This window comes from Malaclemys terrapin, chromosome 11, assembly GCF_027887155.1.
Source record: "Malaclemys terrapin pileata isolate rMalTer1 chromosome 11, rMalTer1.hap1, whole genome shotgun sequence".
NCBI classification, from domain to species: Eukaryota; Metazoa; Chordata; order Testudines; family Emydidae; genus Malaclemys; species Malaclemys terrapin.
In genome coordinates, this window is record NC_071515.1 from 21,712,392 (window position 1) to 21,856,570 (window position 144,179).

The following is a 144,179-nucleotide window of genomic DNA, read 5'->3' on the forward strand; positions in this document are numbered from 1 at the left end:
GTAATGCTGAAGGTTTAATGAGTTTATATTAGATCATAGGTTCTAATATCTCCTAAAAACTGTATTCTGTGTGCATGCTACACACACACACACACACATTCAGTTCTTTCTGTAATTCTAAGTACCATCCTATATCATTTGTATTAAAGTGACTATTAATTTACCATTATGGCTCATTATTATGCACTTGAAGCAAGTAAAACTTGTTAGTTATTTCCTTGGTGATAGGGTCCCTGCACCATGGTGTAGCAGGCTGCAGTCAAACTGTCTAACATATAATGGATTTCTGTGGTGCCTCGAGCAAAACTCTGATCCAGCTCCTCATAGCGTGCACATGTGCTGCAGGTTTTATTTTTGTCTTTTGGTGTTTGGTGTAATTTGGTGTTTTTGTAATTATTCTGCAGTACATTGGTTTTGCCGTGGCACTGGCATGCGTCCTAGGAATACCCCTGCATTTGCTCTACAGGCCACTGGTCGATTTTTGCATTCTGGTGATTACTGGAAAGATAAGACTGAACTTTCCTCAGAGGGCAAGGAAATCCAGGATATCCTGACAGGACCACGAGGAAGGTGAGAACTCAGGGTCTGTGAATTTGCCACAAGCTGGAGTCATAAGCCGGTTTGCTTAGGTGTGTGCCAGCATTCAAATACCGGGGGACATCTGGTCAAGATGGCCCCAAAGCAGTGCAGGTAACAGGTAACCAGACAGGTCAGTCCAGATGTGAAGCAATGAAGTGTGAGATTGCAATGGAAGGACTACCTAAAGTGGTATAATTAATTTGAAATAGGGCTGCATCCACATGAACCCTATAGTGGTATAACTCATTCCAAAATATGTTGCTTCCAAAATGGAGTAATTATATATATATATAGCAGGATAAGATGCAAAATAAGGTAAAAAAAGATCATTTGTGTGCAGATGCAGGTACTTATGCCAAAAAAAACTAAAGATATATTGAAAAATCTTTCATATGTAGAGAAGGCCCTACAGCAGACTCTTGTAGATTTTATGTAATGTTTAAATAAAAATAATGTAGTTGTTAATTACAGGCTGGCAGTGCCTTAATAAGAACAACACACTGTAAATAGTAGCTTTCAATTTCCCCCTCTAACTTACTTGTTATACTTTCCTACCTCCTTGTTTTCAGTCATAGCCCCTAACCAATTAACTCTATAAACATAATAATTATGTTGTCATTGGACATGCCAGTGGACTCTCCCATAAGAGGTTGTGATAAGTTGCGAGAGGGTTGATTTAGAGGAAAAGGAGTCAACTCTTCTGGTCTCTGATCTCAGGTGTGCCACTGACTTGTTATGTGAGCTTGGATAAGTTTCTTAACCTCTTTGTACATCAGTTTCTCCAGTAATAACACTTGCTACTATGCAGGGGTATTATGAAGCTTAATGTTTATACGGTGCTTAGAGAGCTCCAGGTGAAAGATGCCATAGAAGTACAAAGTATCCCTGTATTAAGGATGTTCTGTGAGTTGAGGAAGGATTGGGTCTTTTATCATATTTTGAAGGCTTCAAAGTAAAACACAATATTGTTTCAACATGTTCAAAAAAACATGTCAGGCCCCAAAATCATGAGATTAGTTTAAAAATCATGAGATGAGTTAAAAATTTATAAATATTGGATTATTTTAATTTGCCTTCTAGTTTTGAGCCTTTATGAACTTTTATCACATTTTGAAACTTTTCTCTGCACTCCTGAGGGCTAGAAACTTACTTTTTAAAAAAAAAAATGAAAGCTCAGAAACACTGTAGTCACACGACTCCAGGAGCTGGGACTTTAAGAATAAAACCAAATTTCATGAGAGTCACAATAAAATTGTAAGAGTTGGTAATACTGAAAATATAACTTCTTGTTTCTCCTTTGACACACTGCAAATCTTAGAAATAAGGTGGGTGAGAGATATAAGTTTCAATAATCATAATAATATGAAAAAAATGGTCATGACTTTGCTTCTTAGCATTTATTATATGATGTAACATACCCAATATTAAGTTTTACTTTTCCTATACCTTCTCATGGTTTATATGGTAATGAATTGGAAGTGTGTATGTGCAACACTGCCCTCTACTGGATGGGATCAGAAATGATCCACTGTGTGTCTGCTATTCCTTACCAGCAATTCTGGCTTTAGTTAGGGTTACCATATTTCAGCGAGCAAAAAAGAGGACGGGAGGAGCCCCGCCCTAGCCCCGCCCCTGCCCCTCCCACTTCCCGCCCCCCCTGACCTCCCAACCCTCCCCCCGTTCCTTGTCCCCTGACTACCCCCTCCTGGGACCCCTGCCCCTAACTGCCCCCCAGGACTATCTAAGCCTCCCTGCCTCTTGTCCCCTGACTGCCCCAACCTTTATCCACACCCCCACCCCCAGACAGACCCCTGGGACTCCCACGCCCCATCCAACCACTCCCCACCCCCTGACAGCCCCCCCCAGAACTCCCAACCCATCTAAACCCCTCTGCTCCCTGTCCCCTGACTGCTCCGATCCCTCTCCGCACTCCTGCCCCCTGACAGCCCCCCCCAGAACTCCCAACCCATCTAAACCCCTCTGCTCCCTGTCCCCTGACTGCTCCGATCCCTCTCCCCACCCCTGCCCCCTGACAGCTCCCCCCCAGAACTCCCAGCCCCCTACCCCCCCCGCTCCTTGTCCCCTGACTGCCCCCTCCTGGGACCCCTGCTCCTAACTGCCCTCCAGAACCCCACCCCCTACCTAAGACTCCCTGTTCCTTGTCCCCTAACTGCCCCCTCCTAAGACCCCCCCCCCAACTGCCCACCAGGACCCTACCCCCTACCTGTACCCTGACTGCCCAAAACTTTCTCCACTCCCCCCAAAAAGCCCCCCCCGTTTCTTGACTGCCCCCTCCAGAACCTCCCTGCCCCTTCTCCTGCCCCCCCTTACCCTGCTGCTCAGAACAGGGTGTTGGGCTCTGTGCGAGCCGGACACGTGGCTGAGCTCCCCAGCACAACAAAACCCGGTCCCTGGCCCTGCACAACAAAACCCGGTCCCTGGTCCGGACCGGGTTGCAGGGGAGAGCTGCCCTTGTATCAGCACAAAGTGCTCTCGCTCCCGTTTTGCTACCCTGCATGGCAGAAACCGCTCCCAGTTGCAAAAGGGGAGGGCTGCACTTTGTGCTGAGACACTTGCTCAGAATGCAGGGCGGAGCTCCTCTCCAGCTGCTCCGGAGTCCAGCCCGGGACTTTCCTGCAGCCCTCCCAGCCGCTCGCTCTGCTGTGCCGGGGGAGGGGGAAATCCCGGACATTGTGAGTGCTTTACAAATTCCCCCCGGACGCTATTTTTAGCACAAAAAGGAGGACATGTCCGGGTAAATCCGGACGAATGGTAACCCTAAGCAGAGCCTCCAGCCGCGGCAGCTCTGTGTAACTGACACTGTGTGTCAGTTACACAGAGAGGAGCAGAACCCCTGGGGCTGGAGGCTCTGCTCCTCTTTGGCTCTGTGTAACTGACACTGTGTCAGTTACACAGAGCTGAAGAGGAGCAGAGCCTCCAGCCGCAGCGGCTCTGCTCCTCCCTGACTCTTCGGCTCTGTTTAAGAGACTGGCTGCCCGAGCGCTACCGGATTCGGGCAGCCCCCGTGCCTCCAGACCCTGCGCCCCCAGCCGGGCACTTCCCCTCCCGGGCTCCGGCGGTGCAGGGTCTGGAGGCACAGGGCTGCCCAAAGCCGGTAGCGTTCGGGCAGCCCGGCTCTTAAACAGAGCCGAAGAGTGGGGGAGGAGCAGAGCCGCCATTTTCCCGGACATGTTCGGCTTTTTGGCAATTCCCCACGGACGGGGGTTTGACTGCCGAAAAGCTGGACATGTCCGGGAAAAAGAGGACGTATGGTAACCCTATGCAGTATTACCAACTCCCACAATTTTATTGCGTCACAATATCTGATTGTTTTTCCGAAGCACCAGTTCCTGGAGTCATGTGAATATGCAAGATTCTGTTTTTATTTTTTCTAACATTTCTAACCATTGTGGTGACAGAGAAAAGCTTGAAACGTGACCCAAGTGTACGTCAGAGACTCAAACATCAGAAGGCAAATAAAAAGAACCCTGATCTCTAAGCCCATCTCATGGTTTTGAGGGGTTTGACATGATTTTTGAACGCTTGATTGGTTGAGGCAGGCAATGTGGGGGACACTACCTATGCAGGCCAAGGGCTGGGAGGCAGGAGGATGAGATGGAGTGCTATGGGGCAGTGTGGCTGAGGCCCACCCTGTGCTGGTGGGCGCTGACGGTGTTTGGGGTGCAGGGAAAGATGCATGTACCCCGGGCCCTATGGGACCAGTCTAAGGCTAGTGATGTGCCCGTTCCCCTCGAGAGGGATGCTCCTAGCACCACCGGCTCTCCACCCCCTCATTGCACACTGAGGGAGGGGAGGCAAACCATTCCCACGCGGTCCGCCTTGTGCTAACTCTCCCTCCCCTGGGCTCACACCCCGGACGGTTCTCTAACGCCCCTCACACTAGTTTGTCCCAGACGAGCGCCCGTCTGTGTGCTCAGTCCAGTCCCCGCCCCTCGGTTCGACCTCTTTACCAACCCGCCCTGACTCGGAGGGAACTGGTGTTAGGCCCCGCCCCTTTGCCCCCATGTGAATCAGCTGATCTCTGAGCCCCAGAAGCCCGCGGCGATCCGGCTGTTAAGGCGAGAGCGGCGCCAGGCGAAGTGGTTCCCGGCCGCCTGAGGTAGCGCGAGCGCCGGCTTCAGTGAGGGGGTGCGAAGGGCTGGAGCCCGGCGGGGAGTGAAACTTGAGTCACGTGACGGGGTGGGGGTGGGGCAGAGGCGCTCTAATTACCCAACCGCCTCATCCCTTCCCCAGGGCGCGCGAGGCCCCCATCCTTCGCCGTCCGCCTCCCTCCGAGCTCCCTCTGTGGCCTTGGCACGTCCCCCCGCCGCTGCTCGCCCGTCGCCGACCGGGTCTCTGGGAGTGCCAGGTGCTGGTCCCCGGCCACCCCGCCTCAGGCCCCGGCATCCTTTCCGAGGAGAGCAGCGGTCGGGGTGTGGGTGTGGGTATCCTGCCAAAGGGGCTCTCGGTGCGGGGCTAGGTAGGGCCGTGAGATACTCGGAAGAACGGGGGTGGGGCCAGGGGCCCGCCGGGCAGTGGGATGCACCAGGCGGCGGAGCGGTCTCTGAGGCGGGAGTTGTGGCAGCCCCCTCACGCAGTTAGAGCTGGACGGGCCAGAGCGCTGGGCTATCCGCGGCTAGCTCATGGGGGAGCAATAGGTCCATGGACCAGTCCAACCTCTGTGGGTTGGCGTGTTGAATTCAGCCCCCTCAGTAGTTAGTGAAAGTTTACTGAACAGCCGCCAGATGATAATGTCACTCCAGCCCCCAGAGGATTAGTGTCCACATGAAGGGGGGGAGGGGAAATCCAACTTGACTGGTGCTCATTTGACAAACGTGTTGATAATTTCAGAAGAGACCATGGATTGCTTAGTAGGAGTATTTATTAAAAGTGGCTCTTCCAGGGCCAGGCTGAAGTGTGCTTATGGAGGAGCATGCACTATTGTTAATAGTATTGTGTGGATGTGTTTCTTGTGACCAATTATATGGCATAAATGGTCAGATGAAATACGTGCACAGATCAAATATCTTAATTTAAAAAAAATCAAACAGCTGTAAGGGTGCACAGATCTAACTTCTTTTTTTGTTCATCAGTGACTCTCACTCACATGCCCTCAAACCGAGGGGACTAGCAATTGTAGCCTGAATATTTTATTGGAGGTTTGTTTACTTGTCCAGTAAACTCTTTTCCCTTGTGTTGGGGCTGTATTATTGCTTTTTCAGCTACCAGATTCCTCCTAATATTAAGCTATTCACATCTTCTGTTTTTTCTCTTCCCTCTTCTGTGTCTGGATGTTGTGTGTGGTTTGTTTGTTTGTTTGTTTAATTCTTTATTTTAGCTGGTCTCTCTCTTTTTCCCCACTATACTTAACTTTCTACACTAGGTCTCCTAGGATCACATTTCCAAAGGCCATATGTCAGCGCTGTCTGCAATTGCTATTACAGGTTCACCTGCACTGGTGTTAGCAACATTGGGAGCCCTAACATAGATGTACCACCTGCTGCAGCCCTGCTTCATTTTTAATATTATGTCATTTAACCTGGCTAGGGCAGACGTAATTGGCACAGTGTTAAAAACTGTTGGCAACTAGTGGCCCACATACATGGGGGCTATCTGCATTGCTAATACCGGTGGACCTGAACCACTGTTAGCAACAATGTGACAGTTACAGAAAATTTTCCGAACATCAACAGGGCCAACTTTTGTCTGACTGAGGAGGGTTGGATGTAACTTCCTCCAGAGCCCCTGCTGCCGCTTCATCGGTTTGACAGAAATATTGCAAATTTATGTTTTTGTTAATATAAATTTGAAGCATATGCTGCAACACCTTTAATTAAAACTTTCTTTGTGACTATTTGGTTAGTTGTGTTTTGTATAGTCACTGAAATGTGTGGTCTAGTTATTAAATAGAAATGGTAAGTAAATCAAAGGGGGGATGGTCATGTTATAAAGCTTATAGGAGTTACAGTGCCTACGAAAATGAGGTCCTTTGTTTTGGTTAAGTTTTGAGTGTAATGGGAAATGTATTGTGGCATCAAATATGTATGATTTTATTACTGAATGGTCAATAAGAAACACAGTTCTGTAATCGGCATACTTTATATTGTACTGTAGTTTTTTTTCCCCTTGCGTTTGAAATAATTCTTACTAGGTTATAGGATAGTGCACTGATGTTTCACTTCTTGGAGCATTTGGGTTAAAATCCAATGGAATGCATGAGTTCCATCTCTTGATAGTCACCATTTGTCCACAAAACAAAACCATCCCATAATTAGGCTCTAATTAGCATTATTTGTAGTTTCTGTTCAAGAGAGGCCTAGGTTTGGAATAGCATTAAAGCCATGGAGATAAGTAACATTTTTTAAACATTCATGTATTCTATTACAAAATTTTACAAATATACCGTAAAGCTGAATTTAAGAATGTATGGAGATCAGTAAAGGAAGTAAATGGTGTTTGTTTTTGTTTTGTTTTGTTTTTTTTTAAGGTAGCATGTCCAGTGGTCAGAGAGTATAATTAGAAATTGGGAATTCCTGAGCTCTAATCCGAGCTACTCACTATGTGGCTTGGGCAGGTTATTTAAATTTTGTCCTTCAATTACCTATCTGTACGATGTAAATAATAATTAACTACCTCATAGGAGTGATAGAAGCTTTAATTAATCCTTACATAGAATTTAAAGGTTTTAAGTGCCTTAGAAATGACAAATAGTTTGCCATGTGGTTGTAGCTGTGTTGTTCCCAGGAGACAAGGTCGGTGCGGTAATATCTGTTATTGGACCAATTTCTGTTGGTGAAAGACAAGTTTTTTAGCTTACACAGAGCTCTTCTTCAGGAGCTTGGCTCTTTCACCAAAAGAAGTTGGTATGATAAAAAGTTATTACCTCATCCACCTTGTCTCTCTAATAAATGGCAAGGTAGCGTATAAAGATAACTTACGTTAAATGGTTAATGTGTAATTTAAATACTACTATACTTTCTAATCAGTATACCTAGTAACTTTAATTTTAGTATAAGGAGTGTGTTTATAAAAATTAAAACACCACTTCTTTTCTATTTTGCCTAGTCTTAATCATGTTGTAATTTTTTCATACTTAATAACTATATCAGCTGTATTGTGCCATTCTTCAGATGAGTGCTAGAAGAGATCTTGCCAGATATCTAAAACTTAGTCCGCTGCTCAGTTGTTTTTGTTAAGGTACTAAAAACAAAACTAAAACTTTGTAGCCTCTGAGGTTACAAAACATGTATGTGCATGATCTTGAATAAGCTTAGTTTCTGCTCATGACTATAATCTAATCATTGGGTGTTTAACATTATCTGTGTAAGTCTTCCTTCATTGGAATCACATTTCAATCAGATATCTATCTCTGAAGCCTGGGTTGCCCACAGTGGTGGGGGCACTGGTTAATTTAAGTGTGTATGAATCTTAGGGTTAGAAAGTGTCATCAGACTCAAAGAATTTGTGTTTTTCTTGAGTTTCTTCACTATGATGTATTATTATTCTGGATAAGAATATTTCACATGGTTAGAGGTTCCAAAAACATTTTGTGACTCATTTAAAAAAATTAAGCTATGGTTTATTGCTTATTCTCAGGTATTGCATATCATGACTGAGATTTTAATCAAAGATTATTTTAAAATGACTTTTTGCCACAGGTGGTAACTGTAAATGTAACTGAGGCAGTTAGTAACTGTGTTGTAGGAAATATGGCTTAAGTGTCCTATTTCTTACAGAGTGGGCCACAATATTTAATCAAGGGTATTTAATTTATTTTATCTCTGATTTTAAGATTGCGCCATATTCAAATAAGTTGAGCTTTTTTATTTGGTGGCTTTTATTTATCTCTGAAAAATGTCATCACTTGGACTTGGTTTTTATTAGAATGACTGCATGTGGCAAAAAATATGTGTCAGTGTAACATCTCTGAAAGAGACAAGGTAGGTGAGGTAATATCTTTTATTGGACCAAGTTCTGTTGGTGGAAGGGACAAGCATTTGAGCTTCACAGAGCTCTTCTTCAGGTTGACATGCTGGTTATCTTCAACAGTCTTGATCCAATATAAGATATTTCTTCACCTACTTTTTGTCTCCTCTCATGTTCTTGGACCAACATGGCTACAACAACAGTGCAATGTACTGTATTTAGACAACTGAATTTTTTTATGCCACAGCCATTATCACCTCTCAACTTTATGTACCTGAAATGTAACCCTCCCTGCCCCCCTTCTCCCAAATATGTAACTATTTGGGGTAATTTGATTTTGTGTTCTGGTTCCCCAAAACCATTTTTTCCCCAACTCAATCTATAATATTTCTCAGTTATCTAATATTTTGTTAAATTTGTAGAATTCTAGATGCATCTGTCCTAGTACAAGAGGTTATCTACACATAACTAAACTTCATGAATGTGACTGGCAGAGTTTTAGTCCTAATCTTTCTACAGTAAAAGGCTTACAACTTCTCCTGGTTCTGAATCTTTTCTCTGTTCCCTTTGATGCATAAAAGACCCTGTCATAAAAAACACTGTTGTCTTGTCATAATATTGCAAAACCTTCTGAAGATCTCCTGTACATAAAACCAAATTGATTTGAATCGATAAGATATCACCCACATGCACTGCTGTCATTTTATCAAGGATTATTTTTAGTTCACTGTTTAGCAAGGCATTTGGCCAATAAGAATCAAAGTTTTTTGAATTTCTGGATGTTGATAACTGTGTGAAAAGTCATTAGTAACTTTGTTTCTTATAAACAAAATTAAAATTATTTGAAAGAGGTGCTGTGGCTTCTTTTCATTCATGAGGCTGTATATAAGAATCCTCACGGGGCCTGGTTTCTTCAATAAATATAATATGTAATTGCATCTTTGACTTAGCCTCTGCTTTAGGAAGATTTTACAGTAGAGTAAATGATGGTCTAGGTATTCTGTCTTTGACAAATGCTATAAAATTTAATGCAGAACAGAAAGGTATAAAATTCTTTAAATTTGTTTTTCATTTCCAGTGGATTTGAAATCAAATTGTATGGCCTCCTTCTACCTGAATTGCAACCTGCAGCATTGGAAGCGTGTTTAAGGGCTCCCATCTAAGATTTTTTTTTTTATAGTAGAAATGGGAAATTGTTCTGGGGTGGGAGGAGGGGGAGGAGAGGTGGTAAGATGCTGGGTGGGAGGGAAGGAAGACCAGGGTTTGAAAAAGGACAAAAAGGTTGGAGAAAACTGACCGTGTCAATTTTAAACTCTTCCGTTTCTCTGTGAATTTGACTACACTGTATGCACACTCCTTTATAAGCTGGCCCAGTAAATCTGTAATTTAATTCCTGCATTATTAAATTCTTACTATAGCTCAAGGCCTGATAACTGTGCACGTTAGTGGTAGTATGTATTTTATGATTCAGGAATAAGTTTATGGATTCAACCCTCCTAATTGTATGAGCTGATTGCAGTAATGCTTTATTGCTGTATTGTTAAGTTTGAGTATAGAAGTCTATTGTTAAACTACCAGACATCAGTGGAAAAAGTTGCTGTCTTGCTGTTACATTTTTGAATGACATCTTTTGAGTATTATAGCGATGTTGGTATAAATTACCTTTTTGTCCAAGAACGAGAAGTGTCATTGCAAAAGCAACACAACGCTTTCCAGAGATTTCTGAATCCTAAATACTACCTTTTAGCAGTTTGTAATAAGAATGTTGCTGGTTGGGAAAGCTCAAACAGCCTGCATATAGGTTGATTCTTTTCTGTCTTAGAAATTGAACAAAGCCTATCTGTTTATGGCCCCATTGTAGCATGAGTGGGCAGAATATGTCTGACTTTTGTTTGCCATCTCAGTATGAAATAGTCTAAATACTTTTAAGCATTCTCATACTGTGTGGATGTTCATTTATTGGACATCTAAGATAGGAGATAAAGCTTTGAATACACAATGTCTTTTTACAGTGTTTACGTGTGATGTGCAGTTCTATAGCCTATTCATCTTACAGTTTCACTGCAAAGGGGAATGATTTGGTGATGGAGTGCTTCCACTGACTGATGGACCAACAAGAGAGAAGGTAAAAATCTGCTGAGATCATGCAGATGCCATAAAACCATTTAAGCTAATAACTGCCTTTAAATTTAATTTCTAAGGTCTAAATTAAAGTTGGGCAAAAATGTTTGGGCAGTTTTTTTGGGGGGCCAAAAAATGCATGTAAGAGTCAACTAAAACATTTTAAGGATGTGTGTTTAATTCAGCAGATTATTTTGGTTAAAAAGAAAAAAATCTGGAAAAAATGGTTTGTATCACTTTTTTTAAAAAGTAGATTTTAAATGACTTTCCTTTGATTTTTAGTTTTATTAAAAATAGTTTTATTTTGCATTAAATGAAACATTTCATTCAACCTGAAACCAAGTTTTTTTTTTTGTTTGTTTGTTTTTGTTTGCTGAAAATTTTTCATTTTGTGCCGTCGTGAAACAATTTGTTCTGTTTATTTTCCAGTTTGGCCAGCAAATCAAGGAATCAATTTGCATAGCTCTAGTCCAAATGTTTTGTCAGTACAGTAACTCCTCATTTAACGTTGTAGTTATGTTCCTGAAAAATGCGACTTTAAGTGAAACGATGTTAAGCGAATCCAATTTCCCCATAAGAATGAATGTAAATGGGGGGGGGTTAGGTTCCAGGGAATTTTTTTTGCCATACAGTACAGTACTATAGTTGGGAGGTGCCCCCGCCTTACCCCACACAGGCATAGCCCACTGGCACTGGAGACAATGAGGCAGGCAAGGCGGCTGAAGGTGCTGTAGGTTAGGAGAAGCATGTTGCGCAGCAACAGCGGCAGCTTTCCCTACTCTGCAAGCACCGGGGTGGGGGGCTCAACCCTTGGCCCGCCCATGCCGTCCCTTCCCCCAAGCCCGCATCTTTAATCTGCCTCTTCTTTTCCCCCCCCTCCTCCCACTTCACTCCGCACGCCTTGTCCTCGCTCCTCCCCCCCTGCCTCCTGAACACTGCAAGCCAGCTGATTGTCGCAGGCAGGGGAGGGAGGGGGAAGGTACGCCACATCCTCGCTCCTCCCTGCTGCCCGCAGCAATTAGCTGGCTTGCAACGTTCGGGAGGGCGGGGGGAGGAGCGAGGACTTGGTGCACAGGCTCCCACCTCCTTCCCCTGCCTCATGCCCGCGGCAATCAGCTGGTTTGTGGCGTTCGGGAGGGAGGGGGAGCCTGCGCGCCGAGTCCTCGCTCCTCCCTCCTGAATGCCGCAAGCCAGCTGATTGCCGTGGGCAGGAGGGGGAAGGGGCTGATCTACGGGGTCTGCCAGTGGGCGGGTGGCGCTGTGGTGGGAGGGGCTGTAGGGGAGCTGATGGGAGTGTTGGGGGAGCTGCCAGCTGTGGACAAAGCAGGCAGCCAAATGATGTTATAGCAAAGCATTGCACTACTTTAAATGGAGCATATTCTGTAATTGAGCAGGGACGTAAGATCAAAACAACGTTAAACAACAGGATGTTAAGTGGGGAGTTACTGTACAGTATTCTAAAAAAATAATACAGTATTTTAGACCAAAGGAAAAATATGTAGTAGCTTAATCATACTACAGGATTATGGGATGATTGGTACTCTCCATAACTTATTGCAACTGTCACTTTTTTTTTAAGTTAGCTATTGAAGCTTCAGAATGTCTGTTCAAAGGTTGAAAATATGAATTCACCAGGCATCATTAACACTTCTTGTGTACAGTAGAATTTACTAATTTTAAAAAAATTGTGCATGATTTTCCGTTCTTATGAACTGCACTGGATTGACAAGCCCAGAGACTAAAATCCTCTAATTATTCAGAGAAACATGTACAGCAATGGCTGTGTAAACTTTCAGTGTACTGCCCTCCCAATGTGCTTTAGCCTGCCCTAGTGGTGTGAAATCTTAAGTGAAAGGGAGAGTTCGGTCTTCATATCCTTTTACCTCTTAGCCTCTTTACTGTGACTACCAACAAAGGGGTTGGTTAGGGGTTGGTTAGTGTCAGTTATAGTGATGGTTTTTGTAATGTGGGCATTTACACACTGGGCAATAAACCCACCACATTTGTTTCACAGAGGGCTATTATATGTTCAGTATCCATTCGCTAGCACTTCTGGCTGAATATAACATGGTACGTTGATGAAAGGCTCTATATCCCATCATTCTGCCCCCTAGGAAAATGTATATTACAATTTTAGTAAAATATCCAAAATATGTCACATTAATTACTACTTTTCCTAATTGGATAAAAATCCAATTAGTTAATTTTCAGCAAATTCTAGTTTAAATAACAGTTTTTACTTTAGATAAATAATATCTTTAAATTTAAATATTGATTCTACTAGTTGGACCAAATGATATACTTATAACTTTACAAGAGCTCTTGTCGGTCACTGTCGTCCTCATAAGCTTTCTGATACGGAAACCCAGCGGATAGAAAAAGAACTAAGACAACATTCCATTTGAACAACTTAGTCTCACCTGATCTTGGATATTCCAGAGTTTCTCAAAAATAGACTTTCTTCGTAGCTAGAGATAGTTTGAGACTGCTCTAAAATGTATGAATATTTTCTGCAGCCACCTTCCGACAGTAATGGATGTACCATGCTCAAAAGTGTGCACATCACCCCTTAGCAGTAGGTTAATTGTTTTTAGGGTCTTTTGACTGTTAGAGGTCAGGTGTCACTTCATACTCTACCGTAGGCCCCCATTACCATAGTAATTGAGCATCGGACAATCTTTAATGCATTTAACTTCACAACATCTAGGATAGGTAGGTAAGTGCTATTTTTACGGCCAGGAAACAAGGCACAAAGTGATTTGCTCAAGGTCACACAGGAAGTCTGTTGCAGAGTAGGGAATTGAACCTTGGTTCCAAGTCCAAAGCTAGTACCTTAATCACTAAACCATCCTTCCTCTCTTTCCTATACGTAAATGAAAAGTAAACTGGTGTACAGAAAACTACAAGCTGATTCTTTGATTCTTCCTTTTCTTTACAGCTCAGTAGAGGCAGAAGGAGCCAAAGAGAGAGGCCTGGTCCATATTTGGCAGGCTGGTTCCTGCTCTGTAACACCTGAGAGACTTCCAGGCTGGAGTGGAAAGACAGTACTGCAGGCGGCCCTCGGAATAAACCATGGGTTGCTTCTAACAGAAGGTATTAGACAGTATTGTTTTAGGTCACAGATCATGAACAACTTAAAATTCCGGTTAACACTAGATTGAAACTAGTGTAAACTTCTTAAATATTTCTTTAAAGTTTGTTTTAGATTTGTATTACTGCCAAAATGTCTTTATTGTAAAGGTTGAATAAGAGACAATTTTTCTACGTTATCTTAATCAGTCTTTTTAAATTGCACTGGGCTAATTTTTCTCTTTAATAAAAAATGGCTCTACGTTGAGAAGCACTACTTATAAAATAGCTCCCAATTATCTTGCCATTTCACCCTCTGTGTTACCTCTAAATGCATGTTACAACAATGTATTGGATTTAAAAAATACAACATTACAAAAAGTCCTCTTGATATGGGATAACTTGTGGGGTGGGGTGGGGTTTGTGGGTGTGTTTTTTTTTTTTTTTTGTTTGTTTGTTTGTTTTAATTCTGAAAAATTGCAAGCAAGTAGATGCAGCAGTGAAATTTGGTTTGATCAGTTGACTCTTTGAATCAAAAAATATTTTCCAAAAGACAATTCCTTTGGGTGTTGATATATTTTGTCACTTGATTGTACTGATCAATGGGCATACCGTTGCAAAGATTAGACTGGAAGTAATGTCTTTGATATTTCTCTGATGTTTTCAAAGGAAAAAAAGAATTTCACACCTTTGACTGTCACTGAGCTGCAGGTAAAGAATGTTCTAGTTTAGGGGAGTGCCAGTTAGAGCCAGTTGTAATCTGACCTGCCATGTCACTCCTTTGCCTAATAGAACATTTCTGAACTAGAAAAATTTTGCTTCTATGCACACTTGAAGTGCACTGTTTACAGATATGACTGTAGTGATCACTGGTATATAACTATCAAAAAAGTGTTAACCAAATCAATCCTCCTCATAGGATTCTATTTTTTTTCTTGCTTGCTGATTCATTTCAAATGAGTTGGCACTGTTACCACAATCTTAGCCTCTCTAGAATTTCATCAACATTATTTATGTTTAAAAGGTCAAACCAACAATAAGTATATTTTTCCATAGTTAAAGAATAAATAGTAGGACAAATGTTTACTGTTTTATGCACTTTTGCTACACATCAAAGTCCAGCACTTTGGCATGCTTCAGGGACACTGAATGTTTGTACAGCGAGAAGGGAACCATGCTTTAACCTGCTCTACCAACATTGTTGTATTTGTAGTACACATGGTAGGCCCACAGTCTCTGTGGAAGCCTCAGTTTAGAGTTTCTTTTGTTATATTTCAAGTTTGATGCTACATTATTAATGATGGTACAAAATTAACTTTTACTGAAGATGAAAAGTGTAAATATTAAGAAATGGAATATGTTTTATGCATTTTAAGAGAATTTTATGCAAATTATCTTGACATTAGTATATCAGAATGATTAGCACTGGCAGGGTGGATTGCACTCATTCATGAAGGTATTGACTGAAAAGCTCTCTTTTGAGCCCACCATAGATTAGCAGGTTGCTCTGAATAGATAAAAATTTAAGTTGGATGTACTACAATTCATTTTAAAGGCAGCATGCAATAATAGGTCAAATCCCCACTATATAATGCATCCATGCTAGTGATTTACTAGAATGGACCAACAGAAAAATTAGTATCAAGAGTAGGACCTCTTGCTAGCAATAGCACAGCGTCCTTAATAGTTATTGATTCACTGAAAGTATCTGAGAGAGCTGCTTTCAACAACTGCAGTTAACACTGAGCCCACATCAAATTAAAAATGAAAATCCAATTAAATGAGTTCCACAGTTGTTTATATGGTTAACTTCATTAGAATGATGCTGTCTTTCAGGTGGCGAGGTCTACAGCTTTGGAAAACTTCCCTGGAGGGTTGGGCTGGAGGAAACTTGCACTAAGAGCCCCATCTTAGAAAATGCTTTGATTGGACAGCATGTTACTACTGTGGCAGCTGGAAGCTACCATAATGGAGCAGTGACCGAGAGTGGTGTGGTATACATGTGGGGAAACAATTCTGCTGGCCAGTGTGCAGTGGCTAACCAGCCCTATCTGCGAGAACCAAATCCTATCAGTATTTCTGACTCTGAAACCAGTCCTCTGCTGTCAGTCAGGATTTTGCAATTGGCATGTGGAGAGGAGCATACCTTAGCACTTTCACTAAGCCGAGAAATATGGGCATGGGGAAGTGGCTGCCAGCTAGGTCTCATAACGACTACTTTCCCAGTGACCAAGCCACAAAAGGTAGAACACCTGGCAGGACGCATTGTGCTCCAAGTTGCCTGTGGAGCCTACCACAGCCTGGCTCTTGTACAATGTCTCCCTGCACAGGACATGAAACCTATCCCAGAGAGATGCAACCATTGCAGCCAGCTCCTGATTACGATGACAGATAAAGAAGACCATGTAATCATATCAGATAGTCACTGCTGCCCATTAGGTGTGGCACTGGCTGACTCCCAGTCAGAAAACCATGTCTCCTGCTCCTCATTGGAGACTCTTGAGGGGAAAAGTGCTACGGGTAGCCAAAGTGAGGATTGTCAGAAAACCTTTGGAGAAGATGAGCCAGCTGCTTCAGAATCAGAGGTGACAAGTGTGCTTTCTAACAATGATGGACAGGAAGATAGTGGTATTTCCAGTCCTGGAAATGTTTTGTTTCCTGATAAAAAAGCAGTAAAAGAATACTTGGAGAATCTGTCAGATCACCCATTAAATGACAGCCAGGAGAAAAGCATCAGTACAGAACTTGAACAGGTACTAACCATCACTGGTCTATACTTTTTCTCTTAATATTTGTACTGTATGCATGACATCCTGTAATGTGCTCATGAAAGCTAAAGGATTCTCAATATTAACATAATTTTGAAGATATAGCTACAATTCTGGAGTTATCACAGTGTTTCTTTCACAGTTTTAGGAATCAAACCCAAATACAGAAGTGATTTTTGGACTGAAAGTAGAATTTTTATCATGTTTGTTCAGGGCCTTTATATGAGCAGCCTCGCCAGATAGTGCTCTAGTCATGTGCTACGGATGATGCAGTGGTGAGAACCCAGTAAAACTCATTTCCCATTTCCCTTCTCTAATTCCTTAGGATATATTGGTATCATGTTCAGCTAGATCAATATTCTGGGATTTGGCCAGCTGGTATACTACTTCCCTTCCTATGAAGAGAGAGACCCCCCCCCCTCACCCTCAGAATTCTGTCTGATTCTTCTTGAGTCAAGCTATGGATTTTAGCTGGTTAGTTATCTTTTTATTGAAGTAGAAGGATCCACATTTTTTCCCTATTTGCCCCACTTTGGGAAACCTTAGCAACATTGTAATGAGTGGTGAATTAATTTTTCACATGTCAAACTTATGTTATGACTGTTGGAAGACAGCAGTAATCAGCAGACTTTCTAGTAGCCATCGGAAGGGAAACTCTTGATTTGACTTATCAAATCTGCTAAAATGTGTTGCTATTTTGGAGGGTTAGGGGAAGAGGAAAGGTGGTATGACGTGTAAAGAAACCACCAATTTCAAACTTTGCCTACATGTCATCTCGCAAACTATGAAATAATCACTTGGTTGATTTAAGACTATTTAAGTGATGTAATATGTAGATTATGCTGTAGAAGACCACACCAGATTTATCTGTCCAGCAGTGTTGTCTCCCCATCCCTACCCAAGTTCTGTTCCACTAGATAACTTTATGCTAGGGAAGCTTGTTTCTGCTAGGAAAATCCTTTGTACTGCTAATGGCATCTTACTGTACAAGCAGCATGATGGCGTCACAGCTGAACTTGGAAAATTACTGCAGTAGTTGCAGATACTATGTGTGAGTCAGTTTCTTGAGCTTATCTTTTGTAAGTATGTGGGATTTCTTCTAGAGAGGCCAGTTCCATACTCCCACCCTGTTGGATTTTGGGAGTTAAGGAAGAGGAGGTGGTAAAGGTAAAACAACTTTTTATTTTCAACAGTTGTGGACTCCTCTGAGGAGTAGAAAACAAGTAGTCTCCTGCTCATTTTCTTCTCTTTCCCCATCTCTCTTCCCCAAATATTTCTGAAAATACTTTCTCATGCACAGTTCCCAGAAATACAGTATAGTATTACCCCAAAGCCTTGAAGACTCACTGAATCTTAATATGGATGCTGTTTGAAGAGGAAAGATAAGTACGGAAGGTGATTGTGTAATGTGTTACTTACAGTGGCAGTTAGAGGTTTTCCCTCTTGATGTAGCTTCCGTATACAAATGGACTGTGTCTTTCTGGGTTGCTTGGCAGTGTTTGTAGCCTGCTAGTATATCCTTACTGGCACAGTTCAGGGCAACTGAACCTGTATTCCCCCTCTATGGTCCACCATAGTCATTCACTCTAGGCTCCCAGCTCCTTAGTTTTCTCCTCCCTTGGGCACAGGTTTGCATTTCTCTCTCCCTCCTTACGGGGGTTTTTGCAGGCTGCACCGTTCCCTGTCTATACTGTGAGTTCCCTAGCAAGTCAGACTGCCTAAGCAGGCCTGCTTTGCTTTCTCCTCAGAAGCTATCAACAGCATAATTACCCACTGTTAGAAGTTGCTACAGAGCTTTTCCTAAGCAAGTATATTTATCCTGAAGGTGGAAGTATTACAGAGAGAACATATTAAAAGAAATAAAAGAACCTATCTGCATGCTAGTAAGCTTACCAGAGATCACTCCACTGCAACCAGGGCTCTAGCAGATAGTAAGTCCTTAAAACCCCATGGAGTTTTTCTGTGGTTACATATTCATAACATCTTTTGCTTAGAACAAGAACAGCCATGAATCTGAGAGTCACTCCTTTAGACAGGTTGGGCCTTTGATCTTGGGACCCTTGGAACAAGTAATCAGCAGACAGTGGGGTCTCAAAGTTTGGGTCTGAAGGTTAGAATTTGCATTCCCTCCCTCCTGGGTATTTCCTAGGAAACCCACTCAACTAAAAGTTCATTCTTCTCTGGTACATTTGTTTAAAAGAGTCCTTTGAAGCTCATAACACTTCTCAGGGTTTACATTAGTCATATCTATCTTTTCCCCCTCCAGACATTGTATACAATCCCACAATAATACATAAACATTTATGTTGTTAGTACAGTACACTCCTAAAATCTTAAACTTAATTCAATAAGGTTTGTCCATAGTATTGCAGGAAATTGTCATATCTGTCACTTATATTTCATAAATAAGAATTATTCCAGTATCCCTTAATCTTCCTTATTCACAAGGAAGATGTCAAAAGGATCCCTTTTTACAGGGAGGCTATAGGAAGCTGTGTATTAAGGGACCTATATGAAGAAGTGAAATGGGGTTTACTGCCTTTTGTATTGGATATCTGTCAGTAGCTTGAAAGCTGTGTTTTTGATAGGGCTTTAGTATGCTGCTTTTTATATAGTGAATATAGTGACTGGTTCTAATTGGCTGACTATAACAGTAAACTGTAGGTTTCAGAGTAGCAGCCGTGTTAGTCTGTATCCGCAAAAAGAACAGGAGTACTTGTGGCACCTTAGAGACTAACAAATTTATTAGAGCATAAGCTTTCGTGGGCTACAGCCCACTTCTTCGGATGCATATATATACACGAAGAAGTGGGCTGTAGTCCACGAAAGCTTATGCTCTAATAAATTTGTTAGTCTCTAAGGTGCCACAAGTACTCCTGTTCTTTTTTGAGTAAACTTTAGGTGACTGTCCTCTGATCTATACCAGAGCCATAATTTCTGAGGTCTGCCTGAAGAAGCCTCTCTGGTACATTCCTGCTTATGATACTGCTGTCTGTATAAAGCTTTATTAACAATTTTTAACTAGATGTCTGTCAGTATGAGCAAAGTTAATCATTTGTTTTCCTTTGATAAGCTTTCCCAACTGTCTGCTCATAAAGGTAGCATGTTTGCTGATATACTGTAATCAACAGCAGAGACTTGAATTTAAAGGCACATAGTCAAAGTTATAAGCCCAAAATTTAACCCCTCTTTTTATATTTGCAAAGACCCAAGTTATTTTTTTTATTTTTTTTTTCAAACCATGCATTCTTCTCTTTAAAAAAACCAAACAAACAAAAAAAAACACTGTTCCAGCACTAATTAACAACCCTTCACTGCCAAACTAATATGCAACAGAGAACCTGTTTTATACAGAAACAAGTATTGGTTTCCAGCTTCCAACTATAAAGAATTAGTATGGATTGTAGACTTAAACAAAGTACTAAAAAGTATCTTGACAGTCTCTGATAAATGCAACAGAGGGTGTAAGAGTACTAGCTTTATTTAAGGTGTCACTATTGCCCTGGGTTGGGAATTTGATAGATTTCATTGATTTCTTTTTCTGTTTTTAGCCTTCTCGAGAAGAAGAACTCACTGCTTGTCTCCCCGGCCCTCCAGGTGTAAGTACATCTGCCTTGAACAGCTTGGTGGTCTCTTGCGCATCAGCAGTTGGTGTGAGAGTTGCAGCTACATATGAAGCTGGGGCATTGTCTCTGAAGAAAGTAATGAACTTCTATGGCACAACTCCAGGTGAACTAGGATCTCAGACTGGTAGTCCTTCCCCAGGTCCTGAGGGGCTGAAGGACACTCGGGAAGAGCAAGTCAAACTGGAATCAATGCAAGGAAAGAAAAGTTCTAGCCTAGTTGATATTCGAGAAGAGGAATCTGAAGGAGTCAGTCGAAGACTTTCCCTTCCTGGCTTGTTGTCCCAAGGTAAGATAGTGACTAGGAGGAACCAAGAGGCCAGGGAGAGTTAATGTAGTGTGGTAATTACTAGATGTGTGCCTTATTTGACAATATTGCCTACAGTACGAACACAGATTCAAACCCCCTGCTGAGGTGTGTGTGTGTGTAAGGAACCGTCCTTCAGACCTTGTTGAATGTGGAGAGAGAGGGGAGAAGACTAGTAGGAAGTGCATGCTAATTGAGCAAGACAAAGGACTGTTCTTTAACCTTAAAATAAGGATTATCCCAAACCCATTGTCGTGCTGCTTTTGGTGATATGGATGGATGTTCATTACATAAGGGACTAGTAACCACCAACTCACTTCATGTAGGCTGCATAACAGACATCAGTTGGTCTGACCCTCTGTCACTACTGCTCTTGATTGGTTTGGAGCCAATGGTTTAGAAAAATTCCCTGTCCCATTACCAAACTTCTCAGCCAGGTGGTCTCCTTCTTTCTTGTTTTTTAATGTTAATTGTTCTGAATATGCAGTACTTTGTGTAACACACAGTAGTTATGCTGAGCTCAGTGATACTCTTTCCAAGCTGAGAGAAATTATCGGAAGATGTATGAGCTCTACAGGGTAGTTTTTCTTTCAGGAAAAATACCGTATCGGCAGTGAACGTCACAGGTCATATTGGCTTCAGTGTAATTACATACTTTGTGTTTACAGCTATTGAAAGGAAATAATGAGTAAATTCTGTTTAAGACCTAGATCTGTATTAGCATATATGCTGTTACAGCTGCCTTCAGCTATGAACCTTTTTGCTCTCCAGCATTACTAAATCTTAAGTAAAATACCTAAGAGGAAGGTATTATCTGTGAAGTCCAGTGACTCAGTATATGGTACCCATATCATATAATACACTAGCTCTGTGTAAAAGCCGTGTTTAATTTAAAATAGGGATAGACAACATTAGTTTATCTCCGTTTCTGTGTGGGGCTTTTTTTTTTTTTTAAGAAAAAGAAAACTGATTCTAGTTTCTCCTGGTCTGCTTCTAGTTTCTCCAAGGCTCCTAAGAAAAGTAGGACGGGCAAAAATGAGGACAGTGGCTCTGACCCCAACCTATAGTGGCGAGGCTGATGCACTCCTCCCATCTTTAAGAACTGAGGTGTGGAGCTGGGGAAAAGGGAAGGAAGGACAGTTAGGACATGGTGATGTCCTGCCAAGGTAAGATTTCAGTGGCAAAAAGCTAATCTTACCCCATGGGACAATGGGAGTTTTTGGGTGCTCAGAACTCTTGAAAGTCTGTCAACTGCCTGAATATAGTCTTAAGACCCCAAAGGTAGGCTCCTGTTTTTGAAAATCTTGGTTTTAACTATTACCGCTAATGTGATTTATGCAGGATAATTAGTGGACTTGAAGGGCAAAATCCTGGTTCCAGTGGTGAAGTCAATTGTGAAATTATACCTAGAGTCAAAGGAGCGGCTCAGTACCTTTTTCCTGATGCCTAAGCTAGTTTATCACCAAAGAGCTTTGTGCTCTGTGGTGCATGTTTGTTCTGTTTCAAAAATATACAAAATGTTTTATATTCTGTGTTCCCGGCCTCTTGTGTTTCATGCTGAGAGTACCCCTGATTCCGTTTTGTTTTTTTGTATGCGGGGTGTTACAGGCTTCAGCCATTATGTGTAAAAAGTCTGGACAGTAAAGAAGTGATACAACTGTCGGCTGGTGGCCACCATTCTTTGGCACTTACTGCCAAATCACAGGTATGAAGATAGCGGTCACTTTTATCATGTATCCACAGCATAGTTGACTTGTTCGCTGTTTTCTGGATTGGTCTTTATTTTATGTGCTTCCAGGCTCTGTTATTATGTGGAATGAGAGTCTTGAGTGGTGTGCATGGTGAATTGTTGATTGTTTTTGCATTAACTTTGTGCATTTTGTATGAGCATGAGTCCTTGCTGCTATACTTACAAGAACGTGATAGTTTGAGTGTGGTTACCCCTCTCCTCCCCCTACACACATACACACAGATGAGGAAATGTAAGTAGGAAGAGAATGGAGATAAGAAAGCACTTCCTTTGGAGAACTTGCATCTCCCCAAATTTCTCTTCAGCTGCCCTTTCAAATATAGATTTTTTTTTTTGTTTAAAATTTTTATCCATAGTGATATTATACATGTGTGCATAAGTGTAGTGTTTATATATGCTGTTTGTCACGCTGGATTTATTACTGTGTACTGTGTGCATGCAAACTTTTTTCCTCATATGTTTTTACACAGGTATATTCGTGGGGTAGTAATACCTTTGGCCAGCTTGGTCACTTAAATTCTCCAACTACTGTCCCTCGTCTTGCAAAGGTACTGTCGTCTTATTTCTGGATTCCATATCTGTTTTATAATACAGGCTTCTCCCAGAGCAGAGAGTCTTAAGGAACTTTGAAAAACTGTCTGACCTCTTTTGTTAAAATATCCCACAAAAAGCTTTTGGCCTTGCTCTAAAGTTGCAAAATCTTTTGGTTTCCATTGTTACTCTTCTCCTCCGATGATCCCATGATAAGTGGCAGCAGCATTATTTAAAGAGGCACTGTTAATATAAAAAAACATCACTTCATATAAAAGAAGTTAAAGTCTCTACTGAATTATTTTAAAAAAGAATTGTGACATGGGCGTTACAAACAGGGGAAGTCATCTTGCATTTCTTTCAAATAAGTTTCCTTTCTGTTAAGTTTCCTCTTTCACATTCTTAATGCACCAATGTTCTGGCTTTAAACTCTTATTTGTTTAGGAACAAAAATTTCCAACATGTTTGGTCTTAGATTTTTGTAAAGTGTCTTTTTAAAAATATATCTACCTCTTGCCCAAATCTAAGTTGATACTATTCCTTGAAAGATAATTTTCAGATCTGATGTTGCTAGCATAACTTGTCTCTCCCCAGTTATTCATCTTTCTCCCTCGAAGTTCCGGTAATTCTCAGACTATAACCTTAGTTAAAGCTGCTCATTCATTTTATCCTAATCACTAATTACCATTTTTTGTCATTTTGTCTATATATTTCTGGAGATGTTAGTCATGCCTTAAACAAGAATCAGTTTGTTGTGATCAGCTTTAGAAGCAAATTCTTTGATCAGCTATGGGTATCCAAATGATGAGTTTAGGTTCAACTAAACCAGTGGTTCTCAACCAGGTGTCTGGGTCCCCCGGGGGGCCGCAAGAGGTTTCAGTGGGGCCGCCAAACAGGGCCAGCATTAGATTTGCTGGGGCCCAGGGTAGAAAGCTGAAGCCCCACGTGCTGAAGCCCAGGGCCCTGAGCCCCGCCACCTGGGGCTGAAGTCAAAACCTGAGCAATGTAGTTTTGTGCGGAGGCCCTGTGGCGTGGCCCCAGGCAATTGCCCAGCTTGCTTCCCCCTAACACCAGTGCTGACTTCTATATTCAGAAAACCAGTTGTTATGGCACAGGTGGGCTGTGGAGTTTTTATAGCATGTTGTGGGGCCTCAGAAAGAAAAAGGTTGAGAACCCCTGAACTAAACCACTTGTCTGTGCCCTTAGTTGTTTCATTCAGCCAGGCAAACATCAGCCACACAACTAGGAAAGTTCTGCAGCTCCCCTACAAACTAGTAGATAGGAACTTAAATAGCTGTCTCTTATGCTGTTGGATTTATATAGAGAGCAGGATCTGAACCATCTCCATATTTGTCTGTTTGCTTTTAAATTACAAAGCAGATGAATTTTACAAAGCAACAGGCATGGGGTACAAGGATTGAGACATGCCCGATTTTCAACAAGACACAGGAATTTTACTGGTTAAGGAGACCAATGTCTGTCTAAAGAATGTCAGTCCTTGCAGGATTCTTATTGGTATTCAGACTTCTTACTTTTGTGTAGAAACAAATCATGTGTGAGGTTGAGGCTCCCTTCTCTGATAAGCGGTGGATACTATTTTTTTTTCTTTTTTTCTTTTCTCCCAAACTACAGGTGTGTGATGATAGTGGAGTTTGGAGCACAGCAGCAGGACCAGATTATTCCCTCTTCTTAGTGGATGGAGAAGATTTCCAGCCTGGATTATATTACAGTGGTCGAGAGGAGACTAAGGAAAATAATTCACCTGGAAACAACTGCACTAAGAGTCCAACTCTGTTGCTAGCCTGTAGTAAGGTGAGTACTACTTGTTCCTTCTGTTTGGCTTAGATAGTACTGGTGCTTTCTTGAGATGGCTCAGTGTTTCTTCGAAGAAACTCTTCGAGATTTAACTAAATGGAAAACACCGTGTAAAAACATTGTCACTATATGTAGCTGAAACTGAGTTAGTATTGGTGGAGCTCCACAGTAAGTCTTAAGAGCTCACGGTGACCTTATAGTGAGGCATCCTGCTTTATAGAATCATTAGTTAATTGATTGAGTAGGAGTAGTATTAGAGTGCTGATTACGGTGTCTACACTAAATTGTATCATCAAGACTGCATTACTACTCCTACTCTCAGCTAACTCGTGTCTTCCACATCGGAAAGGGAGCTGATTGATATAGCTCTGAAAAATGAGAAAAATGGAACAGTGTGCCTCCCAAACATTGAAAAAGAAGAAAAAATCTGTTTTTCTACTAAAGAGAAAGTGTTTGTGTGAGGATGGAATGTGGTGTGTATGCATGAAGAAACTGAGGGAAACCTAAATCAAAGAAACATTTTGCAGTTTTGAAAGTAGCTGAATTCATGGTCAGTATCTCCTACATGAGTGACAGCTGCATGAGTTAAGGGTCATCTCTTGTCTCCTAGGCCCTGTTGACACTTGCAAAATTACCAGTGGTTGACAGTGGATGTTAAATATGGGTTCCTCACTTCCTCCTTTCCATCATTCTCCAATCAGAAAGCATTGAAAATGGGTTGGTTGCTAGCATAGATGGGTGGGGAAGAAGGGGAACAGATAGCTGACACCCACTGTCAACTAATGAGTAACTTTCCTGGTATTAGACATCAAATTATTTAGTACCAGCAAAAATCCTAATCTGCCAGTCTAGGTTTTTATACTGTGCTCATCACCTTAGATTACTTTTCATTTTGTATTAGGATACTATGTTAAAGCAGTTTATATTTTTTTCTTTCAGTTAGGGTACATAAGCAGCGTGACAGCAGGTGGGGACGACTGTTTGGCCTTGGTGGACAGAAACATTATGGGATATATTGCAAGCTTGCACGAGTTGGCTTCCACAGAGAGAAGGTTCTATTGCAAACTGAGTGAGATCAAATCTCAGGTCCTCAGACCCCTTCTAGGTTTAGGTAAGATAATTTTTTGAATCAGTCCTTGTATCTTCACTTCCCATGATGAAATTTTGTGGGCGGGGGCGTTAGGGTAGGGGTAGGCATTGCATGGATTGTGGACCCCAGTTAGTCTGAAGACATTCACTAGCTGATAACATTCTTTGAAATAAAAATTCTAATTGCAGCTTAAGTGGCTGGATTAATTCCCATTATTAATATACCTGTTACTGTTCTTTTGGAAATGTACATTATATTGCTTTCTTATTTCTTACAGATAACTTGGGTACTGCAACTACAGTCCAGCAGTTGCAGGATATGGCAAGCAGGTTCAGCAAGCTGTGTTATCTGATTGGTCAACATGGAGCCTCTCTGAGTAGTTTTCTTCATGGGATAAAGGAGGCAAAGAGCTTGGCCATCCTGAAGCATTCTAGTCTCTTCTTGGACAGTTATACAGAGTAAGTATTAAAATCTGTCTCATACTGAGTGTCTGCAGGTTTATTCTGTAGAGCAGAATATCTCTATAATCAGAGAAGAATAGATCATAAGGAGACTGGCATAAGGAAACATCAGTTGCCAAGCAGCCTGCTAATGTTCTGCAAATTAATATCTTGCAATATAAGGGCTGGTCTACACTGAAAACTTGCATTGGCATTGCTGCTTGTCTCAAGAATGTGAAAAATCCACGCCCTTCAGAAATGTAGCTATGCCAACCTAAACCCTGATGTATTCTGTGCTAAGTCAATGGAAGAATTCTGTTGACCTAACTACCACCTCTTGGGGAGCTAGGTTAGCTACAGCAATGGGAGAACAGCTGTAGCGCTGCAGTTGTGCCACTGTAGCATTTTAAGCATAGATAAACCCTAACTCAAATAATTTGCAATAAGATTTAAAAAAAGAGTCCTCCATGTGTTTAAACTACAGATTTCAAGTCCTTTGTCTATACAGTGGCCTAGACCTTTTCGATTCTTAAAAAGAGAAATGCAGTGGTTCACTTATTCACGTTTGGCTGCTGCACATACATCTGTAGGAAGTAATATTGTGAAAAAGTTTATTACAGAACAATTTATCTCTGGGGTCAATATAATGCATATACTTGTACTATAAAGGGTCTTACCAGTTTAATCTGAATGCTCTTTTTTTGGAGATAATTCAGTCTCAAAGAGGCAATTACACAAATATTTTTAAGTTGCCTGGTAGAAGAGCAATACTTAACTATGTACACACATTTGATAACTAGCTACAAACTTATATCCAAAAGCCGGAGCCATTCTAGTTTCTAGAATAATTATTTTAAAATATCCTAGCCTCTTCTCTTCTCCCCCTCCCCCGCCCCCCGGCACTAATCACCATGGTGTCCGCCATATAACAATTAAAGATAGCACTAAGTATGCAATCTTCTGTATTTTTATTGAATGTTCCATTAGTTGAACTCTCTAAATCAAGAGATGTGAAATAAGAACTGTATTTCATTATTAAAGGTCCCCATCTGGCAAGTGACTATACAAAGGTCTATCCTCAGAGCCCCATTTGAAGTCCATGGGTCTCTGCACTCGTGCAGATGGCTGCCCATGTAGGATTTCTGGGATTTTGTGGCACTGCAGTCTGTTGTTGCACCCTTAACTTGTGCATTTTAAAAGTGACGAAAAGTGAGGACCACTTCAGCCTGAAGTTTTAACTGCCAGTGATTGTAATTTTTATGTAGGGGAATGTGAATCCAGATCAGAAATAGATCATAGGCTTCCAACACCACATAAAAATTTAAAGTGAATGGTTCAATTGAATTTAGTACAGTAACTCCTCACTTAAAGTTGTCCCGGTTAACTTTGTTTTGTTATGTTGCTGATCAGTTAGGGAACATGCTCGTTTAAAGTTGTACAATGCTCCCTTCTAACGTCGTTTGGCAGCCGCCTGCTTTGTCCACTGCTTGCAGGAAGAGCAGCCCGTTGCAGCTAGCTGGAACCAGGGTGGACCGGCAGCCCCCTATCAGCTCCCCGCTCCCCTAAGTTTCCTGTGCAGCAGCTGTCCAGCAGGCTATCCGTTGCCGGCAGTTCAGCTGTCCCTTCCCCTCACTGCCATGTGCTGCTCCTGCTCTCTGCCTTGGAGCTGCTCCCCGAGACTCCTGCTTGCTGTGCGGGGGAGGGGGCGGAGCAGGAAGAGGGGGGCTGTCAGTGTGGCCCCCTGCTCCTTGACTGTACATCTCTAAACATAAACAAAGAAAGAAGTCCAAGAGGTTTTTGTTGTTTGTTTGTTTTTTTTTTTTTAAAGCAGTCTCTCGTTTTTTAGTTAATCTTTTTTTGTCCTCTCTCTGGAAGACCGAGTCTAGCAAGGCACTGGTCTGAGAGAATAAGAGGGCTCATAGTTCAAGATCTTCATCCAGCAGTAATAAAGATCCAGACTAAATGTTTTCTTCCTACAGCAGCTCTCCTGTTGCCTTTTTGAAGAAAGAGCATGTTTCAAATCTGAACCTGAAGGTTTGGAGGACAAGGTTTTATGACAAGTTGTTGTTCCTGAATATTTCATGATCATATGAATAATAAAATAGTAATCAATAGAGCCCTTCACCGGTACAAAATTTGTATCCACATCTAATTTGCAAAAATGGTCTATGGAAATCAGCATCTGTGGATATCCACAGATTTGCAGGGCTCTACTCATCAATATGCTTAACATCCAGCCTGAGAGACAGTAAGAGAGAAGAGGATTAAAGAAGGGGGGAGGAAACCAGTAAAATAACTAGTTATTTCCCTTCAGGATCAAAAATGTGAACTTTTGTATTCCTTTACATTCACCACTTCATGGTATCACTGAGGCTAAGTGGGCATGCCCAAGTAATGCCAAAAGATTAATTGAACAAACAAACACTAAGTTCTTGTCAGGGCAAAAATGGAAATCATACTTTCTCTCTCTTGAAGATCAGTACTGCTCAACAAAAGCCCCTTGTGGCATGGACAAAAGATGAAGTGCAAAACCAGTTTTCCTATAAAGAAAAGTTCAAACTGACACTGCAGAAAATATCCCATACACATGCTGCTTTTGATTTTGTTTAGTTTGCTGCCAGTTCGTTGTATTGAATACTATGGCCAAGAGAATCCTTTTGCTCGGCCTGTCCCTAAGCACTCTGGAGGAATGTTTATTCAAACTTCTGGTCAAGGGAGTGGCTGAAATGGCAGGAAAGATATCCTATCCTTTTTAATATAATGAGCAATTAAACTAGCCTATTGTATAGTAACAGCCATTTTGTGGATACACAGACATTGGGAAATACTTTGCTATAGAAACCTTAGCATTTGGAACAGAACCTGACCTAAAAGCATCTTGCGAGCAGTCTTGTAATAAAGTAGGCACTAAAAATCTCCTATTTGGTAAAAATGCCGAGCGATACGGGAATTCACGGCTCTTCTCCCCAGAGATTTCAGAAGGTTGTTGGTTATTTTTTTCTTGTCTGTTCTAGGTATTGCACATCTGTAACAAACTTTCTGGTGATGGGAGGATTCATGCTTCTTGCAAAGCCAGCAATGTAAGTAAATCCTTTCTAGTCTTTATTTTCTTAATCAGAAGACTTACTTTGTTGTGTTAACATATATGCATGTTAATGGACATGCAGATGGATATTTTTTTTTTTTTTTCTCCCCTGGCTTCCCGCTCCCATGATTTCTCAGGACTTTCAGATACCATAATTTCTTTCCCATTAGGTGAAGAGAAATTTCACTATACCTCACCTCAGCTATGATGTATTACTCCTTTTATAAATAGTAGTGAAGGTATTTAGTTAGGTCTGCTTTCTCTTAAAGGTGGAGAAAGAGAGTAAACAAAATTGACGAACGTTATTTTAAATAGATTTCAGATGGTGGAGTTACTCAGCATACTGAATTCTTTATATCTAGTGTCACTGTCAGTAGTGACAGCTTCTAATACTGACCCCAAAGTCTCATTAGATAGTTAACACTTTTTCAGGTTCTGAAACTTCAGGGAGGAAATATGTTTTAGAAATTTGGTCTGTTCCTTGTAACAAAAGACAAGGGTTCTTTGCAGATGATGATGATTGTCTTTAGAATGAATTATTCGTTCTGTGAGAGCTTTTGTCAATGGTTAATGTCAGCTGATCTCCTATAGATATTTCCCAATATAAACATTTTAGTGGTCAAACCTTATATATGTAAAAAACAAAAAAAGACAAAGTATAAGTTTCACCAGGAGTCCTAATTTGTTGGCAGACTCTTGGGTGTTTCCTCTTAGTGAGCAAGACCGGTGCGCATGAGGACTCTATTACTTGATACTGCTACAGAGCCTTCCCTGTGAGGATCTTAAAGCACTTTAAAAATGCAAACTATCCAGATTGTTAGTCTTGTGACAGAAGAAAAGCAGCCTTATCTCCAAAGAAGGCTCTCTTTTCCCTTATGCTTGTTGAACAAGAAGGCTCATAAATCTCATGGGCAGAATTAGGCAAGGTATATTCATTTGATATTTGTGAGGCAGCACCTTGCTAATCATGTAGAATTCTTCTTAGGTGTCCTGCTGTGCAAGTCTCCAAGCTGATTCTTTGTTCTGTTACTTGCCTTTTCAACTTGCTTGAGCTTCACAGAATTCCCTGTTCAAATAGCTTCTCTTTGAATAACTGTCTGTCTGTGTCTGTCATATCACACACACACACACACACACACACACACACACACACACACACACACACACACACACACACACACACACACACACACACACACACACACACACACCTACCTGTGTTGAATGAAAGGAGAAGTGGGGTTGATTTTTGTGTGTGAAGAAATCCTATTCTTTCTCCCAAATGTAGTATTCTTATAACTATTTCCATCCTCCTACCTGAACTACATTAATCCTCCATTTAGGAAATCCAACTGAGGATTGACTAGGTTCCCAGTGTGTCTTTGAGGGAGGATATGATTTTTCTAGCTGAGGGAAAGGGCTGTTCAACTTCATTGAACAACAGTGGCGGGGAAAAGAATACACAAATGTGTTTAGGGAGTTACATTGGAGCAAAGATAAGGACTTTTTCATTGCACTTTGTTATGCAAATCACTTTTCTCAGTGTTAGAGACGCATTAGTTTGACAGGTGGCATGGAAACTCATTCTTCGTATATATTTTCACCTTGCTAGTTGGAGACTGAATGGAAAAAGGCAAGTATCTGTCTAGTTTCCTCCTTGGAGAGCAACTCTTCCTTCAGCAAATCCGCTCATATGTGCAGTCATTAAATTAACTGACGTCAGCAAACAAGTCCATTACTTGTACCAAAACAAGTACTGAAGTTAGCATAGAGCTATGTTACTATGTTAGAACAAATCTCTGCTGGTTTGATACAACCCCATAAGGGGAGCTCTGTAATAGTACTGCAAAGCATTACTAAGGTTTTGTTATGTCATTCTTTCATCTTTAGTGACTTTTTAGGTAAAAAACAGGAGTTGTTACAAGATCTAGCTGAAATGAAGGAGGAAAACATACAGTTGGTCGAAGTGCTAAATACCCTGTTTTTCTTGCCAGTCAGACGACTTCATAACTATGCTAGAGTTTTGCTAAAGCTTGCTACGTGTTTTGAAGTGGTAAGCCATCTTTTCATGTATGAAACTTACTTGGTAGGAGATTTTTTGGGGAATTGCTTGTTCTTTGATTACACATTGGTATCCATGAAATCACTAAACTAATATTTGTAATAAGGCTATACTAAAACAATTTGATTAAAACCCTTATCTCTTTAGGTTTATAAGTAGGCTTGGCAGAATTCAATTTTAATCACTGTCAGTACACATTGCTTTCAGCTGACATGCTGAAATTGATGGAAAAAATATATTGATTGGTAATAGTTGGCAGGCGTGTGGCCTCCCACCCCACTTATGCCTGCAGGGATTGAGTGTCACTGGCCTTGCCACCATGCAGGGAGCCCTCTGTGTCCCTGCTGTCATGGTCCTGCTCCCTCGTGCCTGTGACAGTGAGGAGGAGGGCGGGGCATGGGGGAGGCCATCCTATTTCTAAAGGGCTGTGCCCCTGGGCAGGACCAATTTAGCAGTGGGGTAGCCTCCCCCATTGTCAGGGGCTCGTCTTGGCTGAGGGTCTCTGCTCTGTCAGGCCAGGACCGCAGCCTTCCCCACACCTGAAGGGATCATCTGTCGCTGGCAGCACAGGGAGCCCTCTGCACCTCTGCTGTCAGAGGGCCTGAGGACAGAGCCACTCAGCAGCAGGGTGGCCTCCCCTGCAGTCAGGGGCTCATAACTACTAACCCATTGTGGTTGGTACACATCCTTTGAAGTGGTGTCTCACAGAACCACTTATTTTTGTTTTACCCTTAGACATCTCCAGAATACCAAAAACTACAAGATTCCAGTTCTTGCTATGAGACTCTTGCTGTCCATCTCAATAGGAAAAGGAAGGAAGCAGAATACACACTGAGCTTCTGGAAGACCTTTCCTGGGAAAATGACGGTATGATGACTTCTAAGTTGCTATTATCACTAGCATCCCACTGCATGTTTGTATAGGCCTGGCTCTGAAGTCACTACTTTCCTCTCCCCACATTTCCCTACTTTATGATGTAGTTGTTCTACTTAAGCCTCTCTAATTTTTGGAAGTTTTAACCCAATATCTCAATTTGGCCCTTCTTGTGAACAATAATCATAACGCAAACAGCACTGAAATTCAGACACTATCAAGCACATTTCATTTCATTTCATTTTTTTTTTTTTTTTTTTTTTAAATCGTAGGATTCCTTGAGGAGACCAGAACGTCGGTTAATCTGTGAAAGCAGTAATCGGGGGCTGTCCCTACAGCATTCCGGGAGATTCTCAGTGAACTGGTTCATCCTCTTTAATGATGCTCTGGTCCATGCTCAGGTGAGCCAACTCCCATAGCTCTCAGAACTGAAAACTATTTTCACCCCAGCTGATTGAAAGCATGTGACCATTTTTTCCATATAGTGAGTCTGTCATTCTTAATGTAGGTTTTTATATTGTCTCAATGGTGTTGGGACACCTAAAAGTGAGAAGTGTTGCCTGTTTCCAAAGAGAGTTGAAATAACCTGTGTGTCAAACATAAATATTCATACGTCAAGGTCTTCATTATGGCTTCACAGGTGTCATGGTTGCATGGCACTTCTAGGAACAACTAGCTTTCAGGGCACAAGTCTCATGCCTATTCTCAGCTGTGGGGAGACAAAACTGCAGGGGAAGATGCATCATAAGGAATTTGGGTTGGGCAAATGGGTGTATCAGTGATTTATTTTTTTGTTTTCCCCCTTCCTTCTCCCTGCTACAGTTCTCAACACATCATATTTTCCCCCTTTCCACGCTGTGGGTGGAGGCTCTTTCAGAAGAAGCTGGTAATGTGTGAGTATTCCTCTGTAACTAGGGTTCATTCTTATTTTTATTGCTGAAATAGTCCGATGTTCCTAATAATAATAAAATAATTTGCAACCATTTGGGCTAAGTCTTGTAAGCTAGGCACAGTATGGGATGTGTCCTTGGTCCATATATTCTTCTAATCCAGTTCAAATTTTCTTTTTCTTTTGTATTTCACTGTGCTCGGTTAAAATAGGATTCTGCTATATTCTTGTTTTGTACTTGTAAATCACATGAGTGCACAAACAGTTGGGGTGATGAGGAAGAGTGCAAAAAGTAGCCATTTCTGAGACTTCTTGTGTTACTGTTTTTCTTTTAAACCAGCAGTTAAAGCTAAGTGACACTCACTGTAACACTCATTTTTAAAAAAGGATAACCTATCCCTCCTTTGGTAAGAAGTCTAGGTTATTTTTTCCAGGCTGAAAATTTCACCAGCTAGTGAAAGGTCTTTTCTTGATTGGTTTTATTCTTGTTTCCACTTAGGAATGGTTTGAAGGTTACTACACCAGAGGAACATTTCATTCTTCTTTCATCAACACCACAGGAAAAGGTAGGCAGATGCAGAACTTAATTACCTCTGGTGATGCTAGAGAGACAAGGTGAGTAAGCTAATATCTTTTATTGGAGCAACTTCTGTTGGTGAGCGAGACAAGCTTTCAAGCTATACAGAGTTCTTCAGATCTGGGAAACATACTCAGTGTCACAGCTAAATACAAGATTGAACAGATAGTTTAGTATAAGTAGTTAGCACATATTCAATGGGACCATTCAAGGTAGAATGGACTGTTAACACCTCTGTAGTAATAAGACAAAAACTGAGAGTGGGGGGAGGAGCGATAATGGCTTATAGATTATTGTAATAAGCCATAAATCCAGTGTCTTTATTAAGACCATTAACTGTCTAGCAAAGTTATGAATTTAAATCCCAGGCTTGTTGTTTGAAAGTGTTGTGCACGTTTCCTTTGAGGATGAGGACTGAGAGGTCAGATATAGGGTGAACGTTTTGTGAAAAGTGTTCAGCCACAGGCGATCTGGTGCTTTTTGTCCTGTATCATTTTCCTGTGTGAGTTCGTTCAAGATTGTAGTGATGGTCTGGTTTCACCCACATAGGCATTTGGTGCACTGGGTAAGGACCACATGTTGTGACAGAAATGTGTAGGACCCTAGATCTCGAAAATGGGAGGAGTTGGTGATTGTAGCAGTGGAGATATGTCTTCAGGTTTTGCATCTGTTGTTCTGGCAGGGTCTGGTACAGCTTTGAGTAGGTGTATCTTAATCTGTGGGTAGCTTGCTTTTGATGAGCTTGGAGAGGTTGGGGGTTGTATGAAGGCCAGAAGTGTGGGGGGGCGGGGTTCAGGAAAGATTTCTCAGGATGGGGGTCCCCATTGAGTATGGGTTGTAGTTTGATATTCCGTATGGGTTTCAGTGTGGGGTGGTAGGTGACAACTAGGGGTGTGCAGTTCGAGGGGATTTTATTTCGGTATTGAAGCAGGTTCTGTCAGGGTATTTGGGTGGCCTGTTCCATGATGTGATCTACTCTGGTGGAGCGTCCTTTTGTGAAGGTGGTTTTGAGTGTGTTAAGGTGTGTATCCCGGATTTTCTTCTTGAAGCATCTTCTGTGGTGTCGGAGTGCCTGTAGATAATAGATTTCTTGGGGTGGCTGGTTGGGAGGTTACTGGATCTAGGAAGATAGGTGGGGTGATCAGTGGTGTTCTTGTATATAGTTGTCTGTAGGGTTCCATTGTTCGAAGCTGATTGTGGTGTCCAGGAAATTGATGCTAGTGTGCGAGTGTCCCAGAGAGAGTGTAATGAAGAAGTGGTGGTTGTTGAAGTTGTGGTGGAAATCTGAGGGAGTGTAAGTCATCTGTTCAGATAATAAAAATAGCATCAATGTATCTCAGGTATTTCATTTTTTTTTTGGGGGGGGGGGGGGTGCATTTGTCCAGAAATTCTTCTTCAAGGTGGCCCATGAAGAGGTTGGCATATTGGGGAGCTATACTAATACCCATGGCTGTTCCCATGGTTTGTATAAAGTGTTGTTCTGGGCAAGGATGAAATGGCTGAGTTTGATGTTTGGGCGGATATCTGAGGGTTGTCCACGTTCTTCAGAACGCCCTAATATTTGAGGCAGGCAGCTATGCTATCACTGTGAGGGATGTAGGTGTAAAGGGAATGACATCCATGGTGGCAAGGATGGTGTTCTGAGGGAGGTTGTTAATGTTGTGGAGTTTGTGGAGGAAGTCAGTTGTGTCCTGAAGGAAGCAGGCCCTTTGTGTGGTGAATGGTTTGAGGATGGTTTCTGTAAGTCCCGATATTCCTTCAGTGAGAATGCTGTGGCCAGATACGATGGGTCTGCTTGGCTTCCCTTGTTTATGTATCTTGGGAAGCATGTAGAAGGTCCCTGGAGTGTATTTGTTGGGGATGAGGTTTATAGAGTTTCTCTTGGAGTTGGTTGGGGAAGGATTTGATTTATATCCTTAAATCCCTGGGAAAATTGTGGTGTGGGATCATCTTTGAGTTCTTTATAGTAGGTGGTGTCAGAGTGTTGTCGGCTGGCCTCGTTCATAGTCGTCATCACGGCTGAGGACTATAATGGTGCCCCCTCTGTCTGCTGGTTTGAGCACTACGTGGTGGTTCGATTTCAGGGATTGCATAGCTGTCCCCTTGGCGGTGGAAAGATTGTGGTAGATGTGATGTATGTTAAGGATTTTGCGCGCGCTCTCTCTCTCTCTCTCTTCCGCCCCCGCCCCCCCCCCCCCCAAAGCAATCTGTGTAATGATCAAGAGTGTGGTTTTGTCCACTCTATGGTGTCCAGTCAGATAATTCTTTTTTCTTATGATTGTCAGTGGGGACATAGTAATTGTGAGTGGTGTGAGCAGAATCACCGGAGTAATTCTTCTGGTACTCCACATGTTAGTATGGTATCTGGTTCTGTGGAGGGGTAGAAGTTCAGTCTCTTAGAGAATAAAGATAATTCAGCTCCAGTTCGGGGTAGTCTTGATTAAATTTGATGATGATCAGGTGTCAGGTAGTGTCCATGTGGTGGGTACTGGTGCTATGGTTTTTTTTTTCCTGGAGGTGGCAGTCTGTTGTAGTTTCACTTTTTGTTTTTTCTGTTGGATGGTTGTCATGAGATATAGATATAGATTGAGATTTATAGTTGTTTAGGATTTCTTGTGTGATTTGCAGGTAACTTTCCTGATTCTCCCTCTTCCTCCTCCCTCCTTCCTTCCTTCCTTCCTTCCTCTTCCACGGTTTGGGAGTGTGTGGTGATACTAAGCATCCTGTTATAATGGGGAGATGGGGGGGGGGGGAGTGAAAAGAGAGGTGTCTTGTCTCCCGTCTCACATTACTTGTATCACATGTGAACATTTATTCATCCAAGGAACTAAAAAGTCTCATTTTTGTCTACATTTGTCCTGCAATAATACCTGTGTAAAGAGAGATGGATTACTAATAAACTCTTCTATAAACTGTCTATTTCAGACAAAGTGGCTGAGGGCTATAAGCCAAGCTGTGGATCAGGCCCTAAGGGGAACATCTGACTTACCACCTTATGGAAGTGGAGGGAATATTCAGCGACAGGAGCCTCCTATTTCACGTAGTGCGAAATACACCTTTTACAAGGACCCTCGGCTTAAAGATGCCACCTATGATGGGCGATGGCTTTCTGGGAAACCCCATGGCAGGTAAAAGCATTCAAACTGAACACATGAATGGGATAGGAAGAGGTAGTTTGGTTGCTGTGCAAAATAGTCGTTACTTTGCATGCATAAAACATGAAATACTAGTGAAACTGGCCTAACTGTAGTGGGTGTATATGTGTTCCAGAGGGATTCTAAGATGGGCTGATGGAAGGATGTATTCTGGGATGTTCCGAAATGGCCTGGAAGATGGGTAAGAGCAGAGTTCACTACCCTCTGAGCTAGCGAACAGAAAGTGTTTATGATGGATAGTGCTGTGTCTCTTCAGATCAAGGGTGTGTGTGTGTGTGTGTGTGTGTGTGTGTGTGTAAAAAGCTTGCCGTCTATAAGTAAACAATACAGAGACCAAATGAAGTTTGGAAGTGGAGGAGGGGATGCTGAGAGATGGACAAGTGAGTCTGTGCTAACTTCCCTTAAGAAGGAATCTGACTGCAAACATCAGTCAACTTTCTTATCTTTGCTTACCAGCTAGGCCTTCTGTTGTATCTGAAGATTTTTTTTTTAAATGATTCAGCTTCGTTATTTTTATTTGCTCTTTCAAAAGGCATATAATGCCTTTATGTAAGTTAGGGGTGCACCATCATCTTGAATAGTGTATTAAGTTCTGGTCACTTCATCTCAAAAAGCGTAGAAATAGAAAAGGCCTGGAGAAAGGCAACAGCAATATAAAGGCAAAGGATTCCATAAAGAGAAACCTGGAGGTTAGGACTACTTTTAAGAGAGTTGATAGTGATATGTAAAAGGAATAGTATAGAGAAGGAAAAAATAGATAAATAGGCATTCCCGTCTCCTAATACAAGATAAAGGAGCTATCCAATAAAACTGAAAAGCAGCATTTAAAACTGATAAAAGGGAATAACTTTGTGCACAACATATAGTTTAACCCATGGAATTTGCTTCTACGCTATATCATTGAAACCAAGAGCTTAATAGTTTTATAACAAGGAATAGACATTTTATATGGATAATGAGAACTGTGGTTATATTAGGTACTTATAAGGAATTTATGGTTACATAAGGGACTTCAACCTAGAAATTGCAACAGGACTTCCTAATGTATGTAATTGAACCTGTAGGGGCTGGAGGATTGGCATGTTTACAGCCTGCAGACAACTTCCTAAACTCTCTAGCTCAGCTGCCAGGACGTAACAGATCTAAGAGCCCCAACTGGCCATTTGATCATTCACAGCCATCGGTGTATCTCAGGAATACCCATTTAAAAAAAAAAAAAAAAAGTTCTCCAGGTCAAAAACATTAAGCTGTAGTTAAGATTAGAAATACTAATTTTGTAATTAAACACCACTACACACATTTTGGAGTATGCGGCTCATGTGGTCAGTGTTGAATACTTTGCTGTCCATTACTTGCTGTCTGAACCATCTACCCAACCACAAGCCATTCTGGAAAGACAGCAGCACCAATATCTTGAGCCTCTGACACTTTATAATCACATTAAAGACCTGTGCCAATGCACCTTCCTCATCTGGCTAGACACTTTACAATCCTTTTATTCCTTCAGATATTCTCAGTGATTATAAATGTTTTAAGTCCATAGCCAAAATAACAGTGTTTGTGACTGACCCATAAAGGTATAAGGAGATTTAAGAACTTAGCTTGCAATAATACTGAAGGTAGATCTATCTGTTTTACCTGAGCAGTGCACAGGGGATGGAGACAGACTTAGGGCTTGTCTTCACTACCGGGGTAAGTTGGCCTAAGTTACACTACTCCAGCAATGTAAATAACGTAGCTGAAATCGCCGTAACTTAGGTTGGCTTACCCCAATGTCTTCACTGCGCTGCATCGACGGGAGACACACTTTGGTCAACTTCTTTTACTCTTCCCAGAGAGGTGGAGTACCAGGGTTGACCGGAGAGCACTCTGCCATCAATTTAGCAGGTCTTCACTAGACCCTCTAAATTGACCCCTGCTGCATCAATTGCAGCAGCTTCGCTCTCCCCGATCTCCCTGTAGTGAAGACCAGCCCTTAGGAACTGAAATAAGAGAGATTCTTGGAAAGAGTAGGTTGAGACCTTGCGGTTGCGCTGCAGGGTTCTACTGTGGAGCACAAAAAGCCAAAGCACTGATGGAGGAAGGGAAGGCTTACTACAGGCCAGAACTAAATGTGTGGAAAACAGAGTAAAAAAAGTAGTGATTTAGAACTTCTTCTTTCTTTTTTTTTTTTTTTTCTTCCCTTCAGTACAAAAATCTATTTCTAACTGCTGGAGCTGGAAACCGAGCCACCCAGTGCAGTCTAATGTTGAAATATGTTGTTTTTGGTTCTATACCTGCTTTTGTAAATAACTGAGTTTGGATTTGTCTGTACATTCATATCATGGCTGCTCATGTTTGATCTTCATGCATTGGCAGGTATGGTGAATACAAAATACCAAACAAAGCATTGACCAAGGATGACCATTATGTGGGATACTGGAAGGAGGGCAAAATGTGTGGACAAGGAGTCTACAGGTAATGCCTTCTTTCATTAAAATAATCTGTGCTCCTTGCAAAAGTAAGTGTGTGTGTGGTCCAAGAAGGAACAATAACTATTTTGAACTTCAGCTAACATATCAAGTGCAGCTTTCAGTAGCAGTTTATTCCCTTTGGTTGGTGCACTGGAACTCTGTTTTCTTTCCAGGGGGCGGGCTAATGTTTCAGGTCTCCACACTAGCATTTCTATTGCTATTTTCATATTCCCAAATGCCGAGCTGCAGTTACTATGGCTTAAAACTGCCAAGAAATCTGGAAATTCTTATTGTACATGTCCAGACACACTCTGATAGCTGTTACTGTCTGTTTTAATGTTGCTTCCTCCTTTCAACCTGCAAGTTTTCTCTTGAAAGTCATCATGACAGATGTCTCATGGTATTTCATATCTCACTTGAAAAAGGATTTTAACTTTGTTATTATTCACCTCCTAAACGTACTTGTTAATCTGATTCCAGAATTGGGCTTGGGTTTAGTACAGTCTCTGAAGGAAAAGGGAAAAATTCAGTATCTATTCCTGAAAACCTTGGGATGAAAGAATACAAATCATAAGAACCTTACCCATTCTTTTTGTCATTACAGTTATGCCACTGGTGAGGTGTATGAAGGATGTTTTCAGGATAACATGCGTCATGGGCATGGTCTCCTGCGCAGTGGCAAACTGACATCTTCCTCTCCCAGTATGTTCATTGGCCAGTGGGTGATGGATAAGAAGACTGGATATGGCGTCTTCGATGATATCACAAGGTAATGTGTTGATGGCAGGAATCCTAAACTTTTAATCTGACCCAAAATTGCATAAACTTGGTGGGGGGAGGGGAGGGGAGGAAAGGGTTGAGTAGATTTCTCTGTGTTTTCAGTTTCTGCAGTTAGTCTTTAGTCTATTTTAGGCTTTTGGGGCTGATGGGGGAGAATTAGGAACTCAAAGTATGGGTTCCATTCCACTGCTTCTGTTTGAAGCCAATATTTTTGCATGCTCTCCATCATGCTTCTGCTTGAAGTGTGGCACTGACTCTGATAGCTTCTTCAGTACTATCCATACCTCTGCATGCTTTGCAAATGGCATATGTAGTAGTCTCTCATCCCACCAACCAGAAGCCCGAGTTGCCCATTGATTAAAGATTTAGGAACTAGGTCATCTTGGATTCTAATCCAGGTAAAGCCACTGATTCACTCCGGCAGCTGGGGGCAAGTTACTTCGTCTCCTCATGAATGAGCAAAATGAAAAGATGGGGTAAGTAGCAGGAGTGTACTAAAAACTTGATACTATCTGAACAGAGGTAAGTTAATAGAAGCCACCTGTACAAAACACCTGAAGTCCTCTCTGCCAAGGTCTCCTTTCTCCAAGCTAAGAGCTTTTCATGGAAGCTAAGGTGGCTGGTCCTAGTTCACAGAGCTGGAAGCCCATCTATGAGGTAGAAGAGTGAAAAGCCATGACCAAGGTCTGGGTTTTTGATGAGAGGGAGAACTGTTCTGACCTCTGTAGTTTGTTCCTAACATCAGTTTCACATTTGGTCCTGATCATAAGGTACTTTGCTCACAGTATTCTTCAGACTTCCATAATATTTAACCACATATCGGGCCTGCCATTCTTGCTATTGAAATACTTTTCACTTGCAAGTTCAGTTTTGGCTTTATGAAAAGCTAGGAATTTTGGAGGAGACTTCAGAAAGTAGCTTTCGCTGTCACCTCTGTGGATAATTTAAAAATCAAAGGCAATGTGGAATTTATATTTCTTTAACTTTATTAACATTGGTTTTTGGGTAGGAGGATTTTTTTCAGTATGTTTACTCAAGGCACCGCGAATAAGGAATGGATAGACTGCTTTCATCTGTTAGTGTCTCACTGGGCAGTGATAGTGACTTTGAGCAAAGCCTGGAATTTACTTCTCCCCTTCTCCGTCCCAGAAGCTTAGCCTGCTGCATCCGCTTTCTAACCAGTCCCAATCAGACATGAGTGGCTGAAACCATGACTCAAACCAGCATCTCCCACTAGGCCATGATACCAGGTGGCAAGCACCTTTTTTGTCATTTGTAAGTTGGTTTCACTTACTAATTGAAGACCGTGAAATGCATAAAACCATATGTCTTTTCAGGACAGTTAAAAAATGGAGTGTTAGATCTACTTCCAAGCATACAATTAAATTCATACAGTCTAAGCTGATCCCTTTGACTTGGAAAGGAAAGGCCCCTTTGAGTGTGTCTTTCAGTGGCCTTGAAAGATTCATATGTTTGTGTAAGAAATAACTCAGACCCTCTAATCTATTTATGACCGCAATCTTGTTTAGTTGTTATCCGAAATATCTTGCTTTTAAAATGGCTCTTATTTCCTCGATCTTTGATACTGCAGAACCCTCAAAATGAATGTCTGGTTGATTGGTTTATTTCAGCCCTTTGCTTTAAATATCATTAGTCCATGAACCAAATGACTATTCTGACCATGTGTTCTCCTCCCCCCCCCCCCCCCCGCCCTCTTGAATTTAACTGCAAGCTGTGGAACTAGTTGTCTTCCTCCCTTATTGGTCCTACCCCAGTATATAATGTGGGCCTGCTCAAGTGAGGGCAGGATACTTTGTCATGAAATCAAAAACTCCGTCAAGATGTCTGGGTAAAAAAGATGTAAGGAAATCTTGTTTTATCTAACCTTCACCCACTCTGCACATGCCTCACATCAGTAAGGATCTTTTATATGTAGCTCAGTTTATGCTGATCCAGATCAGCTAGCAGGCTTTTCCCTTGTTACTTCTGTAGCAGTTGTTCAGATCTACTTGCTTAGATGTTGGCTTATTGTGTTCTGCTTTATTAAAACGGTCAGTTTTCTGAAAATAAAAACATAAGAACAGCCATAGTGGGTCAGACCAATGGTCCATCTACCCCAATATCCTGTCTTCTGACACTGGCCAATGCCAGGTGCTTTAGAGGGAAGGAACAGATCCATCCCCTGTCATCCAGTCCCAGCTTCTGGCAATCGGAGGCTAGGGACTCCAGAGCACAGGGTTGTATCCCTGGCCATCTTGGCTAATAGCCATTGATGGGCTTATCCTCCATGAACTTAACTAGTTCTTTTTTGAACCTCATTATAGTTTGGGCCTTCAGCATCCCTTGGCAATGAGTTTCACAAAGTTGGCACAAAGTTCCACAGGTTGACTGCATTGTGTGAAGAAGTACTTCCTTGTGTTTGTTTTAAACCTGCTGCCTATTAATTTCATTGGGTTGACCCCTGGTTCTTGTGTTATGTGAAGGAGTAAATAATGCTTCCTTATTCTTTCTCTGCACCAGTCACAATTTTTTATAGACCTCTATCACATCCCCTCTTAGTTGTTTCTTTTCCAAGCAGAAAATTCCCAGCCTTTTTAATCTCTCCTTCCATGCCCCGAATAATTTTTGTTGCCCTTTTCTGTACCTTTTCCATTTCTAATGTATCTTTTTTGAGATGGGGAGACCAGAACTGCATTCAGTATTCAAAGTGTGGGTATACCATGGATTTAAATAGTGGCCTTATGATATTTTCTGTCTTCTGCGCTATCCCTTTTCTAATAGTTCTTAATATTGTTAGCTTTTTCGGCTGCTGCTGCACATTGCGCAGATGTTTTTCAGAGAATTATCCACAATGACTCCAAGATCTTTCTTGATTGGTAACAACTAATTTAGACCCCATCATTTTGTATTTGTAGTTGGGATTGTGAATTACTTTACATTTATCAACATTCAATTTCATCTGCCATTTTGTTGTCCGGTCACCCAGTTTTGTGAGTCTTTGTAGTTCTTTGCAGTCTGCTTTGGACTTAACTATCTGGAATAATTTTCTATCATCTGAAAATTTTGCCCCCTCACTGTTTACTCCTTTTTTCCAGATCATTTATGAATATGTTGAACAGCGCTGGCCCAGTACAGATCCCTGGGGAACACTGTTATTCACCTCTCTCCATTCTGAAAACTGACCATTTTCCTGCCCTTTTGTTTCCTGTATTTTAACCAGTTACTGATCCCGATTTGATTACTTCACTTCCCTCTTATCCCATGACTGATTACTTTGCTTAAGAGCCATTGGTGAGGGACTTTGTCAAAGGCTTTCTGAAAGTCAGAGTACACTATATCCCCTGGATCCCCATTTTCCACATGTTTGACCCCCTTGAAAGAATTCCAATAAATTGGTGAGGCATGGTTTCCCTTTACAAAAGCCATGTTGACTCTTCCCCAACATATTAAGCCTGGTACTGAAGTTAGGCTTACCAGCCTGTAATTGCCAGGATCCCAATTAGCTATCTTCCAGTCATTTGGTACAGAAGCTGATTTAAATGATAGATTACATACCGTAGTTAGTAGGTCTGCAATTTCATATTTGAGTTCCTTCAGAACTTTTGGGTGAATACCATCTTGCCCTGGTGACTTATTACTGTTCTTTTAATCAAAACCTCCTCTACTGACACCTCAATCTGGGACAGTTCCTCAGATTTGTCACCTAAAAAGAATGGCTCAGATGTGGGAATCTCCCCCACATCCTCTGCAGTGTAAACCTATGCAAATAATTAATTTAGCTTCTCCGCAATGGCCTTATCTTCCTTGAGTGCTCCTTTAGCACCTTGATCATTCAGTGACCCCCACTGATTGTTTGGCTGTTTCCTGCTTCTGATGTACATAATTTTTTTGCTGTTAGTTTTTGGACTTTGGCTAGTTGCTCTTCAATTTCTTTCTTGGGCTGCCTAATTATACTTTTACACTTGACTTCCTGGTGTTCATGCTCCATTTTATTTTCTTCAGTAGGACTTAACTTCCAGTTTTTAAAGGATAACTTTTTTGCCTCTGCTTCTTTCATTTTGTTTACCCACAATGGCACTTCTTTGATCCTCTTACTATGTTGTTTAATTTTGGGGTACACATTTAATTTGAGCCTCTATTATGGTGTTTTTAAAAAATTTCTATGCAGGTTGCAGGCATTTCACTTTTGTGACTGAACCTTTTAGTTTTTGTTTAACTAGCTTCCTGATTTTTGTGTATTGCCCTTTCTGAAGTTAAATGCTACTGTGGTGGGCTTTTTTTGGTGGGTTTTTTCTCCCCGTGAGGATGTTAAACTTAATTATATTATGGTTGATATTATCAACCGGTTCAGCTATATTCACCTCTTGATCAGATCCTGTGCCCCACTTCGGACTAAATCAAGAATTGCCTCTCCTCCTCTTGTGGGTTTCGGGACTAGCTACTCCAAGAAGCAGTCATTCATAGTGTCAAGAACCTTCATCTCTGCATCCCGTCCTAAGGTGACATGTACCCAGTCAAAATGGGGATAATTGAAATCCTCCATTATTATTCTTTATACGCTCTCTAATCTCCCAGAACATCTGAAATATTAAATTTCATAGTAACAATCTTGCCACATCCAGTCATTTCAGAGTATATTTTGTTAAGGTTTATGTTTATTTCTGCTGGTGAGAATCCTCTTTCCATTGAACTAATGAAACCAGATTAAAAAACACCATAGAGAGTTCAAATGTATGGCATATGACTTCCTGAACTTAACATCACCTCTTCAATGCCATAGTGGAGCCCAATTGAGAGCAGATATAATGAACACTCTTTCCTTTAAAAATTAAGCTATTTTATCTAGCTATGCTTTCCTGTTTCTGCAGAGGAGAAAAATATATGGGAACATGGCAAGATGACCTCTGCCAGGGAAATGGTGTTGTGGTTACTCAGTTTGGACTGTACTATGAAGGAGCTTTTAGCAACAACAAAATGATGGTGAGTTGGACTTTAAACTGCATATTGTTCCCCCCCCCACCTGTTTATCCTGTGCAGCACTCTACATATCACTGTCAAAATCTAACACTTCAGTTCTGTCCTGTAATTTTAAGATAGTCTTTGTAATGACTGGTCTATATTTTACTGCAATCTCCTACAGTAGCTGTCATTTTAAAAAGTCAACAGTGGATATAATCTGAGATACCATAGTGTATCTCTATACCTAGAATGCAGTCTTTTAAATCGTGACTACTGTATATGTCATCTGTCCATAATTGCTCTGTGTTAATAACTTTTTTTTTTTTCTTTATATAGGGGACTGGGATTTTGCTTTCTGAAGATGATACAGTTTATGAAGGAGAGTTTTCAGATGACTGGACCCTTAGTGGAAAGGTTGTAATTTATACTTTTTGGATACCTTTTTGTACATTTTGTTCTCTCTTCTTTGAATCATTTCTCAATGGGATTCAGTTTAATTCTCTTATTAACTCCTTCTCTTCCCCCCCACAAGGGAACCCTGACCTTGCCAAATGGAGATTACATTGAAGGTCTCTTCAGTGGAGAATGGGGATCTGGGATAAAAATCGCTGGAACCTACTTCAAACCCAGCTTGTATGACAGTGAGAAGGACAGACCTAAAGCATTGTGAGTTATGGGTGGGGAATCACTTCTGGTCTGATAGAGTAGAGTAATGCATTTGAGTGTAACTGAAATTAATTACCAATCTCATTCAAAGCTAGCTAGTTCAGCAAAAACATTTCATATAGAACAATGTCTTTTGACTCTTTCTGTAGCTTTTCTAGGGTCATTCATAGCAACTCTCTGGTTGGAGTTGGAGAAGGGTCAGGGCATGGCATTACTGAATTGCATTGCTAAGCAGGAATTGGAGGTCCTTGAAGACAAGGTTCAGGATGGTGGACTTGAGGAGGCTTACTTTTCTATCATGTTTGCTTTTTTCCTTTCTTCTCCCCAGAACACTAGCTGGGGGTGAAGGTAATGACAGCTTCGGAACACAAGTTATATGATTGAGTTCAGAGACTGCAGGGGAAAAGAATGGGATAGTTTATATTTGCAGGATTGTTGGCCACAGACCTTTTGACCTATCATTAGTTCTGTGGAGGAATCTGTTTTTTTTTTTTTTTTTTAAAACATCTTAGTAGAACTAGGGCTGTGCATAGAAAGCAATTAACAGCAACTGGAAATGTACTGGGGGAACCTCCTGGATCACAAGCAATGGTGTTTTCACACCTTGGCAAAGCTAATTCTAGAAAGCATCAATAAAACTCTCATTTGGAGGAAGAGGTGCCACGTTGGGTTAGTCTGCTGACTTGTTATCTTTAAGACCTGTGTTTGAGTCTCCTTTTAAGTCATAATGAAGATGCATTTGATTTCGTCCTTGTTCTCATTTGTCCAAAGGTTCATTGGCAGAGCTGTGGATGAAATTTCACAGTATTTACTAGCACTATGCCTGGTTATACTAGTATTATGGATTCTTCAGTTTCAGGGTCACTAAAGGTCACTCTGAAATTTCAGAAATGTATGTTAGAATGAGAACTATAACCCACATGTTTTTACTTGGCTGACTTGTCACTATGCTTCCTGAAGCATTCACTGGTACTTTCTTTTGACAGCACTGACACCTACAACCTGATGCAAAGTTAAGCAGGCATCCCTGCTGAACTGAACACTTGCAATCTTAGCTAGCTGTCTGCTTTTCACCCCAGTAGGGAGTCTATGAATAAATGTATGTACACACTTGTGAAGACTGGCTGTGAAACAGCAAGAGTTCCTTTTTTTTTTTTTTTTTTTTTTTCCCCTCAAATTGCCTTGGTGTTCATAATCCCATCAGTATCGCTAACATGTTAATGGCTATACCTAAATCTGTATAAAACTGTCGATCACTGGCAACTTTTGTTCATTCTGGGGGTCTCCAAGCTTTTTTCTGGGAGTATCAATAATGGTGAAAGTAGACACAGCCAAATGGAGCACATTCCTTTGTCTCAAAACCATTTATTACATCAAAGCAGTGCATATTTGAGGAAACATGTATTCCATATTAGAGCAGATTTTGTGTATCATACATAGAAAGACACTATTAAAAAGAGTAGAGACTGACATTTCTAATTTTGGAAGGGGTATCTCTTTCTGTTATTAGGTACACAGATTGCTGTACGTTTCAAGGCTGCTCTTTGACAGTGAGAAACATAAGGGCCACGCTGATCCTTAAATGAACTCTTTTTTCAGAAACTTTTGATAATCAAACTACTCTAGATCAGAGTAGTTCTAGAGTCGATCCGAACACTTAACAGAAAAGATATTTTATATATCGGGTCAGCTTACAATGGTCCAATAAGATAACATTAGATACTAGACTTAATATTCATAAAATCTTAAATGTTCAGATTTCCTCAAAGAAGTGTGAACATCTTACAAGCACACAAATATAATTAGGCGCAGTTTCACAGCTGGGTTGTGTTCCAAGACTGTTGTGAATCAGAGTGGCAATTGGTGATGATTTATTCAGGAGGAAGCTTGGAATCCTAGCCGTGCCTGCTGATGAGAAATGGAAGGCAGTGTTTGAAGAATGCTGGCACCAGCTGGGTTGTGAGAATCCAGGCCAGGGAGACAGATGGAAGGCATGGGACAGCATTGCTGTGGCTCTGACCACCAACCGACGTCAACACAAAGACAGGTTAGTGTAGTCACCAGGATGAAGAAATTTATTTAAAAAAAAAACTGAGATCACAGCAAGGGAAGACTAGGAAAATTTCTTTGAGATTTCTGTAGTTAGTGAATTTCAGAAGTGCATTGTTTAACTTTACCTCATAATGCAAAATCTTTTTCAGAACAGATCAGCTGGTAGGAGTTAGCTTGGATCATTACAGATGGTATTTTATACATATTGTGCAATATATGTGTGAGAGAGTACAGGTGTCAGAGTGCAGGGCAACTGCACCTGTATTCTCTCCCTCTCATCCATCAGTGGTACCCACTTGTAACCTTCCAGCTCCCCAGTCATCGCCTCTCTTGGGTGGAGACACATGTCTGTCTCCCTCCTGACAGGGGTTTTCAGGCTGCACAGTTCCCTGCCTTTACTGAGACCCCAGCAAGTCAGACTACCTAATTAGGCCTTCTTTGTTTTTCTCTTCAGAGGCTATAAACAGCATAATTGCCCATAGGTATAAGTTAGCTATACAGCAAACTTATTTCTAAGCAAACCTATTTATTCTTAAAGTGAAAGCATTACAGAGAAAATATTCAACAACAACAACAAAAGAACCTACCTACATGCTAGTATGCTTACCAGAGATTACCCTAGCTCTAACAAGGGCTCTGGCAGTGGCAGGTGATCAGTCCTTCAAACCCCGCGAAGGAGTCACAAGTTCATAACAGCTGTTAACTCAGAAGAAATATATCTATGAATCTGAGTCTTTCCTTTTTATAGTTTGGGTCTTTGATCTGCAGAGACCCTGAATAGGTAATCAGCCAGACAATGGGTTTCTCTTCAAGGTGTAGCTTCAAAAGGAGGGTGTGGAGGTAGGGAATTGCATCCTTCTCATCCAAGTATTTCCTAGGGGTACCCATTCAACTAAAAGTTGTCTTGTCTGATTCATTTGTAAGAGTCCTTTGAAGCTCATAACACCTCCCAGAGTTTACATTAGTCATATCTCCCCCCACACTAATACATAAACATTTACATAAGTGTGTCTATCTTAAGTTATTTTAAATAATGTTTAGAAACAGTCATGATCTAAATCTGTTCTAAAGTATATTAAAATATACAGTGAAGTAAAAACTCTGTAATAGGATTTAGTTAGTACAGAACAAATCCAACTTTTATAATTCTCAGAATGATTCATAATGTATTTGAAAAGTTCAAATAAGAAATAAAAGCGGAGGAGGAGAGACACTGAGGTAGAAGCTAGGGAGAAGAGATGAAATTTGGAAATCACTAATAAAGAAAATGGGTACAGAAAGGCTGTAAAGAGCTTCAGGGAAGGATCTTTAACCAAGAGTGTCAGTTGTGCAAAGGAAAAGAGGAAGTTGGCATTAGATGAAGGTAGGAGAGATCCATGAGACAGCTGGAGCAAATCTATGCAGGGTTTTTCAAACAAATAGCCATTTTGAACATGATACTGAAATCAGTGTTCAACTCCATGGATTTTTCTACCAAAGAGAGGGGGGGGGGGTCCCTTTTGTTTCACAGACATGACAAGGTGGGCAGCAGCATTCTGCACATTCTAGATTCTGTAGAGGTGAGATTTTGGGAGACCACAGAGAAGCAAATTGCAGTAGCAGAGTTGAGAGAAGATGAAAGTATGGATGAGGACTTCAGCAGAGGTGAAGTTGGGGCAATATTGTTGAAGTGGTGATAGGCACATTTGCAGGTATAGATGCAGGAGGAGCAAGGAAGTTCAGCATGAACAACAGTGTCAACATTAAGAGGTTTGAGAAGGGAAATGTTTCCTAATGCACCATTTATCCTCCCACCTCACTTTAAAAAAATATTATTCATATATTTTTAGACTCTAAAATCTGATTAAATATATGCACATATACTGTGCATATTTCATGTATAATCCATACAATATCTCTGTCCTTGTATCTCTACAGCCCAGAACTATTGAGTCGTTCACACACTCAGACACTGGAGAGTTTAGAGTTCATTCCACAACATGTTGGTGCCTTCACACTAGAGAAATATGAAAATATCAAGAAATATTTAATAAAGGTATCGTGAGAATCATCTAATATTGCTGGCTGTTGTCTCTAAAGCATGATTTCAGGTGTCATAACTTGCTCATTGCCACTTAAATTATCCAGCTGATTTCAGTCAGTATCCATGTACAGGGTCTGTTACTTTCTGTACTTGCACATTTAGGGTCCTAGTTAAGTTCTGCTCTCTCAAGTAATTGCCAAATCCACCTAACCAACCAATTAATAAGAAAAAAATACATGGGTGCTGCTTTCTCTAAAGCCTCAGCCCTCATGGTCACTTCTCTGGTAATACCAATCTGCTCATTTAGTCTGTTCCTTGTTTCTTATGTTTCATCACACTAAAAAGTGCTGGGTCCCAATAGAACATTCTGTGGAATTTTGACGTGCTTGTGAGGTTACTGGAATATTTTGTGGGTTTTCTGTATAACTGCATAGATGATTTGCTGAATTACCTGAGGCAGCTGTAGTGTGAATTCTTACATAATAGAGAAGTTTGCTACTTTTCAGCTTAGTGTAAACTTTACAGTCAAAATAAAGTTTTTTGACTATTTCTGAAATTAGTTTTATATGTGTAGTATGTTGTATGTGTAGTTGATATGCATGTATAACATTTTTTAAAAGGTTAAATTATTGAACCTTGAGTAGTTGAACTGAGACTCCTGCTTGTGTCTCTTGTACTCAAGTTGCTTTTTATTCACGAGAGATAACATTTCTGTCTCTTGGATCTGTCTCTTACTGCTGCATAGCTGGTGACTCTCTGATTAATACCTCTCCACTCAGGCCTGTGACACCCCTCTCCACCCTCTGGGGAGGCTTGTGGAGACACTAGTAGCTGTGTACAGAATGACCTATGTTGGAGTGGGAGCCAATCGGCGGTTACTACAGGAGGCAGTAAGAGAAATTAAATCCTACCTCAAACGCATCTTCCAGTTGATTAGGTAAGAAGCATCACGTTTTAAGTCAGATTGCTGCTGGATGTACTGAAAAACATTTCATTCTCCTAATTTGGCTCTGTGTGCCAGCATTCCCTCAATCCTCTTAAATTTGAAGAGAGTCATGATAGGATTCTGTGCTTAGCTGATGTGATGAATCTGGACAGAAAACCCTTTCCCCCTGAAGGCTCTGTCCACAGTGAAACCCATTAAGGCTCTGTCCACAGTGGAAGGCATTCTTCAATGTGGTTGTTTCTAGCTGGGCTCTAAGGGCTTGTCCACATAGTGTATTAGTCTGCACTAGATAGAGGAGTGTAAATTCTAGTGCGCAGTAGCATGTTGTGCACTAACTGGCCTGTTGCAAAGAGTGCTACAGTAATGCAGATTTGTAGTGCATGCCAGCCCAGTTAGTACACAACACACACTAGCACACACTAGAATTTATGCCGGCCTAGTGTGGACTAGTGCATCATGTAGACAAGCCCTAATGTCTGTTTCCAAACCAGTGTATACAGGGGATGTTTGAGGGGATGGTATTAGAGCAGTATATAAACCAAGCTCAGAGACACAGCACAGGGTTCACAAGAGTGTATTCGGTAAGAATTCTTGGTGGTAATCTCCATTCACACTAAAGTGAAGAGCTATGCTTAGATTCTTGCCAGCTGCTATAGTTGTAGTACAGGAAGTTATTCTCCAAGCTGTCTATTATTCTACTATGGATATCGGCATTTTTAGTGTAGATGTAGTTGTTAATATAGTTAAGGTTTGTGCAAAGCTGCATGTTTTAGTTTAATTTTGACAAGGAAAACATTACACCCACATACACTGAGACTTTTAACTAAACCTTATGGTTACACATGTAGACACGTACAGTGAACCCCAGTATAAGCTTTTTTAAGAACATGTATTTTAAATAAATCGGTAAATATGAATAAGAAAACTGTAGAATATTCAAACACATTAAGTTTTCCCCTCTTCCCCCCCCCCCCCATCCAAACAGTAGTTGCATTCGCTGTAAATCTTCTGACACTGTGCTACTCTATCCAGGTCGGTAGTTGATGACAATTTTGATTATTAAATAGTAAGAAAAGGATGAACTGTAAAATAAGGATATGGGGGACAAAAATCTTAAATTAGGAAAACCATTCTCTCTCAACTCGCAGTATGCCCTAATTCAGTCTCCGTGCTATATTGCATAATTCCGTACTTTTTTTCTGTCTCTCCAAATTTTCCAGGAATCTGATTGTTATTGAGCACTCTTGTGAGGTTACATGATGTCAGTAGTTTATGGTTTCTTAAAATTACTGGTCCCAAATGTAGCTTAATGAGATTGTCGTGTCTTTAAGACACGATCTTGCCTGAGTAGTTAGCTAATGAAGAGAGGAGCCAGATGAAAAAGGAGCTGAGGAAAAATAACCTAATTAATGTGTATCAAGCTGTTTCTGTTTGTGTCATAAGCTTAAGTAATTGGATATGGCTTTGCTGCCAGGCTCACCCAGGAGAAATCACCATGTGCAACTTATGTGTTAGAAGAATGTGTCTCAAATAAATTCCTCTGCTTTCCCTTAGAAGTATGAATATATATTAGCTATTTATGGACTCTTCTAATAAATCAAGTGATGCAATTATGTATTTTATTTTTGAGGTTCTTGTTTCCTGATCTTCCTGAAGAGGGCAGCACAATTCCACTGTTGGTGACTGAGACAAAGAGAAGGAAGTCCTTCTGTAGTGGGAAAATGGACTCCAGATCAGAATCTCCTGAACCCGGGTGTGTAGGGGAAAAATGATCTCCAATAAACTAGTCAGTTCATAAACTAGTACCCAATTCAAAAAGCAATCCCTTCTTAGGAAAGCATTTAAGTATATGCTTAAGTGCTGTCCTGAACTGGGACCTTAGATTTGTACCTATGTTAAATATTTTTCCTTTGGAAAATGTATCTAGTACCGAGGGAGGAAAATAGTTTTTGGCTCTGAGGACAGATTGTCATAAGCAAACATCCATGTGAATTCACAACAAATATTTCATTCTGAGTGTCCTAAAGTAGAGACTAAATGCAAATACCATACTTGAATGGCTGGGAGATGAGTGTTACATTATGTTTCAAATTTTACATACAAGTTTTGAATTAGAATTGCAGGAACTGCATGCAGTTCTGATCGTCCCATCTCAAAAAAAGATATATTCGAATTGGGAAAGGTACAGAGAGAGGCAACAAAAATGATGAGGGGTATGGAACCACTTCCGTATGAGGAGAGATTAAAAACACTGGCACTGCTCAGCTTGGAAGAGACAACTGGGGGTGGGGAGTATGACAGGTCTATAAAGTCATGAATGGTGTGGAGAAAGTGAATGAGGAAGTGTTATTTACCACTTCACATAACACACAACGCAGGAGCACCTTATGAAATCAATAGGTGGCAGGTTTAAAACAAACATAAGGAAGTATTTCTTCACACAATGTACAGTCAACCTGTGCAACTGATTGCCGGGGATGTTGTGGAGGCCAAAAGTATCAGATAAGTTCATGGCTATAGGTCCATCAGTGGCTATTAGCCAAGATGGTCAGGATCATAACCCCATGCTCTAGGTGTCCCTAAACCTCTGACTGCCAGAAGCTGGGACTGGATGACAGAATGGATCACTTGACACATTGCCCTGTTCTGTTCATTCACTCTGAAGCATCTGGCACCGCCCACTGCCGGAAGACAGGATACTGGACTAGATGGACCATTGGTCTGACCCAGTGTGGCTGTTCTTATGGTCTTGTGTAGGAAAGCCTACTTGGTACTCATTTGGTTCTACAGCATTGTACCTGGACTGTGTTGTTAAATAAAGGATCTTACTCATAATTATAACTTTAGCAAAAGTGTTAACTCCTTAACCTGCACCCTCTTCTTATCCTTCTCCCCTACTGAACATACCCTGAAATGGTGTTGTATATGTTCTAATTGTTTGGCTCAATTCATTTTCTATAAATGTGTTTTTTCTTTTCTCTCCCCCTCCCCCCCCCCCCCTTTTTTTTTTTTCCTGCTTTTTTCAGTTATGTGGTAACCAGTTCTGGGCTGCTGCTTCCTGTGTTGTTACCACGACTCTACCCTCCTTTGTTTATGTTATATGCCTTAGACAATGAACGCGAGGAGGATATTTACTGGGAATGTGTTCTTCGTCTAAACAAACAGTCAGATACAGCTCTTCTGAGCTTTCTCGGAGTTCAGCTGTGAGTATGCTGTTAAAAGTAATGGCTTTAACACTAAAACAAAACTGATATTTGGAAAACCATGGCCAAGTGAAGGCACTGTACCAAAAAACTTTCTATGGCAGTGGTTCTCGACCTATTTATCATTGTGGGCCCCACAGACCCGTATATCCAGTGCCTCCCGCCCAGAGACCCCTCCACAGAGTGGAGCCCTGGGTGGAGGGCCAGGTGGCAGCCCCGACCCCGGACCCAGCTGTGGGGCCGGGCAGCAGCCTGGATCCTGACCCCACAGGGCCGTCCGGCAATCCCGAGACAACCCCAAACCTGGACCCCGATTCTGTGGGGCTACTGTGAGGCTGGGCGGCAGCCCTGGACCCCCACCCTGTGGGGCCGGCGACCCCAACCCGGCCGGGAACATGGACCCCGTGCGGCCCGGCAGCCATTAACTGTGGCCCACCTGTGTGCTGAGTGCTAATTGGGCCGCAGGTTGAACTGTCCTATGCTCTATTAATCTGTCACGAGCTGTTCTATATTTCCTTTTCTTTGATCATCAGAACATCTGTATGTAACTGTATCTTTGCGGCAAGTAGTATGTGAGGGGGCTGATCACACAAATGCTCATTTTAAACTAATATGGTACTTGGTGATAGGAAAAGAAGTAGCCTGATAACTAAGTTTTTATTTATTTATTTATTTTATTTATAAAAAATTATAATTTGCTTAAACGGCATGTCAGTTCTTTAAGAACTGGAGGGTAGTGTTCCAAATTCTAGTATTTTCAACTATTTCTGCTAAGTGTAGGTAATTATGTGGTGGGGGGAGGAAATTAGAAAAATCTTGAGGGTCCCTTTCTGTGCATCAAGCAAAAGATAAGTTAAAATCACTTTTTAAAAATAGTAACTCATTCTATTAATTGAATACATGTGGTTTCTTACAGCAAATTTTGGCCAGTGACTGTGTCCATCCTTGGAGAAAGTAAAAAGGTATATCCACTTTTTAATGGAACAGAGGAATATGTGAGCTCACACACTTGGCAACATATTTCCTTTGTGCTTACATCTTTTGTATGTATTTTAAAGCTACTTTAGATGTCCTTACTGTAAGCAGCTGTCACTTCAGAAGTGCAGCTCTATCCAGAATTTCATTATTCCATAGATTAGAGAATGCATAATTCTGAGAACTTCTAATATTTTAAAAGAAGCCTGCATCTGTTTTGTTTGGTCCACAGTTGTGAAAGAGGATGAGGTTAGAAACATCTCTTACCACGAATAACCTGTAAATTGCATTTGATAAAGACTTTTTAAAAATAGGGTAATATCTACAATAAAAGTGGTCATCATCACCAAAAAAGACATTATTAATAAGGATGATAAAGGAACAGATTATACATTTATACATTATACAATTAGGAGCAATAGCCCACTTTACAGTAGCCAGTTTCTATTTCCCACTAATGGTGGTTTAACAATCAGAAGTCTCTTACTAGTTAACCTAAATATTTTGTTTAAGTATATGGCTAGATTTATGCTGTAGATGGAAATCTTAATCAAAAACTTCAAATTCAGTTTTCCATAGAGATACAGAGCCTTTCCGTTTTAGGTCATTACTTTGGTCAGCACAGGTCAGTAGTGACCAGATTTTTCCCATCAGATGGTTACTGTTATGTGAGACTGTTTTGGTGGTCTCCTTCCAATTCCTTTTAGACAATGTCACCATCACAAACATTTTCAATATAATTCATTCTAATTGGCCTCCTGGTTGGCATCATGAGGAGTGAGGCAAAGGACTGAATCAAAAAAGAGACTGAATTTCTCTGCCTCTAGACTTGGTCCTTCCAGGTTAGAGTTGAGATCTATTGGTGGGGCAATATGAGGAAACCTACGTAAACAATGCCCAGACAGATAACCGTTTTGTTGACAGAGGACTTCAGTTTCTTAAGTCAATCCAGCATCTTTTATGAGCCCCAAAATAACTTTATAAAAATATACTTTTATTTTACTGCATTTTTCTCACTCCTATTTAATAACAGTTGCGTAGCTAACTTTGCAATAGCCATGTTCGCTTTCTTGTGAGCTGTCAGAGGTATTTACTAGAAAGATTGTGATTTTCTTCTGATTTCCTAGGTGATACCAAACACAAAAGATGTCTGCTTTGCTTCAGCAGTTGAATGTTTACAACAGATCAGGTAATCCTTTGACTTTATTCTCCCCCCCGCCCCTCCTCCCCCCAAAACAACAACAGTTTTAAAAGCGCTGGTGTGAACAGCACTGTCGGCAGGAGCATTTTTGTGCCAACAAAGCTGCTGCCGCTTGTTGGGGTTGGAAGTTTTTTGTCAGCGGGAGAGCTCTCTCCTGCCGACAGTCAGCAGCTACGCTGCGTGCCTTTTAGCGGCACGGCTGAAGTGGCACCGCTGTGTCGCTAAAAGGTGGGTAGTGTAGGCAAAGCCTTCATTTAGTTATTAGATGGTGGTCTTCAGTTTGCCTCAGGATGTTTTTGCCATTCACCTTGTAACAAAGAGCCTTGAAAGACTTTTTTCTGTCTTTCTGCCAAAAATATTAGTAACTCTTCACAGTGAGGAGGTGGGTGAGCCCTTTTGTGTGGGGGGCAGTTGGTATCTTCTAGGCAGGTCTTTATAAGCTACCTTGACAAACAAAAGGGAGAAGATACTTAATCAATTGTGCACGTGCATTTTTTTAAGCAGTCAGGACAAAATGGCTTATTTATGGAAGTCTTTTCCAGCCATTAGCTGTGAAAACTATCTCAGTTGCTGGTCTTCTCATTTTAAAAATGTTTGAGTGGCTGTAATGAAGAAAGTCTTTTAAAAAAGCAAGCACTGATTTTAAAATAACATTATTTTATGTTCAGTAATATCTCTTGATCTGGTTCACTTGCAACTCAGTATGCTGTGCAGCTGGCACAGTCACTCCTCACTTAAGGTCGTCCCACTTAACATTGTTTCGTTGCTGATCAGTTAGGGAGCATACTCATTTAAAGTTGTGCAATGCTCCACTCTTGCGTTGTTTGGCTGCCTGCTTTCTCCACAGCTGGCAGCCTCTCTATGGCCCCCTCCCTTCCCACCCGTCGGCAGACTCTGAGGATCAGCACCTTCCCCTTCCTCTCCCTGCCTCCTGCCAGCGGCAATCAGCTGGCTTGCAGTGTTTTGGAGGCAGGGGGGAGGAGTGAGGACTTGGCGCGCAGGCTCCTCTTCCCTCCCCTGCCTCCACGTGGCAAGCCAGCTGATTGCCCTGGGCAGAAGGGAGCGGGGAGGCGTGAGGACTTGGCGCACCTTCCCCCTCTCTCCCCTACTCAGCAATGAGCTGGCTTGGGGCATTTAGAAGGGAGGGGAAGGAGGGGGAGGAGCCAGGACTCAGTGAGCGAAGTAAAGGGGGAGGAGGGTGGGGGGGGGGAGAAGAGGTGGGTCAAGGGTGGAGACTTGGGGGAAGGAGTGGAGTGGACCGGCTGAAGGCTGAACCCCCCCATCTCTGGTGCTTGCAGAGTAGGGGAAGCTGCCCTGGAACCTAACCCCCCCCCCAATTTACATTAATTCCTATGAGGAAATTGGATTCGCTTAACATCGTTTCACTTAGTCGCATTTTTCAGGACCATAACTACAACACTAAGTGAGGAGTTACTGTATAGGCTTAGAAATGGGCAGCTTTTTGTGGCTGTGATGCAAATGTGATCAGTGGCTATTTTGAAGAGTTCTATCTTTCTAGAAAAGACACAAATGAACAAACTGTCTTTTTATTAAGATAAGTTGATTTGCAACTCTTCATTGTAATCCTGATGGCTTCCTTTCCCAATAGTACAACCTTTACCCCATCCGACAAGCTGAAGGTGATCCAGCAGACTTTTGAGGAGATCTCTCAAAGTGTGCTTGAGACTCTTCAGGAAGACTTCTTGTGGTCAATGGATGACTTATTTCCTGTTTTTCTCTATGTGGTGCTACGAGCCAGGTGAGTGGTTTTTAAAGTATGTAATAAAACCCACAGACGAACTAAAATTGTTTCCTGAATGGGGATGATTTATTAAAGTTGAAACAGAACTTTATTCAGTACAGGTGGAGGGTCTTAAGGGTAGTCTGTTAGTGCAGGTAGAGTTGTAGCAACCCTAACTAGTTCAGCTAAAACAGTTCAGCCATTTCTGAGGAAAAGGATGGAAAAAACATTTTGCCCATTTTAAAAAAGATTCTTAAAGTATAAAAGGCTAGGAAAAAATATAATAGTGTCTTTTCCTCACGTGACAGGATAAGGAATCTCGGGTCTGAGGTGCACTTGATTGAGGACCTGATGGATCCGTATCTCCAGCATGGGGAACAAGGCATCATGTTCACTACTCTGAAAGTGAGTATGAAATTTACATATCAACTGTCTAAAATTCCTGTTGCCTTTCTCTGGCAGCTAATATTCTTTGGCTTTAGTTTTGGCCATTGCCATAGGAAGGGTACAATTTAAATTTCAATGAAAGTTAGCAACAAATTCTTGCAACCACTTCTAGCACCACCCACTGATAAAATTTCAAGGTAACAAGGCCCTGTTAATGCTGGTTATTAATAAAACAGCATGTATATGTACAAAATCACTTTGTGTTGCTCAGACTTAAATTTAATGTGCTGGTTCTGATCCCTCTGTCACAAAAAAAATCAAATTCTTGGTATAAAGAAATTTGAACATGCAGCTCCTGTGATTAGAGCTCTCTAGTGTTTGGTAACATTTGATGTTCTGTTCTAGTGTGCAAGGGTTCCAGTGCGGAAGTTGGAAGTGGGATTGCTTTTATGTCCTGGTGCGGCAAAGAGGGGAGGTGAATGTTGCTCTTAAAATTCTAGGTGAAATATCAAAATCTAATTTTTGTTAAATTAGTAACAACACAATCTGTCTGGATCTTCTTCAAGATGTGTTGCTCATGTCGATTCCATTCTAGGTGTCCGCATGTTCACGTGCGCGGTCATCGGAGATTTTTGCCTTCGTGGTATCCGTAGGGTCAGCTATGGCGCTCCCTTGAGTGCCGCGCTCATACATCGGTGTATATCAGGCGCCGCCGGCCCTACACCCTCTCAGTTCCTTCTTACTGCCCATGGTGGTTAGTTGGAGAGCCTTTCCTTGCATAGCGAGGGATAGCGGTTTCTCCTCTTCTGACTTCGAGTCTTAGTACCTTGTAAATAGCTGTTTATAATAGTTAGTGTTAAGTATTTAAGTGTAGTTAGAAGTTAGTCCAATCAGGGTCTTTGCCCGAGGTGGGGCATGCCCTGGTCCCCAGGGTTTAAGCCCTGCACGGACTTTTAACAGGCCTATGCCAGTAAGTGACCCCCACAGCAGCTGCCCCAAGTGCTTGGGGGAATCACATGTAAAGGATAAGTGTCATATTTGCAAAAGCGTGATATTCATTTGAGGGCTCTCCTCATGGAGGCTGCCCTCCGACCGGCTTCCGAGCTGTCCTGGCCAGACTTGACCCCTGGTACCTCGGCCTCGATGCGCAGTGCACCCCCGGCACTGGGCTCCACCCTGCACCACTCCCCGGCACTGGTGCCCAAAAAAACCAGATGAAGCATGGCTCCCCAGCACCGAGCAAGAAAGGCCATGGGACATCAGGCAAAGGACTCAGTTTGGGCCACCCAGCCACTCCGAAGTCTGGTGGATTTGCCTCCCCAGTCGGGTACGTTAGCTCCTTAAAGGACTCACCACCAACTTCCGGGAGAGGTTGGGGACCTAAACTTGTGGTGACATAGATGCCTTCCCAAGCTCCCCCGGTGCCACGAGAGGAGAGGCCTCCACCTGCGCCGCTGGCCCTGCGTGTGCCACAGAAATCGGCAAAGGCTCCCTACAAGGGCAAGCCAGCCATCAAGACCCCCCAGAAGGCAGTTGAGTGCCGCCGATCCCCTGAGCCAATGCAGCACTCTGTCTCCGTGCTGCAGATCTCCAACATCACAGCCCAGATGCTCTAGGGCTTGCCCTTGATCTCCGGCACCGCTTTCGCAGTCCCCACCATCTCAACGCAGATCGCCCAGCGGGAGGCACCAGTCACTGCATCATCGGTGCCGTTCGCCCTCCTGCCAGTCTTCCTCTTAGCATAGATCTCAGTCACCCACTCCATGGGAGCAATCTCTGTCGTGATACCGGTTGCGCCGGCACCAGTCCCCCCCAACACTAGCAACGGTCCTCCCAATCCCAAGCACAGTTTTCTGGTGGTGGCGGCCAGCAGACAAACAGAGGCGCCGACCACCCCGCCATGGTCACCAGAAAGGGATTCCTTCAGCACAGAAGGGCAGTTTAGCCCCTCATCGAGACTCCACCGGCGTGATTGGGCACCAGAGGCTGCGTCGACTTCTATGGCGCCACCTTGGCAGCATGGCCAGTGGCCAGCGCAGTGGTGATATTGGAGTGCATGGGGCATGCTGATGATGCCAATGCACCTTTCGCACCTCTCATCTACTGCCACCTCGGAGCAACAGTTGACGGCAGGGGGCTCGGTAGGGGTAGGGGAGACAGTGTCCACCCCCAAAACCCCCTTCCCCCACTGGGGATGATGCCCCACGGTCACCCCTGGTGGTACAGTAATCCTCCTCTGGATGGAGTGACCATGGGTGGTCTTGAGACCCTCGAGGGCCAGCCCACCAAATGATTTTAAAGAACACCAGGCCCTGCTTCGACAAGTGGCCGAGAACTTGGGTCTAGAAGTGGAGGAGATGGCTGAGTAGGCAGACGCCTTGTTTAATGTGCTCTTGGCCTCTACCCCTGCCCGTGTTGCACTACCAGTGCATGATGGGGTCCTGAAAATCCCGCAGGCCCTTTGGCAAACCCCATCGTCCATCTCTCCCACTTCCAAAAGGCCCGAAAAGAAGGCCTTTTTCTGGCCAAAGGGTTCGAGTACCTATATACCCACCTGCTTCCGAACTCGCTGGTTTGTTTCTGCGGCTAACAAGGAGGACCAGCAGGGGCACACCAGTTCAACTCCTAAAAATAAGGAGGTCAAAAGACTGGACCTTTTGGGGGGGAAAACTATTCGACAGCTAGCCTGCAATTCTGGGTAAGCGAACCACCAGGCTCTCTTGGGCAGGTATAATTTTAACTTATGGGACGCCCTCTGTAAGTATTTAAGGAGTCCCTCCCCCAAGATTTGGTCCAGGAATTCCGCACCCAGTGGTGGAGGAGCGTACCACAGCAGGGAGGTGTTCTCTTCAAATGGCATAGGACCTAAGTTCCCTCTAAGCTGCGCAGCAGCCTATTAAGTGCTGCACAGGCACTCAGGACTGCGGCAGGGAGAGATTCCTCTTGCACAGCCCCATCCCAGCCCTGGCACGGACCTGCTGCGGTGGGAGAGGTGACCCTCACCCGTAGCCCAGGTGCTGCTGTGGGGAGAGAGATATGGGGGGGGGGGGGGGAGTCCTCTCTCCCTGTCGCAGTCCTGGGGCAGTCTGCACCCCAAACACCTCAACCCTCTGCTCCCCCACCTACCACATGGATTTAGTTATGTGCACCAATATGGAGGTGATGTGTCACACACCACCTCCATATTAGTGCACAGAACTAAATTCATTCCACACATTGGTGGGAAAAATTTAGAGGGAACACTGCATAGGAAAGGTAGGACTCAGTGACTAGGGCAGTGGTCAGGAGGTGCAGCGATCCAGGACTTCCCATTCAATGGGATTGGACTCTTTTCTGCAAAGCAGACAGATGCGAGGCTGCATGGGTTGAAGGACACTCGGGCCACCCATCACTCGCTGGATATACCTACGCCACAGTCTGCAAAGAAGCAGTTCTGGCCTCCCCTGCTGTCAAGGCTTTGGCAGTCTCAACAGCAGTCTGCAAGGAGAAGGGGTAGAGACACGAGCTTTAGTTGCTGTCCCTCCTCCTCCTTCCAGTCACCCACAAAGCCCGGCCCGGCAAAGCATCCTGGGGGTCAGAAGTGCTCATTTTGAAGGTGTGCTTGAGAGCTATGCCTCAGTCAGCTGCCTAGATCCACGTTTTGGGGCACGTTGGACTTGATCTCCCATGTGAAGAACCACCCGCTCACCATGGCTCACACCTGCCCGCATGTACATATGGTCAGTCATGCCCGACTCCATCTCCAGACTCTGCAAGCGTGGCTGGTATCCCCAACAGGCATGACCTAGACTGGGTAGTCAGTCTGATCACATCCGGTCATCCCTGGATTGGTGGTTGGACCCCCGGTTGGTGTTGCAGGGAGTTACCTTCGCGGCCCTGGCCCTGTCACTGACCCTGGTCTCCATTGCTTCAGACCTGGTCTAGGGAGCTCACCTGGGCAAGCTCAGCACCCAGGGCCGTTGGTTACGGGATAATTTGGCCCTCCATATCAATGTCAAGGAGCTCAGTGGCGCACCTAGCCTGCTAGGCTTTCTTACCCCACCAGAAGGGCAAAGTAGAGCAGATCTTTGCGGTGGTATTGTCCGTCATGTATTACGTCAACAGGCTGGGCAGAGCCAGGTCGTCGGCCCTTTGCCAAGAAGCTCTCCGCCTTTTGGGACTTCTGTGTGCTGCGTGCCATTCGTCTGGTAGCTGCACACCTGCCCAGGACCAGGAACATATTAGCAGATCACCTCAGCAGGATCTTCTTGTATCGCCACGAGTTGTCACGCCGTCCAGAGGCGGTCAGTATAATCTTCCAGAGGTGGGGGACTCCCCGGGTGGACCTGTTCATATCCACGCAGAACAAGAAATGCCATGTGTTCTGCTCGATCTGAGGGATGGACAGGGGTCCCTGTCAGATGTTTCTCATCCCATGGTCAGGGGCTCTAATGTATGTCTTCTGGCCAGTGTCGTTGATTCACAGGGTCCTTGTGAAGATCAAGCAGGACAGGGCGAAGGTTATCCTAATAGCCCTTGTGTGGCCTCGCCAGCACTGGTTCAGCATGCTGCCGAACCTTTTGGTAGCCACCCCACTGCAGCTGTTCCTCTGGCCAGATCTGCTGTCCCAGAACCACAGCAGCTTTCTGCACCTGAACCTGGCGGCGCTACGCTTGACTGCATGGCTAAACGCGGACGAACGGGAATGCCTGGCCCGTGTTCAGCAGGTCTTGTTGGGTAGCAGGAAACACTCCACTAGAATGGCTTTCTTGGCCAAATGGAAAAGGCTCATGTGCTGGGCCTCGGAATGGCATATCTGGGCTGAGCAGGCCTCGCTGCAGGAGGTCCTGGATTATCTTCTGCGCTTCAAACTTCAAAGTTTGTTCCTGTCATCGATCAGGATCCACCCGGCCGCTATTGCGGCCTTCCACCCTCCGTTCCAAGGCAGGTCAGTCTTTGCTCATGATATGATAGCCCAGTTGTTGAAAGGTCTGGAGCATGTTGCTCAGGTCCATTCCATTACCCGCCCTCCTGCCCCTCTGTTGAGGTTGCGGGTAAGCAGGAACTGAGAGGGCGTAGGGCTGGCGGCGCCTGATGTACCGACATATGAGTGCAGCACTCAAGGGGCGTCGCAGCCGACCCTACAGATACTGTTAAGGCAAAAATCTCCAACAACCATGCACAGGGGCATGCCCACACATAGAATGGAATGGACGTGAGCAACACATCTCGAAGAATAACAGTGGCGAAAAGGTAGGTAACTGGGGGGTTTTGCCATTGGTATGAGTATTTTCCCAAAGTTTCCAGTTGCTACCCATCTAAACAATCTATGAAACAGTTATTTAGAACTGAATGGCTGTCTAAGCTAGGGCTTTATTCTGGCTACTCCTAGGCCCTTTAATTGTAATGTCTGAGTACTTCAAAAACATCTACTTGAAAGATTGTCTACACTGCAAAAAAAAAAAAAAAAAACACCTCTGGCAGTGAGTCTCAGAGCCCAGGTCAACTGAGTCAGGCTCATGTTGCGGGGCTAAAAATAGCATAGACTTCTGGGCTGGGGCTGCAAGCCCCTCCTCCCTCTCCCAGGTTTCAGAGCCCAGGCTCCAGCCCGAGCCCAGAAGTCTACACTGCTATTTTTAGCTCTGCAGCGTGAGCCTGAGTCAGTTGACCAAGGCTCTGAGACTTGCTGCCATGGGGTTTTTGCATGTAGTTACACAGGACATCTGTGACAACTTGGAACTGAACCCAAGGATCTGGAGCCCAAACCATCCTCACACTCCATGAGGAGCTAAACACTATTTGAACTTAAAAGCTCAACTTTCCCCCTGATACTTCATGACATCTCACAAGATTGCTGCACAGTGAATGTTGTCACTGCACAACTGATCACAGAAAGTCTAACTTCCTGGGGGGAAAAGAATAAATCTATAGATGTAGCACATTTTGTAGGTTGACTGGGGGGGGAAATCATGGAAAGTAGTATTTTTAAGTTAAACTGAATTTTGTTTCAATTCAGGCTTGTTACTATCAGATTCAACATGAAAAGCTCACCTAGATCGCCTCTGCAACCTAAGTAGATGAGTATCTACTGAGTGGAGCGTCAGCAACATCCATGTTCTTCCCTAGAATGGCACTTACAACAGAGATACGTGGATATTGCTTCTTAACCGCATATAAGGATTGAAAAAACCAAGTACTGAGGCCAACTAGAGGAAATGACAGAGGCAGAAAAGTAATACTTAAACTTGGCCTGTCCAACAGTTTCCAAGAAGAGAGACTTATTTGCCGGTCTAAAGGAGGGATTGTTTATTCTTCCCAAATTAGCAGTGTTTTTAAAAGGCATGACATCGACTTGGAGCTCATATGCAAAGAGTAGTCTGGGCATATGGCTTCTTAGACAATGGGTTTCTGGTTTTCCTGAATCTACCTGCACTGACCACAGATTCCTTTAAAAGGATTACATTGCATCTCAGAACCACTCTGTCTTCCTGAATTAAGCTGCTAATTATGTTTGTCTGAAAAAGGGAAAAAGAAAAGTTGCTATGTTAGTATTTATAATAGGCAGTTTACAGAATATCTGTCTGGAAGGGTTCTGATTGAATCGTTTGTAGCAGGATTGCTGAAAGCAGCCCTTAGTTCCTGTTATGGAGATCATCAAATTGACATGGGCTCCTTTACGTCCATAGTGGTAAGAACATATCCTTTTTATTTAATTAACTTCATAAACAAAAAGCACTAGCAGGTTTGAATTTCATTGCTGAATTTGGTACTTTATAAGTTTTTGCAGAGCTATTAGTTTCATTTTTCCTAGCCTTGCATTCTAAGTCCCAAGGATGAACAAGGTGCAGGCCGTTTTTGGAACGGTTTTCTTGTGAAGTCTATGCTGCAGGAGAATGAGAACATGTTTTAAACTAAGTGACACTAGATTTGGATTGAGATTTTGACTCCCTCCATTATGCTGTACTTACTTGGCAAAGGAAAACTCACTATTTATATTCTCAAAGGTATTGTAAAACAAAAACTTAATCTCAGTGTTTGGGTTTTTGTGTGTGTGCGTGTTCTCTTGTGGTTTACATTTATCTTGATTTATACAAATAATGCCAGTGAACATTTGGATACAATGGGTGCTGTTCTTTACCATGTCTGACAGAAAAGTGGGAGATATATGAAATGTTCTCATGACTTATCTTGAATTAGCATAGCAAAGGCTAAATCAGTTTTGGAAATCAGAATCATGGCTTGTGTGTTGACCCTTTAAAAAATAGAAACAAAACTGTTCATTGAAATGCTGTTGGGAGCAGTGACTGTAATGTAGCACTTTTCATAATAAAGTAAAGAGTATTTGTCTTTGAGACTGTTTCTGTGGATGGTGTGACAAAGTTCCTCCTCTATCTTGGTGGGTCCTGCGCTTATTGGCAGGTTTTCTTGCCTCAGAGATTCACCATGTGGGTTGGGGAACAGCCCAGAGACCTTCCCCTCTGGAAGAACCCACAGTCCAGGTCACTTGGGCGGTTTGGGGGGAACCCGGGCCCGCCCTCTACTCCGGGTTCCAGCCCAGGGCCCTGTGGACTGCAGCTGTCTATAGTGCCTCCTGTAACAGCTGCATGACAGCTACAACTCCCTGGGCTACTTCCCCATGGCTCCTCCAAACACCTTCCTTATTCTCACCACAGGACCTTCCTCCTGATGTCTGATAACGCTTGTGCTCCTCAGTCCTCCAGCAGCCCACCCTCTCAATCTCAGCTCCTTGTGCCTCTTGCTCCCAGCTCCTCACACTCTTGCACTACAAACTGAAGTGAGCTCCTTTTAAAACCCAAGTGCCCTGATTAGCATGCCTTAATTGATTCTAGCAGCTTCTTAATTGGCTCCAGGTGTCCTAATTAGCCTGCCTGCCTTAACTGGTTCTAGCAGGTTCCTGATTACTCTAGTGCAGCCCCTTCTCTGGTCACTCAGGGAACAGAAAACTACTCATCCAGTGACCAGTATATTTGCCCTCTACCAGACTCCTGTACCCCATTGGTCTGGGTCTGTCAATGGTTGGAGAAAAGAAAATTAAAAGGTACAGCAAGAGTATTTAAAATCTCATTTAACATAACACCTAACTGCTCAGAGAGGATAGAGGAACTATCTCTAGAGTCCCACTAATATCTTCTTTTAAAAGGTGTCTCTTTAATACAAACAATAGTTATCCAAGCTGTATTTACAGAGAAAATATTTGTTAATAATTAAAATAACTATTTTTGATCTAAGTAATCTGTTTCCTACTGAATTTCAAAAACCTCTTAAGGGACAGGAGCTTTTGGGGAGGAAGACTGCAGTGTATGGCTTTTTGTTTTGGCTTTTTTTTTTTCCTCTTTAAAGTACTTTACAACCATTTCTTCTTTGAGTAGATTCAGCTGTGTGTTCCATTTGGTTGTGCGCATGCCCATAGCACCAAAGCTGGAGAACTTTGCTGAGCAGTACCCGTAGGAGTGGCTCTCGCACCCTGTGAACCTAGCCCCTCTCCTGGCAACTAGAGTTAGAGATCTGTGGGGTGTTTTCACCTCATGTTTCTGATCTGTTTTCTGAGAGTTTTTTTCTCTAGATAATAGTAGTACATTAGGTTTAGTTTAGTGTTAGAGTAGTTGGCTGCTCTGTGTGGTACCCTCACCGGGGTTCAAGCATTGCCCATCATAGGGGGAAGCATCCTCAATAATGATTACCACGCATGGTGCTTGTTGTGTGCTGGTAAGGGATACATTAAGGAGTGGTGCTCTGTCTGTAAATCATTCAAAAAGAGGACCTAGGGGTGAGAGACTTATGGTTGAAGCAGCACTTTCTGGAGCAGGCCATGAGATCCACTTCAGCACTGAGGTCCTCATCTGATCAGTGGTCATCTTTGGAACTGGAAGTGATGCCCCTCCACTTTTGGACTCTGGTGTTCCCCCTAATAGGAGGAGTAGTTATTCTCCCTCCTCTGGTGCAGTGAGGAAGAGATCCCATAAGACTAATTGGAACAACTCCAGGGCTTGGGGAGATGCTTCCTCATCTTCTAAAAAGAATACTGACTGGTACCATACTTGTTCTGGCATGTGGGATGGAGTAGGTCTGTCTAACTGCTCTGTGGTACCATGCTAAGATCAGGGAGAACCCATACTGTCAACACCAGTTCTGGCGATGAGGCGTCTGAATCCAGTACTGATCACATCTGCACCAGCGCCTACTGTTTTGATGCTGGTGGAATATAGAGCAGCATCAGACCTGTTGTGCCTGACTTTGCACTAGTTCAGGAGTTTTCTTCTTTGAGTGCTTACACATGTCCATTCCAATGTAGGTGTATGCGCGCTCCAAGCACAGTCACCGGAAAATTTTCTGGTGTTATAGCTTCTACTGCTTCAACCTCTGTGCCCTTGGCACCTTCTGGATGCATTGTAGAGCTGCTGGGTTTGTCGGCACTACAGCTCTCCCTGTCCTGTTCCCAGACTGGAATCGAGGCCGATGCTGTGTCAAGCCCTAAAGGCTCCCTTAATACTGGTGTGCCCTTCGGCTCTGTCATTGCCTTGGCAGCTGATCCCGTTATCAAGTTTGGTACTGCCCTTGGCCTCTGTGCCAGTGCCTCCTTCTAATACTGGATGGGAGTATATCTTTCTTGGTTCTGCCAGTGCCAATTCTATAGTCCCTCATTGGAACTGATGCTGCCCCTGTGTTGGGGTCTGGATGAGTCCAATTGTTTGCTTGCCCTGTCAGGGCTGGTTTCCCCCATTGTCTCTTAGAATCCCTGGGACTCCTTGAGATCCTGGTCAGGGTCGTATTCCCCTTTATTGCCCTGATAAGAGACTGTCCTCATAGCACCATTGATGCTGAGAATGACTTCGTTCCCACAGGAGAAGGGCTGTTTGGCCTGGTGCCTACTGGCCACCAAAGCCATATCTGTTCGCCCAGTAGCCTCCTTGGAAGCTCCTAGATCTTCGAGGTCCCATTCTTAGACTCACTCCACAGTGAGATCGCCAGTCCCATTGAGGGTTCCCTTTCCCAAATCAGTTACAAGCAACTGCTGAGCATGTTCCCTCTGGGCTTCCAGGATTATCCCGAATGGATCCTGGGGTTCAAGAACAGGGCCTATCATTGACGCAGCAAACCGCTTCTTTGTCCTCTCTGGATGACTCTATTGTGCTGGGCTCTCCCTCAATGCCTGAGGACTTTAAGGCATATCAGTACTTGCTTAGGCATATGGCCAGCACCGTAGGCGTTCAGGCTGAATTTTCTGCAGGAGAATATGCATAAGCTGTTTGATATTCTCCCATCATTAGCTCCAGAGAGAGTAGCCCTCCTGATAAATAAGGATCTTTTGGATCCTGCAAAAGCCATCTAGAATGTTTCTGCTTCATTGCCTCCCATGGCAAAGCATTCAGAGAAGCGGTACCTGTCCCTGTGACGGGATGTGCCTGGCCTTTTGTGGCCTCCTGCTGGAGGCCCTGTAGTTCTACTACACCCCACCCCAGGAAAGAGCATTGAAGGTGGTTCATCCAGTCCTGCCTGGAGAGGATTCATGAAAGCAGCCAATCAGAGCCCGGCAGGCTCAGCTAAAAGGAGCTGCAGGGCCTTAGCAGGTCAGTTCCTGGGTGAGACCAGAGAGCTGAAAAAGGTTCCTCTCTGGCCAAAGGAGGGTGGACTGGTTGCATTTACTGGACCTGGGAGAGAGAGGACCTGAGAACTTTTACCTTCACCCATTACCTTAGGGTTAATGGACCAGGAGGGAAGAGGCCCAGGGACTGCAGCAGCTACCAATTGGAGCAGTATATGGTTGCTGTTTATAGAGTGCTTGGGTTGGAACCCGAAGTAGTGGGCAGGCCCGAGTTTCCCTCCCCCGGCCACTGACAAAGTCACCAAACTTTGAGAAGGGGAAAAGGCTCTTTTCAAGACTGAGCAAAGGACTGGATTTAAAAGGCCTAGAGACAAGGTTGAAGACCCTGAGAAGGGCAGACAGTTTGAACTTTTTCCTGCCCTGGAAGGGGTCTATTTTTCACTATGACACTTGGTCAGAGATCTGAGCCACTGAAGCCCCGCCTAGTGAGGTCAGCAACCTACTGGGGGCACCAGGAGTGGGAAAAATTGCAGTACCACACCCAGCCAATAGGCTACCTCAAGAGGTGAGTGCCCCATCACAGTCCCCATGTAGTGTTTTGAGGGTTTCAACTTCCATTTGGCCCCTAAGACTCTTATAGTAACTGCAGCAAATTACAGGGAAGGTAGAAAGCTACACCTAAAGACAGAGTCCAAGTGGATGGACTTGATGTGAAGAAAGATTTACACCTCTTCCATGCAGATCTGCATGGTGAACCAGTAGGCATTGCTCTCTAAATACGACTTTGTTCATTGGACGGCCATGACCAATGCTACAAAAGACAGCCACAAGACGGCCATGTCTAGAGCTACAAAAGGATCTCTCAAAACTGGGTGACGATGCAACAAAATGGCAGATGAAATTTTAATGTTGATAAATACATTGGAAAGCATAATCCCAACTATACATATAAAAATGACGGGGGCTAAATTAGCTGTTACCACTCAAGAAAAAGATCTTGGAATCCTTGTGGATAGTTCTCCGAAAACATCTACTCAATGTGCAGAAGCAGTCAAATTATTCAGAATGCTGGGAACAATTATGAAGGGGATAGAAAATAGGACAGAAAATATCATGTTGCCTCTCTATAAATCCATAGTACACCTACATCTTGAATACTGTGTGTAGATGTAGTTGCCCCATCTCCAAAAAAAAATAAATATTGAAATTGGAAAAGGTTCAGAAAAGGGCAAGAAAAATGGTTAGGAGTATGGAGCAGCTTCCGTATGAGGAGAGATTAATAAGACTGGGACTCTTCAGCTTGGAAAAGAGACGGCTAAGGGGAGATATGATTGAGGTCTATAAAATCATGACAGGTGTAGAGAAAGTAGATAAGGAAGTGTTGTTTACTCCTCATAACACAAGAACTAGGGGTCACCAAACGAAATTAATAGGCAGCAGGTTTAAAACAAATAAAAGAAAATATTTCTTCACACAACGCACAGTCAACCTGTGGAACTCTTTGCCAGAGGATGTTGTGAAGGCCAAGACCATAACAGGGTTCAAAAAAGAGCTAGATAAATTCATCTAAAATAGGTCCATCAATGGCTATTAGCCAGGATGATCAGAAATGGTATTCCTAGCCTCTTTTCCAGAAGCTGGGAATGAGCAACAGGGATGGATCACTTGATGATTACCTGTTCTGTTCATTCCCTCTCGGGCACCTGGCACTGGTCACTATTAGAAGACCGGATACTGGGCTAGATGGACCTTTTGTCTGACCCAGTAGGGCCATTCTTATGGTCTTATGTCTAAGTTTGCAGACAAGTTGCCAGAAGCCTCCAGAGAAGAGTTTAAGGCATTCATTGTAGAAGGGTGTATTGTAGCCAAGACCTTTTTTCTTACAGTCAGCTCTGGATGTGGCAGATGCCTGGGCCAGGATTATGGCACCAGCTGTGACCATGAGGAGGGTCTCTCAGCTGCGGAATTCAGGCATTGTGCCCAATGAGCGGCAGGCCAGTGAGGACTTACCTTTTGATGAGACCCTCCACACTCCTTTTTTTTTTTTAAGGATTCACTAGTTACCTTGTGTTCTTTGGGACTTTATGCTCTGACTATAAAGAGATGCCACTGTAGCAGTCTGCAGCAATACTGCTCATAGTATTTCTTCGGTCTGTCCTCCTTTCCTGTAAGGCAGCTGGACTATCCTAGGAAGGGACATAGATCCCAGAGGCTAAGGCCCTTTGCTCTGAATTTAGCCAGCTGGATGGTCCTCCCTTGGCATCCGACAAGTGGTCATTTTGACTTGGGTGTCCTGGGCAACAATCCAGTGGTGACATTTCCATTTCTGTTCCCCCCGTTCACGGACAGGCTGGCTTGTTTTTATAGTATTTGGGGTTCAATTACCATACCCAGATTGGTCCTAAACACCGGCATTCCATACATTTCCTCTCCATTCCTCCTCCTCACCCCACTTCTTCAGGTGCCCCTCTCACAAGACCCTGCTCCTTAAGCAGGTTCAGTCCCTACTGGCTTCGGGGGCTGTAGGGGATGTTGCCCTGCAGAATCATGGACTGGGATTCCACTCCTGGTATTGCCTGTCTCCCAAGCCCCAGGGAGGAATGAGACCTGTCCTTGACCTCCGCCAACAAATACATCAGATATGTGAGATTCCCTATGGTCACCCTGGCAACTATACTCCCAATGTTATATCACAGCAACTATTTTGCTGCCCTGGGCTTTCAGGACACTTATTTCCACGTACCAATTCTGAGCCACAGGAGATTTCTCCAGTTTGTCGTGACGGGCTGGCACTATCAGTACACCATGCTCCCTCTTGGTCGGTCTTCTATTCCCTGGGTTTTTACCAAATACACAATTGTGATGGCAGCATACCTTAGTAAGAGGGTAATTCATATCTTCTTCCCACATCTGAACAATTAGTTACTGAGGGGCAAGTCCAGAGAAGAAGTTCTCTCATGTACAGTTCATGCTACACTTACTTGATCGTCTCGGTCTTGTCCTAACCAGTGGGAAGTCAACATTGGTTCCAACTCAGTGAATCAAGTTCACTGGGGCCCTTATAGACTGAGTTCGAGAGCATTTCTGCCGACTGACCAATTCCACATGGATTTGCTGTCTATGTCTGGGAGTTCAGTTTCAACCCTCAACCACAGCGCACACATGACTGCCTGCACACAGGCAACCAATACGTCAGGTTGTGCCTTCGTCCTCTTCAAATGTTGCTGAAGATGGTCTATCATCCGAACAGTCATCCCTTGGACAGACTGGTCTGACTTGCCCTGCCAATCCTGAGCTCCTTACAGTGCTGGATGGTTCAGGGCAATGGGTGGTAGGGTGTTCCCTTCACTGAATCTCCACCAACCAGCACTTTGGACACAATGTCTCTTTAATAAGTTGGGGAGTGCATCTGGGATTGCTGAAAGTTCAAGGCCTTGATTAGAACAGGAACCTTCTCTGCATATCAACCTTCTGGAGCTTTGTGCCAAATACAGTGCCTGTAACGCCCTCAAAGATTACATCGGGGACTAGGCAGTGCACATCCTTACCAACAGTACTACCACGATGTATTATGTGAACAGATACAGGAGCACTCTGCAGCATGCTGTCAGGAGGTGATCAGGGTCTGGCAGTTTTGCACTAGGGAAAACATTACCCCTGTGGCCAATCCTTTTCTGTGAAGTGGTCTGAAAGGTAATTTCTCCCTGAATCACAAGTGGTCTCTGAAGTCCAGTATCCTGCAGTCCATCTTGATGGTTTGGGGCATATTGATGATTGCCACATGAGACGATAAGAAATGCTGTCTGTTTTGCTCTCGAGGGGGTCTCAGTCCAGGCTCCAACTGATGCCTTTCACCTGAGCTGGAATCAGCACTCTAGTAAACTTTTCTTCCAATTCTGACCATCCCTCAAGTCCTTCTCAAGCTGAAATGAGGAGGAGGAAGGATGTTTGGAGGCCGTCTGGCAAATCTTGCTTAATAGTAGAAAGCTTTCCACCTGAGTGGCCTGTTTGGCCAAATGGAAGCAATTCTTGATGTGATTGTTAGCCTGGGGAGTTCAAATGATGCTGGTTTGTATCCAGGATATCTTGGCGTACCTGCTATACCTTTAGTCTTCTGATCTTGCACTTAGTTTGTTGAGAGTACATGTGGCAGCAATTCATCCATGGGAAGTCAGTGGTTTTCAAACTCCATGCTAGTGAAGTTCTTGGAAAGGCGTCACTCATATCCACCTGCCAGTTAAAGAACCGGTTCCTTTGTGGGACTTTAATACTGTCTTAGTGGCTCTTATGGAACTTCCATTTGAGCCTCTGGCAACTTCTTTCTCCCTTGTGTGTCAGAAAATTGCTTTCCCTGTGGTGGTAACATCTGCAAGGAAAGTGTGAGAGTTGCAGTCTTTGATGGCAGGGCTTCCTTACATGGAATTTTCCAAAGACAAAGTAACCCTGTTGCTCTGCACCCTAAGCTTTTATCTAAAGTGGCTTCTCAATTTCACCTGAACCAAGTTATATATCTGTGTTTTTTCCCTAAGCTGCATTCAAACCCAGAGGAGCAGCATCTTCACACATTGGATGTCATGCAACATTTAGTTTTTTACCTGGATAGGACTAAACATTGCCATTCATCTCATCTGCCCGTTTCATATGCGGACTGAATGAAGGGATAAGCGCTCTCTTCACAGACTGTTTCCAGGTGGATAATTTCCTGCATCAAGACAGCATACAAAGTAGCTTAGTCTGTGCCTCTTCAAAAGGTGCAAGATCATTTCACAAGGGCCCCGGCAATGTCAGTGGCTTTTCTAAGATTAAACTGAAAACCCTGGGTTTAGCAGGCCGTTGATTTGACGGAGGGAGGGGGAAGCAAATGAATACAGAGCAAATCTAGTTTTTACATCTTAAGACGATGGTGCAGCGTGACTGATAGCCCTCGGCATCTTTCTGGGTGCTTGGCAGCAAATACTGGGCGCTTGGCAGTTAGTGTATGACGATGGTCTTCAGGCCTATTGCACGATCGGCTGCTCGGGGAAGACTCTGCTAATGTGCGATGACCCAACTTGTAATAGGACGGTTAACAGTCGTAATACACCATCTACTGCCAAAAGGCAAGCCCCACGGCTGCCAGCACCCAGATCGCCGATGAAGGCTACCAGTCTACTGCACCGTCTACCGCCAAAAGGCAGTTAGCAGCTGCTGCTGTGTAGCAATGCAGTCCCACGTCTGCCGGCACCCAGAGGACATATGGTGACGGTGAGCTCAGCTGAGCTGAGCGGGCTCCATGCTTGCTGTGGTATGTTGTCTGCACAGGTAACCCAGGTAAAAAGGCGCGAATCTATTGTCTGCCGTTGCTGTGACGGGGGGGGAGGGGCCTGATGACATGTACCCAGAACCGCCCGCGACACTGTTTTTGCATCATCTGGGCATTGGGATCTCAACCCAGAATTCCAAGGGGCGGCGGAGACTGCGGGAACTGTGGGATAGCTGTGGGATAGCTACCCATACTGCAATGCTCCGGAAGTCGACGCTAGCCTCGTACTGTGGACACGGTCCGCCGACTAGAGCACCTAGAGCATTTTATGTGGGGACACACACAATCGGCTGTATACAACCGGTTTCAATAAAACCGGCTTCTATAAATTCGAACTAATTTCGTAGTGTAGACATACCCTAAGTGAGGTTCCTGTATTGGATATTTGCAGGGCTACCACTTGGTCCTCTGTGTATGCATTTACAAAGCACTATGCCATTATTACTGCATCCAGATCAGATGCAAACTTTGGGAAGGCAATTCTACAGTCCTTGTTTAAATAGACTCACCTCCTGCGAGTATTGCTTGTGAGTCACCTGCATGGAATACACAGCTGCATCTAGTCAAAGAAGAAAAAATGGTTACTAACTGTTCTTTGAAATGTGATGCAGACACTTATTCCACAACCCATCCTCTGTCCCCTCTGCCTCAGTCTGTACTTTTCACATTCGCTGTGAAGGAACTGAGGGGGGTCTGGGTGGTGCTGCCCTCCTATAGACAGAGGAGGTGCCAGGGCCACAGAGTGCAAATGCTGCCTATACTGGTAGGCAAAATTCTCCAACTTTGCCTGGGCACGTGCACACCTATATAGAATACCCCTCTGCATAACACCCTGAAGATAAAGTCACAGTACAGGTAAGTAACCGTTTTATCTTGCGCCTGTTGATTTCAATAGAAAATGAATCAGGGTTTTATTTGGCTACAGTTAATATTTCCTAAAATTAAAATGTATTTTAAAAACGAATTTTGAAAAGTGTTGAGAAATACCTGCCATTATGTGTCTGTCTCTCTCTCTTCCTCTCCCCCCCCCCCCCGATGGCAGTGATGCTATTGTCCTGAAATGGTGCGAGGTTGAAAAGTTTAGCTTTAAATTGTTGCATGCCAAGTTATTGTAAGCTGACTGACAACCTATTCCTAATTGCAAAACCGACACCATGAATGCACCTGTCCTCTGCAGATTTTCCTTTCCAAAAAATGCAAAAATTGACAGCAAGATCCAGCACAGGATCCAGTGCTTCCTTTGGGAAATTACTCCGAGGCATTTTCATGGACCGTGACCTACTGCAGGACACCAAGATCCAGGTCTAGAAGACCATTGTTATTCCTAAACTCCTTTTATGGAAGTGAAACCTTTCAACAGCACTTCAAGAGTCTGGAGAGGTACCCACAACGATGCCTTCTTAAGATTCTTTGCATCAAGTGGGAAGATAGCTGTACTAACGCCAGCACCTCACTGAAGCCATTGTCTCCAGCATTGAAGCAACGATTCTCATGAACCAACTCTGCTGGGCTGGACATTGTGTGCAGATGCCAGAGTCTCACCTCCCAAAACAAGTTCTATACTGTCAACTCATCCATGGTCAGAGATCCCCTGGTGGTCAGAGAAAACGCTACAAAGACACACTGAAAGCGTATCAAGACAACTTGTGATGTGGACATCACAAGCTGGGAGGAGCATGGCACCAACCGACCCTTGATGGTGCCACATCCTCCATCAGGCAATGGCCCATTTTGAGGAGAAGCGCCTTGTCCTCAAAGCTGAAAAGAGAGAGAAGGATGGAAAAAGAAAAATCTTTTTCCCAGCAGGCAGCTGGCCCACCAGGAAATGTCTGTACCTACTGCAGGCAGATCTGTGGTTCCAGGATCGGACTCCTGAGTCCTCTCAGGACCCATATATAAATCTGTAGTAGAGATCATCCTCGAATCAAGGGATTGCTGATGATGATGCTAAGTTACTTTGTTTTAAAAACTATTAAAAACATTTAGTTTCAAGGAGCAAGAAATGGTAGGCCAACTCTTGCTAATTATTTCTCTTCTGGCACTTCCTGGATCTGGCTCCCACTATTTAGTCAAAGGGTTTCTTTGCTTGTCCTTGGGAGATAAAAGCAGAACCCTTCTCGAATTTCTTTGATTAGCTTTAACATTTTGTAATATAATTAGCTATAGATGTATACTGTTACCCTTCCAAGTATTCTGGCTATAACACTCTTGTAGCTATATCAATATTCAGCAATGGTGCAAACAAGTTTGTAATGACTTATACAAAATAAAATTAATTTAATATAATTCGGCATCAATATAGAGGTCTTTTCCCCCTCCCCCCCATGGTAACTATTTGGGACCTCTCTAGGAAGTAAGAATAATCAATCTAATGGCTGAAAGCAAGATAAGTGCTGGGAATGGGGAGGTGGAAAATGTGGGAAGGTTACTTTATACCGCTTTGTAAGAATCTTACCAGCAGAGGAAATGGGGTCTACTGATCTGCCATCTTTTGACAGATTTGAAGTCCAAACATTTATACTAAATATATGGAAGCAGAGCTGACATTAAACCACTAAAGTCTGCAAAGAAATTAAAAAACGTGACAAAAACTGACCACCTCCTGTCTTTACCTTTCTATGCAATGAGAAGTCCCCCCATTTTTTTTGTCATGCTTTTCTAAATAAAGCCAAACTCCTTTTTTTTTTTTTCTTTATGCAGAAGTCACGGAAAACCAAATACATGCATCAGAGGGCAGGATTTGGTTCAAAATGTTTATAAATGGCTATTCTGTTTCACACTCCTGTACATACTGTCTCCCTGATCCTTCCTCCGAGACACATCTGTATTACTTCTCTGTACTTCAAAACTTTATCATGATGCTGCTGCTCCTTTATTTGTTATCAATATATCTGCCTATCTTATACTGTCTGTTCATCAACAGCTTACCTGTTTACCCAAGATCACACTGAAAAAGAGCGTGCTACAACAAAATCCAAATGTTCCCTAGCTGGGTGCAATTGATATACCTGACTCTCCATTCTACCAGCCTATAGAACTTGCAATGCCTGATATAAATCTTTTTCTAGATAGACAAAATTTTTGCTATTTAGCATTTACGGTAACCTATTTTTATACACCCATTCTTGATTATGGTTAACAGCTTATTTATAAAAATATTTAAGCGTAGACCAATATTGTTTGCAAATGTGCTTTTGTTTCTTCTCCTCTTGGGTATGAACATTTTTCTGGGAAAATACCAAACAAGGTGTAAATAAAGAATATCACGATAAAGCCAAATATGTGTACAACATCAAAATTAGAAATATTAATTGAGCTTCAATGCCAAATTCCGTTCAACTGTTATCTCAATCTTGATAAAGTAAAATATTTGTGTAGATACAACACTCTCTCCTATTTGTACTAGTAAAGGCACTTCAGAGCATTCAGGCTATGTGCCCCACTGAGGGAACTGTAGGTTCAGCAATACAGTGGGCTTTTCATATGGATGAACTAGTCAATCCAAGAAAACAACAAGGAGTCCGGTGGCACCTTAAAGACTAACAGATCTGTTAGTCTTTAAGGTGCCACCAGACTCCTCGTTGTTTTTGTGGATACAGACTAACACAGCTATGCCCTGATACTTGGTACACCTCTACCCTGATACAATGCTGTCCTCGGGAGCCAAAAAAAATCTTACTGCGTTATAGGTGAAACCGCATTATATCAAACTTGCTTTGATCTACCGGAGTGCACAGTCCCGCCCCCGCGTAGCGCTGCTTTACCGCATTCTATCCAAATTCATGTTATATCGGATCACGTTATATCGGGGTAGAGGTGTAGTTGTGTTGAACAGGTAAACATATGACTACTGGGATTTATGGAACGTTTCGGTATAGATTTTTTTTTTAAAAGGAAGAAGATACCATTTAAAAAAATCTATTTAAAATGTAAGATATTTCATTTTTTGAGAGCAGAATTCTGAGACATAGTGAAGACTCAACTATAATAATAGTTAATATTTGGCTCTTATGGCGTTTTTTTATTGGATCTTACAGTACTTCAAATCTTATATATTTATCCTTTCAACATACTTCCGAGGGAGGAAAGTATTACTCCATTTTATAGTTACTGACAAATTCCCAGGGAGTCTTTGATCATCCTAAATACATGTCTTTTTAGTAAAAATATTTATAAACCAATTGTCCTCTCCTGTCTCCTTATCTCCTTCCCACCCCAAAAAAATTATATTTAAGTATAAGAGGGTCAAACTTTTATTGGCCCCAGAGGTTCCAATCCTACAAGTGACTCATCTAATCAGAATCCTGTTGGCTTATGGTGACAAAAAATAGTTTTTAGCCTTGTGGAGTTACCAAAGGGATTACTTTCTTTTCTCTACAAGTGCATTCTTGGGAAGTCAAATAAAAATATTGTTCTTATTTAAGTTTCAGAGTAACAGAAGAAGTGGGCTGTAGTCCACGAAAGCTTATGCTCTAATAAATTTGTTAGTCTCTAAGGTGCCACAAGTACTCCTGTTGTTCTTATTTAAACATCTTTACCATATTTGTGTGACTATATATTTAGTATATGTGCACATGAGAAAAGAAGGTGTTGGATACAAGCCTTTTTAGCCAATATAGAAATGGCGAACTACTTCATAGAGAAATGGATGTGCATTTTAAGAATCTTCTGATATTTTTAATAGCTCCTTCTAATTTATCAAGACACTTATGTGACCATCACATTAATATTTAAGTGATCTCAAAAGGTTTCAGCCTTGAAATCATAGTTCATAGAATTGTAGAAAGATTTCTTCCCGGGCTGCAGTTTTTGATGTATCTGAGAAAAATTGTCCTTTCAGTCCAAAAGCTATTATGTATGTTTGATGGGTCTGATATTGTCCTATTGAAACTTTGCCACTGAATTCAACAGGGAAAAAAAGTCAGGCCCCTTGATGTATTGAGAACAAAATTGTTAACTTTAAAATGTGGTTTTGTTAGCCGTATGTAATACTGAATATTTTGCGGGGAGCCAGGGATAAGTGACAATTGAAAAATAAAATTGCATTGGTCCTAAGAGAAGAAGTAAGTATTTTCAAATACTGTGTAGACCCATGATCAATTTGAGGAAGAAAGGTTAGGCAGCAATATAAATTATTGTTCTAGCTGTAGACTTTCCATGTAGGTAATTTTTAGAACTTCTGTGCGCAGAAAATAACAAGTTGAAACATGCAATGGGAGAACCGCTATTGAAAGGAAGAGTGTATCATGCTAAATATCATGCAGATTTGACTTGAGCAAATACAATTTAAAATTAATGGAAATAATTTTCTCCTTCTGCTTACCTGCCAAGATCTAAATTCAGGATTCAGTTTTTCTTCTACAACAGCTGATCACATTACAAACAGTATTTTCCTGTGTCTCTTCTGGAAGATCAAAATTCATGTTTGTTTCAGAAGAAACAGTTAACCATGACCTTTGGTTCATAGCATTTTAAAAGCCCCAATTCATGTTTTAAAGTGTGAGGAAGAAAGTAGGAGAACAAAATTTAACCTTAAAATGCAACTAATTTAAGGACAGTAAATGGTTTCCCCCCACCCCTTCCCCATTTCTTGCTCATGAAAAGGACTTTGTACCTGCAGAGATGTAGTTACTTCTAACAGTGCCGACTGTCAGATGTGAAGTCTGAGAATTGAATAACTTGCTTTAGGTTTATAATCCCCTTATGCAACTCAATGATGTTGCGAATGTATTTCGTCCTCTGATTGGTGGAAACAACGGAATGTCGGAGTGGGTTATTTCTGATCCTTCTGATGTATGGCTCAATTATCAGCTGATGAGATTCTTGGGATTAAATGTGTATCCGACAAGATTCCTCTTTCCAACCTCTGTGGTCTGTGATGCATTAAGAAAGCAATAAGGGTCCGCTCTGATTGTATGTTCCTGGAGCTAACCAAGAAATGAGTTAACCTGCAGGGTTTCTCTCCCTTTATTACTTCAGTGTCACCACATTTTGTTCATAAATTAAAATCTGGGTATTTCTTCCTTGTTACAGGATTTCAGCTTGAGTGTAATAGGAGATCAAGGCTAAAATATTACATATTCTCTTCATCTGCATTTACAGGCTTGGTACTGCAGAGAGACCTTAAGAACCAAGTGTGTTGGGTCATTGGGAAAGTTGGTGGGAATAAGTAACTATGTAAGTTAAAGATGATTAAAAGTAGGCTTTTTATGCAAGAAAAGGGTTAAGAAGATCTCTCCTCTCCCTGGTTCTAAGGTTAGATTTCTGCGGATTAGAAAGGAGAAGATGTTCATAGATTAGCTAAGGCGGTGAGGTGACTTAGGCTACTAATAGCCCACAAATATTCTTCCCCGTAGCAATTCTACATGATTGGAACATGGTGTATCCTGCAGCATTTACAGGTAAGAAATTTTGCACTCTGCTGAAAGAGACAAATTGTACAGCATAGATGCATTTCTCACCTGCAACTGTGAAATTTGTTTTTGATGTCGTTGCTGTGACAGAATTCTAGGTAAACCAATTTAAATGTCTTTAAGATGTTGGCTTGTACCAATGGGGCCCTAATTAAACTTGTGATATCTGTTTGTTTAGTTCTTTGCCTGCCAGCTAAAAATTTGACATTGGAAACTTGTGTAGGGGAAAAGTTATTCCTTAATAACAATAGGATCATGTGAATTTGGTTAACAGAATTTTGTTGAATGGAGAATTGTAATGTTCAACAAATGCATTTTTCCAAGTCTTCAGAAGTCACTGTGCCATTGACAGGTTCTACCCAGTAGAATGAGGTAATTAAACTGGATCTTTACTAGCAGAATAATTTTCTAACTGCTTTTATTGCTATTGTATGTAATGTAATGTAATAGACTGGTCAACTATCCCTTGCTTTGGATTTGTTTTTTAAAACAACTTTTTTCCTATCTCATTCCTGTGATGAATGATTTTGCCATGTGTTTCAATGAGTTAATTTTCATACTTTATTATACATGTCAGCCAGCATTGTTTTAAAGCAAGAACCATGAACGAACTGTGGCTGATGTGTGGAGACAAGGCCAAATTATCAGCTGAAAGAGAGTATGATGACTGCTTCACAGAACTCCACGTGCACTGTAAATGGTAATTTCCTTCTGTAATACTCTACCTAACGAGCAGACACTTTGACAATGGATCTGTCCCCCTATAAACAATATTAACACCACATGTACTGGAGCTAGTAGGAAATTGCTCCGGAGGGAAGTAGAAGTCAACATGTAACTGAATGTAGATCAGTGCAAATAATGAGAGCATATTTTGTTACATTAGCAACTTTAACATGTGGACCTCACTACCATGGCGCCATGGAATAACTTCAAGAACAGATCTCAATATTTACTCTTCTGATGTCAAAAATGGGGTAGAGTAAATCCAAAATTTAATATATATAAAAAAACGTAATATTCTCTTTGATCAGTAGATCTCAAAGCAGTTTACAAAGTCAGGGAAGTATACTATCCTCATTGCATTGATGGGGAAACTGAGGCATAGCAATCAAATGACTTGTCCAGTTTACTTGTTTGACAAAGCAAACTTTTGAGAAGGGCAGATCAGTGGAAGCACATTGTATCTGTTCTCTGCCATATATGCTGCCTGCCTAACCCCTTAAATTTCACCTGGAAGTGAATAATTACAGCTGGTTGAATATTCATCAAACAATTCATTAATTTTTTTCAGTTAAGGTTTTTTCATTATTCACCCTGCGCTAGTACTAATTTGCAATCTACAAAGTGCTAAATTGTCTAGGTCCTGGTAATCTGAAAGATTGGCTCACCTTCTACCTCTATATTCTGCCACATCAGTGATCAGTAGCATCACTGATATTGCAAGGCAGCTTGCAGGAGATGGAGGCAGGATTTTCTGAATGTCAGGACTTCATCTCTGGCATTTGTTCGCAGTAGAAATTCATCTGAGTTCAAATCTGGCCATGTTTAGAAAGCTCTGAAAATTGCACCCATGTGACTAACAGTAGGTATTAGAATTTCCCTTGAAATTAGTCTCCTGCCAGTATTACTTTGTTCTAGGTAGTTGGCTCAATAGATGCAGAAGTTCTGAATCCTGCTGTTGAGGAAATGTGCCTCTTCATCCAAATTATGTGGTGTACCCAGATACTATGGTGATCGGATACTTTTTAAAATGTGTGTAATGTATAGACCCTTTTATGCTTTTGGGAACAGTGCTACATTGCAAGGGAGATGGGCCAAATATTCTAGTAGTTCTTTGCCATCTAATTTATTATGATCCTGGGTTGAGGAAACTCTGGGCTGTGACACCTGTGGCATACATGATCAGACCAGTGCTAGGGCAGATCGTTAGAGTCCCAGCTGCTAATCCAGGGGAGGGCAAACTACAGCCTGCGGGCTGGATCCGGCCAGTCAGGGCTTTCAGTCCAGCCCTTGGGATTGCCAGCCCCATGGCGCAGCAGGACTAAGGCAGGCTCCCTGCCTGCCCTGGCCCTGCGCCGCTCCCAGAAGTGTCCCTGGAGGAGGGGGGCAGAGGGCTCCATGCACTGCCCTCGCCTGCAGGCACCACCCCCTACAGCTCCCATTGGCTAGGAACTGGGAACCGCAGCCAATGGGAGCTTCGGGGGTGGTACCTGCAGGCAAGGGGAGCACTTGGCAGAGCTGCCTGCCCAACCCCACCCCCAGGAACCACTGCCAAACATGCTGGCCATTTCCGGGAGCGGCAGAGGGCCACAGCAGGAAGGGAGCCTGCTTTAGCCCCGCTGTGCGCCGCTGCCACCCCGGAGCTGCTTGACGTAAGCGGCACCGAGCCAGAGCCCACACCCTGAACCCCTCCTACACCCCAACTCCTTGCACTCCAACCCCATGCCTTGAGCCCCCTACTGCACCCTTCCTGTACATGAGCCCCCAACTTCCTGCCCTGAGTTCCCGCTGCACTCCTCCTGCCCTGAGCCCCCTAATCCCCTGCTTTGAGCCCCCGACGCACCCCTCCTGCACTCCAATCCCCTGCCCCAGCCCTACATTCATGGCCCTGCATAAAATTTCTCCCCACAGATGTAGCCCTCGGGCCAAAACATTTGCCCTCCCCTGTGCTAATCCCTGCTCCCTCCTCCCCCAAGTAGCTACCTTGGTAGGCCATGTGGTTGGATGAGTCTTGCTTGCTGCTTCTTTTTAACGGCCTGCCTAAGAGCAAGGGATGTGTCTGTCCCTTAGTGGTTCCTGATTATCTTTCGCCACTAGCATCTACTAAAATGAGGCTTCATGGGTCTCACAAGTTGAAAGGTCCTCTGTTTGGCTTAGTGCCTCAGACCCTGGAACAATCCTGAGGTATGCGGGTGTTCACTGTAGCCACTCCCTTTGCAAGTCATCACCTTTAACCTATGAAGTGAACCTTGTGAGAAAGAGGAATCTGGCTGATGGAAACTTCTCTTTCAAAGTAACTGAAGGCTTCCTACTTTAGAAGGTAAAAGGGCCCAGAAATCTGTGTCACTGATTTTTGTCTATTGACACCAACATCTGGTATCTGATAGCTACACAAGAGTTCCCACTCAGCTGCTGGCTACCAGCAGGCAGCAGCTTTCCCAACCCTAGTGTCATGGATACTGAAGTCAGTGATCATAAGGCAAAAGGCAGGTTCAAAATTCTATAACAGTTACAGCACTTACTGTCAGACCAATCCCACATCCATTCTCAATTAAAACAGATTATCTGTAAACAAGAGCTATGCATTAGTTTAATGGAAAAAGGAGTAAGGGATCTGCCAGAAATTTTAAAGAGACACTGCTGTCAAAAGTAATTAACCATTCCAGAAATGTGCTTTATTTCCAGCATGACTTAATTATTTCACAACTATTTGCTGTAGCCAAATATAGCTGCCCAGTGGGAAAACTGTAAAATATGCCTCTGATAGCTACAAATGTGGGTTTTCTTGCTTTGGGGGCCATATCTATTGTGTATATTTCATCTTAGCTGAGAAATACTCAAACTTGTTTCCCTTCATGGGCCAAATATTGATATCAATATTTCTTGCACAAGAGAATTCTCCACAGGTGGTAAGGAGTAGTTATTTGGGCCTTTGACTGAGATGCAGTATTTTTCAACTTGCTTGTATCATAAGAGGATACAATCACTTCGCTCTGCTCCCTTACGCAATGGGCAATACATCAGCATGCAAGTTTGGTTGGTGATTACAGTAGTCAAGAAAATAGAGGCAGAGGGATCAGAACTCTGGTGGGAATTTCAATGTGATTATCGCAACCGAAAAGTTTGGTTAGCCTTAATAGTTTGTTTTTTATTGTTAATGAATTGTTTGACAAGTGCTTTGAAATCCTTGAGGATGGAAGACTAGCTCTATAAAAAAGTCATTATTCTTTGTCTAATATTCACCAGCTACTACAAAATTATATATGTGGTAACAAATACATGGAGATGAGCATGGTCATCCTACATAACTTAAAAACTTTTAGACTACTCAAAATGAAATTTTCCAGTGTAGCTTCAACTTTTGAATGTAAACCGCAGTTGCTCAGCTCCTTCAGCAGACCGCAACCGAGAAAGCCTTTGTATGATAAAGGGATTTTTTAAACCAAGAAAATCTTCTTAGATTTAATCTTAAAAATAAATTGCACTCAGGTCTGGCTCCAGATTCCCAGTTCAGAGCTGTTGAGACGTATCTCCACTTCTTCAATGTCTGAATAGTTATCAAGCTACAAATGGTTTAGGGCTAGTTTTCCACAATAAGAAATGAATTGGACTTCTCCACACAGATTATAGGGGTACGTTTACAGAAACATGGCCTTCCTTTCTGTGGGTGCAGTTTGCACTTGCATTTTGGAACCAGTCTGAATATTTGCAGTTAGGTGCAACTATATCACACAATCCTGCAGTTAGTAATGTGTTTCAATATGACTGGAATGAATGGAAGCTGGGGGTGCCCCTGTCCTCAATTAATTTATTCCTTCATATAGTATTTTCTTTCCTTCACTCTGCCACCCTGCAATAAGGATTTCTGCATTGCTCTTTCTAATAGCTCAGCAGTTTAGGAAGCAGGTATTCATGATCTGTCTTACATAGCCTCCTTGGTTAAATCCCAGCATTAGGCAGATCAGCTCTGCTTAACAAAGGGGAAGACAGAGTCTTAAAGGAACAGATTCAAAGTTATTGAGGAACATTAAATACCGGCACCTACAAAATGGGGTGGGGGTGGGGAGGGGAAACTCCAAATGTATGAATAATAGTTGGAGTCATTGGAAGAAATGAAGTAGAAACTGCTCAGTGTATTCTACCAGCACTGGGGTAGGAAAATCACACAGTGCTGGGGGAAGCCTGGGTTATGTTTTAAAAAAACAATAAGGCATGTTTTCAAAGACTGTATTCTTTACCATCTCTTGGAATAGAATTATACAATCAGTACACAAGAACCTACCAGATCCCCAGAGGTTTAAAATGGTACTTTTCTTTGTTCCCTTATGGGGCAAATTTGTGGTGAATAGGGTATATTCAATAGTACGTTGATTAACTCATAATCAGGTATCTCTTCTGAATTCTTTCCCTGATCCCAGCTGCATTTTCACGATAGGGCATGACCCAAGAGAAGAAGTGCCTTCTAAAAATAGGCACTAAGAAGTGCAGTAAAAGTGACAGTAATTCCTTCTGCTTTTATAAGCAGATTGAGGTAATAAATCTCTTGCTGTACCGTATAAATTTCCTGTCCACAGTCGTGGGGAAATGGCTGCCTTCTTGCTTTGGTAATCCAGAAGATAAACTGCAGTATTCCTAACACAGGTTGGTATGGTATTCACTACTTGTACATTCGTATTGTTATTGGCTCCCTTGTTCACATGTTTTGTGGTGCAATTCATTAATGTTTGTGGGAGGCATTACCTTTGGATTGAGCTATAACAAGAATTTCTCAGTGGAAAGGTTTTCTTCAATGTTAATTTTATAATTGTAATTTAGGCTCTACCGTGAAACCTTACACAGAATGCTGTTGAAGACACAGATCTAAGTAGGGTCCAGGAGACGCACTAGGTTGATACTTTTTACTTCTGGAGACCTAGGTTTCAAATCTGATAAATTACATGTGACTGAATGTGGTGTGTTCATCCTGTTCCTTCAGATCCATGGATGGCACTGAGCTGCTGGAAATGAGAAACTGAACATACAACTTTAGTTTTCTCTAGAATAGATGATTGACTCTTCTGCCACTGTAAAATACCAGTTCTAAAAATCCATGACTCAGTCTCCCTATAGCGACATTTGCTAAAAGAAATGGAATGGAGAGTTTCCTCTGATTTCAATCTGAGTGTGTGGTCCATTGTGTTTAATCATTAATTTAAAATGTAATCATTTGACAGATTTAATTTGCCCATATCTTGCATACTTAAAAAAAAGTTTTAAGGACTCATTTAAGTTGCAAGCATTTTTGAATACCATGATTCATGCTGCTGTGGAAAGTATTAGTATATCCATTATAAAACACCATTTTCAGGTTTTACATTATGGGCTGCCCTAAAAGAGAGGCAAATTTTGCCTTTGATTACTAAATAATTTTAATGTTGTCTTCATTTTTCCATACAGAAAGTATAGGGAAGTCTAGATTATTTTGCAGATACAGAGATAAGGCTGTTTAGGCCCCAGTCTTGCAAACACTGATGCGCTTAACTTTACTCTTGCCATCAATCCTAGTGATGTCACCCGGGTACAACTGAGCATGTTTATAAGTGTTTTTAGGATCAGGATCTTCGTTTTCTAAGGCAAAGTTGCTAAGTTTTTAGGAGTGACTGCTGTATTAAGATGCCCATAAAAATTTAAATTGGGCTTAAAGTTATCAGAGAAATTGTTAGAAGGAATTTTTTGAGAAATTGAGGGAAAAAATTGTTTTTATGAGTGCAAACAAATAATGGAATATATTGGTTTTTAATGCTGTTTTTGGTGTATGCTTTACATTTCATAATTTTATACCTAAAATTTTAAAGGGATACTGTAAGGTTGTTCATGCAATAAGTTTGATGAAATCCTATATTAATAGCAATGTTTGTAATTTTAATGAAATTGAAAATCACTTTGCATTTAAATGATCTCTTTCCATTGTTCACTGTAGCATTGAACTAGTGCACGAGAACTAGGATGTGGTAGTGATAAAGCCTACTTTTATTGTCCAAGATGAAAGAAATACAAGAAGTAAATACCTTGGAATACCCTGCCAAGTCTTAAATATCAGAGCAACTTTACTCATATTGGAGGCAATTACACTCTTTATACGAAGAAGTCTTTGCAGGTTCTGGCCCTGTTAGTGGAGGAAGCAAATCTGATTTTCAAAATTGTTTCAATTTTAATAGTCTAACGTAGTAGTAATAGGAAAAGAATTTGGTTTATTTTTAAATATGACTCTTAACTTGACAGTTCCTGTAGACTGAAAAATGGGCTATTAATTTTTATTTTTGGATATCTTGGGGGGAAATAAATTACAGCTGTCTGTGATAGTGCATTTAAAAATTTGGTGTATAGCATGTTTTCACAAGGATGACTTATTTTTGAGGGGGCAGTGGAAACTTCATAATTTAAATACAATGGCTTAGTGCATTAATGTAATGCAGATTTGGAGTTCATACACACTCCTTGAAAACATTCAACTTAAACCCTCCCCTCCCACTGCAAGGAGCCACTATAATTCAGTCATATCTAAACTGAGGTTTTATAAAATTTCAAAAATATGAATGTACCCCATAAACTATAACAGCTTTATGGCAAATGGGGCAAACTCTTCAAAGTATTGCTAATTACGAATTCACATAAGACTACCACTAAATCTGCAATTACTTTTGACTATGGATGCCCAAATTTTTGTCCAGCTGAGTCACATTAGCAACTTACCATGAGCCTGAGGGCTGTATGTGAGGAGTAAACAGATTCGAGCCGTACTGTCTGAGTGATGGCTTGTTTAATATGATGGTAGAATTTGAACAGTTAATGGTTTGGTCAGATGAGCCTTTCCCATTAACTGCTGATGGTATTACATGTGGTCTTGCACCAACATATGCTACGAGCAGCCAGAGAGACTATTTTGATCAAGGTAAAGAAATGCACCTTAGCACAAGTGTCCCATGGAGAATACAACTACTTACTAAAGGTAAATATAGCCCTGGATCACTTTTGACTTGTAGGCTGCCCATTGGGCACCATGGCTTTGTGAACAATATTCTTCTGCTCTGTTTAAATTAGAGATGGACCAGACTAAAAGCATTTAATTTGAATCCCACCCTAACCTTTAGCCGTCGACATGGACTCAAGCTGAGATACAAGTCCTGTCTACTTTGGTTTTCTCAGCCCATGTCTAATTTAAACTGGTTGTGATATCGTTTTGTGACATTTGAATCTGAAACACTATTTTCATCCCCAATTCTGCTTTTATTACAAATTGAAAGTGATTCCAACATCCTTATTCTTCATTTCCCAGTTTGGAGTCTGTTTTGTGAAACATTGCGGCTGTGAATGATCCATTCAGAGAAACGGGGAGAATCTCCTAGAGTGAAGGAGAAGATGGAGATGCTTGCAGTACGTGGCCAGGAGACCGGTACAGCACATAACTCTTGTGTTCCTTTTTCAAAACAAGAAAGAACATGCAGATTTTCTTATCAAGTCAGCAGATATTTTAAAGTATTACTGATAGTATATATGACACATCCTGTTCTTGCTTGGAATTTAGTCTTCTTTGTTTCTTTATGTAGTACCAGACAGGTGTGAGTCAGGCTTTACAGGCACAATTGAGGTAAGGGCCTAATTTTTTATAAGTGAGTAGTGCCTTTGGGAAGCCTGCTTTTAAATGCCTTAAAAGAGTCTGATTTTTCAGAAAGTACTGAGCACTTTCCCTCCAAATCAGGTACCTTTTAAATATTTCTCAAATTGTGCATCCAAAATCACTAGTGTTTCCCAATAATTTAGGTCAAAGTCCCTATCTCAAAGAGCTGACACTCTTAAGGTGCTGATCTGGCAAACAAGCATCTGAATAATTTAACTGAAGTAAGTTAATTTAACGCTAAGCACAGGCATAAGGCTCAAGGCCTAAAGTGATAGCAAAACCAAAATGAACGGTCAATAAATGTAGAGAGGCTGTGGAAGGAGAGCAGTAAACAAAAGAAGAGATGTGGTCTTTGTCTGGTGTAGCTATCTGCAGTGACCCAAGCTGACTGTATTGTGGCTAGGTTTTTTTTTGTTTTGTTTTTGTTTTGTTTTTAATATACATTTTTTGTGAGGGAGTGATCAGTCTGGTGGAAGAATTGAAGTTTTAGGAGAAATTTGAATGAGAAGGAACTTGTTTGGTGCATTAGATCAGGGAGACATTTGCAAGCATAAAGGCAGCATGGAAAAAAGCACAAAAAGCGTGTAGTATAGAGAGAGTGCGAGAGTGAGCAAGCATGGAGCACTGGGCCTGGTGCAAGACTTGAGGCCTGAACCACAGTCAGCAAAACCAGGCTAAGCTATGAACCAAAGTCAGGCCATATATTAAAGCAGGTGCTTACAAGTTCACTGTCTGACTCACGAACTTGGCAAGGGTACTGCTAGCGTTGCTAAAACACAGGCACGCCTAAGAAGTACCGGCACTGGGTATGTATGTGAACACCTTCCAAAAGATGAGCCCAGGTACATCCTGACCTAGCACAAGATAAGAGGGTTTGACAGAAGTGATGAAGAGGGATGTTTTTCCTGAGACATCAGGAGCAAGGTACAAGGGGAGGTAACAAGCAGATGTCATGAAACCTGTAAGGTAGTACATAAGTTTTTTGTCTGTCGATCGACATTGGGGTACCTCGCCTTAACTCTTTGTGCAGCCGAGGGGACAGCAGAGACTCCCACAGCTGACTGAGCCACTCCTTAACACTGGGCACTCGTGTTAGTGTACCTGTAACCACAGAGCCAGGGCGCTGGTACTGTCTTGAGGCCAATAAACCTGGCCAAGTGCCTTTGTCACCGAACTGAGCCTCTGGTCTGTCTTACGTGTAACATCAAGGTCTGCTCAGTGTGCAGGCTGCACTCTCTTCCAATGCTGATAACACCAGAGCTCCAAGAAGAGAAGCACTGAGCACCTGTAACAGCTTAGCAGCCTGGACAGTGTCACTGTGGCAACAGCATTCCAGCCGTCAGTGCTTAACAACAAAGGGGAGTGAGAGAAGGAAATTAAGAGAATCTGTTAGCCCTTGACTGGTTTTACTAGTGAGATGCTTGACTTGAGGCAGGATGGAGAAGCGTAGTCACCCTGTGAAAGCACAAAAAAGGAAGAGAGGGAATAATAGAATGTGGTGAAAATCAGAGTATTTGGGAGTAAGGGAGCAGATCAAATTTATTTGGCCTCTGTCAGAAAATCATCTAGGACCAGATTTATAAAGCTATTTAGGCACTTGAAGATTCAGATAGGTGCCTAGTGGGATTTACAAAGTGTCTCAGTGAATTAGGTGCATTGGTCTTATTGACTTTCAATGAGAGTTAGCCACCTATCCTCAGACTTTTGTATGTTAATATTGTCAGTTTTCTCATATTTCCTGGGCAGAGCATAGGACTTTAGAAACGATCCAATACCATTGTAAAAATCTAGTTTCCTGTTGCATATAAGCCTGATTTTGAATAATGGTCATAAACTGATAAGGGCCAGAAGTCTTATGCCTCCTTCAGATTTCAAATAGGTCTAGATTTTCATTGCACACTATTCCTGTTCTCTTTATGAAGGGGAAATGGTGCTGTTTCTGATAGGAATGATGCTTTCCCCATTCCCAGGAGGTAATGTACAGGATGGCTGATAGTGGTACAGATTTCTTAACTGAACTCTCAGGTCAGACTGGAATGTGCATTATTCCATAGTCCTTGAGATGTGATGGGCACTTTCCAATGTCGAGAGAGATACAATCCCTGCCCCAAAGAGTTTACAATCTAAAAGAAATCCCTAAAACATGGGCAAGGCAAAGTTACTACAGTACATGGATGGAATAAATGTCAACTTGGATTCAAACGTAAATAGGAGTGGGATGCCCATGGGGAATATGTTTCTCTGATCAGTGGACAATTGCTTGCCCTGCACAAATACAGCTGATAAGAAGGTATGTACCATAGAGATGACAACAGGGAACCTTTTCTTCTTAAGGAATTACCAGTTGGGTATCTGGGACACATTATAAGGGAATGTAAATTCAAGTGAGTTACCTTCTCAGAGGTCTGGGCCACTACTTGGTTTTTTTGATCAGCTGTTTGTGCTGAAATGCACTGCACTCTCTTGTTTCTTGGGCTCAGGTTTATCTCCTGTTCTGACTCTAGTGTTACAAGAATTGAGCCTGTTCTGTAAAAGAGATGTCAATGGAGTTGGAGTGTTATACGACCTGCTCAGATCTCCCTGGCTGCAAGCTCTCCTAAAGGTAAAGCCCTCTTTGTCTGCCAGGCCAGTCTTCCTTGGAGAACAATATCTCCAACTGGCGGCATCTTCACTGTGCCATGTGGAGATTGTAGGTTAATTAATCCAGATACTTCAGATTAAGGTGGAAAATCCCAGTGTACCTGGCTAATTCGGTAATACCATGCAATCACAGGGAGATTTAATATTAGCTGCAGGTGGAGATCTGTACCCCAGTTGTAAAATGAGTGTGATATCCTGTTTTGTATGAATGAAAAGTGCTATACGAGTGTAAAATATTTACTATTGATTGCATTGGTGTGACGTATAATCAAGGGCTGTATGTTGGCATCAGACTGAACTGGGAAGGAAATTTTTCCTGTTAGACAAAACAGTTCAAAAAAGTAAGTTAAATATTTTAGCAGGAAAGGAATTTTTAAAAGTCTGTAAACAGGTCCAATGTTAATAAAACAAAAATAAAAAAACCCTTCGAGGTCAGCGGTCACCAACCGGTCGATCATGATCGATTGGTTGATCCTAGAGGATCTCCCAGTCAATCGCGATCTCCGGCGGTGCAGCGTGGCTGCCACTAAGGCAGACTCCCTATCCCAGCCCCATGCTGCTCTCGGAAGTAGCCAGCGCGGCTCCGCGGGTGGGGGCAGGGCGGGGGATCTCCCTCTGCATGCTGCTCCTGCCTGCAAGCACCACCCCTGCAGCTTCCATTGGCTGGGAGAGCTGCAAGGGAGATGCTTGCAGAGAGGGGCAGCGCATGGAGCCCCGTCCCCCCGAGGGGTGTGTTGGCCCCTTCTGGGAGCAGTGTGGAGTCAGGGTAGGCAGGGAGCCTGCCTTAGCCTCGCTGCACCCACCACTGTAAGTTCTGCGCCGCCGGATGTAAGTGCTGCCCGGCAGAAGGCTGCACCCAGCCCTGAGCCCGCTCCTAGACCCAGCACCCCATACCCCCTCCTGCACCTCAAGTCCCACTCTGAGTCCCCTCCCAGAGCCCACACCAAGCCCCCTCCTGCAGCCCAGCCCATAGCCCCCTCCGGGAGCCAGCACCCTGTATCCCCCTCCTGCACCCCAGGCCCCAGCCCTGATCCCCCCCCCTCCCGGAGCCAGCACCCTGTACCCCCTCCTGCACCTCAACACTCTGCCCTAGCCTGGAACCCCCCTGCTGCACCCAAACTCCCTCCCAGAGCCTGCACCCCCTCAGCCCCCCAACACTCTGCCCAAGCTCAGAGCCCCCTCCTGCACCCAAACTCTCTCCTAGAGCTTGCACCCCTCACCCCCTCTGCACCCCAGGCCCCAGCCCTGACCCACATCCCCAAGTCCCATTCTGAGCCCCCTCCCAGAGCCAGCACCAAGCCCCCTCCTGCAGCCCAAACCCCAGCCCAATCGGCCTCAGCTGGCAATCTGTAGTTAGGTCCTGAATCAGAAGGACTGATAGCCTTAATCATCAAGGCCAAGATTTTGTCATGGATATTTTTAGTAAAAGTTACAGACAGGTCACGGGCAAAAAAGAAAAAATCATGGAAGCCGTGACCTGTCCGTGACTTTTACTAAAAATATATCTGACAAAATGGGGTCCCCACACTGGCTGAAGCGGGGCAGCTGCGTAGGGGCTAGGAGCCGCCCGCAGCACGGGTGGCTCGGGGATTCCCCTGCCAGCGGCTGTGGGCTCGGGGAGCCGCCAGAGGTGCCGGAGGGACCCTGCAGCTCCCTGCCCCCGCTGGTGGTGGGGACCTGGCAGCTCCTGACCACCGCAGGCTGAAGTCACGGAGGTTGCTGGAAGTCATGGATTCCCTGGCCTCCGTGACTAAATCGTAACCTTATTTATGATTTTTATTCTAGCTAGTCCTAGAAAATCCTTAGAGGTGTGGCATTACTGTATGTGTGTATGTTTCCATATGAATGGATCACACCATGGGAGTGCGTCCATTGAGTAGTACTGAATTGTGTCCTTATCTTTATCATTTCACCCTATAGGTTTATGAATGCCTCCATCAATCTATCAGAAAAAAAACAGTCCCAGTCACACCCCAAGCGCGTGCACTATCTCGTGAGGTGAGATTCTATAAGAGACTATATTCCTTTTTTTTTAAACCGAACCCTAATCTGTTAACTTGATTGCACATAAGAATATTCTGCATATCTGTGGCGCAGCCTGTCCGAGGAGCTGAGTGCACATCACAAGCATTAATTAGTTTAGCCTCGCTCCCTTGTGAGACAAGTAGTTAATCATCTCCATTGTACAAATAGGGGATCAAAGACACATAGAAGGTGTGGAATTCCCAGAATCACATAGTCTGTGGCAGAGTGACTACAAGTCCTGTGCATTAACTGCTAGATCATCCCTCCTCCCCAATTCACAACCTGCCTTGTCATAAAAGCTGACCATAAAGGAGCCTGGCTCAAATCTATGAATTTTATAAGGTTTCTGATAGGATGATTTTAATAAGTTCAGGACAGAATTTGCTGGAAGCTTAATGGTTCATGCTAGAAACTTATACTGGTGATGAAATCTAGTTGTAGGATTGGAGAAGGGAATTCACTTCGTCTCATAGCATGGAGTTAAAGAAAAAGTCTGTTACATTACCAAATAAAGTTCATCAAATAAAGTTTACTATAGTATTTAAAATAGGAATTCCTGATGGATCCAGTTCCCACTCTCTCATCACCAGGTGGTGGAGTTGTTGCGTGGAGTCCATCAATCCACAGAGATCAGAGAGCTGAGACGACTTCTGCGAAATCCAAACTTGAAGGCAAGTGCTGGCCATTGAAAGGGGAGTGGAAATATCTCTCACTGAAATGACTGCAGTACGGGGGGTATGAACTTTGCAGCTGCCTGCAGAAGACAACAAAGAAGGCAATAGAGATTTGGATTAGTTATGGCAAGAAGAAATTAGTGGACAATGGTATCCGTGAATTTGCAAGTGTGGGATTCTTTTCCCCACCTCTGAAGTCGTTGTCTCATCCCCTACCTTATGAAAGAATTAAATATCTACAGTATGCACAACAGACTGATGGTTACTGCTGTTTTTAATATCTATGCTTTTGAGAGGTCTATTTAAAAAAATTCTTAGAGACATGGGGCAGGTATTTTACATGAACAAACTTGGTTTGTCTTAAAAACTATTACAAAGCTTATGTGCTTGTGCTATATCACTAAACAAGGACACCGCTCTCCTAAGATTAAATTCCAAGAAATCAGGAAAATGTCCAGTGATTGAATTTTTCAGTGGAAAGAGCAATGATGTCACCCACTGCTGTGTGGGTCTGTATTCATGTAAGAATTCAATCTCCTGTTTCTGACTCCTGGACAGCCCCCGTCAAAGCTATTTCTTGGGATGACCTTCGCTTGCTTCTTTCTTCTTGTCACAGGCCTTACTATCAGCTCATGATACTGTGGCCCAGAAAGATTTTGAACCAATCCTTCCCCCTCTACCAGATAACATCCCTGAAAATGAAGAAGCCATGAGGATTGTCTGCTTAGTGAAAAACAAGCAGCCCCTGGTAAGGAAGCTTTCTGATGTTTTGATGATTTGAACTTGTGCAATAGATGTAATAAAGTGTTTTGTATAAATGGGTTATTTATATGCAATGCTATACAGGGCCGGTTTTAGGAAGTGCGGGGCCCGATTCGAACAGTTTCGACGGAGCCCCAGCAGGGATGACTAAAAAAAAACATGTTAAAAAAACATGCGGAGCTTGTACTTACCAGGCCGCGCTCCTAGTCTTTGGCGGCGGGTCCTTCACTCACTCTGGGTCTTCGGCAGCACTGAAGGACCTGCCACCAAAGTGCCGCCAAAGACCTGGAGCGAGTGAAGGACCCTCCACCAAAGTGCCACCAAAGACCCGGAGCGCCGCCGGGTGAGTAAAAATTAAAAAGGCGCCTCTAGCCAGGGAAGGGATTCTCTGCCACTTGCCCCCTACTCTGGGCGTCCCTGCCACTGGGTGCGGGGCCCTCTTAGGCGCGGGGCCCGATTCGGGGGAATTGGTGGAATTGGCTTAAAGCCGGCCCTGATGCTATAGACATTTTGTTAATTCTGTTCTCTTTTAAATTGACAAAGACTCATCTTGAACAAATAAAGTGCCTCCTTGGCAAATGGAGTGGGAAGGAGGAAAAAAAACTAACAAAATTTCTTGGAAGTCATTTGCCCTTGTTGTTTGCCCTTTTATGTTGTACTATATTTGTGATAAATACAGGGATTAGCACTGGAAAAATCATAGCATTAGAGATGGAAAAGATGTATTACAGTAGGCCCTATGTACAATTTTATAGAATGTGAGTCGGAAACTGGGCTGTATAATGACCATTTTGTTCATGTCCCTTAAGAGACTAGGTTTACACATCTTTTAATGTATTGTGCACTGTACTTACGGGTTCTGCAATACTGTGCAGCTTGAAGGGGAAAAGGAATCTTTTTCAGTAATCTCCAGTCATTAAGGAGATCAGATTTGCAGTTTGAAAGGAATCTAAAGATATTCATTCTTTTTATTTTGCCAGGGTGCCACCATTAAACGCCATGAGATAACGGGTGACATTGTGGTTGCCAGGGTGATCCATGGTGGGCTAGCAGACAGAAGTGGTAAGTGTCGTTTGAAACACACAGCAGGGAAAAAATAGACTTTTTTTTTTCTGCAACTGTAAATTCTCTCCTATTAGAACTTTTAGTCACCTTGTACAGTACCATATAAATAGTAATGTCTCACACTGAAGTATTTCTGACTTTTTATTTTTTTATTTTTTCATGACTCTCTCATTCCGGGGTAAATGTGTTGCATTCAAAAAGGGTGAGACAGAAAGCCAGCGTCAAACACAATCTTACAGTATTTACATTCAACATCAACACCTGGATAAATCTGGCATGAGTTAAGCAGTAATACAAAACAGTGCCACCTGGTATGAACACCAACACACTGAATTTCATAGAATGTGGATAACTTGCTTGGGCTCTAGTCCCTCCACCATAAAATAGTTCCCATTAGTGTATCACGGCCTCTCTCTGAAGGATAAGTTTACCAAAGTTGTATACAGCAGCTGAATGAGATCCTGTTAGGATTAATTAAGATACACAAGATAACCTATTTAACTGAGTTGAAGGGGAAGATGCAACTATCACTTGTGGTTTGCATGATAGATCATGTGTTTCTTGCTTATCTTTAGTACACTTACTTCTGTAGGAACTAGAGATGAGCCCAAACACCAGATCATATTCCTCCACCACCATTACTTCCTCTGAACCATGAAGGGTTTCAGATCTAGATCTGAACATTGTAACTTAGCCTTTTACTATAATGGTCAGAACCAGAACTCTGAATCTGAACACGTCAGTTTTGGGGGAACTCTAGTTTGGATAAGAATACTTAATGCTCCTTGAGTCCTTTTCATCGTCACTATATCTCAAAGTACTTTACAAAAAAAAGGGGAAGAATTAATACACCTATTCTATAGATAGAGAAACTGAGGCTCAGAGAAGTCAAGTCAATTGCTTGAGATTGCACAATGAAGCCTATAACAGAGCTGTCTGCTCGATCCACAGCACAATACTACTTCAGATCTGAAATTCCTGACTCGGGTCCGAATCTAGGATAGGGGCATTTCTTATTTCAGGGCTGTTCTCCGGTCTTCTGTTGCATCTCTGAACTTTTTCAGATTCACATCTTCTCTATAATAAGCGTGTCTTCTTTCCTATACCTTTTTATTCTAGGATTGTTGTATGCCGGAGACAAGCTGGTAGAGGTGAATGGAGTTTCAGTGGAGGGACTAGAGCCAGAGCAAGTTATCCACATTCTGGTATGAAATGCACTTTACATTTTTTTTTAATTTCTTTGTAGTTCTTTGTAAAAAGAGCAGCCTAAATTCTCAATGTACATTTCTAGAGGAAGGAAGACCTACACACAAGCAATAATTTTACATGCAATCTACTATTTTGTCTGTTTCTTCATTGTGGGTGAAGTTCATCCTGTGCAGTGAGCCAGCACATGGCCTATGTGCTATTTAAGCCCTCTAAATAGAGCCTAAGCGGTACATAAACACTGTCGTGGACCTCTGTATAGGGGTGCATTCGACCCTTTGCCTTTTGAACTAGGGGTCCTTTGGGACCAGTAGATCCTCACTAATTCGCTCTATCTAAAATCAATAATTCTGCCAATCTCACTTCATTTCTCTGCAAAGGATTAGTTGCAGAATGCTGTCATAAGGTGTCACGTTCCTAAGCCTTCATTCATTTTACAAAATGTATTAACTCCTGTATTACCAAGTACTGTCATAAATAATTTAAACTAAAATAATCTTTGTTAAAATTAGCGAACAAAGATCACTCCGTGATGCACTATCCCTGATGTTTCTTAGCTTGCTCACCAGGTCACAATATTTAGTATTCTCCATTGGCTCTCTAGTTGTTAGTGCCAATCAGTGAGGTTCCTCTGTTTGGTTAGTGTCTGTTCTTTTATTTGTTTCTCTCTCGTGATTTCTCTGTTTGCACCATCTTCGGATGCATAACACACCATTAGAAATACAACCTTCACCATAACACAAAATCTACAAATCTTGAAAACATGCTTGCACAGCCGAGCCCTATATAGTTAATTTAAATTAGACTCCAGAACTAAAATTAATTGTGAATTGATACTGAAAATATGTATGTTTTTAACAAGACATATATTTAAGGGAATTAGAAATCTTAGCAAGGTTCCAAAGTTTCCCACACAGGAATTAAATCAATCTTTCTTTTAAAGATCTTTGTTTTAACAATGATTCTGTATATGGCATTCTGCTGAGCTAAGCAATTTCCATTCTTATAATAAGGATGTTTATAATGGGCTTTTGGAGCCATCATTCGTCTTGGAGTGATGAAACTTAAAATGCTTTCAGTGTGTTACCAGTAGCAAATATATTTTGACCTTTTTTTTCCTTCTGAAATCTTTTAGTCTCTGTCCCAGGGAACAATTATGTTCAAACTGATTCCAGTTTCTGAACGGCCAGTCAGCAACCAAACAACAGTAAGAGATTCATTTATTTTTTCTTCCAGATTATTATTGTTACTGCAGACAGTTAATCCAATAATGTCTAATGGGCAGTCTGCACAGTGTGATACATGAGGGTAAGGTTGTTTAGAAGCATTTATTGCCAGCCCAGCTCACAGAAAGCTCTAATAACATGTCTTGCCTAGACATATGTCTCCACTGAAATTAATAGTTTGCTGTAGGTAATGTAATTAAATGTAGCAAGCTGTGATAAAGTTAAAGGTAGTGAAGGCATCTCTGGAGTGATCCAGAGGGAGAAGGTCAAATTGTTCACAGTATAATAGGTAACTACATTTTTCTTGATCAGGAAAATACCGGTAGTTGGGTTTTGGACATGGTGCTCTTCCCATTGAAGTCAATGGCAAAACTTTTGTTGACTTCATCTGAAGTCAGATCAGGCCCTTAGTTTGTAAATATTCATACACACTGTTACCCTATCTGTTCTGAAGAAGCTCACCTTCACTCATGTCTGTATGTTCTCTATCAGCTCTATGTGCGAGCAATGGCAGATTACTGGCCCCTGCAGGACCCTGCCATACCTTGTGCTGATGCAGGCTTGCCCTTTAAAAAGGGTGAAATCCTTCAGATTGTTGACCAGAATGATGTCCTCTGGTGGCAGGCAAGGCAAGTCTCAGACCTGAGTGCCTGTGCTGGGCTGATACCATCAAACCATCTTCTGAAGAGGTAAGAAAATGTAGGGTTTCTGAACTCAAACCAGAGAATGAGCCAGTTACCTTGGGTTTCATGATCTGAACTTAGCAATTATAGAACAGATTGATTTATATTAGTGTGTAAAGCCCCTAACAGTACATAAACTAAGATAAATAGCTTCAGACAAAGATTTAAAGACCTTGGTTTCTCAGTACTGTCCTTCATGAAACAAAAAATATAAAGAAAAAAATCAGAATTTATGTTAGAGGCATAATTATTTTTAAAAAATCACTACAGTACTTTAAAGGTGTGTCTGAGGCATGTGTAGCTTTGTGTTTTTCATACTCAAAGCAGAGCTGAAAGTTTTTTTTTTTTAAATGAAACAGAAAACCACTTCCCTGTTTTCTGCATATAGTCTATTTATATTTAGAAAGGACCCTTTTACACAAAGTTGCCTACTTTATACAGCTTCTCTAGCATGGTTCTATAACCATGTTGTACTATCCAGGGTACAAACAAAAAAAGCATAGGGTGCCCTTAATTGTGCCAGACAACTGACTACTGATAAGCTTAGAGTTGTAACGCATGCAGGCCCAGAGGGAGTTGTAATTGGGCTCTCTCTGACACAGAGTCTTAATACAGCACACTTCCCACTTCCAACCATGTGTACCACACTACAGTTAGTACTGCTCTCCTCCATTACGTTCATTAATTTGGGGCAATACTTTCAGGCCAATGATGTCGAATATTGGCATTCAGATAAGTGTGGGTAGGACACTGGCTTCCCTCCAACAGTTGCAGGTGGGGTAGAACACTAGCTATGCTTCCACTCTTGGTGGTTGGTAATGGTGTTTATCCTTCAGGTAGCTCTGAGCACTCATGTCATTTTGTGTGCAGGTGATAGAATGGAGCATCTAAGTAGGAAGTAATGCAATGCTGAATTGATTTCTTATTGTGATGGATTCCTTTCTGTTCAGGAAGCAGCGAGAATTCTGGTGGTCTCAGCCCTTCCAGCCCCATGTCTGTCTCAAATCAACAATATGTGAGTGCAAAATTCTCCAGCTGCCAGTGAGAGCGGGGAGGGAGAAGTCTATTTTTTGTTTCTTACATCCAGTAATACAGAAATTAAACATGATCAAATGAGTTTATATACCAAGAATCATTCATTGGGCCATATTGTGACCTCAGAAATGCATTTAGAATCCCACTGAAATCTGTGGGTGTAGCAGGTGTATCTGAATTTGGCACTTAACTTGTTTTGGATTCTAAGGATCATTATTGTTATCAGAATACAGTATATTTAGAATCTAATCCTGTAAAGTGCCGAGCACCTTGAATTCCCAGCTGAGAGTACTCAACACCATTCAGGACTGAGCCTTGTATGTAGGCTATTCATAGGAAGAAATCTCTACTGTTTGTGCCCTACTGAAGCACTTATTAGACAAGTTTATTGTAGATTTCCCTAGAAGGGAGACTAAGGCATGGCTAGTAGTTCTGTACCAGAAAATACCCTGCAATGTGTCATGTACAGCATTTCAGTTACTGAAATCATACCATTTCATTTTTCATTCTTTCCTTTTAGAATAAACGTGATAGTTTTAAACTGTATTTCTCTTATTAAAGCTGTCTTTTCCCTCATATGAATGCTTGTTCATTGCCATTTAGTTGACTTCTGGGCCTAGTGTCTAAGATGACATGGAAAAACAGATATAACCAATTGACTTTGTGGTTTATTTGTAAAGTAAGAAGCCAGAAGTGTACCTCCCCCCCCGTAAACTATCCTTTTATTGGCTCTAAATGCAATAATTTCCCAGCCAGGAAATACATTTTCTCCTGCTTCCCCTTTTCCTCTCCCACAACTTCTGTTTTTCTGTGGTCTGCATTATTACTTGCTAATACTTTTTATGACCCATGAGGTGGATTTCCAGTTAAGTCAATGCTCTGTATTTTCATCTTTCAAGAGTCTTTCTGATGCAGTTAATTTTACTTGGTAATTGTAGCACTGGCAATCTCTTTAGTTGTGTATTTATTTTTAACTGCTTCAATGGATTTGCCATGGACAGTGAGTACTGTGGAAGAAGGTAAGAGATGATGCCTGGATTACATCACATTGGAATACCTCACATCTGCTTGCAAGTCCAGCATTAGCTGATCTCTAAATGTACAAGATACTATCTTGTTTATAAAGACTTTAAAAATGACTAGATGCTATATTTGTACTTACAAGGATACATGTCAGGATTGGTTGGGGCAGTTTTCCTTTTACATCTCTCTGCCCAGGCTATCTGCATCGTGTGTAAATAGGGTGACTAAAGAAATGCTTCATTGTGGTTTGTTCACTTAAAAATACCCATAGCTCAGCAGTTATGTCTGATCAGATGTTTGAACTGGAAAATCCGGAGCTTGTGTTGCATGGAGAGGGGAATGGGAGAGTTTTGGTGGTCAGTCAGGAAGGTGCACCAGGCTGCTTGGAAGAAGAAAAAGTGCTTTCTGGTTCTCTTGTTTCTGCAGCAACCCACCAATGCTAGGAGCAGCTGTGAAGCATATATTAAACAAAAAAAAAAAGGGGGGGGTGATAGGGAGCAGGGCATCTTGCCTCCCTACTACAAGATGTTGGGCCTGAAGTAGGAATTATTGGGTGAAATCCTATTAATTGCGTTATGCAGCAGGTCAGATTAGATGATCACTTTGGTCCCTTCTGCCTTTAAAATCCTATGAGTCTACTTTTGAGGGCAGTGCATAACGAGGGAGGGTGACAACAGGTGGCCTCGTGGAGGACAGTCCCTGAAGTTTGTACCAGGAACATAGCCCGCCTGCTGTCATGTTCTCCCAGCTGGGTAGCTGCCTCTTCGTGGATCCAGTCTGCAGAGATATACAAACACTAGGACAAAACTGTGTGTTTTGAGCACATCAGACTCTGAAAACCAGGATATTCACCCTATTCTTGTATGGACCTCTAAGTAGAGATGTAAAATGTCAACCAGTTAACTGGTAAGCATTAGTCTTACTGGTTAACCCACCTGAACCATTAACCCCCGGGCTGGAGCAGCCCCAGCGGCCCCGCGCCGGCCGGCCCTTTAATCAGTTAACCATTGAAACTAAATATTTTTAATAGTTTAAACGGTTAACTTTTAAAATGGTATTTATATCCCTACCTCTAAGAGCTGACCAGTGTGGTGTGTGCAATGGAGGGAGCAAACTGATAAGGAAATGGATTTCCGTTTCAAGCTTTCAAGCAATTACTAAAACAGAAGAGAGATGTTTAAAAAGCTTTATTTTTCCAATTTTAATTTTAAAAATTGTCAGTGTACATAGCATTCTAGAAAAACATACACATACAAAATTTGCAAAGGGTATTGGGGGAGGGGAATGATGTTCTGATGATAGTCATACTGATCCTTCTCAAATAGATCATCTGAAATACAAACACTGCATCAGTTCAAATTAAACCCCTTTCTTGTTTCAACTGACAATTCAAATCAGGCGTGTTTACCTCCCAGCTGGGAACCCTTTTGAGCATTGGTATAAGAAGCATCTTTCCTCTGCCTATTGAAAGAAAGTTACTAGTACTTTAGAGCAAGGCGCCATTGAAATACTGAAAATGTTTTAACCCAATTTGAGCTTCAGGGGGGATTAGTTTTATTCTGATGTTGAAGTCTTGAATTTGGTGAGGGTTCCCCCCCCCCCCCAATGCTTTTGGCGATCATTTGATTTCCTTTCTCTTTTTGTCTGTTATAACCTGCAGAGGACGACATGCAGATTGATGAGAAGTGTGTAGAAACAGGTAACTGACTTCATTTAAGGAGATTCGTCTGTGTTCACAACAATATACCAGCTACACAAAGACCACTAGTGTTTCTTGAATAAAATGGAACATCCTTATAGTGAGCTCATATATAGAGAAGTTCTATTTATAGTGAAGTAGCGTGAAAGCCCCAGACCATTTCAAAGCACTGCGGATGAACAGATAGTGAAGATATTCTGTTGAAATGAATGGCTATTCTAAATACATACAACTCAATATGAGATCCAGTGCATTTACAATGCAGATTATAGACTCAGTGGGCCAAATTCAGAGCTGGTGTAAAGGGTGCAACATAGTTGGTCTCAATTTGGCTCATTAAACCTATAATAATATTAAGTTACTGTGGTTTTAAAGACCCTCTGGCACTCATTGCCACACGTTTTCATTGAGGCAGAAAGCTTAGCTGGATTCAAACACAGGTCGGATGTTTAGATACTGATAACAAGACTATGCAGAGTTATACTAACACAGATTATAAAAACAAGAATTTCGGGAAGGATAATGAACCCTTTTGCTTCAAAGCACAAATCAGACTCTTACTAATGAGGTTAAACAGAGAGATTTCTTGGAGGCAGGCTACTTCATAACAGGATTCCTTGCAGTAGCCTCAGAAGCAACAGGCAAAAGCCACTCTTGCAGACATGATACTGGATCAGATGGACTGCAGGTCTGATCCAGTATGGCAATTCCTATGTTCCTATATTGCAGGATCTGTTTTCCACTGTGTTGTATTTCTCAATGCAAGACAATAAGGAGTTTGAGTTAGGGATGATGTTCATGTCAGAGCTTTCATATATACGGTGTTTGATTTCTGGAACATTAACCTTCTGAATGGGATTGCATGAAATACAAGGATCTGGATGTGCTTCACTGATGGTAAAAATGAGGAAAAAAATAAAATGCCCGAATCCAAACGTCTTCAAACTCTGGACATTTGGATTCCAATTCTCACTTGGCAGCTCGAGATCATTTCTTATTGAACTAAAAGAAAGCAGTGGAAGTATGTTTGGGAAGTTGGCAGGAGTCTGAGAGCCTTATATGGTCCTTACAGTATTGGAAGGGAAATAATTTCTGATGTGATAAAATTATTTTAACCAGAAATAGTATTGAAACTAAATGTATTTGCTGTTTTTTGCTATCTGGGTGACGTAAAAGATGAAGAAACATTTGAGTCTGGTAAGTCAAATTCTTCCTGCCTAATTCCAGTTCTGTCTCATCCTCTAAGACTCAGACATGTAAGAGGTATCCAACAAAAACCAAACCAAACCAAAAAGCAATTAGATTAAAGTGAAATTCTTTCTTGAAAAGTGACTCTCTAAAATAATTACTATTTACTCAGTAGAACTGCTCCCTGTATTTATCCAGAGCCATATCTGGGTGACTTCAGTGACTAAAATAATCTTTTACTGCTGTTTCTTCCTGTTAGCCCTGTAGAGCCCATGTACAGAAGGAAAAGTGAGCTCAATTCTATTCCTTCTTGTGCAGCAATGACAGTCCTGTTTACTAAGCTCTAATCCATTACACGTGTGCAAACCCAAGGTGTCAGAGGGGATAACTGGAAGACAATGGGATTTCTCAAGTATAACTGAGACCCTAATTTAGTCCACAGTATCTTTATTACTGTGGATGAAGAAGAATGAAGAACCTGTTTGACAAATCCTAGTCTGCTTTTTCAGGGCAGGCATAGAAACAAATATATTTATTATTGTAAACTGAGCACCTCAGATATAAAATCATGAGACACAATCATGGAACCTCAGGATGCAATTTTTACAGACACTTTTCAGAGTACAATCACACTGCCATACATAAATAAATAATGGAGATATCCCATCTCCTAGAGCTGGAAGGGACCTTGAAAGTTCATCGAGTCCAGCCCCCTGCCTTCACTAGCAGGACCAAGTACTGATTTTTGCCCCAGATCCCTAAGTGGCCCCCTCAAGGATTAAACTCACAACCCTGGGTTTAGCAGGCCAATGCTCAAACCACTGAGCTATCCCTCCCCTCTGAAGAATCTGTTCAACTGTGTACCTGAAGCTCTACAAAACTTGGTCTTTTAGAACGAATTAGATCCCACATCATTTCTAAATTTCTCAGTTCAAATAATTTTCTTTCTTATTTTGGTTAAATTATTGGCCCTCTTCTTTTTCCTGCTGTGCTGTTGCTGCTGTATAAGAGTACCAAGGATCTGAACGTGGGCTCTTCCCCATCCGCTTAACTCCAACTCACAGAGGCTTCATTCTTCTCCGCTTTTGAGGGCAATGCTTGAGGCTTACAAAACAGAATAAGGGAGTTTGTGAGGCAGTCACTTGCATCTTTATTCAGGGCCACTAATGCCCTTCTCCCTGCAATAGTTGCGTTCTTGGGGAATTATAGTTCAGATCCTGCTCATTATCTGAGTCCCCTCTTTTCTGTTTCTAGGCAGCCAAGGGAAAAAGTCCAAAGATCACTCCCAGCTCAGGCTTCCACTCTACCTTGACAACTGAGTTATTGGAGCAGATATAGGTTGTACTTTCCAAGTAAACTGTTGGAGAGTGGCCAGAGCCAAACTCTGTAGCTGCGCACCCTCTTGTTTAGGGCGGTAGGATTCAGATCCAAGTTTTGTGGTTTGTCTGGCACATGCTTATTTTAATTTTAAACCAGCATTGGGTGTTTCATAGTTTGCACTCAAGTTGAAGCACATGAATTTTGCCCACTTAGGCTTGAACTTGGTCTCCTCGGAGCCCTAATTTTTCATCTCTCTCTTTTTTGTACGTACTTATCCAAATCTCCAGAGGAGCTTAAAGAAGGTAACTTTAAACTTTTGTCTCCTATAGATTTTTCAACAGCAATCTGCTAAAGCCAGAAAAATACTACAAACAATAGCTCAGTTACTTTCAGGAATTAGGCCCATTACAGTACATAGTTGTTGAATTTGCTTGTTAGCTCTGGGTGGAGAGGTCAGGTCAGGCAGAGGAACAAATCGCTCAGGAGGAAATGACCATGGAAAGTGTGGTAGGCAGATTGTAATGCAATTTTACTTTACTCTGATCCAGAAATCTGTCATCTTTGCTAACAAGGTGATTTATTATCGCTATATACCTTAGCCTGAATGTCTTCAGAGCATGCTCCACAACCCATTATTTGTCAGAGACTTCTCACTATAACCAAAGATGAGGTGTTATGAGTGTACATCCACTGGTGTACACAGGCAGGAAGCAAAGCTTCTAAGAACCTGCGAGAAGTGAAGAGTAGAATCTATTATCAAGTCCACTATGGACAATACCATGTGACTCAGTTACTCTTTTGGCACTTATTTGTTCATGAGGCACCCATCAGTGTAGTATCTAATTTTAAAAGGTAATCCCATAGCATGCCTGGTGCTTTCCAAGTGAATGTAAAGACAATGTCTCTGCTCTGGAACAACTTCCATATCAAGTTAGACAAAAGAGACAAAGAAAAGACAGCAGACAGAGGAGATGTAGGGAGAATAAAGCTGAATAACAGAAAAGAAGATACAGTTTAGCTTGGGCAGGAGGGAGGGGAGGGGAGGCACAGTTTCCCATGGGAAATGAGTTCTGAACACAGCTGTCAAAATAGCTTTCTTGATAGTTATTTTTAACTTTCTTCATCTTGTTTGTTATAAAGTTTGGAAATGTTTTATTAGAGAAGAGTTATATGAGATTTGTGGGGAATTAGATTTCAGCGGCTTTGCAGGAGAAGGGAGTTTGAAGGAGGGAAGGTGTGCACTGTTCAGGAAAGCTGTTCCAAGCACACAGCATAGCATGGGAGAAGGTTTGAAAATGAGAGCAGGAGAAGGAAATGAAGGAGATCGGTTAGGCAGGTGATTTGGGCAGTGGGGAGGTATCAAAGTGCCTTTGGGTGTGGAATCTAAGGCTGAGATATAGTCAGAAGAAATTTTTACAATTGTTCTGGGATTTTTTTAGGTTTACTGATACTTTGAGCTCCCAGATTCTTGATTATTTTAATATTGCCGGCTAGATTCCACCTGAAGAACTTTAATTGCACACTGCTCTTCTGCATTATGAATATTTAAAAACTGTGTGTGGCACTTTAGCTGTTCTTTTTCAACGATGATAAAGTGTGGGCACTTAAACTCTTATTTAGACTTACTAGTGGGCGATGAGCTTAAATTTCACTTTCATAGAAATGTCAGTGACTTAAATCTTTGATATTATACAGTACTTTAGTTAACTGGTCTCTGTACTTCATGACCTTATTTGTGACATTATCATTAAATTAAATATTTCCAATTCTGTGATATGAAAGATTAGGGGAAATTCAATTGACTGTTCAGTATTCACCCTCCTTTCTCCTTCCCGCTTGTTTGTTCTTCATGCCCAGAAGAGGAGGAATTCAGTGGTTCTGGCCAACGGGTCTTTATTGGTATGTGGTGATTAGTGATAGGCAAAAGGTTTGATTTAGACTTGATGCTTGTCTGAAGCTAAATCTAATGTGTGTGATTTTTCTCAGAAGCATTCCTTTCCCTTGCTCCCTGTCCCTATCTGTATTCACTTTGCCTTTCTAGATCCCAGTAAGCCACCCTTCCCTTTCAGCTCCTTGCTTGTTGATTCTTTTCCAATAAGCCCACCTCCCCAGCACCTGCATAACTTAGGGTACATCTACACTACGGGGGGGGGTCGATTTAAGATACGCAAATTCAGCTACGTGAATAGCGTAGCTGAATTCGACGTATCGCAGCCGACTTACCCCGCTGTGAGGACGGCAGCAAAATCAACTTCTGTGGCTTTCTGTCGGCGGTGCTTACTCCCACCTCCGCTGGTGGAGTAAGAGCGCCGATTCGGGGATCGATTGTCGCGTCTCGACGGGACGCGATAAATCGATCCCCGAGAGGTCGATTTCTACCCGCCGATTCAGGCGGGTAGTGTAGACCTAGCCTTAGCTGCACTAGGCTTCTGGTCCTTCTGATCGCCTCCTTAAATCTCATGCTGTGGTGTGAACAGCTTCTGGGGCTTTCCCAAGCTGTACAGTGCAGACCATGTGAGGTTTCCAATGCTGGGGATGAGGCCAAGCAGCAAGTCTGTCTCTGGTAGGTGAACTACAGAACTCTTATGAATTGAGCTGAAAAAAAGGTTGAATTCAGTTGAGAAGTTGGATGAATTTTTGGAGCAGTTAAATTTTCCAGAGCAAGTCACCCATTCCTAACGATGATATATATGGCTGGAAATCTCCCTCTGGTTTGTTTTGCAGACTTGTTTCTGGGGGTCTAATTCTGGACAAAGTTAGAGTGACTTTCAATAGTTGTGCTTCTATTTTGAAAATCCAAGCTGCTTTCAGAGTCTCCACCAAACTGTTGTATCAAGAACTATAAATAATTTTTTACCTTAAGAAAAGCTACAACTCCAGTATGTTCTTGGTAGTCTAGTTGGAGATAATTCAGATAGTGGAACTAGTTATCACCTGCACCCACTGCTTGGCTTTCAATATTAGTTACTTTTTGCCCTTCCCAGCTGGTTTCCGTAGAAGCATGCGTCTGTGCCGCAGGAAATCCCAGAACAGCCAGCAGCCTTGTTACGCACGGTGTCCCAGCAGCTGTTACAGCGCAGCAGCAGCAGCCCCTTATGAGGAGGTGGTGAGATACCAGCGACATCCCACAGATCGAAACCGACTAATTGTGCTAGTGGGTATGTTGCAGCAACTGACAGGAGCATTCCCCCAGACAGGGATGCACCTACTCATGCAAATCATACAAGCTCTAGTAAATACAGAGGGAAGTGTCCTTACTGCTCAAGCTCTTGTGGAATGAGAAATTCAATAAAAGCCCGATCCACTGGGAGTCCTCCCACTGACTGCAGTGGGCAGTGACTTGGGCCCTAACGGGTAGTTCTTGAAGGGTGGTGGACCCAAAGTTTGACCTACCTTTTATTTTTTCCAAACATCAGTTTTATAAAGTCTATGTGGTTTCTGTTGTTCCAAAACATTTCCTTCAATGCTTTAAAAGTTTCAGCAATGCAATATAATCAGACAACCCTACAGTAACAAATATTGGAAGAAAATGCATTTCATCATGAAAACAGAGTCCAGTTTAACTTCTGTGGGGTTATTATGTAAATAGCAATGATAAAACGTTTATAAATCCTTTGTGACCAATACCTTGAAGTGATGCTTTTATAGGACTATGGTTAAGAACAAACCAAAACAGCAATGGAGGGAGGGATATTAAAAACCCAGCCTGGAAAACTTCAGCCTTATGCTGTTGGGAAAGTTAGGAGGATATCAGTGTGGATATTGGCAGGTGGAGTGGCAGCAGTACGGCAGCTGTCATGGTTCCTGCCCTGCAGTCCCTTTAATCCCTTCCCCCGCCTCCTGGGTGAGCATGGCCCTTCTTCAGCCTCTTGACCATGGCATGCCCCCACTCCCCAGCACCTTGGGCAGTTGCCCTCGCTGCCCACCCGTAAGGCTGGCCCTGAGCTAGTATCATGATATGTGATGGGTTGCTGGTCCTAAAATGAAATTTTAGATTTAATAATTGTTTGAATGGAAGCTGCTCATATTTTTGCTAGGCGCAGCATTCCTGGATATTTGTGCTGAGGGGAAAACCTCTCCCCCTGGCTAGAACTGTACACATTTGAGATAATATCTGTAGATCTAGATGTACAGATATAATTCAAATTAGTATTGCTGAACCCCCTTCTGGCAGTGGCTATTTTGCTAGAAAGTGATGACCTGATCCTGCAGAGTGTTAAATAGTCACAGCTCCTGTTGAATTCAATGGGAACTGTAGATGCCTTGCACTGTTCAGGGTCAGGCCCCTAATTTGTGATGCCACCAATTGGGAAGCTCAGTGGAGGAAGCAGTAACGTGATTTCCATGCCTGTCATTTACTTCACCAGTTCTTGCATATGAGACAATACCTGAACATGTTATTTGACTGTCATAAATATGATACACTCATAGTCTTAATAAACTATTTTATGTGTAGTCTCAGTCATTAATGTACCAGAGTTACTGTGTGTGGCTTTTTTTTTTTTTTTAATATCCAGGTCCTTCAGGGGTTGGCGTGAATGAGCTAAGGCGGCGGCTTATTGGAATGAACCCTCATCATTTTCAAAGTGCTGTACCCCGTATGTGACATGTTCCTTTCACTCTCTAACTTCCTGCTTGGGGGAAAGAAAACATGAAATATCAACTCCCTTTCTCCTGCCATGGAATGTTTATAGACTCTTTGCTGCAGGGATGGTTTCCCTATCAATCAATAATATTGTGCTGTCTCTGAATGTATGAATTTGTTAACAGGGCACAGATGCCTAGACTAACAATACACATTTCCTTTTATTTTTGTGGGAATTACAGGAAAGAAGGGAAAGCTACTTTCTTTTACTGGGCTTTATTTAAAATATTGTCTTTGGTCAGTTTTTCCAGCTGGCAGGGGAAAAGGAAGGATGGTCTTAAGCTACTGTTACTTTGAATTGATTCTTGGTATGCCAATGGATTACCTGCCTGACTTTGGACAAGTCACTTAATCTCATTATACCTCATTTGTAAAATGGGGCTATGGGTCCTTCCTAGGGGAGTAGTGAAGATAAATTCATTGAATATTTGTTTATAAGGTGTCCAGATATTATGGGAATGAGGGCCCTATAAATACCCAGATAGACAGGAAACTAGCAACCCTTGTAGATTTCCCTCCTAGCATACTAAATCTAAAGCAGATTCTTACAATTTCTCATCTCTGACTTGAATGGAGAGAAGTTTGGTGCGTCTGCTCATTTGATACAAAGTTTTGTGAAGATAAAACACCAGGAGTGCAATGCTCTAAATGCCTGTTTTAATACAGTTTTAAAACTGATAAATTGCTCCAGTTCCTCAATCTTACATTTCTTAGCCTTCTCAAATAAATTAACATAATATAAAATGGAGTTGTGCAGGCAATTTTTAAAATACTATAGAACAGTCTTCGTGCACTGCCATTTGTTGAGGTGGTTTTCTTTTTTCAGTGTAGCAGGAAAGTTAAATCGGCGGGAGGAGTGTACAACTCCACTGTTTCATCAGCGAAAGCGGACTTTTGTTGACAAAACTGTAGTGTAAACAAGGTCTAAGTCTAATGCTTCACTGTCCCTTCAGGAACAATGCCCATTGTGCTTAAAATGGACCCCAAAGGGTAGATTCAATTTTGGAAGATTTGCTGACCTCAGTCTAGTGTAAACAGGGCTTTTGCTGTGAGCTAGAAAGTAGAAACCATTCGTTTATTTCCTTTTGATTACTTGTGAAAATGAACAGAGTTTTTAAAATTTATATATTCACATCTCCAAAAATGGAGTTTGGGAGTCCTGGTTTTTTCACTAGGAACTTTGTTCTCAAATTGATTTACTGAAGAAAGAAAACGTTTACAAGAACTTTAAAAACTTTTAATTTTTCTTTCTTAAGACACCACTCGTGCTCAGAAGAGCTATGAAGAGAACGGTCGTGAGTATCACTATGTATCAAAGGAAACATTTGAAAACATGGTATATAGTCACAGGTAACTTTGCTTTCATCTCTAAAGTTTAACGTGCTCCAAGGCAGGGATAGTCTTGTGGTTTAGCCCAAATGCTGACAGTCAGAAGACCAGGGTTCTTTTCCTCCTCTGCCACAGACTTCTGGTGTGAGCCATAGGATATATGTACACTGCACTTAAAAATCCACAGCTGACTCGGGCTTACTGGGCTCAGGCTAAGGGGCTGTTTAATTGCAGTGTAGATGTTTAGGCTTGGGCTGGAGCCCAGGCTCTAAGACTCTGAAGTTGAAGAGTCCTTGAGCTAGGGCTGTAGCCGAAGCCTGAATGCCTACACTGCAGTTAAACAGCCCCTTAGCCTGAGCCCCATGAGCTGAGTCAGCTGGCACTGCCCAGAATTGGTGTCTAATTGCTGTGTACACACACACACATTCTTAGGCCCAGATTTTCAAAGTAGCTTCTCCTTTGGAGTGTGTTGGTTTTTGACTGCCTAGTTTTAGCAACCTTGGACCTGATTCTTAGAAGGGCTGAGCACCTGCAACTCCTGTTGACTTCAGTTGGAGTTATGGGTTCTCAACACTTCTGAAAATCTGACTATACATTTCTAAAATAAGGCTAAAACTGAGCACCCAAAATCAGGCCCCGATCCCACATCCACATCTTTACTGGGCATGGGCCTCACAATGGGCCTTGAAGGCACCAGAACCTTTAAGGACCAAATTTTCAAAAGTGCCCTCTAACTTGTACGCTGCAGTTTCCCCATTAGTAAAATGAGGATAATATTTACCTAATTCAAAGGGCTGTTATGAAGCATAATTCATTAAAGCATATAAAGCACTTTGGGTACACCTTTACAGCATCCTGCAGCAGCAAGTCTGAGCCTCGGTCTTTAGACTTGGGCTCGCACCATGGTGCTAAAAATAGCGATGTAGACATTCCACCCTCTTCCCTGGGCTTCATAGCCTGAGCTCGGACCCAAGCCAGAAGCTCTGTAATATGGCTATTTTTTTTTTTTTTTTTTTTTTTTTAAGCTTCGTAGTGCAAGCTCCACGAGCCTAAGTCTGTAAACCCAGCCTCTGAGACTCTCTGGGGTTTGGGTGTGGTATTTTTTTTTTATTATTATTTTTGCACTGTGTAGATGTACCCTTTTTTCTTCGAGTGCTTGCTCATGTCCATTCAACTTAGGTGTGTGTGCTTGCCACATGCACCGGTGCCGGAAATTTTTCCTTCAACAGTATCCATAGGGGACCAGCTCCAGCGCCCCCCGGAGCAGTGCACACATGCCGCGGTATATAGGGTGCCGCCGGTTCCCCCCACCCTCAGTTCCTTCTTGCCGCCAGTGATGGTGCTGGAACTGTTGCTGCTTCAGCTAGTGCTGTTGCTGCTCATTCGTATGAACTAGTTATCTCTTGTATTACAGTTGTCTGTTAGTGTTTATAAATCCCTTAGCTATAGTTAGAGACTTCGTAGGTCCCGGACAGGACTTTGCCTCGCACAGGGAGCGACAAGGTCAACCCGGGGCTACCCCTAAGAACAAAGACTCTAAGAGACTAGACTCATTTGTCCGTAAGGTTTATTCATCCCCTAGCCTCCAGTTCAGGGTAGCCAACCATCAAGCCCTCCTGGGACGCTATGATTTTATGTGGCAAGCCATAGCCAAATTCAAGGGCTTTCTTCCTGAAGCTTCTAGGAAGGAGTTCTGGGCTATTATGGACGAGGGCACAACTGCGGCCAGGGCAACGCTCCAGGCGGTGGCGGATGCAGAGGACACCACTGCCCAAACCATGGCCTCAGCCATCGCTATGCACCGGGCATCCTGGGTGCTCCTCTCTGGCTTGTCCACGGAGGCTCAGCAGTTGATGCAAGCCCTGTTTGCGGAACAGATGGACAATAAGGTTCATGGCCTAAAGGACTCCCACACGACTCTTAAAACGCTGGGCCTGTATGTTCCTGGCCCTGCCCACAAGCAGTTTAAGCTGCAGCAGCCTCAGGGCCAGGGGAGCCACCCTCGCTTAAACCAAGGTCCGAGGCTTCCGAAACCAACTTGACTGAGTGAAGAGTGCTGACAAAGAGAACGCCTTCCAGGACTTTCTCGGGGTCAGTCCACCATCGCAGTGAGGTAAATACAGTCATGGGGATGGTAACAATCTTTTCCAGGTGGTCCCTGGACAGGGAGCAGACGGTCGCCAGCCATTGATGCAGGGGTCACATCCATGTGACTGTACTTACCTCGCTGTGATGTTGGACCGACCCCGAGAAAGTCCTGGAAGGAGTTCTCTTTGTCAGCACTCCTCACTCAGTCGAGTTGGTTTTGGATGCCTCGGACCTTGGCTGGGGTGCACCTCGGCACCCTCCAGACCCAAGGTATGTGGTCCCCAGTGGAAACGATGCTACACATAAACGTCAGAGATCAGGGCAGTGCGCAGAGCGTGGTCAGAGTCCTGACGGACAACACAGCCTCGATGTTCTACATTAACAGACAAGGGGGAGTGTGATACTCGGCCCTCTGCCAAGAGGCACTCCGTCTTTGGGACTTTTGCATGGAATCCATGTAGAACCATGTCACCTTCCGGGTGCCAAGAACACGTTAGCAGATCACTTAAACAGGGACTTCTCTCGCCACGAGTGGGTGCTCCACCCAGAGGTAGCCGGCATGATCTTCCAGAGGTGGAGAACTCCCTAAGGGGATTTGTTTGCCATCAGACAGACCAGGAGGTGCTACAGGTTTTACTCCAGATGGGGTCTGGGCAAGGGCTCCCTCTCTGACACCTTCCTCCTGCCTGTTGTATGCATTCCTTCTGATTCAGCTCATCAACAAAGTCCTAGTGAAAATCAAGAGAGACAAGGCTCAGGTTATCATGATTGCCCTGGCGTGGCCTCGCCAGCACTGGTTTGGGATGCTATTGAGCCCGTCGGCGGTCCCTCCATGAACTCTGCCAAACCGACTGGACCTGCTGTCACAGGATCATGGACGACTCTCTTGCACCCCAACCTCAGGTCCCTCCACCTCACAGTGTGATGTTGCATGGCTGAACCCCGAAGAACGGGCCTGTTCGGAAGGGGTCTAGAAGGTCCTCCTCGAGAGTAGAAAGCCCTCGATTAGACAGACTTACCTGGCAAAGTGGACGAGGTTCTCCCACTGGGTGGCCAAATGGGGCATCTCCCCTTCGCATTCTTCAGTGCAGTTGATCTTAGACTTCATTTGAGGAACCAGGGCCTGGCGCACTTCTCTATCAGGGTGCATCTGGTGGCCATTTCCACCTTTCATCCATCCATCCAGGGACAGACTGTTTTCTCCCATGACATGACAGTCAGGTTCCTCAAAGGTCTCGAGAGACTTTTTCCTCAAGTTCAGTCCCTGGTCCCACAGTGGGATCTCAACTTGGTTCTGTCCAGTCTCATGGGCCCGCCCTTGGAGCGTTTGGCTTCGTGCTCCCTGTCTCACCTATCGTGGAAGGTAGCTTTCCTGGTGGCGGTGACGTTGGCGAGGCAAGTCTCTGAGCTGCGAGCCCTGACCTCAGAACTTCTGTACACGGTCTACTATAAGGACAAGGTCCAGAACTGGCCCCACCCGGCCTTCCTTCCCAAGGTGATGTCTACTTTCCACATGATCCAGGACATCTTCCTTCTGGTCTTCTGCCCGCAGCCCCATGAGACTAGCGAAGAGAAGCGCCTTCACGCTTTGGTCGTAAGAAGGGCCCTGGCTTTCTACCTAGATCGGACAAAGCCTTTCCATAAGTCGACTCAGCTTTTAATCTCTACAGCTGATAGGATGAAGGGCCTCCTTGTGTCCACGGAGAGGATTTCTAACTGGATCACCTCTTGCATTCGGAACTGCTATGAGTTGGTGGGAGTCCCTCCTTTGCCAATCGTTGGAGCCCACTCAACCAGAGCGCAGGCATCTTTGGCGGCCTTCCTGGAACACTTCCCAATCCAGAACATCTGTCGAGCCTTGACGTGGTCCTCAGTGCACACGTTCACAGCCCTCTACACCATCACTCAGTAGGCCAGGGACGAAGCTGGGTTCAGCAGAGCGGTGTTGCAATCTATACATCCGTGAACTCCTACCCACATCCGAGGGGTATTGCTTGGGAGTCACCTAAGTTGAATGGACATGAGCAAGCACTCAAAGAATAAAAGACAGTTATCTTTTCCGTTACTGGTGTTCTTCGAGATGTGTTGCTCATGTCTATTCCACAACCTGCCTTCCTTACCCACTGTCAGAGTTTCCAGCAAGAAGGAACTGAGCATGTGTGCGCCACTCCAGGGGGCACTGGAGCCAGTCTCCTATGGATAGTGCTGAGGGAAAAACTTCTGGCACAGGTGCATGTGGCGAACGCACACACCTAAGTTGAATGGACATGAGCAACATATCTCGAAGAACATTAGTTACGAAAAAGGTAACTGTCTTTTTGAGATCCCAGTGGTTGGCCCTACATAACAGCAAAGTATTTGTTTTTGTTATCACTGCAGTAAATACCAGTGTAGAATTTCCATATAGCTGTCTTGACACCAATCAAAACCATGACCTCTGAACCTTCTCATGTATATCTGGAGGGGAAGTGGGTAGAGCTGCATAATTTTGGAGTCTCTTCAGAGACTGGAGATTTGGATCTGACAGTCCTGTTTAATCTAGATTTTTATCCTCAGTAAAGGTTCCTATACTTAATATCATTGTTTTCACAGAGGATTAATCCTTCTTTAGCTCTTCGGTCTCTTGATTTAATCTGCAGATTTCATTGCTAAATGCAAAATTTCAGAGGCTGTCATTTAGGGTCTGCTTCATTTCTTTTCTCATTCTCCCTTCTCACCCCTCTTGCAGAATGCTGGAACATGGGGAATACAAGGGACATCTATATGGCACCAGTGTTGATGCTGTGCGGACAGTTCTTGATGAAGGGAAGATCTGTATAGTGGATTTGGAACCACGGGTAAATAGGGGGATCTAAGACTAAGGGCTTGTCTACACTGACAATTTACAGCGCTGCAACTTGACAATGGCTCCCAGCACTGGTAGCTACGCCCCTTGTGGAGGTGATTTTTTTTAGGGTGCTGGGAGGGGCACATTAGCATTGCCAGTGTAGACTAGCCCTTAAACTTCATGGAAGAGACTGTCATCTGTCATATGATTGTACTAGACATCGCCTCTTCTGTTTGCAATCGCATACCATCCCTGCGGTATCAACAGCAATGGCTTAAATGAACAAGTAATGCTAGGGAAGTATTTAGCATATTCTTGGTTTCTTTGAAGCAATTTAACAGGTGGGAATAAAGAAGAGCAGCTAGTACATGTGACGAGCCAACTTTCCAAGAACCACCAGCAAGTTTTCCATAGGCCACCAATGGTCTGTGGATCACAGTTTTAAAACATCTGCTGTAGAGGAAGGGAAGGCTTGCACAGGGCTATTTGTCTGTTTCATAATCCCCATAAGTATCTGCAGGGTGTGGAGGTTTAGTGGTCTAAGCTGGAGTTCATTAGTTTACTGACACTAGTTCTGGGGTTTATTAGTGAAGCTTCTATGCAGTAACAAGATGCCTGTGTATTAGTGGGACTCATTAGTGTAATTACTAGATTCAGGTTGAAAATCACCAGGAGGCAGGTTTCTGCAGCATGCTCACTACACACAATATGGTTGCTGCTTGGAGAGAAGGTTCAATTAGAAAACTTACTATAAAATTGGATAAGGATTCATTAATAAGATTGTGTACATTGTAAACAACAAAGTGAGGTGGAGCATATACATGCACACATGCTATCATTTCCGATGTGCTTATCACCGTGGTTTAGAAGTCTAGTCTGGTTATTGTGTCACATACTTTCAATTGAAAATTTTCCATGAAAAATGGACACTGACCCATATTGCCTTATACTGTTTTGTACGAGACAATACATCCTGAACGAATGCTACTAGCAACTGAAAACTGTTTTCGTTCATAGCTTGGAAACTTAATCCAGTAGGAGAGACAGGAACATTTAAGAAAGAATGATTCATCTGAGAGAGTCCAAAGCGTCCCCACCTTAAATTTACATTGTTGTCTATATTAGACGTAAAAGTAGTACCATATGTATGAGGCACTGCAATGTCACTGATGAAACCCCTTCCCCAAATCTCTCTAAATGGTTAGAGGGAGAACCCCTTTTTTCTCTTCCTTCTTACTGATCGATGAAAACCAGGGTGGAGAGAACAAAAGAATTTTTCAGAAGCTGCCTGTGTGACTTGATTTTCTTTTATGAGGAAGAATGGTCACTATATCTCCTCAGCGAGGTGGTTGGTTAGAGAAGTTTAGGTTGTATCACCGTAAAGGTCTAAAAACATTGTTCCTTAGATAGAGCTACTGTACTTAAATGATTGTCACAATCAGTGCCTCAAACATTAAGATAATTTCCACATATGTGCCTCTTTTGGGCACTGCAAAAAATATTGCTTCTAAGTCCAGAAAAGAACAAGATTTCTCTCAGCTACCTTTACTATTCTTGATCCATTTCTAGACCACTCAGCCAAATGAAAGTCAGCATGCTGCTAGTTCACATAGGCTTTTTTCTTTCCAATCCCTGGCCCTGGGCTTGCTGGTAGGGAGGGATAAGGCTATTAAAGGTCTGAGTTAGTAGTTGTCAGAAGGTGCTGAAGGCTTTAAGTCCTGCAAAGAACCCTTCTAAGATTTTTTTTCTAAATTACTCCCTTATTTGCTGGTATTAATTCTTCTAATTTTATAGGATTTCCATACCTGGGTATCTCTGGGAACCTAACAAAATATCATTTAAAAACATAACTGGAAGAAAGGCTCCATGGCCCAATAAATTCCAGAGGGAAACTTCCTTTAGATACATGGACCTAGAATTGTCCAAGCTTTGTCTTGGTGTAGTGGCTTGTGCTGGTTGAAGAAATGAGATAAGTTACACAGCCTCAGGTATGAAGGAGTGTGCTACTCAAAACCAGAACAAAACGACCTACCGTGAAGGCCGCTATGCTGCACTTTGATGTTCCCTGTGCTTCTGCTGCCTTTCGAGTTTTTCTTCTTGTCCATTTCTTCGCCTGAATTCAGTTCTCAATGAAAAAAGGAAATTTGATTTTGCCGCTGTGGCAGAACATGTTGCTGCTATTTACTTTGTACTCATTAGTTTTTTAACTCCCCCTGCTTTTCACAACAGGTTACAAACACTACTCACTCAGTGATCTGTTGACATCAACAATTGCATCAATGCATGGAGAGAACTAAACAAAAGGCAGACCGTACCTTGCAAAACACGGAGTAGGAGAATCAATCTTTTCCAAAGGCAGGCCCAAAACCAAGACAGTTTTGAGCCTCTAAAAAGGAATTACAATTGAAGATTTAAAACTCCCATAAAAAGTAGCAGGTGTAACCTTTTAATGGCCATGTTAGGATTTTTATATTCATTGTAGTTAAAATAATTTCCCATCTAATAAGGTTACCGAACGGAATTAATTAGTGTGGTGCAGTCGCTGACCAGTGTCTGGGTTGAGGATTTAGTGCAGTTATTAAATAACCAATGTTTTTAATACTGCAAGGTCTGGAAATGATGGTACACAACAATTTGTTTAATAGAAATAAAATATGGGATGGATACGACTTATACATTTTAATTTAACCACTATCTGACCTTGACTTGCAGGGTATCCAAATGGCTCGGACCCACGAACTAAAACCCTATATTATATTCATCAAGCCACCCAGTATGAGCTGCATGAGACAGTCTCGGAAAAACGTCAGGATCATTACAGACTATTATGTGAACATGAAATTCAAGGTGAGTTTTAGAGAATGAAGGAGGTGCAACAGTGATTGTTCAGTCAGAACCTGCCACATTCCTATATTGTATTAATGTTTTAAAGGACCCTTGTGTCTTTGGTCTGAAATAAATCAGATCTGAGGACATTCAGTACATGTTGCAAAGCCTGTCTCTCTTTTCCTGGTGTTTTGGAGTGGAAGTGGAGTACAGAGGGCTGGAGGTTGGGATATGTGGCTAGTGGGATTCTTCGGAGGAAGTCTGCTTTCTGTATTTATATTTGCGTTATTTGGTTTGTTTTTGTAGTATATAGCCAAGGTGCCTAGATCTGTGGGTAGGCACTTCCATGTTTAAATTGAAATATGTGGAACCCTTTTCCCTCAGTGCTGTCATAGTCCCTTTTCCTATAGACATCAGCTATTAATACTTCAAACAAAAGCACAGTGGTGGTGGTCTGCATGTGATGCATTCCTACCTATATTACAGTAAAATTATAGATGCCTTACTATGTCTAGACACTTAAGAAAAATTAACCGAGATTAAAAAATAGAATGTCACACTTGTTTCTATAACTTTTAATCTTCAGTTTGACCTTTATAGATTCATAGATTCATAGATTATAGGACTGGAAGGGACCTCGAGAGGTCATCGAGTCCAGTCCCCTGCCCGCATGGCAGGACCAAATACTGTCTAGACCATCCCTGATAGACATTTATCTAACCTACTCTTAAATATCTCCAGAGACGGAGATTCCACAACCTCCCTAGGCAATTTGTTCCAGTGATTAACCACCCTGACAGTTAGGAACTTTTTCCTAATGTCCAACCTAGACCTCCCTTGCTGCAGTTTAAACCCATTGTTTCTGGTTCTATCCTTAGAGGCTAAGGTGAACAAGTTCTCTCCCTCCTCCTTATGACACCCTTTTAGATACCTGAAAACTGCTATCCTGTCCCCTCTCAGTCTTCTCTTTTCCAAACTAAACAAACCCAATTCTTTCAGCCTTCCTTCATAGGTCATGTTCTCAAGACCTTTAATCATTCTTGTTGCTCTTCTCTGGACCCTTTCCAATTTCTCCACATCTTTTTTAAAATGCGGCGCCCAGAACTGGACACAATACTCCAGCTGAGGCCTAACCAGCGCAGAGTAGAGCGGAAGAATGACTTCTCGTGTCTTGCTCGCAACACACCTGTTAATACATCCCAGAATCATGTTTGCTTTTTTTGCAACAGCATCACACTGTTGACTCATATTTAGCTTGTGGTCCACTATAACCCCTAGATCCCTTTCTGCCGTACTCCTTCCTAGACAGTCTTTTCCCATTCAGTATGTGTGAAATTGATTTTTCCTTCCTAAGTGGAGCACTTTGCATTTGTCTTTGTTAAACTTCATCCTGTTTACCTCAGCCCATTTCTCCAATTTGTCCAGATCATTTTGAATTATGACCCTGTCCTCCAAAGTAGTTGCAATCCCTCCCAGTTTGGTATCATCCGCAAACTTAATAAGCGTACTTTCTATGCCAATATCTAAGTCGTTGATGAAGATATTGAACAGAGCCGGTCCCAAAACAGACCCCTGCGGTACCCCACTCGTTACGCCTTTCCAGCAGGATTGGGAACCATTAATAACAACTCTCTGAGTACGGTTATCCAGCCAGTTATGCACCCATCTTATAGTAGCCCCATCTAAATTGTATTTGCCTAGTTTATCGATAAGAATATCATGCGAGACCATATCAAATGCCTTACTAAAGTCTAGGTATACCACATCCACCGCTTCACCCTTATCCACAAGGCTCGTTATCCTATCAAAGAAAGCTATCAGATTGGTTTGACATGATTTGTTCTTCACAAATCCATGCTGGCTGTTCCCTATCACCTTACCACCTTCCAAGTGTTTGCAGATGATTTCCTTAATTACTTGCTCCATTATCTTCCCTGGCACAGAAGTTAAACTAACTGGTCTGTAATTTCCTGGGTTGTTTTTATTTCCCTTTTTATAGATGGGCACTATATTTGCCCTTTTCCAGTCTTCTGGAATCTCTCCCGTCTCCCATGACTTTCCAAAGATAATAGCTAGAGGCTCAGATACCTCCTCTATTAGCTCCTTGAGTATTCTAGGATGCATTTCATCAGGCCCGGGTGACTTGCAGGCTTTTCTAAGTGATTTTTAACTTGTTCTTTTTTTATTTTATCCGCTAAACCTACCCCCTTCCCATTAGTATTCACTATGTTAGGCATTCCTTCAGACTTCTCGGTGAAGACCGAAACAAAGAAGTCATTAAGCATCTCTGCCATTTCCAAGTTTCCTGTTACTGTTTCTCCCTCTTCACTAAGCAGTGGGCCTACCCTGTCTTTGGTCTTCCTCTTGCTTCTAATGTATTGATAAAAAGTCTTCTTGTTTCCTTTTATTCCCGTAGCTAGTTTGAGCTCATTTTGTGCCTTTGCCTTTCTAATCTTGCCCCTGCATTCCTGTGTTGTTTGCCTATATTCATCCTTTGTAATCTGTCCTAGTTTCCATTTTTTATGACTCCTTTTTATTTTTTAGATCGTGCAAGATCTCGTGGTTAAGCCAAGGTGGTCTTTTGCCACATTTTCTATCTTTCCTAACCAGCGGAATAGCTTGCTTTTGGGCCCTTAATAGTGTCCCTTTGAAAAACTGCCAACTCTCCTCAGTTGTTTTTCCCCTCAGTCTTGATTCCCATGGGACCTTACCTATCAGCTCTCTGAGCTTCCCAAAATCTGCCTTCCTGAAATCCATTGTCTCTATTTTGCTGTTCTCCCTTCTACCCTTCCTTAGAATTGCAAACTCTATGATTTCATGATCACTTTCACCCAGGCTGCCTTCTACTTTCACATTCTCAACGAGTTCCTCCCTATTTGTTAAAATCAAGTCTAGAACAGCTTCCCCCCAGTAGCTTTTTCAACCTTCTGAAATAAAAAGTTGTCTCCAATGCAGTCCAAGAATTTGTTGGATAGTCTGTGCCCCGCTGTGTTATTTTCCCAACATATATCCGGATAGTTGAAGTCCCCCATCACCACCAAATCTTGGGCTTTGGATGATTTTGTTAGTTGCTTGAAAAAAGCCTCATCCACCTCTTCCACCTGGTTAGGTGGCCTGTAGTAGACTCCTAGCATGACATCTCCCTTGTTTTTTGCCCCTTTTAGCCTAACCCAGAGACTCTCAACACTTCCGTCTCCTATGTCCATCTCTACCTCAGTCCAAGTGTGTACATTTTTAATATATAAGGCAACACCTCCTCCCTTTTTCCCCTGTCTATCCTTCCTGAGCAAGCTGTACGCATCCACACCAACATTCCAATCATGTGTATTATCCCACCAAGTTTCAGTGATGCCAACAATGTCATAGTTGTATTTATTTATTAGCACTTCCAGTTCTTCCTGCTTATTCCCCATACTTCTCGCATTTGTATATAGGCATCTAAGATACTGGTTTGATCTTTCCTCCCAGTTTTGTCCTGACTCTCCTTTCTCTCTGCCAATATAGCCCACACTCCCTCTCGTTTCCGACCCATCTCCCCGGTCTCCATGTTCCCCACTTACCTGTGGGCTTTGCTCACCTGTTCCCATCGAACCTAGTTTAAAGCCCTCCTCACTAGGTTAGCCAGTCTGTGCCCGAATAGGGTCTTTCCTCTCCTCGAAAGGTGAACGCCATCTCTGCCTAGCAGTCCTTCCTCGAATAGCATCCCGTGGTGTAGGAAGCCAAAGCCCTCCTGGCGACACCATCTTCGCAGCCAGGCATTCACCTCCATGATGCATCTGTCTCTGCCCGGGCCCCTACCTTTGACAGGAAGAATTGAAGAGAATACCACCTGCGCTTCAAACTCCTTCACCCGTACTCCCAGAGCCCTGTAGTCACTCTTGATCCGCTCAGTGTCACACCGCGCAGTATCATTTGTGCCCACATGGATGAGTAGCATGGGGTAGTAGTCAGAGGGCTGGATAATCCTCGACAATGCCTCCGTAACGTCTTGGATACGGGCCCCCGGCAGGCAGCATACCTCCCGAGATGAAATGTCAGGGCGACAGATGGGCGCCTCCGTCCCCCTCAGCAGAGAGTCTCCGACCACCACTACCCTACGTTTCCTATTCGCAGTGGTGGCAGCAGACTCTCCAGCCTTAGGGGTACGAGGCTTCTCCTCCTTTACTGTAGGGAGTGATTCCTTCTTTCCTGTATCAAGAAGAGCATAATGGTTACCTATAACCACGGCCGGAGGGTTCGGAGCAAGGGTGGAGCACTGCCTTCTGCCAGAAGTAACCAGCTGCCAGTGTCCACCCTGAGCCATCTCCTCCTCCACCAGTGGTGTATCAGTAGTCCTGTGTACTGGGACAGCTACCTCAGCTGTCTCCACATGGACACTGTCGAGGAATTGCTCGTGGATTCGGATGCTCCTCAACCTAGCCACCTCCTCCTGTAGCTCTCCCACCGGCTGCCTGAGAGATTCCACCAGCAGGCACCTCTCACATTGGATGGTCCCCGCAGCCTGGATATCAGTAAGTGGAAATTGCAAGTTACAGTCTTTGCAAAACCACACCAGGATCTGGGTAGAGGCATCCATGCTCAGGTGCTCTGTCTGGCTACAGGCGCAGGTGGAGGAGACAGTAGCAGTGCTGGCACAGGTGTTGCGGGTCTTCCTAACCATCGTAAGCCTCCCTCTGTCAAACTCCCGTCTGCAGCCCCCTGTCAGCTGAAAGGGTTGTTTAAGCAAAAAGTTATGAATGTAGTTGCTTTATAGGTATTAAGGGGAATCAAGAGAAAACAGATGGAACTGGCAAGGGACCCTCGCCCCCTTCCAAACTCCCTTGCGAAACTCCCTGTTAGCAGCCCCTGTTCGCAATTATCTAGCACAGTATGTTTTAAAAGTTGTCCTTCATTTTGTCTGTGGGGGGTGATCATAATTACATAGCTAAAAACATGGGATTTGGGGAAATATTGCTGACAAACTGAAATACAGATTAGGAACATAGGTGTGGCAAAACTGATCAGACCTCTGGTCTATCACATCTGGATTCTGCCTGTAGCATTAGCCAGTACAGTGATACTTCAGAGGCAGATAACAGCATCCTCACAGCATCTAGGCAACTGTGCAATGCAGCACATGGGGGATAAAAGAAGACTTCTTGTGAACCATAAAAGCAATCAGTCGTGCTCCAAAGATTTAGAATTGATTATTGTTGTCATGGCATGCCTATCTTAGAGTTGTTATGGGTTATAAATCAGAATAATTTCCACTTGTGTTAATAATTACAGACAGGGACAATCATCAGCTGATGTAAATTGTCACAGCTCCATTGAAGTCACTAGAACTATCCCAATTTACACTAGCTGAGGATCTGGCCTATGGTGTGGCTTTCCAACTGGTCCCTACCCTGAAAAGACATGCAAAATAACTGATCCTGGAAGTTCTGTGGAATTTGCAATGACTTCAGTCAGCGCTTCTGCTTCCAGCTGGTTTGCAGAATTGAGTTCCACTGAAAATTACATGCAAGAACTCTCTCTTATTCTCAAACGAATATCATGTGATCATATTTTAATACAGGGGAGCTTATTCCAAGAAGCATGAGGTTTATAATGGGACACGCATGCAAATAGTTTGGCGTTGACATACAGTAACTGAGTTTTCTGAAGGGATGCCTGCACCACTTTCAGTGGGAACCAGGGCAGACTAGAAGGTCTTTATTATAATAATATTACTTTGTATTTCTATGCCAACTTTTATCTGAGGATCTCAGTGTTTTACAAACATCCGTGAATTAACCCTCACGATCTCTCTGTGAGGTAAGGAAGTAGTAGTATCCTTATTTTATAAATTGGGAAACTTAAGCATAGACAGGCTCAGTGTCTTGCCCAAGGTCACATACTGAGTGAATGGCAGAGCTGGGAAGAGAAATCAAATCTCCTGACTGCCAGTTCTGTCTTCTAGCCAACCAACCTCCAGTTCCTCTTTGGAAGGATAGAAAGTGAAAACTTGGATAAACCTATTTCCCATCCAAAAGTGTCCCACATGAAACTATAATGTTTTATAGGCCTGTACTGTCTCTTACAGGAGGAAGACTTGCAGGAGATGGAGGATTGTGCTAAGAAAATGGAAGCTCAGTTTGGTCAGTTCTTTGATCAAGTGATTGTAAATGACAACTTACAAGAGGCCTGTGTGCAGCTGCTGTCTGCAGTCCATCAGGCACAAGATGAGCCCCAGTGGGTCCCTGCTACATGGATATGTTCAGACACTCAGCCATAATTCTGAGAAGCAGGCAGCTTCCCAAAGATGATACCTTATGTTTTACCTCAAGAATAATCTTGTCAGAATTGTAAGAATATATCTTTGTGTGGAGAGATTTTGCAGGGGGATTAGGAAAAAAACTAAGTAAGATAATCATACTGTCTTCATTGTAGTTCTTACAGCAACATGTGATGCTTAACATCAATTTTGTACCAAAAAAGTGCTGTAGTCTCTCAGAATTACAAAAATAAAAGATCTGTTTTCTTGCATGTACTTGTGTGGTCTAATCATACCTGGGTTAAAGAAAAAGTGCTTCCCATACCTCCTTTTTGTTAGAGGCTTCTTGATTTTTATGATGCTTGTGTATTCCCAAAGAAAAACTATGGGGGATTATCTCAAGATGTAACAAGTCTGGAATACGCTTAGTAGGTTGGCTTGATGCTGCAGGGGAGAGTGCTTTATAAATGTAGTATTCTGCTGCTTGCTTCTGTCTCAAACAAGTTTCTTAGCTGATGTTTCTTTTTAAATTAGAGATACAGGTTTAATGCTATTCACAACACAAATTACTCGAGAACTCACATTCACGTGTATAATAAAATTGACTTTATTTTAATTTTTTTTACAGCTATCGGATGCTGACATATCAGCTTTGTAAAGACACATGACTAAATGTAATGATGATCTAGTCCATAGCAGGTTAACCCAGGCAATTTACAAGAGCAGGTTTACCAGTCTAGAAGCAGGAGCAGGTTAAGGGCCTGATACTGCAAATGCTTATTCACATGACCAGTCTAATTGAAGTCAAATCAGTGAAGTTACTCATGTGCCTAAGTGTAAGAGAGCATCCTTGGGTTCTGAGTCCTTTGGTTACAAGGGTTCCCAAACACAGCCGTAAATAAGAATGGGAGATGATGTGCACGATTGATGGCAGCACCTTGGTTCTGGCCCAGGATTTAGAAATGAGATGCATCATCACAGGAAGGAAAGCTGCTGGTAACTCTAACTCCTGACTCCCTTTGGTGCATCTTGGCTTATACTAGTAATCTACTGTTGTCCAGTAGAAGCAAATGTGTATTTATGATGCCTGATAATGACAGGTAGGGGTGTGGGTGTATAAAATATACTAAAGAATAATGGTATCGTTAGAATTGCAAGGTCAGTTGGATAAACTGGTAAAACTTCCTTTTCCTTTGTCATTTTTAATTCATTTAAACTAGAACAATTAGAGGGTTAAAGCATTTAGCAAAAAAGTTTTATTTCCAAAGCTAGGGGAAGCAAGAGTGCAGAGCTCAGTGTCCAATGCCTTATGCACCTGAGTTTTTTTTACTGTAGGTGTTGCACCAGTCATTCACCATTACAGGAAATAGCCTTAACTTTTGCTTTACTTATGTGTGAGGGTTTCTTAAGTCTAATAGAAAAGATTCTGGGTTTTCCCTTAGTACAACTCTTACACCTACTGACTGCTCCAGCTAAAAATTACAATACACATTAAACCCAGGTAATACACTTTCAGTTGAATGCACTTTTAGAGATTGGTATCTTATACTAGCATGTGCCAATAAATCACTACTCTGGGTGAGTGTGTAAAGTACACATCAAGACAATGTAAAGGAATAGAACTGGAAGGAACCTTTTCAGCCGTACTACCACCAAACTGACAAGAACCTTGTGATGGTTTCTCTCTTTCTCTAAAGCACTAAGCAGTGTTCATGTGTAGGTGTGTTTCCTCACAATCTGTTCCTTTGATCCAGGGCATCTTGGGCAGTGGTGTATGTGGTCTTCCTGTCTTTTCTACATTTGTTTTCCTTTAAGAGCTTTTAAAATGCAATCTTTGCTCTCTCATAATTGCCAGTCCAGGCTGTTTAAATAAATAATAATAAAAAAAACCCTGAACATTAAGTGGTGATATTAAAAGCATATTTTAATGAAATAGTAGAGTTGGAAAATAGTTGTTGGATTTGACAAGCCACACAGCTTTTTCACACCATCCTGGTCGCTGCTGTACTTTGCCCTTTGAGAGTATATGTGATTCAGTCATTGATCTGAGAGTCTAGTTTAGATACTGGGAGTTCTGTTTAGATTTTTCTTAGAATTGTGCAAATCTATATTTTTTGTTTTTCTTAGTCTGGATTCCTCTTGCTGGTTCCATTTTTTTTCTGTAATATTTATTTCTGTACTTACATTATTTCCTCCCTATAAGACCCTGAGTGCGTAACCCCCCATTTTCCCTTCTGCTTCTTCCTGTCCAGGACTGTAGAGGAATCTTGAATTGGAGCTAACTCGATTGGCTCCCATTTTGGAGCAAAGGCTCCAAGTAGGGCCATGCAAAGTTCTATTTCAGGGCCCTGCAGTTCAGCATTGTGTTCTGCTTGAGGGTTCTCTTCTCCACGCCCCGTTTGTCCAGTTTCTTGAAATGTTTTCTTTATCCACTTCAAACTGAGGTTACTTTCAGCAGCAGGGGCCTCAGCGTGAGATATTCCCCCCCCCTCCCCGATCGAGATGCTCCAGAAAAGGTTGCAGATCGCTGCCTCGGGGGGCGCAGGTGCTGCTGGGGTACCCCGGCCGGGGCGGGGGCCTCACTGCATTTCCCGCTTGTAAGAGGAGGGGGCTGTCCTCTGGGGCCTCTTAACGCCTACAGTGAAACAAGTGCCTAAGAGGGGAGCCGGGTAGGGGCGATGGCTCCGCGACCAAGCAGGGTGGGGGCCTCCTCTCCCGCCCGGGGTCTTGGAGGGGCTTACAGGAAAACTGAGCCTGGCGCTGGGGCTCTCGTACAAACCCCGCGGGGCCCCGAGCTGGAGGGGGCTGCAGCTGCTACACCAGCCCGCCCCGCGCGCTCGCCAGGCCCCGCAGCCCATGTACACACCACAGCCCCCGCCTTGGGCAGAGGGAATAGCAGCCGCGAGCTTCAGCCCGGCCGGGCTGGGGGGTGTCCCTGCTGCTGGGGGGAAGGGGCAGGCCCCACCTCGCTGTGCAGCCTGGGCCCAGGCGGGGTGGGGGGGCGCGTTAACCTCCAGGCCCGCAGCCCGCTAGCTGAGCCCCTGGTGCCGCCCGGAAATCCCTGCCCGGCAGCCCCCGCCCCTTCCCCCGCGTCTCCAGCGTCTTGGCGACGGGCGCGGCGGGCTGTGCGGGCGGAGCGCGGCATGGAGACCCCGCAGCAGGGACCCCGCCAGGTGAGGGGCCTGCGCCGGCTCCCTCGTTGGGCTGCGGGCAGGTTCCCGCAGGGAGGGGAGGGGGCGTCTGTGGCTGGCTCTCTTGTGGGGGGAATGTGTTGGGGGTTGCAGGTGGGGAGAGGCTCCCTCATGGGGGCCGTGTGTAGGTGGGTTGGGGAAAGGGTGGGAAGGTAAGGCCCCCACATGGGAGGAGTGTACGGGATGGGAGGGTGAACTCTCAGAGTTACTTTTGAGTTTCGTAGCCTTTTCCTCTCAGGTTGGAGGCAGGGGTTTTGACATCTCCCTATAGGGTGACCAGACAGCAAGTGTAAAAAATCGGGACAGGGGTGGGGGGTAATGGCGCCTATATAAGAAAAAGCCCCCAAAATCAGGACTGTCCCTATAAAATCAGGACATCTGGTCACCCTATCTCCCTGTCCCAGTGTCCCCCCTTCAGCCCCAGTTCAGTGTGTAACGCAGATGGCTATATGGAGGCTTTTAATCCTCCTGAGCTTTCTGAGGTCACGACCTGACCTGCATTTTCAGCCGTGCTAAGTAACTGTGTTGAATATGGATTCTGCTACCTCAATTGTGCAAATGGGACCCCGCTCTTGATTAAAAGCTGCCGTTTAAGAACTGTTCATGGTACAGACCAATCTTGAAAAGTGTTTTTTTAAAAAGCCCTTTCAGTAAAGTTCTGCACCCCATCCGAGCTGGCCAGCATGGCCGTGTTAGCGGACTGCAGCTTTAAAAGCAGTGCTTAAAATCAGTTTGCTGGAATAGCAGAGCAGGCAGTGTGTATTTTACAGTTGCATCCTAGTTGTAGCAATATTGGGAACCCTCGTGTAGACCAAGCTCCTGTGGTCACCAGCTTTTTTAACAGTGTTGTTAACCCTACTCAGATCTACATAACACTGTATTAAAAATGCTAGTGCTCATGGGAGCATTGTTTACACTGGTGCTGTCGCTATTGGAGTTCACTAGGTTTTTTTTTTTTGCAACCCTTCCCCTCCCAATGTAGACCAAAAAGAGTGACATTTTCCAAGAGGACATATTAACCCCCCTTCATTGATCAAATAACTAGCAAAGTTTTGCACATGAAAATAGTCATGGTCTCATGTAACTGGCAGCCAGGAATTTCTGATCCCTGTTCTGTTGTGGGCTTGGGCAAGTCTCTCTTACTGTCTTGGTTTCCTTATCCTTATAATAAATACGTTTATACCATAGGTTTTTTGAAATCAATGTAATGTGTTTTGAAGATGTAAAGAGCTATAAAAATAATAATGGTCTAATTCTCAGGACTTGCAGTACCTATACTCCCTAGAACCACTGGTTTAAATCCTGACAGTGCTGATTTCTATGGCAAATAAATTCAGTTCAGTGCAATTTAGCCTGGGTCACTTTTGGATGTGATCTTAAAAACCAAGATCCTGTCTGCTCTGCATTCCTGCTCAGACAATAAAGATACTTTTTTGAGGTAGCAAGAGAATAGACTTGTTCCAGTGTTCTTTCCATCCTCCCTTGTAGCAGTACAGGCACACTCAAATACTGAGTTTCAGCAGTCCTGCCCATATATAGTTTGTGGAGCACTTTGGGATCCTTTGGCATGGAAGGTGCTCTATAAACAGAAAATATTTAGTGGTAGTTTTATTATAATGTTCATCTGCAAAGGTGCACTGCAATATGCTTTTTCTATGGAGTTGGGAAAAGAGGTTTTTCAGGTCCTGGTCATTTGAAATCTGAAATGGAGTTAAAACTGTTGTACATATCACAGTGCTGGATCTTTCATAAAATCTGAGTAGAAAGGACCTTGCCAGCAACTGTTTTTGTTTTAAAATTTTTGTTCTGTTTTTGAGGAATATCCGAGAGAAACTCTTGGTCTCTTTACAGCTCGTTACAACTATCACATTTAGGTAACAAAACATGTTTACTGCATACAGAATTATTACATAAAGTTATTTGAAGGTTTTCAGATATTTATTTTAAAGTTACCCAGTGTTCTAGAAACCTTATAATGGGTGCTATAGAAATAAGCAAAAATTGGACTGATTTTAGGTTTATCCTCGCTTTACCAACATTTTGTCACTTTTTTGCCATATTCCCTGTATAGAATTCTGTTAACACTTATGGGAAAGGTAAGTAGCAACTAGCTAGGTGGATGTTGATTGATGGGGTCAGCCCCACCTGCATGAAAATATTATTTACTGTCAGTCTCTGCATGGCCAAAACTCAGGACAGAGACTTGAAGCCAATCCTGCAAACCATCACTCACACAAGACGTCCCACTTGCTTCAATTAAACTAGTATGGATAAGGATTATTCTTGTGAGTAAAGGGCCATGGGATCTTGGATTTCTAATTGCAAGCAGCATTAAGACCTACTGCTGTTCCATTTGGAAAGTTGATGGCAAAACTCCCATAGACTTAAATAAGAGCGATATCAGGGACAGCAAGGTTCATGTCCAGCTAATCCTGTCTATCAGAAGTTTATTTTTAGTGCAGAATTAGCTGAGGTCAGAGTCGACACTGTCGGGTTTAGGAAGCTGTTCAGTGTCTCTCTCAAGGACTGACTTTGAATGATATGGGGAAGAAACAAGTGGTGAGTTCAGTTCTAGGGAGCCTTTAATTACATTATCTGTGTATTTTTTTAATTGAAATAAAGTCTTTGGAGCATGGGGATTTTTTCCTTTGTCCAGTTCACTTATTTAATACAAAATCTGAATCTAAGCTGCCTCATTTTTTCTAGGTGAGAAAAATTTATCAGGTGTGTGAGCTATGCTTCAGCTACTTTGTTAACAAGAGGCTTTATTATTTTGTAGTTTTAATTTTGTTTTGACGTTATGGTCAAAATAATTTGAAAAGGTTGTGTTTTATTGCACATTTTATCATGTTGGACTGTTCTCTCTCTAAATTTATAATTTCACTAGTAAAGTACCCACAACTCTTCATACTATAATCTGCAAATATGTTGATATTAAATGCCTAATTTTTGGCAGTGTTTTTGTAGATAATATTTTCAATAACTGACTGGAGTGATGAATTAACTTTCCTGTTTGTGTAGTTTATTATAAGAGAAGTAAAAATATTTAAAGAGAACAGCTACATATGCCTCTGAGGTGTCTATAGCAGTGGTTCTCAAACTTTTGTACTGGTGACCTCTTTCACATAGCAAGCCTCTGAGTGTGACCCCCTTATAAATTAAAAACACTTTTTAATATATTTTACACCATTATAAATGCTGGAGGCAAAGGGGGTTTGGGGTGGAGGCTGACAGCTCGTGACCCCCCATGTAATAACCTCGTGACCCCTGGAGGCGTCCCTAGTTTGAGAACCCCTGATCTATAGTATCTCTCAAAAATACAGCACATATCAGAATTTAGGCATTGACATCAAATGTGTATTAGATACTATTTTACTTTTCTACATAGCACCTTCCATCCAAGGATCTCAATGCAATTGTGTACATTTGCTTATGTATGTGATGTTCAGAATCGCCTTTCAGAAGACTTAATATTTGTTGGATGTGTCGGTCATGCTTGGAATGAGCTGGTTTCTGTGAAATGGCTTAGCAAGGGCTTAGAAGGGAGATGGTTTCATAACATACTGATGGAAGATTTTTTATTTCAGTGCCCACCCCGTGCCCTTCCCCCAGTTCCAAGGTAAGATTAGCTGATTATATGAAATATGGTAATTTTTGTGAATGGGAATATTCTTGAAAAATGTGAAATTAAGAAAAATTAGCTCAACAAAAATCTCATAAAGCTCTCACTGACTTCAGTGAGATTTTGCTAAGTGTCTTAAAGAGACAAATATGCTTTCAATTCTATGCTAAACAAAGTTTTAAAATAAAATTAAACTTACATTTGTGAAGCTAGGGTTAAGGCTGTGTCAGCAATTTCATTATAAACCTAGCTTTATTTTAGTTTTGTATTTCATCACAAAAATTTGCAATAGACTAACATTTTTATGTAAGTTTTAGCTTAGCAGCAAACAATTTTTTTTTTTTTTACTAATTTTTAAAAAGTACCTTAAAAATGTAAGTATTTGGGTATGTGTAACTTCCTCCTTTGACTTTCCAAAGGTCTTGGGGTATCGGATGCTTGTTTTCCAATCATATAGTACAAAAGAAGTTTCATATTGTAAATAGATTGGGAAACAGTTTAATTCATAATATCTCATTGCTTCTGTCATTTGGAGGGGGAAAAATGCATCAAAGATTTTAAAAACTATTTCAGTCTCAGTAACTTTTCTATTTTCAACCCCTTGTTCTCCTTTCCTGGCCCTTGCCTCATTGTTTATTGCTGTTGAATGCTGTCTCTCGTCTATATTTTAAATTGCAAGCACTTTGGGGCAGAGACTTCTTTAAATCAGCCTGGTGCCTACCGTACTTTTGAGTGTGGTATAAATAATAAAATCTATATATACCATATTGATGCAAAAGATGGAAAGGTTATGGTTCTGAGGGTTCAATGATCCATGAACCAAGATAGATTTTGATGATAGGAAAGGCAGTTGTTATGGTCTGTTAAGTCGAAAATCCTCTTCAGTGCCTTAAGACATATGTACATAGTAGCTCATAAACACCATTGAGGAGTCTGAATATTTTTGTTAGCTGCTTGCTTCACTGTCATATAACTTCTCCCATTAGTTTTTGTCAGATAGTAAGACCGGTTCCAATTAAAGAACCAGGTAAAATGAAAGTTTTAATCTCATGAACAGCTAACAAATCAAGAAACTGTACATAGTCACAAGAAGCAAACAGACTATTGTTTTGTCTATTGCTAAGCAGCCTCAACCTTGTCATATTCAAATGTTTATAAAAAGAATTAGGGTTCAGGGGAGGTGGACGGCTCTTATGTGTAAGTTCTGTGACCCCATAAACCAATCGTTTTGTGAGCTCTAACACAGTTCTGTGTTGTAACTGATTCAAAACTAACATTCTTATTCTTTTTATATTCCTTTCTGACTTTTTTTTTTTTTATTTAACTTAAATGGCAAAATCTTGGATCTGAAGTGGAAGCCAAGGTGAGTTTGTTGAGTAGTAAGTGCTGTGCATGGATATACTTCTGTTTAACAGTTCCTGTTGACTTCAGTTGATCCTATTTTTAAAGTTTAGTGCCTGCACTTTAATGTTTTGCTTAAAAGATGATTGCTAACTATTATAATTTATTTATTTTGTGCTTAATGTGTGTACATGGGTCAAGATTTTAGAAAGTGCCTTATGCTGTTGAGTGGTCAATTTGAGACACTTTAAAGGGGCCTTATTTTCAGAGGAGAGTTATTTAGCTTCGAAAAGAGAAGAGTCTTTAAAGTCACTCGTTGTGCAGGCCCCATCTCACGGTTGCCCTTCTCTGGACTTCATTCTCTGCTATATCTGTCTTGAGGTGAAGTGACCAGAATTGGACACTATGCTCTATATGAGAAGTTTTTTCTATGTTGCATCATTATTATAATTTCCTTTTTTTTAAAGCCCACCCTATGTGTGTGTTTTTAACATATGTTGCAGTCTGCGAGGTTTTTTATTTTCTATTACTTCCCCACTCCTTGCTTTACTCTTTCTTCTCTTTCCTCTGCTGATGGGGGTTGTCATGGCTTGTGTAAAAAGGGGGCTAGGAAACTCCAATCTTCTTCACTTCCAAAGGGATTCCCCTTTCTGGTTGAGGTGGAGTTGTTAGAAAGAGAGGATGGATTCCTCCATAGTGTGTAACTACTTCCTTTATTTTACATCCTACAGATGAAATTCCACTTAGTCGTCCAAAAAGAAAGAAGCCCAAAGGAAAAAATGCACTGGGTAAGAAGCTGCCAGGAGTGAAAGATATACTTGGATTGCTGGAGGAACTCTGTACTGTAGCTGATCTCCTGACAAATAGCAATTTGGATTTCATACCTACCATTCCTAACAGGGCAACTTTTAGTCTTTCTGGCTCATTCATCTTCATTGGTTATTGTCACAGTTCAAAGCAATTGCACTTGTATTTCCCCATCATGGTCCGGCAAGGGCACCCACTTTTAGGGTTCTGGCTCCCCAGCCATCACCTCTCTTGGGCTGAGACCTGTGTCTGTCTTCCTCCTGACTGGGGCTTTTCTGGGCTGCAAAGTTCTCTCCCTACACTACGAATTCCCCAGCAAATCAGATTGCCTAAGCAGGCCTGCTTTGCTTTCTCCTCAGAGGCTACAAACATATAAATAAGTACATATATTCTTATAGTGAAAGCATTACAGAGAAAACGTATTAAAAACAATAAAAGAACTTACACGCATGCTAATAAACTTACCAGAGATCACCCCAAACTCCAGCAAGGGCTCTGGGACATGAGCAGTTCTTCAAATCCCACCATGGGGTTTTTCTGTAGTTACAAGTTCTTAACAGCTGTTTCCTCAGAACAAGCACCCCATGCATCAGTTAGCCTTTCCTTTATATAGCCTGAGTCTTTGATCTTCAGAAACCATGAATAGGTAATCAACGAGCCAGAGGTTCTCCTCTCAGGGCGTAGCTTCAAAAGGTTAGGTCCTGACGTGGGGATTTGCATTCCCCTTCCCCCATAGATTTCCTAAAAAACCCCCACTTAACTTTGTTGGTCCTGAAAGTTTCTTCTTTTCTGTTACATTTTTGAAGATAGTCCTTGAAGTGCCTAATGTTTCCCAGGGTTTGCATTGTCCATGTCTCTCCCCTGGAAAAGTTACATACGATCCCACAATAATACATTAACTTGCATTTATAATACAGTGGACTCCAAAGCTATTTAAATGTAATTCAATAAGATCTCCTAAGGATATTGTAGGAAATTGCCATATCTGTCACAGTTTTTATACATTATGATTTTTTTATTCTGAAGCGGTATTAGTTAGAATTATAGTCTGAATACTAAAGTCATTGGGCTTTTCCCCCTCCATTCTGGTTACTGATAGAGCAGCAGGTGCTGATACAGCATTGAAAAATTGCTTGAATTTTTTTCTTGCTATTTTTTTCCCTTTCTGGTTACCTCAGTTGCTTGGGTCCTTGAGACTGGACAGTCATCCACAGCCATGAGATGCTTTTCAAATTGGTCATTTTACTAAGTGCTCTAAATTCTGAATGGACTCAACAGAAATCCAAGTAAATACTACTATGCCTGTTTCTGTAATAGATTTAAATATTGTCAGGTATTCTTTAACATCTCACAGAGGAGATGGATTGTTCATAAAGTGTGTTCCACATGGTCCACCTAGTAGCTAAACAGAGAAGGAAATACAAAGTGCAGATATGCCTTGGTTGCCTTCCCAGGAAGGCTCACGCTACCACTGAACTGAGGTTTTTTTCTTTTATTCTGCTTTTCAGAGGGTATTGTTCACGCAGCTGTCCGTCGGCCATCTGAGAGTAGCGAGCCTCTAACTCCTGAGGTTCAGGATGCTCCACCTCAGAGGAAACGCAAGAAGAAGAGAATGCCTCCTGGTATGTGGAGAGTGACAGAAAGGATGGAAGATGGAATTAGGCTTGGCAGCATAAAGTCTTGCTAGCCCACTTCTTAAGTTTCTATTTCTAAAACCATTAGAATAAGTCCATCTGCATTGATGACAGGCCAAAGTCATCTCTGGTGTAAATCCTTGGAGTGAGTGAAAATTCATATCAATGAAGCATTAGGTTGAGAAATCCAACACTCAAGCGTCATGCAATTCTAGATGTTCAGGTTTCTACTGGAGTGATAACTCTGCCGACTTGCACCTGTGTAGTATCTTCTATTCCCGTTTATCTTGTTAAATATGAGCCATATTTTATTACTGCTGCTAGATTTTATAATCTATGCCATAAAATATATGCATATATAATGTGAATTGGGGCCAAATCAGTATTCTAGTAGAAACTTATATTTTGGAATTTCCTGAGTTTTGAATATTTAATGTTCCAGTGTTTCATTACTGCTAGTTTTTGTATTTGAATATTTGCTGATTTTAACAATGGAATAAATTAGAGAAATCTTGTAATATTTTGTAGGATATTGTATTATTCAAGTAGCTATTTTCAGTCCAAAAGCAAGTACGTTGAGGTGTCTGCATCTGCTAAAAGATTTCAAGACCAATGGTGGTCTGATTTTATGTGATCATAAAAAAATAATGTAAGAGCTTTGATTATTTCTTAGAGTGAAAAATAGAGAATTGCTTTCCAATGCTGATCCCACATTTAATATTTTTAATGAGACAAACAGCACACCAGTCCTTGCTGTGAAAGCTGCCTTTGAAACACTTGGAGGTGTTACTTTGAAAACATGTAACACTTTAGTTTACTGGCACCGTACTGCAGCACACAATCACAATTCCTAAATTGTTAAAAGTATATTAAAAGATAAATAGGTTAAAAATTGTCACAAGATTAATGGAAACATCAAATTTTGGAAGTGGAGAATTATAGATAATCCTGTGTTAACATTTTGTATTAACTGAAACTCCGAACATGGTGCTTTTTGTTCACAATGATTGCATTATAGTTATACAACTGTCTCAGTGCATACATTTCCTAATCTGTACTAGCTTGCAGATTAGATTATTTTTGTGGTTTGTTTTAAATCTTCAGAATCTGAGACCTCTTTCACCCAGCAGAATGTGCCCAACACATCCTTTTTTCAGACTGGAAATGGCATGGATCCCCAGCCCTCTGAAGAAACAGTGATTCGTAAACATCGAAAAAAAACAAAGTGAGAGCTTCTAAGGTGCTTTATAATTCTTGTCGAAGAATACCTATGATAATGTATTAATATATGTTAGTATTTAAGGCCCTGATCCTGCAATGACATGATGTCTCTGGAACTACTCAGTGTGCAAAGATAAGCGTGTGTGTAAATCTTTGCAGGGTCAGGGATTAACTTTGTTTTTTTAATCCATGGTCACAGTGAATGCTAAGAATTTAGTATTAAGAAATATTGAGGTACATTTTGGCAATTTATTAATTTAATCTTTCTTCAAATCTACACTACAATTTGAACATGATAGTATAAATACAATACTTAAATCACATACATTAAAAAATAAATCAGAATATGTAACATAGGCCATATCTATACTAGAGTCCTTTAATGGTATAGGAATACCACTATTACACTGGCAAAAGTGATCCTAGTGTGGATGCAGCAATACTGTGCTTTGCACTGGTATTGTGAAACAACCTCCCACAAATAAAACAAGCTATACAAGTAAAAGTGTGGCTAGGGACTTCAGCTAGCACAACTATGGCAGTCAGGGATCATACCTCTTCACACCCTTGACTGACATAGCTGTGCTGGTAGGAGTCTGTAGTGTAGATCTAACCTAATCATCTGATTTCTGCTTTTCTTGAACTTTCACTCTTATTTCTTAACTTTGTTAGAACATTACTTTTGCTCTTTATTTTATCTCCACTTTCCTTCAGCTTCTGAATGTTGCTCCTTTAAAACACTTTTGCTTCTCTTCCTGCCTAAGTATTTCAATTTCTTTAGATTTTTTCTTTAACTTATTTCTTCTGCATTCTTTCTATTACAATAATCTTTTCATGTCTTTCTTTTCCCACCTGAGTGGTTTGTCACAAAACAAAAGTAAAATATTATAATAGTTATTGGGGGTTTGCTTGATGATGGTGATTTTATGCTTCCGTAAAGAAGAATTTTAGGCTCTAATCCTACAAGCAGTTGCACGCAGAAGAAACTTTTTATAGGTGAGTATTCCATACTATTCATACCAGTAAAATTAGGCATGTACTTATGTGTTTACAGTATTAGAGCATTAAGTCTTTAAAGCTTTAGACATTGTTCTTTTTCTTTTTCTCTCCACATATCCTGTGATGATAGGAAGACTCGGCCAGCAGAAATGCAATGTTCCAATGAACTGGGAGTGGAGGAAGAGGACATTATTGAAGATGAACAAACAAAAAGTCCAGATCAGCAACCTGTGTTTGCTGTTCCCACTGGTGCTAGCCAGCCTGTGAGCAAGGTGTTTGTTGAAAAAAATCGTAAGTAATTTCTCATTCTTGTAACTTCAGATATGTTAATAATAATGAAAAAGTTAATGCTGTCCTGTTAAAAAAGAGAAGTTGTCCAGATGTGTTTTTCTGCAGAAATAGTTACAACATTAAAACCACCTGAGCATGTGGCCTTATGTATACACCTCTACTCTGATATAACGTGACCCGATATAACACGAATTTGGATATAACATGGTAAAGCAGTGCTCGGGGGGGGACGGACACGACACTGTGCACTCCGGCGGATCAAAGCAAGTTCGATATAACACGGTAAGATTTTTTTGGCTCTCGAGGACAGCGTTATATCGGGGTAAAGGTGTATTTTTAAAGTTATCAAATTTCTGCATATGTGTAATTTGACTTAAAATATATCATTGTGTACTCTGAAGTAGAGCATTCTGTCTGAAAATGTCACGCTCCCCTAAGTTAAATGAATGGAAAGCAAGAATTACTATTGCACTCATCTTGACATGAGTCCCACAAGCACTAGTTTTTTAATCACAGAGCAATCTGACCCTGCTCAGAGCAAGTCAAGATGACAGAGATTTATCTAGCTAGTATTTTCAGTGTTGCTACCCTGGTGAGAAATTTTAGGGAAAACATACTATAGGAAGGCCTGTAGGTTCATATACTTTTTTTGAATACAAAGGAAGAGGGATGAAAGGGGTTTTTATGGGAGACAAAATGGGATGCTAAAGCATTTTTCTTTTAAGTGAAAACTGTAGTTGTTCTGAAGCTATTATTGAAACTAGTTGTGTTTTGGGGTCTTGGTAAGTATTATGGAACATAAGGACCAAAATGTTTTAAATGCTTCCTCCCTGTGCAGCACCCCGCATAACAAAGCCCTCATCCTGATTGAGATTTCTAAAGTCTGGTCTGCACTAGAAGGTTTTACTGGCAAAACTTTATTCAGCACAGCTCTGCATACATCCACACTAAAAACTGAGTCCACCCAACAAAGCCCTGAACTTTTGCTGGCAAAATTAAACCAGTTCACCAAGTAACATAACACCTCTACCAGTATAGTTGTCAGGGCCGGCTCCAGGGTTTTTGCCGCCCCAAGCGGTGGAAAATAAAAAAAGGAAAAGCCATGATTGTGATCGGCGGCATTTTGGCGGCAGCTCCACCACACCGCTTTCTTCAGCGGCAATTCGGCGGCAGGTCCTTCCCTCTGAGAGGGACTGAGGGACCTGCCGCCGAAGAGCCCGACGTGCCGCCCCTTCCCCTTAGCTGCCCCAAGCACCTGCTTGCTGGGCTGGTGCCTGGAGCCGGCCCTGATAGTTGTGCAATCAAATTGCCTGTGAGAAGACAGAAATATCTGTACCAGCAAATGCAGCCCTCCAGCAACAAGCCCACAATGCAGCTGTCCCAGCAGCAGTGACCCCTCTGGTCAAATTTTTGAATTCTGCTGCACAGGGCTCACAGTGACTGGAAGCCTGCCTCCCATTTAAATTTGCCAGCATGTTTTCGAAATACCTCTTAACCTGCCTGCCACCTCCTCAAGCACTCTTGTACAAGCATGATTCCAACTAAACCTTGTGCTGCTACCTGTTCCAGGAAAGAGGTCCTGGATTTCCTCAGTCTGTGAAGCAGATGGAGTTGTACAGGCACAGCTGTGGATTCCCACAGGATTCAAGATGTGTATATACTGATATTGCAAAGGAGATGCAGAAGCAGGGGGACACAGCAAGGATGAGGGCCTATGCCAGGCAAAGGGGAAGGAGCTGCAGTAAGCTTACAGAAGAAAAAGGAAGGCAACAAAAAGTCTGGCACTTCCCCCAAGAGGTGCCACTAATATGTGGAGCCCGGGTAGATTTGATTTAAATCACTAGTCAGGAAGACTCGATTTAATCATGGATTTCTACATAAAAGTGTATTCTTGTTGGTTGTTATAACCTTAATACATATTCTTCACAACTCAGAGATAGATGTGTACTTTCTAAAAATGAAACCTACACTATACATTTTTAAAGTGATTTATTTTGAAAACTTTTCAGATTAGTTTTACAGCTAAATCAGAAAATGGATTGGTTATTTCATTTACCAAAGGTAACTGAAGCAGATATTTATGAAGTCATTGAGAGGTGAACTATCTCCAATTCAACAGGTTAATCATTAATATTTGGAAGATTTTCTTGCCTTGATGTATTAGGAGGAGAACATCACCAGACAGACATTTAAATTGTTTTATTTAACTAAAACAACAACGTTATGTATTCTGGATTTTTTTTCTTCAACAGCAAGCATAATATTTTAACAAAACAAGCATGCGAATTTTTGAATTTAAACATTTAAGTTCTTTAAAATCAGGTTTGTTTTTGTTAAAATTGGCCTCAAATTGGCAGCCGACTGTGCATGGGCAGGGAACAAAGGAATTCTGTTTTAAAATAACCAGTTTATTTCCAGGGTGTGAACTGGCAGATTGAGCTCTGGTCAAGTGAAAAATTCTCTAAGTAATACAAACAGAGAATCAGGATAAAGCTGTCAAAACTATTTCCAAATATATACTCAGTACTTTTGCTGGCAATGCTTGACAATAACCAAGTACAATTCAGTATGTTAAAAACAGAAAACATACTTGCACTGACTGTAAGCTACACAGAACCCAGTAAGTGAGCATTCATACTAGTGTATGTGATTTTGCAGAAAATCCATTGTAAACTGATTGGATGCAGGATTTCAACTCCAAATCCTACTACTTGCATCCAATCAGTTTAAATTAAAAACAATGTGTGGGTAGCTTTGGGAAGGGAAGGAGGGTTTTGATATGGACAGGTTCACTGGCTCTCCAGGAGTCCCAGGGGCCTTCTGCCCCTTGCAGAGAAGACCATTTATCTTTAGTTTTCTGCTCCCCTGTAACAAGTGAGTAGTTCTGGACATTTCTGTGTGAGAAACATTTCTCTCACCCTGGTAGGATACCTTTCCATGGTACTCTGCCAGGACATCTTGGGGATTGTCACTGTTTATGTACTCAGCTGTAAGGTAGGAGCAGGGGACAGAATCAGGATATGTGTTCCATTTATCACCCCACCACAGTTAGGGAAGAATCCATCTATTATTTCCTACACATTGCTCAGAGTCACAATCCTGTGCAGCTGGACTATCCCCACTGTCGATTTTCCAACCCTGAACTGATTGTCTACTGACAGATAGCAATCCAGGAGTGCAAGCTTCCAGAAAGTGATTGCTATCTGTTTCTCTGCTATTAAAGCAGCTCTCATTCTGGAGTGTCTGTGCAACAGGACTGAGGTGAGCTCAGAACACAACTCCAGGAATGTGACCCTTTGCATCCAAAAGTTCTATAGGTCATCCCAGTTTGCATCACAGTCTGGTCCCACCACTTGGTGCCAAGAACCACCGCTCCCCTGTGAACAGCTAGTCAATGAATATCTACAGCAGCTGGTTGCTTTCATTCACGGTCTGTATCATCCACTCCTCAGTATCCCCTTTATATGATGGGTTACCAAGATTCCACAAATATAAAAGAATCCGTAAAATAGACAAGAGAGATTCTTTGGTCTGTGCAGCATCTATGGTTTTGGATGCAAGAAATGAGGGATTTAAAAACAGCATGAAAGAGTGGATTATGGGTTTGATCCCAAACTCCCACAGTTCCCAGAGAGGAGTGATGATATCCCACAATATAATGCAAACATTTCCTGGTTGATAGTGTGCCTGATGGTGATATGGGAGACACTGGGATTCCTGCTTACAGTGCAGCATGTCCTTTGCTGATATAACTTGATCCTGAGGACACACTGCACTGGTACTCATGTAAATGCATTCTACTGAAATAGCTATGTTGGTAGCAGAATGTCAATAAAACTTTCTAGTGTAGACAAGGGGCAAAGTATTACTGCAATACAAATAATAGGAAGTAGTAATAATCTCCATGATTGAGTAAGGTTGTTTTTCTTTTCAGGGCGTTTCCAGGCAGCTGACCGCACAGAATTGGTTAAAACCACAGAAAACATTGATGTATTTATGGATGTAAAGGCTTTATGGACCACTAGGGATGTGGCACTCTCAGTGCACCGTGGTTTCAGGTATCTGATAGGTCAATATTTTGATGAAAGAAAAGGGACTTTTGTGTGAAATCCATTTCTTTTTCTCTCTGGCTAGGGAATGCTTTTGAAGTGAACACCTTCTATCTACCTTGTAAATGTCTCTCTTAATCTCTTTGGACACACTCAACAAACAATGGATGAGTGCAGAACTGAATAACTGCAAGCTTTTCTATTGATGGACTAGGCCTAAAGCTTCTCCGCACTCTAGCAAATTATCGTATAGTTTGTTTTGTTTTGACTGAGAGTGCCTGCTTTTGAGAGGCAGGGGGGAAAGTTGAAGTATAGAAGCCAGAATTTAAACTGTAGGAGAGACCATAAATGTGTCATGTCTAATTTTAGAAAAGAACAGATTTTTAGTTTGAATTAAATTCAGAAGCTGCTTTTAGTGTACCATTTGTAGAAAAAAGGCAAATGGACTAGCCTGAAAAGAGGTTGTAACATCCTAAGGGAAATGTAATGATAAATAGCAGTGTAATGAGCTAATATGAGGTGATTAGTGATTGTGTTAAGTCCGGTCTTATTTAACATCATCAGAAATTATCTTGAAGAAGTAATAAACTCTTTGAAATTCACAGATGAAACCAAAGTGGAAAGAGGTGCAAATGTTAGTGAGGACAGAAGTAATACAAAGGGACCTACAGAGGAAAGAGATTAAAAATGAGATATACATAACTACTGTAATGCATCTGGGAAGAAAATATTTGAGAAATACATAGCTCCTGAGGGGAAAACTTGGAAATTAGTAATGCTGAAAAAGAGTTAGGAGCAAAATTTAAATCAAATTAGACATGAGTTTGCAATGTGATATAGTAGCAAACAGGCCAGTGTGATTTTTGGCTGTGCAGAGACATTATGATATGGAGCAGGAAAATAATAGCTCTTCTCTATCTGGCTCTGGTGTATTTGTACTGTGTGAACGTTGTGTTCACTTCTGGGCAATACGTTAGCAAGGAGTTCAGAGAAAAACAGCAAAAATTATCATTGGGCTGGAGGGACTGACTTAGGGGGAAAAAAGATGCATATAGTTTGGATAAAACACTACTAAAATGGAATTGGGGGGCTACAGCAGGGAGGAGTGCTCATAGCCTCTATATTTGAAGAGTATGAACATCAGGTTTGGAGAGGAATTATTTAGAGCATTGCAAAGGAATACAACTCCTATAACTATAGGAGTAATGGGATAGAGAAAAGGCTGAACATCAGGAAAAATTTCCTTAATAAGACCTCTTAGGCTGTGAAGCAGTCTCTCAAGGGAAGAGGTGGAAGCCCTATTGCTTGAGACTTTTTAAACTAGACTGGACAAATTGCTAGAAAATTATATGTAAGGAACAATCCTTCTGTCCTGGCAGAGATGGAACGGAGCTTTAGCTTCTATGACAATCTGGACCATGAACTTTTGCTGAGATTACAGCTATTTACAAAAACTCTAACAATCTCTTATCCATTTAGGGTGATTGGACTCTTTTCTCATGGCTTCCTTGCTGGCTATGCTGTGTGGAACATTATTGTAATATACATTCTAGCAGGAAACCAGCTATCCACTCTCTCAAACCTGCTACAGCAGTACAAGGCCTTAGCATATCCTGCTCAGAGTTTCCTTTACTTGTTGTTGGCTATCAGCACAGTTTCAGCCTTTGACAGGTAAAATGTTCATTTGTATAACTTACATAATTTGTATGCCATACATCCCCTTCTAAAGTCATAGAGTCATAAAATTTCTTTCTGTGGCACTTTTCTCACCTGTGATAGGATGTACTACAGATTGCTTCATTTGCTGCAGTTAGTTCTACCTTGCTCTACCTTGACAAAGAAGA

At 42.3% G+C, this 144,179-nt stretch overlaps 3 protein-coding genes across 8 annotated transcripts in view; all 3 read left to right on the forward strand.

Moving 5' to 3' along the window:
• The first annotated feature begins 4,584 nt into the window (after positions 1-4,584).
• On the forward strand, positions 4,585-65,377 carry ALS2 (alsin Rho guanine nucleotide exchange factor ALS2). Of its 6 annotated transcripts, none has more exons than XM_054043564.1 (34): positions 4,585-4,699; positions 10,518-10,630; positions 13,565-13,719; positions 15,532-16,448; positions 20,015-20,375; positions 21,391-21,559; positions 22,002-22,098; positions 22,614-22,691; positions 24,307-24,486; positions 25,429-25,600; positions 25,857-26,037; positions 29,034-29,099; positions 30,995-31,157; positions 31,902-32,033; positions 32,312-32,440; positions 32,862-32,932; positions 33,428-33,494; positions 36,431-36,633; positions 36,776-36,841; positions 39,019-39,117; positions 39,718-39,882; positions 44,762-44,873; positions 45,189-45,266; positions 45,385-45,518; positions 47,398-47,565; positions 49,488-49,605; positions 50,373-50,530; positions 52,170-52,292; positions 53,566-53,742; positions 54,659-54,704; positions 55,845-55,906; positions 57,528-57,677; positions 57,968-58,064; positions 64,042-65,377. In XM_054043564.1, the coding sequence occupies exons 2-34, from the start codon at positions 10,611-10,613 to the stop codon at positions 64,078-64,080; spliced, it is 4,953 nt and encodes a 1,650-aa protein (XP_053899539.1). In that variant the 5' UTR covers positions 4,585-4,699; positions 10,518-10,610; the 3' UTR covers positions 64,081-65,377. The 6 variants fall into 6 exon arrangements, with proteins under 6 accessions (XP_053899539.1, XP_053899543.1, XP_053899545.1 ...); XM_054043568.1 differs by having other exon boundaries at positions 10,562-10,630; XM_054043570.1 differs by lacking the exon at positions 4,585-4,699 and adding an exon at positions 4,858-4,948 and having other exon boundaries at positions 10,562-10,630.
• Positions 65,378-91,221: 25,844 nt separating this feature from the next.
• Positions 91,222-125,452, forward strand: MPP4 (MAGUK p55 scaffold protein 4). The gene is given in 20 exon segments (XM_054043272.1): positions 91,222-91,286; positions 93,245-93,322; positions 93,900-94,020; positions 94,640-94,771; positions 95,766-95,847; positions 96,970-97,055; positions 98,192-98,263; positions 98,775-98,971; positions 99,916-99,980; positions 101,002-101,019; positions 102,684-102,722; positions 103,899-103,919; positions 105,518-105,532; positions 107,088-107,129; positions 108,215-108,388; positions 109,748-109,828; positions 111,132-111,225; positions 116,021-116,129; positions 118,832-118,966; positions 125,010-125,452. Coding segments are annotated over 20 exon segments (1,818 nt in total). The 3' UTR covers positions 125,202-125,452.
• A 6,272-nt stretch (positions 125,453-131,724) lies between these two features.
• The window catches only part of TMEM237 (transmembrane protein 237), a 23,708-nt gene continuing 11,253 nt past the window's right edge, over positions 131,725-144,179 (forward strand). The window contains 8 exon segments of the mRNA XM_054044773.1: positions 131,725-131,946; positions 131,948-131,990; positions 134,066-134,122; positions 135,650-135,763; positions 136,880-137,000; positions 138,126-138,286; positions 142,221-142,344; positions 143,815-144,006. Coding sequence (XP_053900748.1) covers positions 131,725-131,946; positions 131,948-131,990; positions 134,066-134,122; positions 135,650-135,763; positions 136,880-137,000; positions 138,126-138,286; positions 142,221-142,344; positions 143,815-144,006 — 1,034 coding nt within the window.

Bases quoted from the DNA above. Each gene is read 5' to 3' on its own strand.
- ALS2 (XM_054043564.1), top strand. From the start codon at position 10,611: ATGGACCAACAAGAGAGAAG. The intron at 25,601-25,856 runs GTAAGATAATTT...TATTTCTTACAG, and splicing joins CAGACCCCTTCTAGGTTTAG to ATAACTTGGGTACTGCAACT. The intron at 36,634-36,775 runs GTAAAAGCATTC...TATGTGTTCCAG, and splicing joins TCTGGGAAACCCCATGGCAG to AGGGATTCTAAGATGGGCTG.